At 46.9% G+C, this 104,483-nt stretch overlaps 6 protein-coding genes across 14 annotated transcripts in view; 3 read left to right on the forward strand and 3 right to left on the reverse strand.

Annotated features, from left to right (window-relative positions):
- Positions 1-1,845: 1,845 nt before the first annotated feature.
- Positions 1,846-34,362, forward strand: obscna (obscurin, cytoskeletal calmodulin and titin-interacting RhoGEF a). Its single transcript, XM_076022581.1, has 78 exons — positions 1,846-1,885; positions 1,974-2,240; positions 2,403-2,564; positions 2,729-2,833; positions 2,922-3,188; positions 3,300-3,569; positions 3,659-3,925; positions 4,018-4,281; positions 4,371-4,637; positions 4,739-5,008; positions 5,088-5,354; positions 5,451-5,717; positions 6,095-6,367; positions 6,453-6,716; positions 6,798-7,064; positions 7,190-7,459; positions 7,706-7,975; positions 8,080-8,346; positions 8,428-8,703; positions 9,263-9,529; positions 9,628-9,894; positions 9,998-10,264; positions 10,337-10,603; positions 10,771-11,037; positions 11,120-11,386; positions 11,651-11,917; positions 12,309-12,578; positions 12,756-13,052; positions 13,131-13,388; positions 13,477-13,743; positions 14,027-14,293; positions 14,440-14,706; positions 14,875-15,141; positions 15,333-15,599; positions 15,819-16,085; positions 16,221-16,487; positions 16,676-16,942; positions 17,036-19,150; positions 19,233-19,305; positions 19,575-19,669; positions 19,792-19,904; positions 20,035-20,235; positions 20,358-20,440; positions 20,604-20,777; positions 20,856-21,015; positions 21,093-21,188; positions 21,311-21,475; positions 21,736-21,894; positions 22,270-22,447; positions 22,544-22,657; positions 22,748-22,915; positions 23,029-23,131; positions 23,207-23,342; positions 23,677-23,782; positions 25,554-25,672; positions 25,776-25,884; positions 25,955-26,067; positions 26,192-26,360; positions 26,480-26,567; positions 26,645-26,845; positions 26,938-26,998; positions 27,091-27,168; positions 27,266-27,438; positions 27,559-27,585; positions 27,679-27,831; positions 27,920-27,965; positions 28,053-28,130; positions 28,556-30,290; positions 30,359-30,484; positions 30,577-30,699; positions 31,122-31,289; positions 31,391-31,496; positions 31,628-31,867; positions 32,700-32,923; positions 33,048-33,062; positions 33,299-33,395; positions 33,560-33,709; positions 33,807-34,362. The coding sequence occupies exons 1-78, from the start codon at positions 1,846-1,848 to the stop codon at positions 33,985-33,987; spliced, it is 18,249 nt and encodes a 6,082-aa protein (XP_075878696.1). The 3' UTR covers positions 33,988-34,362.
- Positions 34,363-34,368: 6 nt separating this feature from the next.
- guk1b (guanylate kinase 1b) lies at positions 34,369-39,160 on the reverse strand. Of its 7 annotated transcripts, none has more exons than XM_076022802.1 (9): positions 39,032-39,160; positions 37,896-38,011; positions 37,397-37,438; positions 36,987-37,112; positions 35,982-36,078; positions 35,295-35,433; positions 35,095-35,179; positions 34,933-35,018; positions 34,369-34,805 (listed from the first exon to the last, which is right to left on the reverse strand). In XM_076022802.1, exons 2-9 carry the CDS (start codon positions 38,005-38,007, stop codon positions 34,773-34,775), a joined length of 720 nt encoding a protein of 239 aa, XP_075878917.1. In that variant the 5' UTR covers positions 38,008-38,011; positions 39,032-39,160; the 3' UTR covers positions 34,369-34,772. The 7 variants fall into 7 exon arrangements, with proteins under 7 accessions (XP_075878917.1, XP_075878915.1, XP_075878914.1 ...); XM_076022800.1 differs by lacking the exon at positions 39,032-39,160 and adding an exon at positions 38,439-38,639; XM_076022799.1 differs by lacking the exon at positions 39,032-39,160 and adding an exon at positions 38,331-38,639.
- Positions 39,161-39,651: 491 nt separating this feature from the next.
- On the reverse strand, positions 39,652-68,341 carry rnf220b (ring finger protein 220b). 3 transcript variants are annotated; one of them, XM_076022809.1, is made up of 16 exons: positions 67,929-68,339; positions 66,006-66,620; positions 48,540-48,666; positions 47,618-47,660; positions 47,434-47,526; positions 46,963-47,005; positions 46,553-46,642; positions 44,509-44,552; positions 44,090-44,177; positions 43,587-43,686; positions 43,360-43,419; positions 43,233-43,276; positions 43,031-43,127; positions 41,502-41,610; positions 40,597-40,671; positions 39,658-40,493 (listed from the first exon to the last, which is right to left on the reverse strand). In XM_076022809.1, exons 2-16 carry the CDS (start codon positions 66,598-66,600, stop codon positions 40,422-40,424), a joined length of 1,680 nt encoding a protein of 559 aa, XP_075878924.1. In that variant the 5' UTR covers positions 66,601-66,620; positions 67,929-68,339; the 3' UTR covers positions 39,658-40,421. The 3 variants fall into 3 exon arrangements, with proteins under 3 accessions (XP_075878926.1, XP_075878924.1, XP_075878923.1); XM_076022808.1 differs by having other exon boundaries at positions 43,233-43,279; positions 67,929-68,338; XM_076022811.1 differs by lacking the exon at positions 46,553-46,642 and having other exon boundaries at positions 39,652-40,493; positions 43,233-43,279; positions 67,929-68,341.
- Positions 68,342-88,450: 20,109 nt separating this feature from the next.
- On the reverse strand, positions 88,451-93,749 carry dmap1 (DNA methyltransferase 1 associated protein 1). The gene is made up of 10 exons (XM_076022812.1): positions 93,340-93,749; positions 93,067-93,158; positions 92,706-92,901; positions 92,420-92,578; positions 92,151-92,318; positions 91,756-91,941; positions 91,194-91,265; positions 90,502-90,574; positions 89,903-90,252; positions 88,451-89,263 (listed from the first exon to the last, which is right to left on the reverse strand). Exons 1-10 carry the CDS (start codon positions 93,433-93,435, stop codon positions 89,204-89,206), a joined length of 1,452 nt encoding a protein of 483 aa, XP_075878927.1. The 5' UTR covers positions 93,436-93,749; the 3' UTR covers positions 88,451-89,203.
- Positions 93,750-94,167: 418 nt separating this feature from the next.
- hnrnpm (heterogeneous nuclear ribonucleoprotein M) lies at positions 94,168-100,997 on the forward strand. Its single transcript, XM_076022813.1, has 16 exons — positions 94,168-94,449; positions 95,162-95,343; positions 96,870-96,922; positions 97,613-97,620; positions 97,710-97,803; positions 97,903-98,124; positions 98,345-98,498; positions 98,582-98,631; positions 98,727-98,784; positions 98,925-99,029; positions 99,106-99,177; positions 99,322-99,393; positions 99,489-99,590; positions 99,716-100,299; positions 100,403-100,454; positions 100,537-100,997. Exons 1-16 carry the CDS (start codon positions 94,325-94,327, stop codon positions 100,698-100,700), a joined length of 2,097 nt encoding a protein of 698 aa, XP_075878928.1. The 5' UTR covers positions 94,168-94,324; the 3' UTR covers positions 100,701-100,997.
- A 230-nt stretch (positions 100,998-101,227) lies between these two features.
- The window catches only part of timm44 (translocase of inner mitochondrial membrane 44 homolog (yeast)), a 5,734-nt gene continuing 2,478 nt past the window's right edge, over positions 101,228-104,483 (forward strand). The window contains exons 1-11 of the mRNA XM_076022814.1: positions 101,228-101,309; positions 101,669-101,773; positions 102,091-102,294; positions 102,370-102,450; positions 102,552-102,701; positions 103,031-103,167; positions 103,311-103,396; positions 103,510-103,602; positions 103,917-104,041; positions 104,219-104,269; positions 104,432-104,483. The exon at positions 104,432-104,483 is cut by the window's right edge and continues 38 nt beyond it. Of these exons, the coding sequence (XP_075878929.1) occupies positions 101,280-101,309; positions 101,669-101,773; positions 102,091-102,294; positions 102,370-102,450; positions 102,552-102,701; positions 103,031-103,167; positions 103,311-103,396; positions 103,510-103,602; positions 103,917-104,041; positions 104,219-104,269; positions 104,432-104,483 (1,114 nt within the window). The 5' untranslated portion in view covers positions 101,228-101,279. The remainder of the gene's footprint in view (positions 101,310-101,668; positions 101,774-102,090; positions 102,295-102,369; positions 102,451-102,551; positions 102,702-103,030; positions 103,168-103,310; positions 103,397-103,509; positions 103,603-103,916; positions 104,042-104,218; positions 104,270-104,431) is intronic.

Below are 104,483 nucleotides of genomic sequence, written 5' to 3' on the forward strand. Positions count from 1 at the left end.
ATCTTACTTCCACATTGCAAGATCTCTCATTGTCGCAGCACATGAGGCCATCGTGCGCCTTCCAGAGATTTGATACTGACTGGCCTGGAATGATCTTCTATGAAAATGAAAAAATGCTCACGGAAAAAAAACCTGAGGACAGAGGTTGTTCATTCCTAACAAGATACTTAGTTCTAGTGATTTCTGTAAAATGAGCCTTCTAGGGTTATTCACACCCTCGTCGCCCTCTTGGTGACGACAACTTGTTTTGTGCGTGCCAGCAGGGCTGAGGGGAGATTATCCTGCCAGGCCTCACTGGAGAGCTCTGTGGCACATGGAGCTGTCTGTCAAAGTGAAGTCAACACAATGGCACTGACTTTCTTCTTCTCCCACTTTATATTTCACATTTTAACGTAAATCAATCAAACATCCACCCATGTTTTTGTTTTGCTGGAGGGCAAACTTGATATGACGTTTCTTGCTTTTTCAACTCTTTTAAAACTATTTTCGTAATACTTCAAATCTAATATGCTTTAAGGAATATTTTTTTTTCCTAAGCATCATTGATGCCAGTTGGGCAACTTGCCTACTGTGAAAGAGGGGCTGTTTTTTGTGACCTTTTCAGTGCAACAGCGGTGGAAACTCCCTGTAGAGTTGTGTGCATTTTAATCTCTTTAACCTGAGGTTCACTAGACTGACAGACAGGCCTCGGACGGTGCGGCGCATAAAACCGGGCCTCATCAACTTCAATCTCACAGCATTTATTTTAGATCCACCAACACTTTGCACCCCTTGTATAACCACCGGGACTCTTCTGAGCCATCTGCACCGAGGTTAACTCTTTCTCCTCCGTGTGCACGAGAAAAGAAAATCATCAACCAGGCTGATGCTGGCCGGGAGTTACCGCTGAATCCAAGTCTATCTTTGCCCTCACACTGACTGAAGGCTATTTTGGAGGCTAGTGTGTGAGGAGAGATATGTCAGCTGTTCGGCAACACGCTCCATCACAGCAGGAAAAAAGAGAAAGCAGTGCAGGCCGCCCGCTCCAGGGACTGGGACACAGATCGCGAGCGTGGATACTATTTCCCTTGCTAAAGCTTTAACTGTTGTTTTGCACCATGTTGTATCTTTAATCCACCTCTCTGGAAAACGATAATTCTTAGCAGGGCAAAATGGAATGCAGGGGGTTTCCCTGAAACACCTGTTGAAGGTAGGTGCGTTGCTGCATGACAGAAGCTATTGTGGAGATTTTTCTGCTGAGAGAATCACTGATTGAATGTGGCAGTTATTGCGGTTTTGTTCTGCTCTGAATTTGCTTGTTTAGTGTTTAGTACATTTTCATGTTGTCTTCAATCAATTATTAGGCAAAATTCCAGGCTGTGTGACGCATTCTGAAATTCAACTCTCCCTGCTACGTCCTGCTACAGAATGACACACACTTGGCGCTCTTGACGTGATCTACAGTGGGAGGAGCCAGCCCCCCAAAAAGTTTTATGATCTAAAATTATACGGCCTCGACAGATTTTGCATTTATTGTCTCGCTTCTTGTTTGTGTTTCAAAGCTTCTCCCAGACTGGTGGAGGAGGCATCACAGCTGAAGCTATATTTGTTGAGCCGAGCTTAAGAAGGTGCATGTCAGTCTATCGAATAGTCACATGATTGCTGCGTGATTATTTAGACCATTTTCCCATTTGTTGGAAAATGTTTTTTCAATGACTGCAACTCTAACGGTAGCAAAAAAATATTTAGTCATGTAAACCAGTTTAACCTGTCCATTGAATTTTAGTGGTAGCCCTGCAGTAAACAACAAAACAAAGCTGAAAACGCAAACAATACTTGAACATTACACTGGGAGGAGCCAGAGAGATGGGAGACAACAGACCTGGAGGATTAGTAGCCGCTGCAAGTGAGCTCTCTTCTAGCAAAAAAAACATGCTCTTTTCAATGGCAGTGAACTTCTCACTTTCTAAAGTCTGTGTGCGTTTGCGTGACAGAGAAGCGTCTGCAGGTAGTGAAGGGCTTGGAGGATGTGGAGGTGTCCGAGTGCCAGAGTTGCTCCTTCGAGGTGACTCTGAATCTGGCCTACGTCGAAGGCGCCTGGACCCGAGATGGCATTCAGCTCAAGTCAAAGCCCAGCTGTCAAATCTCCACACACGGGAAGAAACATTCCCTCATACTGAAGAGGGTGGCTTTGGTGGACGCGGGCCAGTTTGCTTTTCAGGCCGATGGCATCCAGACTTCAGGCAGACTCAGTGTCAGAGGTGAGAATTTTCATCACTGTGTCTGTTCGATGTAAGGTCTGATCGTATTCAACACGGATGTTTTTTTTTTTGTTTAATAAAAAAAAAAAACCCATGCAACTCATGCAGTCAAAAATTCATGAGGTTTTTCACTTACACCGACTATCCATCCATGCCATCCAGCTAGGGACATCCGCATCGTCAAGGTGCTGGAGGACGTTGACACGATGGAGCGTCAGGTGGTGAACTTCCTGTGTGAGGTCAACCAGGAGGATGTTGATGGTCGGTGGTACAGGGATGACTGCAGAATCCGCCCTGGGGACAACATCAAGATTAGACACAATGGTAGGAGATTGGAAAAGAGAGATTAAAAGCAGTGTAAGAAATTTCAGCGTCCTATATATAAGAAGCTGTGTTTGAATGGTGCTGTTGCTTCACTAGATGTAAACATACAAAGCAAGAATGTAGCACCTTCTGATAAAGCACTTTATTGGTTGATCTTGTTACAGGTAGATCCCACAGTCTATTCTTCAAGTCGGTCAGGCCAGAACACGCTGGGAAGATCAGATTCACCGCAGAGCGAATCTCATCCTTTGCCACTCTCACAGTCAAAGGCAAGCCAGCGGACACTTTAACCTCACAGCCTCAGACTGTTTGTTTGCACCCTGTCAACAGCCCGTTTCTGCCTCTTGCACCCAACAGAGCTCCCAATACAAATAGTGCGGCCTCTACGGGTCAAGATAGCAATGTACCGCCACCGCGGTCTGCTGGAGTGCCAGGTGTCGCGCCCCAATGCTCAGGTCAAGTGGTACAAAAACAGGAAGGAGCTGCTGCCCAGCAAGAAGTACCAAATAATCAGCCAGGACATCTACAGGCAGCTGACGATAGACGACGTCTGCTCCTCGGATGAGGACACCTACACGTGCGACGCAGGAGACGACAAAACCTCCTGCCAGCTCCTGGTAGAGGGTGAGAAGACTGCAGCTAAAGCGTCCCGTTATGAATGTATTGCATGCACAGCTGACCAAAACCCCTAAGATTCGTTCTCATTAGGTCACATGTCTCTTGCTGTGCATGTAGAGCAGGCCATCAGCATAGTGCGGGAGATGAGCTCCGTGGAGGTGATGGAGCCAGAGCCAGCCAGGTTCCAGGTGGAGACCAGCCTGAAATCAGGGAGACCGCCCCGATGGACCCTGAATGGCGAGGTGCTGGAGCCCAGCGCCACGGTGGACATCGACCGCAGGGGGACGCTGCATAGCCTCCAACTGGTGTCCACGGAGAGCTCCATGTCAGGCCCCGTGGTGTTTGTGGCCGGCAAGAGTCGCTCCACCACTCAGCTGGTTGTCAAGGGTGAGTTGACAGAAACTAGGTCCTGGGTGTTTTTTTTTTTTGTTTTTTTTCACTTCATATGTCAATGAAATGTTTGCGGATGATCCTAGAGAGGGCGCTGGAGGTTGCCCAACACTTGGAGGACGTTGAGGTGAAAGAAAACAGCTCCGTGACCCTGAACTGTGGGTTTTCTCCATCACCGAGGCTGGTACGTTGGTTCAAAGGCAGAACGGCACTGAAAACGTCAAACAAGTACAGCATGAAGAGGGAAGGCAAACGTGCCGAGTTGACAATTCACGGCCTGACGGGGATGGACGCAGGGCAGTACAGCTGCATGGCCGGAGGGGCGCAGAGCACAGCGCACGTTAAGGTAGAAGGTAGGTCACATGATTCTCAGAAAACTTTACTTCAGCTAACTGACAGTGTTTTAAAGTGTTCTAAATTACCCTCCATTTTTTCCCCACGGTAGTCCGTATGTTGAAATTGGTTAAGCACCTCGAGCCGGTGGAAATAGAGGAGGACGGCGTGGCCACATTCTCCTGCGAGCTGAACTACGTGGTGGCCAACGTGGAGTGGCTCCTCAACAACATTCGCCTCTACTCCAATGCCATCAGCAGGCTGCAGCACATGGGCACCATGCACAGCCTCACCATCAAGAAGCTGCGGCCGCAGCAGAGCAGGGTCACCTTCAAGGCGGGCCTTCTGTCTGAGACAACCACCTTAAAGGTTAAAGGTTAGTTGAGGAGTTGGGGAGTGGTTGGGAATAAGTCAAAAAGTTCATCAATGAAGTTGAATTTCTGAGACATGCGATGTTTGCTCCAGAGCGGCCAGCGGTGTTCCTGAAGTGTCTGGAAGACGTGGTCGGAGAAGAACAGGGGCAGGTTTGCCTCCAGTGTGAAAGCTCTAAAGAGACTGTGACACCAGTCTGGAGAAAAGACGGCACAGTTCTCAATGCCGACGACAAACTTGAGTTTCTCCAATTTGGGAAGTCCATGGCACTGATCGTCCACTCACTGAACAAGGAGGATGCTGGACAGTACTCCTGTGACCTGGGAACCATTCAAACTCAGGCTGAAGTCACAGTGCACGGTGAGTGGAGTGATAAAGAAGAAAACTGTGCTTCTTAAAATCAAATTTCAGGAAGTCTTAGATTAGCCATCCCTAATTTTTCCTCCATATCGTATCCTCAGACTTGCACCTCACTATTGTTCAGCGCCTGAAGACCATCTCTGTCCTTGAGGGTGAGAGCTGCACTTTTGATTGTCAGCTTTCTCATGACGTCGATGACCAGCCTTCCTGGACCATCAATGGCCAGCTGGTGGTCACCAACGACCACATCCAGCTCGTCAACAACGGCCGCAAGTATAGGATGAGTGTTAAAGAGGCAGCTCTGACTGATGCCGGGGACATTGTCTTCACCATTAAAGACCTGAGCTGCAGGACCATGCTGTTCATCAAAGGTGGGAAGTGACTTTTTTTTATATTCACTTGAACAGGTAAAATTGTGACATGGGTTACAAGACATTTTCCATGCTTTAGAGAAACCAGTGCACATCTTCCGGGACTTGCTGAATGTGAAGACAGTGCCTGGAGAGGACGCGGAGCTCAGCTGCGAGATCACCAAAACTGACGTGACCATTCGATGGCTGAAAAACGGCCATGTGATCAGGCCGAGCGCCAAGTATTTCATGAGCGTCGAGAGGAACCTGGCAAAGTTAGTCATCAAAAACACAGCCATCAGAGACTCAGGGGAATACTGCTGTGAGGCGGAGGGTGTGGCCTCCCGCGCCAAGCTGGAGGTCAGAGGTGAGGACTTGGATGAGAAATTTATAAATGCTTTGCAGGCATCGGTTTAGGTTTTATCCTAGTGCTACATGCTAACAGGGGCTCTTCTATTTCCAGATCTCCAGCATACATTTGCCAGAGATCTGAGGGAAACACGGGCAGAGGAGAAGGGTAAAGTTACGCTGGAGTGTGAGACCAGGCAGCCGGCCAAGCGGGTGACCTGGCTAAAGGGCATGTTGGAGCTGAGGTCTGGCAGGAAGTACGTCATCAGGCAGAAGGGAGTGGTGCTGTCGCTGAGCATCAACTGTCTGGAGATATCAGACACGGATATTTACATATGTGATGTCGGCACCATGCAGAGCCGTGCACAACTGACCGTGCACGGTGAGCTCAGAGGCTGTTGTATGTTGTATTAGCCGCGGTTCTGAAGCATTTTTGAAGGGAGCAATAAACAGAGGGCTAAATGAGCTGTTAATCAGGCAATGCTGCTACAATGAAAATGAATATGGCAGCTTTAAATTTTAAGTGACAACAAAGAAATTCATTCATTTTTGTGTTTGTGGTACAGTAGCTGTTGCAAAACAGATACATAGTATGTGTTAAGAAAAAAATGAATACGTAAGGATGCAGAATGGTGATGCTGAAACTTTTTATTATTAAGTGTAGTGCCAATAGTAAGGATGTAAGTTCTTGCAGCCACAGTATTTCGAGAAGTTTATTGAATATTTGACTCTCTTTCATTTTTCCCCATGGACTTTCAGGTGAGAAGGTGTTGATCCTGGATGAATTAGAGGATGTGGAGTGTCTAGAGGGCGACACAGTCACATTCAGGTGCAGAATCTGTCCCAGTGACTACGCTGGGGTGAAGTGGTACCTCGATGAGACGCTGCTGTACACAAATGAGCTCAATGAGATCCAGATGGTGCCTGGAGGCTACCACACCCTCACGTTCAGGCAGCTTGCTCGCAAAGACACAGGGACCATCTCGTTTGCAGCAGGTGACAAAAGATCCTACGCCTCGCTGCTAGTCAGAGGTGAGTCTGCGCCTGCCACCGCCGCGACCTATCATCTACTTCCAGTCATATTTCATGTGGTCATGAACTCCCTACATGGTATCAGAGAGGCGTCCAACCATCATTAAAGCCTTGGAGGACTGTGAGGCCATTGAAGGAGGCAGCCTGATCCTGTGTTGCGTCACTTCCAAGCCATGTCACATCCTGTGGTACAAAGATGGCTGCCTGATGTGGAACTCCTCCAGGTATTTTGCCAGTCGTTCCGGGTGTGAGGCGCGGCTCACTATAAAGGAGGTGTGCAAAAATGACGCCGGAGTGTACGAGTGCAGCGCCGGCTCTGTTACAACGAGGGCTGCCATCACTGTCAAAGGTATAGAAGAACATCACAGTACAATACAGCTCCTGGTTTCTTAAAACTTGCTTGCTTCAACTCCTCATCGCCGTCTTTTAGCCATTCCAGCTGAATTCACCAAGCCTCTTGGGACAGTGGAGGCTAAAGAGGGAGAGACTGTGACCCTCACCTGTGAATATTCTCTGCCCGGGGTTGTGTTTCACTGGAGCAAAGGGTTAGAGAGCATCAGAACTGGGGACAAATATATCATAAAACAGAGGAGGACATTCAACTCCCTGACCATCAGAGCTCTGAGCCCTGAGGACTCAGGAGACTACACTTGTCAGTGTAGAGATCACCGCACCACAGCCAGCCTTAACGTGCGCGGTATGTATATCTATGTCTATGCTACTGTGTGCAATTGCTCTAAAGCCCCTGTGCTGTATGATGTCTCTTCACCCAAACTATCACATCATTCCTGACATACCGGCCTGTCATCTCTTGTTTTCCAGCCATCCCAACTTCGTTCATACAGCCATTGAAGAATAACATCGAAACAGAGGAGGGAACCAACGTGTTGCTGCGCTGTGAGCTCTCCAAACCTGGAATATCAGTTGAGTGGAGGAAGGGCCATGAAGTGTTGAAGAACGGGGTGAAGTACCAAATAAAGAGAAGGGAGACCACTTTGGAGTTGCTCATATGGAAGCCCATGCCAGAAGACAGTGGGCTCTACAGCTGCGTGTGTGCAGATAAGATGACGTCAGCCACTGTCAAAGTCACCGGTAGGATATGAATTACCTCTAACCGAGTCTCAGTCCAGCTTGACCAATGATTTTCAGTTGCTGTCTTAATGTAGCCCTGCAATGAACTGACTTGTCTAGGGTGTCACCCTGCCTTCGCCCTAAGACAGCTGGGATAGGCTCCAGCAGACCCCATGACCCTGAATAGGAATAAGCGGGTATAGAAGATGAATGAATGAATGAATGAATGAATGAATGAATGAATGTCTTAATGTAATGGCCCCACAGCTCTACCAGTGGCCTTCAAGCAGAAGTTGAAGAATGTGCTGATCGAGGAGGGAAACACTGCGGTTTTCCGCTGTGAGCTGTCCAAGGCTGGCCACAGTATTGAGTGGTGGAAAGCAGGGAATCAAGTGATCAGGAATGGAGACAAGTACCAGACGCGGCAGAGAGACACCCTGCTTGAGCTGAGGATCATGGACGTGATGCCCGATGACAGCAACATCTACACGTGTACATGTGGGAACATCGAAACCACTGCAACGCTAACGGTTAACGGTAGATGTTCACCGTCACCAGCAGAAGGGATTGTGTTTAACAAAGTAAAGTCGCTGAATGTTTGACAGCTTTCTCATTTTCCCCCTTGCGTCATTGCTATTTAGCACTTCCCGTCACCTTTAGACAAAAGCTAAAGAACCTGCAAGTGGAGGAAGGACACAACATAGCGCTCTACTGTGAAATATCAAAGCCTGGCATTCCAGTGGAGTGGAGACTTGGAGGAGAGCTCTTGGAGAATGGAGACAAGTACCAGATCAAGCAGAGGGATGCAGCCTTGGAGCTGATCGTCAGAGATGCCGATCCAGAGGACAGCGGTGTCTACACCTGTGTGTGTCGAGAGCAGAGGACAAAGGGCACTTTGAAAGTTATTGGTATGCTCACAGTGCAAATATAACCCTTGCGCCTCCTTGCCGCTTAACACATATAAACACTATTTCTGTTTGGTTCAAAAGCTGTTCCCGCCACCTTTAAGGTGAGCCTGAAGAGCCAAGAGGCTGAAGAGGGCAACAATGTGACTTTGTGCTGTGAGCTGTCCAAGAAAGGAGGCACCGTACAGTGGAAGAGAGAGGCACAGCTGCTGTCTGAGGAAATATTTAGAGGGAAGTATGAGACGAGGCAAGAAGGAAGAACGGCTCAGCTGACCATCATGAACCTGCAACCAGAGGATGCAGGAAAGTACAGCTGCATCACAGGAGATGAGAAGACCACAGGCGAAGTCAGAGTGAAAGGTGAGTTAATGCTCGACTGGACGATTGAGGATGCAGTCCCAATTAAAAATGTATCTCAGTTTTGAATCTTTTGGGGTGATCTTGAATTGGTGCGAGCGTCACTGCCACTGTGCCATGGTCTTGGCAAAACTAATAAGGAAACAGGCAAATCAATTTTGTGCGCTGACATTAGTCTTGCTGCTGATCTGCGCTCTTCTTTTAATGTGAAAATCACCAAATTCTGAAAAGAAACCACTGTTATTTAAGCTACAGTCATTAGATTAGATTAGATTGAACTGTATTGATCCCAAATTGGGAAACTACACATTGGCACTAGCAAGACTACAAGTCATTTCCTGTTTTAAGGAAAACTACTAGTGGTTGTTTCCTGGTTTTGTCTCAGCTAAAGGAAAGCTGATCAGTATGCATTCCAAAAGGACACTTTGAATTAAATTTAAAAAGTTTACAGTTTGATATTGACAGGAAGGATGAGTGAGACTTCACAGTTGATATTGGTTAAGAGTATGCACAGCAGATGGCAGCTCAGTAACTAACTAATTACATAACATACCACAAACAGCCCTCCCTGTCACATTTAAACGAGAGATCCAAAGCCTGGTGGCAAAGGAGGGAGAGTGCGGAGTGTTCTGTGGGGAACTGTCCAAACCAGGGGCTCCTGTGGACTGGAGGAAAGGAAGAGCAGTGCTAAGGTGTGGAGAGAAGTACCAGATGAAGCAGGAGGGACATTTCATCAAGCTGATCATCAACAACGTAGAAGAGAGTGATGCCGGGAAATACATCTGTAAGACCAACGACTGCCAGTCATCTGCTGAGCTCACGGTCAAAGGTGAGAATGTTCAGTTTGGTCATAGGTTTCTTCTAAAGGTAGTTCATAGCTGTGGACACACCACGGTGACTGTGTGCAACATGGTTTTGGTTTGACAGGTTTACCACCAAGTTTTAAGGTTCCACTCATGAACCAAGAAACCACAGAGGGCAACAGTGTGATTCTGCGCTGTGAACTCAGTAAACCCGCTCCCTTGGTGGAGTGGAGACGAGCAGGGCAGCTCCTTAAAAACGGGGAAAAATACCAAATGAGGAAGAAGGACCTGCAGCTAGAGATGAAGGTCACGGACCTTAGTCTCGACGACTCCGGAGATTATACCTGCACGTGTGGGGAGCAGATGACTAAAGCTACAGTTATCGTGACTGGTGGGTCAAGTAAACACTGCAGTTTACAGTGTGGACTTGTGTTAACTAGTTCCCCTAAAATACTTGCGCCCCGTTAAGTCTGGTGTTTATTCTTTTTTTCTAGAACAACCCATTAAATTCCTTCAAGAGCTGAAGAACATCCAAGTGCAGGAAGGTAATGGCGTGACGCTCTGCTGTGAGGTCTCCAAAGCAGCTTGTAATGTGCAGTGGAAGAAGGGCAACATTGTGCTGAGCCACGGAGAGAAGTACCAGCTGAGGCAGAGCAGCTCCAAGCTGGAGCTGCTCATTAGGAAAACGCTGCCTGAGGACAGCGGCACGTACAGCTGCGCTTGCGATGACATAAAGACGACGGCCACCGTCATCATTAACGGTGAACAGCGCTGACGGTGACTGAAACATTACGGGTTCTCAATCGCACAACTTACACAGTGTCCTTCCACAGCGATCCCGGTGACCTTCAAACAGAAGCTAAAGAGCCAGGAGGTGGTGGAGGAGGGGAGCGTGACCCTGCGCTGTGAGCTATCCAAGGCAGGGGTGGCCGTGGAGTGGAGGAGAGATGCACAACTTCTGAAGGAGGGAGACAAATACGAGATGAGGCAGGAGGGCAGAGTGGCCGAGATGACGGTTCACCACTTAACCCTGACGGACGCCGGCGAGTACAGCTGCTGTGTTGGTGCCACTGCCACGTCAGCTGACATCAAAGTTAGAGGTAAGACGCCGGCGTTGAAACATCAGAAATCCCCTCAAACTACAATCTTGTATTACTCGAAAATGGGCTTCAATGTTTGAAACTTTTTGGGTAAAGATAAAGTTGGACCTCATGTAATTATCTTTTTTTAAATAATTTAGACTTTGCTCTTCTTTTCATCCCCTCAGTCATGCCTGTCACCTTCAACCAAGGGCTGGAGAACGTGGAGGTAAAGGAAGGCGACAGCGGGGTTTTCCGCTGTGAGCTTTCCAAACCTGGAGCTCCGGTGGACTGGAGAAAAGGCAGAGTTGTCCTCAAACCTGGATACAAGTATGAGATGAAGCAGGAGGGACGCTTCACCAAACTGATAGTCAACAACGTAGAGGAGAGCGACGCCGGAAAATACACCTGCAAGACCAACGACTGCCAATCAACCGCTGAGCTCACAGTTAAAGGTGGGGGCGAAGATCTCACACACGCACAAACATCACATTGGCCTTTTCAAATATAACCAAGGGTCAACCATCATCCATGCAGCTCCTCCCATCACGTTCAAGACAAAGTTGAGGAACCAGCAGGTGGAAGAAGAAAGCAGCGTGACGCTGAGTTGTGAACTGTCCAAGCCTGGCCTGGAGGTGGAGTGGAGAAGAGGACAAGAGCTGCTCAAGAACAACTTCAAGTACCAGATCAAGAGTCGGACCGGCGTCATGGAGCTGACCATCAAAAACACCCAGCTGGCCGACAGCGGCCTTTACAGCTGCAGCTACCGGGACGTGAAGACCAGCGCCAACGTCAACGTAACAGGTGAGTAGTGCCTTTAAAGGACCCTTGTGTGTGGTACAGTGACACCTACTGGTAATAATAAGTGCACTTGCTTACAATTACGTACAATTTGTAGGGAAAGACACCTAGGTGAACTACAGCACACACACATATATACTGCATATTATGTATTCCCTTTAATACCAAAAGATCTCTGGGAATACTCCAAAAAAGTCAAAAATGCAGTTTTCATTTTTCTCAATGTTGATTTTACTTAATCAACCTCCTATCATGCCCCCACCACAGCCATACCACTCTCCTTCAAACTGGCCTTGAAGAACCAGGAGGCTCGTGAGGGAGGCAACGTGTCCCTCCGCTGTGAAGTGTCCAGGGCCGGGGTGCCAGTACAGTGGTACAAGGGCGAGGACCTGCTTTGCCATGGCGGACGATACCAGATGACGCTGAGAGATAAAGTGGCTGAGATGCACATCAGAAACGTGCAGCCCGAGGACGTCGGCGAGTACAGCTGCGTCTTGGGGGAGCAGAAAACCACGGCTGAAGTGAACGTGAGAGGTATTTGAGGCGCTCCAGTTATTATTTAGTTCATATATTGTCTTTCTTTGGGTTGCCATATCTTGGTATTAGTAGAAGTTGTCTTTCTGTTATTATCGGGGCTTGATAACATGTGGTTACAACAACTTATTTTAATGTTTTTTTGTTTTGTTTTTTAAAGTAATTGTTAATTTATAAAATCACACTATGTGTTCACAATGTTATTTTGGCAGCATCTGAAAGGTAGGCAGATATAAGCTTCACAGCTTCAGCCTACTCTTTTTTTGGTCCAACGTTGTGTGGTTCTATGTACATCTGTACAAGTGCACGTACGATCGAATAAACTAAACAAAACTAAACTTGATGATGAAGACAGTTTTCACAATTTGATTTTGGCATCGCCCCCTTTCAGCGGCAGCGTCCGTCTTCTTTGAGAAGGAGCTGGAAAGCCAGGCAGTGATGGAGGGAAAGCCGGTGCTGCTCTCCTGCGAAGTGTCCAGCGCCAATGTCCCTGTCACTTGGAAGAAGGACAACGCGGTGCTGGAGGAGGGAGGACGCTACATTCTGAAGAAGAACGGTGCCGTGCACTCCCTCGAGATCGAGAAGCTTTGTGCGGAGGACGCCGGAGAGTACTGCTGCATCAGCAGGGGCAAGAAGACGGTGGCCAAGCTGATCGTCAGGGGTGGGTTCACATCGTGGATCTTTCATTTAAGTTTTTTTCCCTCGTATTTTCTATCAGCCCATTAACTTTTCAAGAACTGTAGCGCCATTCCTAACACAGAAACGGGTGCTTGTCGTCCATGTTGTGGTGAAATACATCCCATTCCATCTCCATCTCTAAACCGCCAGCCGTATACAGCTTCCTCCTCCCCTACAGAACGTGTGCGGATCGTCGAGGTGCTCAGGGATGTCACGGTGACGGCTGGCGAGGACGCTGAGTTTACCTGCGAGCTCAGCCACGAGGATGTCAGCGAAGGTGTGTGGTGGCTTGGCCCCAGCCCCCTGCAGAAGAACGAGATGAACCAGATGGTGTGCCGGGGCCGCCTGCACCGACTGGTCCTCACCATGACCACGCCGGAGGAGACGGGCACCGTGGCGTTTGTGGTTGGCGAGGAGAGGACTTCGGCTCGTCTCCTGGTTGTTCCGAGATGCAAAGGTAAAGGGAAAGTGGAGCTTGAATCAGCCTTGGTGCATAAACTCATCAGTAAAGTGACGCTCAGTGTCACATCTTTAGTTTTATTTGAGGAGAAGCCAAAAGACCTTTCCATCATGGAGGGGGAGACGGCCACTTTGACTTGCACCACCTCCGACGTGACTTCTGCGGTCACTTGGCGGCGCAACCACATCCCCCTGAGAAACAGCGATAAGTATGAGCTGCGGAAGGAGGGGAAAGTCAACCTGCTGCTAATCTATGATGTGGATCCCCTGGATACTGGTGTTTACACCATTGACACAGGAGATGCACAGAGCAGTGCGAAGCTCACAGTCAAAGGTTTGAACCTCAATTATCTACAGACAGTGTGAAAGCGGTTCGCAGAAACCCCCAAAATTTAACGAGCACTTCTTCTTCTTCATCCCAGAACTGCCACCCTTCTTCCAAGAGGAGCTGCAGAGCGTAGAGGCTGAGGAGGGAGGCTCAGCCACACTGTACTGCGAGCTGTCTAAACTTGGAGTGCCGGTGCAGTGGAAGAAGGATAGGACGCCGTTGAGAGCCAGCAGGAAGTTTGAGGTGCGGCAGGATGGCTGTTTCCTCCATCTGCACATCAAGGAGCTCAAACCAGAGGACGCCGGCAGCTACTCGTGTCAAGCAGGAGGTGCAGAGACGACTGCGGCTGTGACGGTGAAAGGTGTGTTTGCATCGCAAATTGAATTTTTGCAAAAGATATAATGTCTTTTTTTTCCTGTGAAACTTTGCTGTGACTCAGAAAAGATTTTCCTGCCACTAATAAGAGGAATCTGTGCAAGGCATTCACGCTGTTCCACCAATACTGGTGCCTTGTAGCACAAAGTTCTTGGATCCTGACTGTGTGGATTTTGCAGCAACAACAGCCAAAATAAGGAAACCTTCCCTTCCCTCATGTCACATTTGCTTTGTGCTATAATGTTGCTATTTTCGATCCTTTTGAACAGAGCTACCTCCATTTTTCAAGAAGGAACTAAGAAGTGCTGAGGTTCAGGAGGGAGCCTCAGCCTCTTTGTCCTGCGAACTGTCCAAGCCAGGGGTGTCGGTCCAGTGGAAGAGAAACAAGCTGCCGCTGAGAGCCAACAGGAAATATGAGATGAAGCAGGACGGCTGCCTCCTCTGGTTAAACATCAAGGAGATCAAACCTGAGGACAGTGGCAGTTACTCCTGTCATGCAGGAAGTGCAGAGACAAATGCAAGGATAACCGTCAAAGGTGGGTGTCTTTGGCAACGTGGGGCTGGGAGTTACTGAGCACCATCGATTGTCCAAAACACAACACAAGTGCCACATAGTTTTAATGAAAAGCTGCTGAAACTAATACACCCAGCAATCTTTCTTTGCAACATCGGGTTTCCACAGAGCTGCCGCCGTACTTCAGAGAAGAACTGCAGAATGTCAAGGCTGAGGAGGGAAGTTCGGCCTCGCTGTCCTGCGAGCTGTCTAAGCCAGGAGTCTCAGTGCAGTGGAGGAAGAACAGGCTGCCGCTGAGAGCCAGCAGGAAGTACGAGATCGAGCAGGACGGCTGCCTGCTCAAGCTACACATCAAGGAACTTGAACCCGAGGACGGCGGCAGCTACTCCTGTCAAGCAGGACGTGCAGAGACAACCGCTACTCTGATGGTGAAAGGTGCGCAGATAGCTGGATTTTTAAACTAGCTGAAAATTGTAAGATTGGATTTTTATTTTTGTGGGATAGTATTTTATAACTGCTGTTCTGTTTTTGTGTACTTCTGTACTGATACAGTTTGAGTTACTGTGTTCTTAAGGCCATATCATTTTCTTGATCAACTGGCAGAGCTTCCTCCGTTCTTCAAGAGAGACTTGGTGGATTTGGAGGCAGTGGAGGGAGAAACCACCTCTCTGTGCTGCGAGCTGTCTAAGCCAGGTGTGTCGGTGCAGTGGAAGAAGAACAGGCTGCCGCTGAGAACCAGCAGGAAGTACGAGATGGAGCAGGACGGCTGCCTGCTGAAGCTCCACATCAAGGAGCTCAAACCTGAAGATGGTGGCAGCTACTCGTGTCACGCAGGAATTGCAGAGACAACAGCAGACTTGACCATCAAAGGTGAACTTGATGCTGGAGTCAATATAATTTGAATTTATTTTGACTCTCCTTTGCCTATTTTACTGCAATACCTGATTCACATTGATTTTAAAAGGGAATTTGTTTTGCTTCATGTGCTAAAATACTATCAGGAATTCTCCTGCCTGCAACGATGACCTTTTTTCCCTTCAATACAACACTACTTTTTGCAGAGCTTGCACCGTTCTTCAGCACTGAACTACGAAGCCTGGATGCTGAGGAGGGAGGTTCAGCCACCCTTTGCTGTGAGCTATCCAAGTCTGCGCTGTCTGCGCAGTGGAAGAAGAACAGACTGCCGCTGAGAGCCAGCAGGAAGTACGATATGAAGCAGGATGGCTGCCTGCTGAAGCTCCACATCAAGGAGCTCGAACTCGAGGACAGCGGCAGCTACTCATGCCACGTAGGAAGTGTGGAGACAACTGCAAAGCTGACAGTAAAAGGTGCATTAAGAGTTTGCAACCAACTCCAAATTTGAAAAGATTGTTTTATCCAATTATGTGGTTTAAAATTTTAATTCTATGGCAGTTTTGAATTTAAACATCCTGACATTTAAACCTCCTGACACCAACTCCACTATGAAATAAAATGTACATAGTACTTTACTTAGGAGTGCTTAGTTATTTTGCTACTTGATTTTATTTAATTTTTTCCCCACACAGAGCTACCTCCATTCTTCAAGGAGGAATTGCAAAGCGTGAAGGCTGAAGAGGGAGCTTCAGCTTCTCTGTCCTGTGAACTATCTAAACCTGGAGTGTCGGTGCAGTGGAAGAAAAACAGGCTGCTGCTCAGAGCCAACAGGAGGTACGAGGTGAAGCAGGATGGCTGCCTCCACCAGCTCCACATCAAGGAGCTCAAACCCGAGGACGCCGGCAGCTACTCGTGTCACGCTGGAAGTGCAGCAACGACCGCGGCTGTGACGGTGAACGGTGCGTACAGTGTTGGAGTTGTTCCCTCAGCATGGAATGCAAAGTCTAAAAGTATTATTCCTAAAGATTTGTGTGTATAAAATAAAGTGGGAAAATATCCCATGATAAAAGCTTCATCTTACTCAAATTTCTCAGAGGTGCCTCCGTTCTTCAAGGAAAGCCTACAAGGTGCGCAGGCTGAGGAGGGAGCTTCCACATCGCTGTCCTGTGAACTGTCTAAACCCGGAGTGTCGGTCCAGTGGAAGAAAAACAGGCTGCTGCTGAGAGCCAATAGGAAGTACGAGATGAAGCAGGACGGCTGCCTGCTGAAGCTCAACATCAAGGAGCTCGAACCCGAGGACAGTGGCAGCTACTCCTGTCATGCAGGAAGTGCAGAGACAACCGCGACTGTGACAGTGGAAGGTGTGCAATGATAGATCTATACAATGTTCAAATATAGGTACATTGAGGCAAATTGTCTAAATTTTAGTTTTGGCTCCACCTATTTAGCTCATCAAGTGACTTGCCAGATTAAAATATGAGGACAAAAATGACGTCACATTTAATTTTTGTGTTAAATCTGTGGTAAATATTTCTCCCTGTCCACTCAGAGCTGGCTCTATTTTTCAAAAAAGAAATGCAAAACATGGAGGCGAAAGAGGGAGTTTCAGTCTTCCTGAGCTGCGAACTCTCCAAACCAGGAGTGTCGGTGCAATGGAGGAAGGACAGGTTGCCCCTTAAAGCCAACAGGAAGTACGAGATGAAGCAGGACGGCTGCCTGCTCCAGCTTCACATCAGGGAGCCGACAGCCGAGGACAGTGGCAGCTACTCATGTCAAGCAGGAGGTGCAGAGACCACGGCGACTGTTTCCGTGAAAGGTGTCTGTTCACTGTCTTGATATTTCTTCAGCAAAATGGAAAGAGTAAAAGTTTTTTGATGTGAATCTGAATCATTTTTACTCTCTTTCCTAGTATTGCAACCTACTTCAGTAAAGCACGAAGCCCCATCGGTAAAGCCTCAGGCAAAAGACAACGTTCCCAAACCAGCAATATCTGCCGAGCTTGAGAAAGCTCCTCCCCCAGAACCCAAAAAGAGGACCAACAGGAAGGCTTCTCTTGCAAACACAGGATCGGACGTAGAGTCAACATCTGACCTTAAACAGTCTTTGCTGGGGGAGACAAAGGAAGACCTAAACAGCTTGGCTCCCGTGATGAAGGACTTGAATATTGAGAATAATGCAACTCATCTGGGAAGACAAAAGGGGGAAGATGGCAATGTAGACAAGACAATGAGACAAGTGGAAATGGAGGAGGTACCAAGAGCTTTGGGAGCACTGGGAGCATATTCCTCAGACAGGAATCCAGAAAGCATACATGGCAAATTATTTAATGTTAACCATAAGGTAAAGCAGTCAGAAAGAGTTCTGGGAGACACAGTGTTTGAGCAAAAGAGACAGCCAGCAGTATGTCAGGAAGAGCATGACCATGAAAACGTGCAACCAGAAAGGTCATCAGAGAAACCGAGCAAAGTTGAAAAAACTGACAAAATTCACAAACCAGAATTAAGGCAGGAAGGTGAAGAAGGGAAGCCTGCTAAACTACTTGAGGCATCGGTGAGAAAAACACCAAGAGAGCAAGAAGAGAAGTTTCCAGAGAATAGAGCTGAGGTGGAGAAAGCTGAAGGAGAACCGTTGAAAGTCCCACTCAGATCTAAAGGAAAGGTGTCAGCAGAAAAAGATTCTCTTAAATTGCATGTAAAGGAACCAAGAGAGACAATCTTTCAGTCAAACGCAGATGGCTCTGAAGAACCCAACAAACAGAGACATCACAGGACACAAGACTATGCTGAAACAGAGCGAGAGAAGGAGCCTGCTGCCAAACAGTCAGTCGAGCAAACGGAAAATCATTTGGAACAAGAGGCCAAGTCTGCTCCTCCAAGGCCTCCTGCGCGGGTTAAGAGCAAGTCAAAGGGGGGAGTGGAGAGACAGTGTTCCAGGGACACAGAGACAGATCAGGATGACCAACTGATGGCGAGAGACATGATGAAAACAAGAGACGGTCAGTTGACCAAACAGTCAACAGAACCTGTGAAAAAGGAAGTGGAGGAAAAAACAATAATGGAAGGAGATCTGTCGACGACGGACGCAAAGCAGCCTTTCAAAGCCTTAGAAATGGACGAGAGCGCAAGACAGCCAATCAAGCAGCCCGTGAGACCGCTGAGAAAAGAGCACGAGCAGGAAATAAAAGTGGTGGTGGAGCCGATGAGAAGGGAGGAGGAGAAAGTAGTGGCAAGGACACCGGAGGACGTCCCTCTTCTCTACATCTCCGAAGACGAAGCCTTCTCAGAGGCTCTGACCGAGATACCTGTGGCCCACCCTGAAGTCCATCCTCCTGCCCCGTTGGCCAGGGGTCTGACCCGAGCTGCTGACCTTCCTCCCACCGATGCGCCTAAGGAGGACCAACCTGAGATCAACATCAGCGCCGAGGATGAACCCCAACTGCAGGAGGCCGCGGTCAAGATCCAGGCTGCTTTCAAGGGCTACAAAACCCGCAGAGACATGCGGCCCTTCTTCAAGGACGTCTTCAAGAACCAGAGTGTGGAGGTACAGGGGACGGCCACTCTGGTGTGCAGCCTGGAGGGCAAACCCGGTACTGTGCGCTGGCTGAGAAACGGCCAGCCGATTGCCAGCGATCACCGGTGCCAGGTCAAGACCGCGGAGGGTGGCGTCAGCACCTTGGTCATTAAAAACCTGGCCAGCAGCGATGGCGGAGTGTATACGTGTGAGGCGGCAAACAAGTTTGGCGTCACCTCCTACAACGGGAACCTGACGGTGGTCCAGACCCAGAAGCCGGCACAGAAAGCTTTGCAGCCACCGTTGGCTGCCATCACTCCTCTGCAACTCGCCCCACGGGATGAAAGTCAGAATGCGCCTCAGAACCAAGACCCGTTGCTGACCGCGGAACCCACAAGCTATGTGGAGAGCGTGAGCGTGTCTCTGTGGGAGGCCTACAAACTGACGGAGCAGCAGGAAGCTCCACTGGTCTCCCTGTGGGAGAAGAGGGCGTCCTCGCCTGTGGCCAGCTCAAGTGAGACACACTCGTGAATGTGGTTGATAATATTTTGTCTTTGTTGACCATGTTTTTTTACAATGCAGAATGTCTTCCACAGTGTCAAGTCCCTCTGACTATGAAACTGCTCCTGATATGATGGAATCGGCCGAGGAGTCCCCACCTGTGCCCAGGTAAGAGAGTAGAGTTTTTTTTCTGTTGCAAAATGCAAAATGTATTTCACATGCATGTGAAGTAATGTTGTATGTGTCTTTTACATTAACATTACCAGTGGCTTAAAAATGTGTGTTTATGGAGATCTACAGATTCATAATTTTTATATAACTAATCATTTGAGGTTTCTCAACAAGATTTGACAATTGGTATAACATGGGACCTTTCCTTCATTGTTAACTGTTATTTAAGTAAGAAAGCAAACTGTTTATTTTAAACACAATCACAGGCAGGTGATAGAAGTTGTGGAACCAGCACCCACAAAAGATGGTAAAGACGCGATAACTCCTCCTGAACCTCAGAAGCAATTGCTGACAGTCAAAGGTTTGCCGCACTGCTTCAATTTTCAATGTTAAACTTCCACTGCCATTTCCCAGTCGTTGAGTTTAGTTTTTCAATCATCAGACCGATTGTGTCCAGTTGCTTTAATGTCCTCCAACTTTCAGGACCTAATGAAGCTAGACTGAGGACACCATCTCCCAAGCACCATCGTGCTCACACACCTTTAACCAGCACCATCTCTGGATCAGAATCCGAAGGCGAAGAGGACATACAAGAGGTATTTTGTCAATATTTTACATCTCTATGTCACGCGTTACGATTACGCTACTTATTTTCAGCCGCCTAGGGAAAAATGAAAAACCTCACTCCATCGGATGAGCTTTGAAAGTTTGTTTTTCTCACCGCAGACTTTTGAAATGTATGTCACTCGAGCCGACTATAGCCCCAGTGGTGGAGACAAGGACACCTTTGTCCTGAAGGAGGGCCAGTTTGTGGAGGTGCTGGATTCTGCCCATCCAGGGAAATGGTTGGTGAGGACCAAACCCACCAAAGCTACCCCTGCCCGCCAGGGATGGGTGTGTCCAGCATACCTGGAGAAAAAGAGGAAGGTGAGCGCAAGATTCCAGAAACCAATGAAACATATTGCGTTCTAAAACATCAATTCGCCAAATGGAATTCAAATTTAATCATATTCATTTTTATTTTTTATTTGCAATGGGTTTTTGAACAGGAGACGTTCCCACAGATGAGACCACCTCCAGAGGACCAAGATGGAATTGGGTCATCAGGAGAAGAATACAGGAGAGCTCTGAGGTTTGGTGGATTTCTTGCTTTTGAAAATGTTGTGTCTAATCCTAAGGTGAAGGGTTAATGCCTGTAAAAAGTTCATGGTTTATTTTCTTAAATTATTTTGACATCTATGAAAACTAGCTCCCACTTCATAAGGAAATTTCACATGTTCATGTTTTTCCTTCAGTCAACTCATTCAAGGTCTGATTGATGGAGAGGAGGCCTTTGTGAGGGCCATGAAGACTTTTACCTCCAGCCAGCTGCACCATCTGGAATCAAGCCACAGTGTTCCCATTCCCATCCTGAACCAGAAAGAGATCATTTTCAGGAACATCAAGGACATCGTGTCGCTCCATGAGAGGTTACTACCCACACAAACCGTGCACCCGGTGACAAAAACAGGTTTATTGGACTAGTACTTAGTAAGAATTCCTTTCAGGTCCCTCCTTCCTGGTCTGAGAGAGTGTGTCACTGACGACGACGTCGCCATTCATCTAATCAGACACATTGAGGACTTTGAAAAATATCTTCTCTACATGGTAGGACAGGCACAAGCAGAGGGCTGCATCTCTGACAAAGTCATCCAGCAGTACTTCAAAGTATGCACAAAAATTTCGACTCGCTTTAAATTTGTGCGCTGGAGTATTTTCTCAACGTGTTGCTCTTTATACCTCAGGATGTGACAGAATGTGCTGAGGATCCTCCGCTGGATGTCCTCACCTTCCTGCAGCAGCCAGTCGAGAGGATTCAGACTTATCAGACTTTACTGAAGGTCAGCTGACAGTTTCGATCTTTTAAGACTGTGTGATGCCTTCATAATTGCTGCCTGCACCAAATTCGTTTTGCTCTCCAGCCATGAATGTATTTCAATGGTCCATTTATTTTTAATCACAGGAGTTAATCAAGAACAAGGCCAAAAGTGGCCAAAGCTGCTGTCTCTTAGAAGACGCCTTCTCCATGGTGTCCAGTTTGCCGTGGAGGTCAGACAACCTGCACCAGGCGTCCCTCATCGAGAACTACCCAGCTCCTCTGACCGCACTGGGCGAACCTGTGAGACAGGTAAACACACAAGATTTACCTCCTGATGGGACATCTGGCGAATTTGAAATTAAACAAGTTTCCCATCAGAATGATGAATGAATAGATATGTAATCTCTATAACAGTATCTTCTCTACAACCAAATAACATAAAAATATGCAGAATAGTGAAATCAATATACCAAAATCTTGAATTTTCAACCATCCTTGACTGTGATTAGATACACAGGCATGCTGACAGGTATGCTCTCTCTGCCTTCTCTCCCATAAACTTCCCTCAGGGGGTCTTCACGGTGTGGGAAGAGACTCCAGAAGTGAAGAAGACCTCTAGAGGGCATCAGAGACAAGTCTTTCTCTTTCAGGAGTGCATTGTTCTGTGTAAACTGAAGAGAGACACTGGCATGAGCAGTGACACCTACGCCTTTAGGAACAAAATGAAGGTAGAATTTAAAGGTCCCATATTCTCACCATATCAATGTTTAGATTTCAGTGAAAAAGTCCTGAATGATTTATCATCTCCTCAAAAAACTGTAAGGGGGGGGGGTGGTTCTTAACCCACTGATTGAGAGGGAACTCAAACCAGCCGAGAAAGAGGCCTCGAGAGTGAAAAAGTGGAAAATTAGTAATCTAGCTTGGTGTTGTCACGACACTGCCCTTTGTGACATAACAGATCTGGGGCAGATATGGTCTGCAAAGCACCCAACAAGGGACCTTGAATGTCATAGCAGACTTTAAATTTCAGTTCATTGCCTGTTCCCATTAGCTGTGCTCTTGCCTCCTTGTTCACCAACTTCCTCCTGTTAAAACACACCCAGCTGAACGACGTGGAGGTGAAGGATTCTGTGGGTGGAGAAGAGAAGTCGTGGGGATTGTGGCATGAGCACAGAGGCTCCCTGAGAAGGTACACGCTGCAGGGCCGCTCCTGCCTGGCCAAACTCTCTTGGCTGAAGGACCTGAGGGAACTCCAGCAGCGTTCTGGCCTGCAGACCAACAGCAAGTGTTTCCTTGTGAAATGCATTTAGGTTTTTTTTTCAAATGATTTGAAGGAAAACTCTCTGACTAAATTTTTCTATCTCTGTGATCCAACAGGCCCACCGGCGTTCGAGACGCTGCTGTCCGACTGCACAACAAAGACCGGAGAGACGATCAAACTCACCTGCAAAGTCACAGGGTCACCAAAACCAGTGGTCAGCTGGCTCAAAGGTCGGGACATACAACACGGGGTGTTACAAAATATACAATCCAATGTTCTTTTCCACTTAACTCCTTTCCTGATGGTGTCTACCTGTAAAGATGGGCTTCCTTTGGAGGACGACCCTCGCCACATCATCTCAGCAGATCGAGCAGGAAGCTGCTGTCTCATCCTGGACAGCCTCACTGCACAGGATGCCGGGCAGTACACCTGCTACGCCAGCAGTTTCATGGGCAGCGCTGCCACTCTGGCGAAGGTTGTTGTGCAGGGTGAGTCTTGTTTCTGTAGAGTCAAAATGCCATGTTTCTGCTAAGGTGCTACTGTTTTTATTATCATATATATATATATATTTTTAAATATTTTCTTTTAAAAACCTGTCCAGCTCCACCCAGATTTGTGAGCCGTCTGGAGAGTGCCTGCGTGATAGAAGGAGAAGATGTACAGTTCACCTGCTCCACCCTTACTACACCTTTGCCACGGATCAGGTACACAAATTAAGAAACTGCAAGAGCTGAGTAGTGTATGGGAGTTTGTGACAGTTAGATATTTGTGGTCTACAGGTGGTTCAAAGATGACCGAGAACTGACTGACCAAAACTGGCAAAAGTACAACATCCTGAATGACGCACGGAGCGGCATCTTGTGTCTGACCGTCGTCGGTGCAACAAAGGAGGACATTGGGCAGTACGAGTGTGAGGTGGGAAACGTGTATGTGAAGTCTCCAATAAGACACAAACATGGAAATGAAGATCATTAGTATTCAAGTCTGATATTGTGCAAGTCTGAACTCCAGTCTAAAGTGCTTTCAGTCAGTCTTGGGATTTGCTAACCGTTTAGATTCCATTGAATGTGATGAAGAGATGGTTAATACATTCACGGTCCAAGCATTTTTGCACATTTTCTATGAATTCCTTATCAGATGCATAAAATACAGAAGATATGAGATAAATTACATCTGATGTGCTCGGTTAGTGCAGCACTAGTCACTTCCCTTTGAGATGACAGCGCATCTATCCTCCCGTTTCGTCCAGCTTTGGAATGAGTTTGGCTGCGTCAGGTGCAAGGCAGGTCTTTGTCCAGCTTACGTGCCGCCGGTTGACAACGACGGTGACCAGCAGCAGGACTTACCTCCTAAAGGTAGGGCAGTCCAGCCCACTGCAGGTAAATTCTCCTCATGCAGGAAGGAGACCAGCAGCTTGGCTGTGTTTGAGAGGGGATGAGGCCACATGCCATCGTCCAGCCTCACTTCGGTCCACCTCACTTCTGAAACACACCATCGTCAGCAACAGTTTCCATCAGTATCCACTCTCAAAACGCCACGTCATCACTCACACAGTCTCTCTGGGTAATTGCATGTGGAAGACTTAATGACATTTCCACTTGTTCCCCTCACACTTCACACACTTTTTTTGCATTATGAATGACTTCAAACACCTTAATTGTCACTAGATCTGGTGGGATTATGGCACTGTCACACATACCCCTCACAGCATGAGAAATAACTTCATATTACACTTATTTTATACTAATAAATAATTTGTCAATATATTTTCATTCATTAAGTCATTAACCTTTAAACAGTTCATATTTAATGTTACAGTTAACATACAATGACTCTTGCAGACTTTAAATATGCTGTATTGTATTCTTGCCAAAAACATAATTGGTTAACCGCTGTCCGTAGGTGTGCATGCGAGAGTGAATGGTTGTTTGTCTCTATGTGGCCCTTCGATGAACTGGCGACTTGTCCAGGGTGTCACCCCGCCTTCGCCCTATGACAGCTGGGATAGGCTCCAGCAGACCCCCGTGACCCTGAGCTCGGGAGTAAGCGGGTATGGAAGATGAATGAATGAATGTTTAACACTGCAACATTAAATTTAATCTCTAATCCTGGTCGTCTCTGCCTTGAAATGTCAACATTGCTATTTTCATTCAATCTGTTCATCTGACAGGAAACTAGCACTTTTACTGCCATATATAACTTAATGACATCAAATATGCTACAACAGTAGGAAAGACTAATAATTGATGACAGTTTGTCTAAATGTTGCCATAACCCACAAGGATCTGGTGGCCACCATTCCACAGAGACACCATTCCACTCTCTGCAGCATCTCACCATGAAAACAACCCATTCAAACATTTATTGTACGAGATGTTCTGTGTTTTTTGTGTCACTCACCATCTTTCCACTTTTCGTCAAGGTTAAATGTTAGAATACAATTAGTTTCCACCAGTGTTATGAACACAAGAATCTGTGTCCAGTTTTAAACACTCCCATCTTCACCAGTATTATATGTAAGTAGAAATCAAGTTTTGAGTAAATGTAAACCTTAACCTTTAGACCTACTGGAATGTGATAGATTTTGTTTTGTTTTGTTTCATTTGGTTTTTTTAAATCAATCTGAAAAATATCGCTCTTGGTCTCTGCGTTTTCCGATGCCACTTCATGAACTATGTCTTTCCATGGTCTATAACCTACATGTTGTCCATCTTCCCTCTGCCTGTCCTGAAGCAGGAAGTTCCTCACATGGACCCGTCCATGTAAGTCATCATTGTCATGATAACAAATAACCACCCGACACCCCCCTCTCTCCTACCGCCAACGCATGCCCAGCTAACTCTCCACTCCTACGATCACGAGATGGTTATGTGCTGGCCAGGTGTCCCCTTCACCGCTCATGCAGGAGCGGGCATTAGCCCGTGTCCTGTGTGCTGGGTTACTAGGGTCTAACCCTCAAGTGCCCGAGGTAAGAAAAGCATTATTACTGCAGGTGGTAGGTAAGGTAATGTACCTTTTATTTTCATCTTTTTAGATGTTTACAGATTAATATAAATTGCAAAGAAAATACTTCTGTCTGAACACGCAACTACTATCACCTGGACAACTAGACTGTCGTCTTCATAGATGCAGACTCAGAGGGTTGGTCCACTGCCTTCGTGAAGAAGTGGCTGCAGACAGACTTCAGCCCGACCTCCATTACCAAGATCCTCTTCCCTCCCGAACAAGATGAAAAGTATGTTTCTGTGACTTCATAAAATCTGGCTCTTGTCATTCGAACACCAAAATTGCTTCCCTCAACTGATCAGTCTCCTCATCTCCAGCATTGTGCCCCACGGTGCTGAGCAGGCTGTTCCTGAATCAACAGCCGCCGATCAAGTGTCACAGGAGCCTACTCACTACCAGGAGGAGGAGGAGGAGAGCTACATCTCAGAAGCAATGCAGGAAATCACAGATGGTACTTTTTGTCTGTAAATCTTTATTTCTGTCACCCTGTGCTTTTCTCACTGGTTTGAACTGTTTCGCAGCTCCTCCCTCCATCCAAGTGCCAGCTGAGGATCTGTACGTGAAGCCTGGCCAACCAGCAACATTCACTGCCATCATCACGGGACGACCCGCGCCTAATATTCAGTGGTACAAGGTAGGAGAGTGCCACCTGCATCAGCACCTGCATCAGCTTATGCGATTTGGGAAGAGTCTCATAAACTTATTCCAGACATTGTTGTTTTCTCTTCAAATTACTTTTTCTTTTCTTTTGACCGGAGGACGACGAGGAGCTTGAAGCCAGTGAGAACGTGCATATAGCGCATCACGGCGCCCGCTGCTCAGTGACCATCGTGTGTCCTGAGGGTGAGGACAGCGGCGTTTACACCTGCTTTGCGTACAACAACTCTGGCCACACCTCGTGCCAGGCCCTGCTGACAGTCGAGGAAGGTGAGGCTTCGCTTTTTTAGCTTCACATCAATCGATTGTTAAATCAAACCATTTACAAGGGCTCAAATTACATCGATGGTGAGCTGGTTTCGCTCTTCGCGCTTGTTTTTAAAATGCAGGTCCACTAGAGTGTCAGGAGAGAGAAGTGGAGCTCGGGAAGAGAAGGAAACTCTTCTCAGTCTACGATGTGCACGAGGAGATCGGGAGGTGAGCCTGCAGCTCAACCTACACGGGCGCCACATCAACAGTTTGCACATCGACATCCTGTTTGCCTTCTGTTCCAGGGGAACCTTTGGAGTGGTGAAGCGTGTGGTCCACAGACGGACAGGGGAAGTGTTTGCCGCCAAGTTCCTGCCTCTACGGAGCAGCACGCGGACGAGGGCCTTCCAGGAGAGGGACCTGCTGTCCCGTCTGGCTCACCCCAGGGTGGCCTGTCTGCTCGACTTCTTCTGCACCAAACGCACCCTGGTGCTCATCACAGAAATGTATCCTCTGATCCTCCATTGCATGTCTTTCCAGTGGGGTTCAGTTAGTCAAGCTTTATCTTAAGCAAAAAGTTCTTTAACCTGGTGCCCAGGTGCTGTTCTCATGGACTTCTGGACCATCTGCTACTGAAAGGATCAGTTTCGGAGAGAGAGGTTCCACATGAAGACCATTACACAACCAATATATGTTTGTGCTTTGCTTGTTTGTTATGAGATCTGGCTCTTGATGCAAAATGTTGTTTCAGGTTTGCTCGTTCATCCAGCAAATCCTCGAAGGCCTCGGTCACATTCACAGCATGAACATTCTGCATCTGGACATTAAAGTGAGACTTTTTGGATTTGTCACATTATTAACCATTTCAGAGAACTTTATGGTTTTTGTGACTTATTTTTCCCCATTCATTTCTGTCCTCTCTTCAGCCTGATAATATCCTAATGGTGTATCCGCCAAGGGATGAGATCAAGATCTGTGACTTTGGCTTCTGCCAAGAAATCGACATGTCCCGGCACCAGTACAGCATGTTTGGCACTCCAGAGTTTGTTGCTCCTGAGATAGTCCACCTCGAGCCCGTCACCGTTGCAACGGACATTTGGTGAGTTCCTCTACGAAGTGAACAACCTCCAGCATGTGCATCTTCCCACATACAAAAAAGAAAATTCTGGGCATGAGAGTCAAATTAAGACTACACTAAATGAAATATCTTTTTTTCCAGGTCTGTCGGTGTTTTATCATACATATGGTGGGTGTCTTTGCATGTTTGATAACCACTTTAAAATCTTTCACATAGATTTTATGAAAGAAATGTTCTCACACTGAATCTTGACGGCCACAGTCTAGTATGCCGCTGTCCTTTTGTGGGTGAGACGGACCGAGCTACCCTGCTAAGGGTTGGTGAGGGAACCCTTCACTGGGACGCCCCTGAAGTCGCCTGCAGGAGTCCAGAGGCCCAGAGCTTTCTGCACCTTCTTCTCCAGCCAGATCCAGAGTGAGTGTGTTGATGAAACTGCTATGGGATATATTGGAGGAAACGATGTTCATTCAGTTAGAAAACAGATATTTTCTTTTTCTTACAGGAAACGACCCTCTGCTTTTGAGGCCTTAAGCCACGAATGGTTTCAAGTGAGAAACCAGCGGACACTGCAATTTATTCAAAATCTGCTGTAATAAAAATGTAAATATCTGAATAAGTGTTTTGGCCTTGTTTAGGATGAACATGCAGGAGAGGACACAGATGAAATATTCACCAAGAGTTTGAAAGTCCTTGTCTCAAAAAGAAAATGGCAGGTAAGTGATGTGTTGTGTTATCCACTTCGACAACAAAAAATATTTGGGGGACAGTTTATATTAAGTTGAATATTTGAGTTTGTGTTGAATCCATTCATTTGTTCTTGTGAAGAAATCATTGCACCCAATGTTGGCTTAAACCTGAGGGTCTAATAACTTTTCTTAGGTTGAAATTGATCTGCTTTGTCCTATTAGGACAAAGCTGTCCTGCTTTGTAGGACAGAGCAGTTTTTCCTTCTATTTACATTCAAGTTAGGCAAAAGTAGACTTTTGTTGTATTGCCGTTGGTTGGAACAATTACATGGGTTTGAAAATGTCATCCGAGTAGTGGTAGTAAATTGGTAAAATGTCAAGCCTTTTAAAGGAAATACTGACCAATAAAGTAATGTTACTATCATCATTATAAAACACTGCCTTTCTTCTAGCGATCCCTGACGTGTATCGGCTCCGTCCTCACGCTGAGGCCCATCCCGGAGCTGCTGGACGCGCCACTCAGAGACACAGCGGTGACGGTGCCTCGCGAGCCCCAGGAACACAGCAGCAGCTCTCTGAGCAGTGGCTCTTCATCGGAGTACGACGAAGCCGACTCCTGGGACTTCTTCCACCACTACAGCCAGACCGAGGAGGAAGAAGAGGAGGAGGAGGAGGATGAGGAAACAGAGGAGGACTACGACCCTCTCATGGAGCAGGTGCGGACCCCCGAACCCTTCGCTAAACTTCACACGTACACGGGGGAGGAGGATGAGGACGAGGACCTGACATTTGGGGAGGAAGAGGAGAGTGAGTCGGCGGGAAGGAGGAGCGTGCTTGAGCGCAGTCTGAGCAGGCAGTCGGCCGCGTCATTGGAGCACCACTTCAGCAAGGGCAGCAGCCCGTCGCTCTGTCCTTCAGACGGGGACGAGGGCTCGGGCAGCGATGGGGGTCGCATCCCCCGTGGCAGCGTCATCAGGAGCACCTTCTACAGCAGCTCCCACCAGCTGTCCCCAATGTCGGCCAGACACATGTCCCTGCGTGACAAGTTCCAGGCCAAGAAGCAGGAGAGGGGTCGCAAGCCGCTGCGGAGGAGCTTCTCGGGGCGTCTCAACGAGCCGCTCATCGAGTACGTGGAGGACGAGACCGAGAGCGGCCGTGCCGGTCAGCGACGGGCTTCCACTCAGCCCGTCATGCAGAAGTCCTGCTCGTTTGACAGTGGCGTAGGTCTCGCCCACGGGACTGCGCCGCCACACAGGAGGAGCAGGTCCCTCGATGCGTTCTCCCGCCGCCAGAGCTCCGTCAGAGACGCAAAGTCGAGGGAGGAGGACGGATCTCAGAGCCTGAAGGAAGACTTCACAGACGATGAAGTGGCAGGGAGGAGGCTTGTGGGCATCCCGAGTCCTAGGCGTCCCACAAGAAGGAGAGGCTCTGTAGCTCCAGGGATGGGCACATCCACACCCAGTGGATCAGCTCTGGCCTCAGGCTTCTTTGCAGGACACAGAGGGCTGGTCAGGCCGGAGCAGGAGCAGGGAGACTTTACAGGATCTCAGGGGTCTCTGGCTGAGTCCTCTATTTTGGGGCAGGGTGGCTCCGAGACTTCCAGTCGGCTCGGCTCGTACGAGGAGCTGAGTCACCTTCACTTTCGGGACGGATGCAGATCGGGAGACAGCGAAGGCTACGAAGACCGACGGGAGCCACGGGTTCCACCATCGCTGCGCCCGTTTCAGGAGGTCGAAACCAGGAGCTCGGCTCCACGGGCACCGCCGCGAAACCGCACCCGCTCCAATCCAAACTTGAGCGCAGACGGCAGAGGGCCGCTGGGTACGCCACTGACAGCCAGTCCCAGCCCCAGCCTCTCCTCCCTGCAGACCCCCGAGAGGCCGCCCAGGGCGAGGGACAAAAAGGAGGCTGGCGGCCTCCAGCGACACGCTTCCGCTCCAGCTCTCCAAGTCCAGGCACCGACTGGGAAGTCCCCCAAGCTGGGACTGCTGAGGATCTTCCGCAGGCAGTCCTGGACCCACAATTCATATTCCCACCTGGACGACACCGACTTAGGACCCACACTTGGCGAAATCATGAAGGCCGACACTCCAACCATGTCACTCAGGAAGAAAATGAGAGCTTCAGCTTCCAGCTTGACCAAACTCTTCTCCAGGTCCTCAAGCAAGGAGGATGTGAGCAAAGGCGGTAAGATTGTACAGCGATCAAATCAGTGGTAAAATGTCCATCCAGCTAATCCTTTCATCAATCAACAGGGCCAATATATAAAGGATCTGGTGCCAGTACTACCAAAAAGGAAGTCACTTCTGGTCCTCCAAGTCCAAAAAAGAGAACTAAACTAATCTCTTCATTTAAAATACCTGCATTTAAGAGAACTAAAGGTATGCATCTCAATGTATCCGCTGTGTTATTACGTATACTTGTTTTTCCAAAACTGTGCATTAACTCGTCTGCAATCGTTCATAATTTTCAGATCTTCTAGTGCGCCCCAACAAGGCTGAGGTGCTCCAGTTGGATGGAGGTGGAGTCCTGCTAGTTTGGAAACCAGTCCTGTCCAGTGATGCAGTCACCTACTGTGTGCAGTACTGTACTGAGGGTGGGTTCACAAAGATAATACAGCAACAGCTGACAACCCATTCACACCTGATGCGGCCCAGCAGTGGACAATTGATCCATACATACAAAGAAAACCTTTGGCTTTTCAGGAAATGCTAATTTTTGTTTGGCAGAGAAGTTTGGCTTTGAGGGCAGTTCTACTTTTCATTATGAATAAGAGGGAAAAATAGTAAATGTCAGCTCTAAACAAGTTTCATTTTTACTTTTCTTCTAAATATTTTAATACTTTGTGTCCTAATCTCAGTGCGGCATCAGAATTTCACTACTGCTTAATGATTATGCCGATTTACAGTTGTGATAGATTATTTTTCTGGTCTATTTCGAACAATAAACAACAATTAAATGTGCAGCTGTCCACAGTAAACCCTGTGTGTCATGTCTTGTTGTATTGGCCCCCCACAGGTGGGGAATGGACCCTCCTTTCTGAGGAGGTGACTGACAGCTTTTATGAGGTGAAGGATTTACCCGGAGGAGCTTCGTACGTGTTCAGGGTGGGCTGCATCAATAAGACAGGAACTGGACCCCTCAGTGATGCTTCAGCGCCAGTGGTTCTGGCAACTCATCCTGAAGGCAGGACACAACAGACAAGCAATTATTATCATCATTCTCCCTAGTAACGTCTTGTTTCTTGAGAATGACCACGGCACCTGCACCACCTCCCTGTTGTACAGAGACTCACATCCCTCTGGTCCAGACTGAGCTGAAGGGGTCAAAGGTTACTGCATCTAAACATCAAACTACGCAGAGGAACTACAATTTCCTCTCTGAGATCAATAGGTGGGATTTTTCTTAAAGCAGGGCTTAAAATTTTTTTTATGAAGGCTTCTTTGGTATCCAGATTAATATTTGTTTCTTTATAGTATCTTAGCTTCACAATTCTGATCCCTCTGAATTGCTCTCTCTCTCAGGGGCCGTTTCAGTGTGATCTCCCTGTGCCGGGACACTGAGACCAGTCAGGTGTTTGCCGCCAAGATCAGTCCCTACAAAGCGGAGCAGAGGCTGCTGGTGCTGAGAGAGTACCAGCTGCTGCGGAGGCTTCACCACCCTCACCTGGTGCAGTTGCACTCAGCCTTCATCACCTCCTCCTACATGGTGCTGGTGGAGGAGCTGTGCCCCGGCAAGGAACTGCTCTACAGCTTGGCAGACAGGTGAAGAGGCTTCGCGCAAGACTTAACATAATTTGCCACTATTTCTAAATTTTAAATACTATTGTGGAGCTAACATATGCTAATTCTATATGTGCTAAATTGTTTCACATGTTCAATTGCTCTTTCACTCCATTACGTTTGATGTTGGTGGAATTTTACAGACTGGTTCACTACATAATTCCTGTCAGTTTTGTGCAGTAAAGAAAGTTAAAATATATAATTATTCAGTCGGAGGAAAATGTCTGTAATCAAAAACAACACAAAGTCACTCACGAGAAGGAATGACACTCCCAGAGTGAAAATAAATACGGACATAAGAACGTTTTGTCAAGGAGGGGAAAAATTAACTTCTACTTAAAAAGTAAAAGTACCAGACCTGACGAAACCGAACACGGCCAGGACTAAAGCAGAACAAGGTCAATTGCACAAACCTGGCTTGGTGTCGAAGGAGGAAGTTCGATTCTGGAGCTGCTTCTCATGAAATGACCAAGTGCAAACAGGGCCAGAGACACAACGAAGAAAACAAATGTAGATTTGATACACGCAAGGTAACGGGAACAGGTGGAAACAATCGGGGTGGAAAGACAATACGACCAATAGGAAATGCGCAAAGAGGAAAGGCAAGTTACCTGACACAGGAAAAGAGCGGAGTTTCAAAATAAAACAGGAAGTCATGAGACAACGTCATGACAAAAATGAATTAAGAAAAATTAACTTGACCTCTTTGAAATGACAGAACTGAGTTTCCTCAATGTGTCTACTCAATTTTTGTGATGAGTTGTTTTATTTAAACTTATGCTCACTCTTCTCCAAATCCCCTTTGGCCCCTCAGAGATCTGTACGCAGAGTCGCACATTGCCGAGCTGCTGCTCCAGATCCTGAGCGCCGTCGACTACCTCCACAGCCGTCGGGTGATCCACCTGGACCTGAAGTCCGACAACATGCTGGTGGACGACTGTGACCACCTGAAGATAGTCGACCTGGGCTCAGCTCAGTCGTTTACACCTGGCCAGCCTCTCACTGTTGAGCACATCCAGGGCCTGTCGGAGAGCAAAGGTACCCCAGGGTTTCCTCTTGTAGTTTATTTATTTATTTATTTTTTATTCATTCATTCATTTATTCTTTTGCATTGTAGTTTCTCTTAGCGTACTAAACCTGTGCCTGTCATGGCTTTCAACAGACTGCCCCAGAAAAGGTGCACAGTCAGGATGGATTGGTGGTTGGAAATAACTCCTAACTTCTAGCCTAACTTCTTGCAGCTCAGCTCCCATTCGCCTAACACAGCCAAGTCCATTTCCCCTTCACTGTTCATCCACACCTTTCTAATTTAAAAAACATTCATCATATTTAAGAAAAGGAAGACAACAGTTACCGTAACAGTCGCAGTTGAGGTGAGCGCACGACTCATCCCCACCCATCTGTGTTTTTCAGTCTATATTGTCCTTCCCAAAGCTCCAGAAATCCTGGAGGGCCAAGGTGTTGGGCCTGAGACCGACATCTGGGCCATCGGAGTTCTGACGTTTATCATGTGAGTAGTTTTTAATCCTCAACTATTAATCAGATTTCAGCAACCTACACTGATCTTAAGAATCAGCTAATTGTCCTAATTAGCTAGGTAACTGAATCTTCTTCCTGCTGCTAGTTAAAATGAATATTTGCTACATTAACACTTGCATCCTTGTCTTCCGTCAGGCTGAGTGCTGACAGCCCCTTCCAGGCCGAGCTCGGCTGGGAGCAAGACCGCAACATCAAGAAAGGGAAGATCCAGTTTGGACATTGTTACCCCGGCCTGTCAGAGGGAGCCTTGAGCTTCATGAAGAGCAGCCTCAACAACAAATCCTGGTGAGAATCCGTCCTGTTCAGTCGTTTAAAGCGCCACCACAATTCTGTGTGTATGAAGGTGAACAGTGTTTATGGATGCGATGCGACACCCTTACAGGGGCCGGCCCACCGCAGCCGAGTGTCTGCAGAGTCCCTGGCTGAGAGCGCATCGCGCTTCGCACAAAGGCCGCCACTCCAAAGTGAGTTTCTCCACGGACAAGCTGAAGGAGTACCTCAAGCAGAAGGAGGAGAAGCGAGATCAGGTCCGCACCAAGCTCCAGCTCCCCTTCCTGCAGTAGCTCAACGCCGACTTGCTGCAAAAAAAAATTGTGTCGCTGCAGCAGAAAAAAAACCTTTCAGACTTTGTGATTTTTGGACATTGTGATGCGTCTTAATTAATTCTAAAGCCTGTTAATCCATTAGCTTTAATACATGTTTTGCATTTTTTAATGCAACAGATCAGGGATGAATCCAACCCAAGAGAGTGTGCACGAGGGTGACCCTTCTGTCCTTTTCTGTCCTTAATTGTTTTGTGCTCCCCTCTTTCAGACAGCTGATATTTTCTCCTGAATGACTTACGATCTATTTAAAACTGTATGCATTTTGGCCTTTAAGTTATGTGTGGAAGAAATGGTTTTGATTTAGTGAACAGGAGAGTTGATTAAAAACCACACAAAATATTTGTTGTGTTCACTCTTTATTCAGACACTTTGAATACAAACATAAAACCATGTGTTTTACATTGTTTCGCACAAATGAATAGTTAAAAATATGACAAACATCCATTTCAGCCTTTTTTTTTCGACAGCTTGCCTTTAAGAAAATTCACCTCTTGTCCTAAAATATGACTAAACAGAAATTCAGCTAAGCCCAGGCTAGGACGGGGACTGTCTACCCTAAATATTCAATTCTACTGGGTACAATGTCAACCCTGTCTTCATTATTGCGACCAACACTGTTCCATCCAAAGTCCCTCTTTTCTCTGGTACCATCATGGATTATAAAATCTCTGACCATCTTTTTTGAAGCAGTTGGTCCAGTAGAGGTTTTGTCAAAAATCCAGTAAAAAGACAGAGCTGTCATTTTAAGATTTGGCTTCCTGAACTTTTTGGATTTCCTGAGTGGAAAAAAAACAGAGTTCTTCAGCATCTGTGCACTGAACATGTCCCATTAGTACAGCTGTATGTAACAGGAACAAACTTAACAGAACAATGATATTTATATTAGGATACTTATCGACTCACTTCATTTAGGATGGCCTTCAGTTCGTCATAGGCCCTCTCCAGGTCATCGTTGATGATAACAATATCAAACACTCCCGGCTCCTTACCTACAGACCATAATAACTGTGTCAGCCGCTGTGTCTTCCTCTTTGTCAAACAAGACACATGGGAAAAGGAACTTACTGAGCTCCATGTCGATGCGCGCGGCATCCAGCCGCTTCTGTAAACTCTCCTCTGTCTCCGTCTGCCTGTCCCTCAGGCGCTTTTCCTGAGGGAGGCAGTTAAATAACAGAAATCTTAAAGGCGTAAGAAAAGGGCTTTAGAAAGCAGAATGGAACACAGGCTTGGTGTACGTGCTGAGGTTCTATATGGTTTTTCAATACCAGAATCTCCATGGAGGGGGGCTGGATGGAGATGTAGATGGGGTTCAGGTCAGTCTCTTTAATTCTCCTCACCCCCTGGATGTCCACATCCAGGATGCAGATCAGGTTCTGGGCCTGCACGTCCTCCACAGCAGATTTGCTAGGAAATAAAACGCATTATTTTTAAAGATCCGACACATTTGTGATTTCTCCGGTAAACACGGACCAAGTAGATGAATGGCTGCAGCAATGTGCACAGTGCAAAGATGTGCGTCTGCGCGCTCCTCGCATGTAGCGACCGAGGTAAGAGGATCGCCGCATTGATCCGAGCCGCTCGGACTGGCACGCCACGCACACGCACACAGGGCGCGTTGCCTTCAGAATAAGATGAGGAGATTAAACTTGACACACGATGTGCTGATCCACAGCGTTGCTCTTTTTGACCTAATTTGGTTAAAGCTCCATCTGTGACCGGACTATTGTGTATATCCCCCTTGATCCCTGTGACTGAGCCAAAGGCAACGCTCTTGTGTAAGGCAAGTCTTGGTTTCTATTCAACTTGTCTTAAAATTATTTCTTTGAAATTAGTTTTTTTTTTAGCAACCAAACGGAAAAAAATAGGTTTATATACATATAAAAGTCATTGATTTCATGCCGGCATCTGTCTTCATATCACATCATAGCACAGCACCAGTTGCATATATTTACCTTGTGCCATACATGTTCCCAGAAAACTCTGCGTTTTCAATGAATTCTCCATTGTCGATGCCCTCCTGCATGGCTTCTCTCGTTGTAAAGTGGTAGTCTGCAGGACAACAATGGGCACAAAAGAAATAAAAGATGGTGGAAAAGCGATAGCATATAAATATTCTTCAAAATCACACTATTACATAATCACGAGCTAATGAAAGGAAAAGCGGGCAGGGATGCTAATCTTATTATGAAATAGCGAAGGTGCGTGTTCAAGTGTGTGATGCTCAAACATGTACGGAGTCCTTCTCTACAGAAAATTACAACAACAACAAAATATTACAGTGTACCATAGGATCACATTGGACCTAAAAATAAAATATATTGAAAAATTCACCACTAATGGGCACAGCTTGGGCACACAATCATTAGCATGTCAACTTGAAGGAGTCTGCTCAGAGTGTGGGAGAAGAATACGCTGCAAACATAACAGATGAAGGGACTGAGAACAAAGCAGGAAGAGTTGTCCAAGTCCGTTTTTGCATTAATGGGCTGTTTCTCAGAAATAGGAAATATATCGGTCAAATAATAAGAATAATGATCTCAGAAAAGAAAAAAACAAAAGAAATAGCAGCAGCTTTGGGACTGCGACATCATTTTTAACACTATGTGGGACTTGACAGCAGGACAACGTTCCTGTTTATCCCCAGAGGACAATTCACAGCGTGATGCTAATGGTTGCTCCATCAATCAGCCACAGAAGGGGCAGGGATACATCTCTGAACAGGGAACCTCACGTGGGGCTCAGACAGGGACCGAGGAATGACAGGGGGCTATTTTCAAAAGCTTTTTACTCCAAAGTGTAGACTGAGTCGTGCAACCTTGGCTTCTTTTTCTTTTCTATGCCACATCACTGGACCCTACTGATTGAATGGCAGCATGCCAGGATGATGAAAGTAACCCCCGACCCCTCTGCCTTCAAAACAAAAGTCAACTGCGATCAGGAGTCACACTTTAGGTCACCTTTATCTGCAGTTTCTGATTCGTTTGGACACGAAAATGAGGTTGACATTTCTAAGTCCTCAGAGGAAAAGACGGCTGCTACGGGCAGTAACGTAGCCCCCAGAAGGAAGGGGAGCTTGTTCAGCCCTATGGAGAAAAACAACAACAACAAAAAAGGCACAGAGAAAGAGGTTCACCCCTGTTATATCGGGGAGGGGAATTATCAACACGGGCGAGAAAAAAAAGAACCATTTGTGCAGATCACTTGGGAGTAAGAAGTGCTGTGGTCCCGATTTGACCAGGTGGGAGGGGTTGGTCACATGAAAAGGGGTGAAACACACGTTGCACGTAGTCTGTGGTCGCGCATTTGTGTCGGGTGGTGGTTCAGTGTGAGGGGGACAAACTAACAACATGAACCAAAAGTGCTTTACCTTTGCCGTCTTCCTCTCCGGGTCGAGGGTTCCTGGTTGTATCTGTGAGGACAGGAACATCAGCATCAACTTCTTCGGACTGAAAAGTCAGTTTTCTAGCTTTTCGGGAAATGTGTGCTATGACATTTAGTTCTGGAAGGCAGCCCTTTGTGATGTCACACAGGGCAAGGATACCTTAACCTTGCTTGAGTTTGTTCATTTTTGTTGATTTTTTTTTTGGTCCCATCCAAAACGTACAAGTTCCAACAAAGTGTCAGTTTCAGTTTTTAGCAGCAAGCTGGAAGCCTGCATGTTTGCAGGAGGCTGCAAACAGATATCCATAAACTGTTCCTTTTGGGGGCCAAAATGAAAAGTAAAGCTCTGAAAGTGAGTGTAATATGGGGGCGGCAGGTATCAGCCCTTAAAGGTTTTAAAGGAGACACTGCGTCTCCTGTCCCTCCTTCCTCCTCAGACAGGCTGTTCCCTCCTCAGTGGCCAAGTTGGCCCATCACAAACGTACGTGACACGCTAAATCCGAAGACGCCCTCGTGTTCCTTCATCAGCCTCTTCAGCAGGGTGCTCTTCCCAGCTCCGGAAGGGCCGCTCAGCACCACAGGCCTCGGTCTGGACATGGTTCTGACACAGGACAGGTGGGAAGTGAGTTTGGGCTGGAACCAGGAGAGATCACATGAGGTGTTTGCTACAAGCTAGCCAAGCCGGCGATGACGTTAGAACACGGTATAATCACATCATATTGTTGTCCAGGTATTTCACTAACTAACCAACAAACTCCTCCTCTCCTGCTACATTGCTACCTCAAATCTGCCGAGGCTCACCAAGGATCCTATTAACAGGCATAATGTGAAGTAAGGCTAATCCTCTGAGCTGCTCCACCGTCGGGGAGACACTTCCCGACACAGACGGCGTCGGGTTAAAAGCAGACCTTTGCTCTTACATCATTTCTTTCATCACCGGGGGGATAATTAATGGACACTCAAAAAAAAAAAAGTCTCCTTCCCGCCTGCTTAATTAAAACATCCAAAGCCGTCCGCGGTCTAATTGCCGACTCGTTAGACAGCCACGGTCAGGCACCAAGGTTTGCTCAGGGAACGCCGGCAAATGGAGTCAAGGCAGGTCAGTCAGCAGATAATTGGATGCGGCCCAGGAGGGACAAAGGGTGCGGGACAGGTGACCCGTTCACATGTGGAGCCCACAGACGTTGACTTTGCGAGTCAATCCATTTTGAACGTTCATACAGATAATTACTGAAAACCAGCCCAGTCCCTCTCCCACATCCCTCTTATTCATTGGAAGCTTTTTGTTTCAGATCAAAGAAATCAGTAGAATTCCAAATCATTTTGTCTCCTTATGAATCTGGAACTTTCAGACTTTAAACCAGCTAGAACTTCAATGTAAATATCAACCTTTTTAACCAACATGAGCCAAATTATGCAATTAGGTATTTTTATGGGTTGAATGATAGATAAGCACTGCCACCTTTGTTTTAGTTGAGGAACCAAACTCATCTAAAACAAAGGTGGCAGTTCTGAGATAAAATAACAGTAACACTACTAATACCTTCAATTAGCTTTTCAAATATTGATTTATAGTTAAATAAGAACAACTATGAGCAGGGTTGAATCAGTTCCGCCTTACCTTCTTTCACTCCACCGCCGGGTGCAGTCTGTGTCGTAAAGAGATGATGCTCAACAGCAGATGACTCTCTAGCCAGGCTTCTTAATGGACTGCGTAGTGCGTGCGCGCGCGTGTGTGTGTGCATGTTTGTGTCTGACTGATTCACAGCTCACTGTCAATCTGAATTAGCGCCACCTCCCTTCAGCTCAGTGACCAATCCTAAGAGTTGATACTGGATTGTTTTTACCCACAAAAAAGTCACCAGAGTTCACCAGTGAGTCAGATTGTGTGTACATTTTGTCTACTAGTTTGAAAAGATAATGCTCGTTGAGAAAGTTCATTTTATTGCAGGATAAATGTGAATTTGGGGCGAAATCTGAATTGTCTCTCAATTTTATCCGGATAAACAGCTCATTTTCTGACTATGTGTCCTTTCAGCACCTCGATTTTAAAGCAGTCCTTCCACAGTTCCACAGCACTTTTGACAGTTGATTCGAAGCATGTGTGTGTTTCAACTTAGTTCTACTGTACCTGTTGCGGCCCGAGTGGTCTTCTGTCTCTGACCTGGGGAAAGCTCAGAATAGCAGGGTTTAGCGTCCCTCGACTCTAGATGAGCTGCGATGGGCTCTGCCGGGCTAATCCCACCGCGACCCACTTCCTGAAGGGCGAACGCAGAGTTCACAACACGCCCGGGTGAACACTTCCCGTTCCTGAACAGCCACGTTCAACAGGTTAAGTCACTGTTTATCAGACACCGGAGTGCAGCGCAGGCGGCAGGTTTTCAACACACCTTTTATTGTAGTAACATGGGCAAAATTAGGTGTAATGAGCCTTTACAAAACACGAAACACATAAACTGAGACAAACTGAGCCGTAATTTGGATGCAGTCGCTTGTAAATATCCCCCCCGACTATACAGGAGCTACACAAATAATAAGTCATGTACACAAAGACAGACTCTGTACAGTAAATACAGCCTAGTTGTTCTGCTAGTTCACGTCCTATACACACAGCAATTCAAACATACACAAAACTATGTACAAGTGCTTTCAATTGAACACAACCGACAACCAACGCCTCAGGAACTGATTACAAAATTAACAAATGTCGTCCCAAAGCTTCCGTTTTTAAAATTAATCATTTTCTGACGCCTGAATGGTCCATTTTGAAATGCTGTTTTGATGTGGTCGCTATGGCAGCGGGGTCAGAGATATTGTACAGGGCTGTGCTGGAGGGTCAGAGGTCATGCTTGCCGTCCATAGCCGGGGCGAACACCACCATGGAAATCAGAGAGGAGGAGGAAGAGGAGGAGGAGGAAGGTGGGAGTCTACGACAGGCCAGCTGCCCACAAGTCCATCCCTGATTGGCTGAAGCAAAGCAAGCCCCTCCCCACTTGAACTGAGTGGCGGCGTTACAGAAACACTCGCCTCAGGTCCCCCGGTGAGGTGATGGTGTTGCACTGAGGGCACAGTTTCTTTGCTCCCTTCAAAGGAAAAGAATAGGGGGGTGGGGAGAAACATTAAAATGTATTTGAACAGATTTAGTTTATTGTTTTGAACAGAACAGACGGGTATCTAGTGTTTTACCAGCGTTCGGAGCCAACACTCCTCACAGTGAACATGCCAGCACTGGATGGAAGTCAGCGGGGTGGTGTACGTGTCCTGCAAGGGAGAAAATGATGTAGTACAATAAGCTGCCGCTAGAGGTCCCTTTACAGTAAGCGCTTACAGATGGGCTCGACTTCCACCAAAGCGCCTCAGGTTTACTCTTCATCCGTCACACCGAAGTGTGGTAGACTGATTACACAGGAAAAAAATATTATTTAGAAATTACCTGGGCAATGCATCGATCATGTTTATCATATTAGATAGATAGATAGATAGATAGATAGATAGAGAGATAGATAGATAGATAGATAGATAGATAGATAGACAGACAGACAGACAGACAGACAGACAGATAGATAGATAGATAGATACCCAGGCGTACATAATTAGTCAGTCAATTATATGGATGATGTTGAAAATACTAAAGACATTTTCCACAAGAGTACTACTTACTGTTTATAAGATTTTAAAAGCTCATTTCTAAAGTTGCAATCAAAATTACTTAATTAAAAAAAAAAAAAAAAAACGTATGTTTTAAGCCACAATTTGGAAGAAAAAATAACAAGGAATCTTCACAAGTTGCTTCTGTTAAATCTGTGGTTTAAATTTTTTATTAGAAAAAAAAAAAGAAAATCCATCCTGTTCAGAATCCTAAAAACTTAATCTGTGATTAAAACTGTCTAATATTTCCCTTTTTAAAAAAAACAAAAAAACAAACAAACACATATTCTTCCTTCCTAAGCACCGGGCAGAAACATTTGCTGCAGTTTTGTGGCCTAATTTCCATCTCAGCTAGTTTGTTCTTATTGTCAGCACTGGCCTGATTAGCAATTCAGTTTTCAGCATCTCTATTTTGTGCCTCTAATTTGCCCTGGTACACTCACCATGCAGATGAGGCATTTAAATCTGTCTCCTTTAGACAACTGTTTCTCCAAATCCCGTATCCGAGCTTTGAGCGTATTCAGAGTTGTCGGCGTGGAGTCTTCGGAGAGTCTGCACATACACACACAGACACACGCACGCACACACAAACACACACACGCACCGCGGAGACGAGAGGGGAGATGGGCGAGTTAGGCGGACACTGGAGAGTCATTTATAAATCGCAGACAGATTAAATTATTCGCTGGCCAACATGGACACTGAGCATGAAATTTATCAGCAATCACATTGCCTCCTGCATTCGCTGTCCCATTAATCATAGGCTCAGCAGTGAGGGTGGGGAGGCAGGGCTAGATGAGGCGGTGGTGGATAGAGGGGGGGGGGTGGGGGGGGTCCTGTGCAGATGCTCAGACAGACATGTACAACAATTACAGGTTAGGCCGCACGTGCAAACATGGTGCACTGGCAGGCCGACGGGCCACAGCGCATTAGCGCGTGATGAAATGTGCAAACACGGGCGCGTCGCCGGCCCTGACCTTGATTGATGACATCATCACATTGATATAGTATTGTGCGTCGTGCAGCCGGGAGCAGGGGCAGGTAGCGAGACAATGCAGGGAAGCCACGTTGGACCTTTGACAGTTTACAGTAACAGATGCTCTGAATCTCCTGCTTCTGATTGGCTGGTTTGGACCTGGATTCATCAGCCACACGGTGTCTAAATGATGGGGGTTAACCGGCTTACAGCTGAGGGGCAGCTGGGCGACAGTGAGAAATGACTCATTTTCATTCTGGCAGGGTTTTAACTACATATTTTACTGTACGTTAGGTATGGTCTACTCTCAAAACTGACATTTCCTCCTCTGTTCAGTGCTTTTAATTTAATCTTCACTTGAATGGTTGTCAGTGCAGTTATGTTTGCTGCTGACCTGTTTTGATAGGTCACCTGCGTGAAGATCTTAAACAACACATAACTAAATATTTCTAAATCTTTTTATACAATTTGTTTTGGGGCTTGTGAAAAGAAGTTGCTGTGTGTGAGGCCTTTTTTTTAAAAAAAAAAATAAAAAACAACAAAAAACGTTCAATTTAGAAAATTGTTTCTTTTTTTCTCAAAGAAAAGTAAAATAATATCCACACTGAACACTAAAGGAACATAGAATAAATAAATGATTAATTTCAAGCCAAAAAGCATTGAGTGAATAAAATTAAAGAATTTATAGTCCACCTGATTTTTTTTTTTTTTAATTGAATTTATTATTTTTTTTTTTTTTACACATTTAGATCTAACCCTCAATTAAACTGTTGCCTACTGAACAATACATGCAACCAAAAAACACACACATTTTATATCGAAATCCACTTTGATTTCAGTTCACTGCTCCTGCATGGAATCAGTGTTTACTTCTGATTGGTCCTCTCTCATTTGACTGAGAAGTGAAACTCGTTAATACAGTTCCACTCCAGTGTGTGTCTCAGGTGATCATGTGCCGTGTGGACACAAACTTAAAGTAAATTCCGAGGTTCTTACATTTCTATCTCAGAGTTTTTGCAGGTTTTGGGGAGGCCGGCGGCGGCGGCGGCGTTGCTGCAGTCCACTTTCTCTCCGCTGCTGGTGGACGGACTTCCTGAGTGAACCACATCCACAGCAGATTCATCATCAGTAACATTTTCCTTTCCGGTCACTTTATTTTTTTCCATTAACAAATCCATTCACAGTGCGCTAAACTTACCGGCGTCACTCGGCCACTTGGGCAGCACCTGGGTGGATTCTTGGCTGCTTGAAAAGGAGACGAAAAAGCATTTAGAGCATTTTGATGATTTGACTTTTTTATTTTCTCAATCAGATATGACGCCTACTTCACTGCCGTCTCCTTGGAGCTTTCTCCTGAGCAGGGGATGACATCTGTCTCTGTGTATCTGAGGGCGGAGGTCAGGAAACAGAACAACCGAGCCGAGCCAAAATCTTTAAAACTTTTTTAAAAAATGTTGCTTTTGCTTTTACTTCACAAACGAGCTCCGATTCATTTAGCCTGAATGCACGGCGAGCATTAAACATCTTTGTTTTTGTCAGCTGAGCAGGATACTGAGCTCTGCCGTATTCCAGGGTGTCGTCTCCGTCCACGTCCAGGTCGGCGTCACTGTCTCTGCCCTCCTTGCAGCTGCTGCTGCTTACCTGGGCCGCACCTGAGCAGACACAAGGACACGTTAGGAGGCAAAAAAAAAACAGAAAGAGCAAAGCGCTTTAAAAGCCTGAGGTCACGCAAGGATTGATTTCGGGGTTGACGGCAAAGCGTTGGCCGTCACCCACCACCCCCCTCGCTTGTGACGGTGCGTGACACGTTTGCAGGTCAGAGATTCCTGCTGCTGCTCCGTCTCCGAGCTCGCAGGCATGCCGCTCCGCTGTAATCCGTAATGAAAAGTTCAGCGGCTTTTACCACTGTCACTCACTCGCATTAGTTACCCTCCACTGAATGAGATCATACGCGACGGGACCTGGATTGCAAGCACGCACCGGTCACACACACACACACACACACACACACACACACACACACACACACACACACACACACACATTCATGCTCACCTTTAATCCCTCCGACTATAGATGTCATCTGTATCCTTCTCCTTTCATTCCAGTCATCATCCAGAGGAGCGACATCCACCAAACCCTCCTGAAACAGATGCGCAGAGACACACACACACACACACACGCACGCACGCACACACACACACACACAAAGATAAACAAACGGTTTCACCGTCCAGCTGCAAACGTCCACATGGCCTCCGGTAACAAATCAGCTTTTTGTGTTTTGATAGCCGTGAACCGTGAGCCGTGCTCTTTTCACATGAGCACACCGCCAACTGACGGCTGCGCTGATGTCATGTGACCACCACGAGCCAAAAAGGCACTCTTCAACGAGCCGAGATCCGTCGGCTACGTGTGTGCGCTCACCTCCGCTTGGGCTACGATGTTCAGGGAAGCAAAGATTTGTCTCGTACCTGCCCGTCTTCCGGTTTCCTCCTCTTCAGCTTCCCGATCCGGACTGGAAGACAAAAGAGAAGGCAGGAGAGCGATGAGCAGAGGTCACTTTAAAATATCTTAAATGACACAGTTGCTCCTACAAAAAAGTTATTTATTATTTATTAATTTATTAATTTATGTAATTTTCTTTTTGTTAATTGCAGATTTGAAACTTCTTTTAATCTGTGGCTGCAGGTATGAGTGAAGATGAACGATGGGGCTGATTGCATTGACGTTTCTGTTTCATGTTTTATGGCTCCGATTCTGTTATTTAAGTTTATCACCCACTACTAATTCCATGTGAAAATGTAACTTCTTTCCATGAAATGTAATCAAAAATCAAGGTCAGGTTCCCCTCTCTACCTCAGTGTTTATGCAAACATATTTCATAAACTTTTTTAAATGAATATTTTTCTACAAATGTGTCACAGTGTAAAGTTGCGTTGAGGAGGGGAGGCAACATTTTCCACATTAATTATTCGTCATTTCAGAAGAACTGTAAACTGTGAATGTCTGTAAACGTGACGGACACATTCATCATTCCTGCCGACTTGAAAACACTGAGCTTCGTGCTGAAGTCACCTGTGCGATTGCACTCTTCACACTTCCATTTATTTTTCATGCTGCTGCAAAATCTACTGCCTCCACCCTCCACCATCCACCCTCCCCTCTGATATAAAAGTTAACATGGCAGAACACCAACTGCGCCCCCCAACGACGCTGTCTCCCCCTGCGACCCCCGCCGCTGACAGCACACTGCATAAGGGGACATTAAGTTTTAGGACCCTCTAATTCCTGGCTGCAAGACAGCGCTCCCACCTCTTCCCCTCAGAAGGGGAAGAGGTGGGCGGGGGTGGGAGGAAGGGTTGGACACACAAGAGGAGCTGGTGGCGACGGCAGCGGCGACCCAATCGCCGGCATCCCGGCGAAACATAATGAGGGTTAAAGAGACGGTCAGAGATGAGGAGGAGCTCATCAAACAGAAGAGAGAGAGAGAGTGGTGGTGGTGGTGGAGGCGGGAGGGGGGGTTGATTAATCAAGAGAGGGGGGGACCCTCCCCCACCACCACCACCACTTCCCACCACCACTTCTTCTCCTCCTCCTCCTCCTCCTTTCTTCCTGCCTGACATGTATTTAGAAGCTCATTATGCCGTCCTGTTATAAAGCCCCGTAAAGGCTAACAGAGCTCGACAGCGCCGGCCTGCGTGAGGGGGACGGGAGAAGAAGCCGGGGAAGCTCGGCGACAGCAGCGAGACGTCCGCCTCGCGGCGGGTCCAAACGTCTGCGTGGCTGCAGAGGGACCATTATTTCACTGTGAAAGGGGGCCTCAGACAGCTCGAGCGGCTGCTGTGGCGTCACCGCTCACTTATTCCCAGGCCAATTTCTCTCTTTTGTTTGTCGGACGTTGTGCTGAGGATTCTCTGGGAGGTTACATTCAAAGTCTTTCAGCGTTTTTGTGCGTTAAAGATCAGCTGATTTTTTTTTTTCTCTCTTTTAACGAGCGCACAATGACGCGGAGAAGTGACATGTTTTTCACACTTTGTTTTAATGGCTGTGCTTTTAAAGGTCTCAGTGCAACTTCTTTATCAGAGAATTTAGTTCTTTGAGAGCAGAACAGGGATTTGAAGTCACCAAAGCAACTTTTGTTGGAATTCCTGCGGTCAAAGCGGGAATGTTGCGGTGTTGCTGCGCATATGCACCATCACTGACCAAGTCTTTTTTTTTTTATCTCATTTTAAAAGTGACTAATTTAGAATTATTCAAGCTTTTAATACTGATCAGAGTTGTGACATTTAATACCTTGAAAGTCATTGTTCCAAAATGAAAAAATTGTCTTTGTTTTATTGCAGAACACTTTTGGTCACCCTTGATGAAAGGGTCTTTGTAAATATATGTGACTTAATGAATGCTTTATGTTTTTCATATGATTAATTTATTTTCAAATTTGAAGATTAAGGCAACAAAATGCAAATCAACAAAGTTGTCAGTGAGGAGAGACAAGAGCCTCTCGGTGCATCTTACCAGCTTGTGTGCAGTCTAGGTGGGCTCCTGCGCAGTGGGGGCGTAATGGGGCAGATTTGACGTAGCACCTGCACCAGCAGAGGTCATCGACTGTTAACATATCAAGAGGTCAAAGTTGAAAGGGGTTAATAGCTCCTCTGCTCGTGTGGGCGCTAGGCCGGTGGAGATGTGGTGGGAAAATGAAAAAAAAAAAGTAAAAGGAGGTTGGCCATTTCTGCGCGGCTGAGCGGCGAGTGGGAGGGGTGACAGCGTGATAATGGCGTGTAGAATAAAACAGCGGCTTCCAAACTTGTAAAAAAAAAAAAGAAAAAAAAGTGCAGCGCTGACTGACTTTGTGGAGCTAAACGCCCTCTGTCAACCACAAACTGAGTCAGCAGCAATGAAACACAAGAGCCGGTGCGGCCACGTACCATTTAGTCTGGTGTGTCTGTTGGCCCGCACACGGAGAAACGTCTGCAAGAAGGAGAGGAGAGGGTGTGATAATTCTTTTTCTCTTCAGCTCGTTATGGAAAACATCCTTTTTTCTGTTCGTTGCCACAAATACTATTGTGCTCTCTTCTAATGTTTCATTCATTTCTTGAACTGGTGAAAATGGTTTGCTCGGTTTTGTTTCTTTTCATGGAATCAGTCAAAAAAAAACATCTATAAAAAGTCATTTGAATTCAGTCAATTTTAAATAAAATTCAAATGAGCAACTATGAAAGTAGAAGGTAAATTAGCAGGTTAAATCAAACTGAAATTTTAACATTTCAGTCCACATTTCAAAAATATATCTTGTAAACTGTGAGTTATGCCTGGTGTTTCAGAGCACTGACTACTGGTGCAGCGGACTGCACACGTGCAGTTTGTCCTCAGACTGCAAGCGGCAACACCGGCATCACCTGGTATCTGTCGGAGTGGGCGTCTTCGGACGGCCGCAGCGGCGAAGTGGGAGAACCTCCTTCCCGTTTGATATGAAGAGAAAGTGTGAGAGACTGCAGAGGAAGAAAAAAGAGAGCAGGTGAGAACGGAGGGACCAAGGCCGACGTGCACGTCAGGAACTTGTGAGCTTCATCTGCTGGTTACCTTGGGAGTCCTGCTGAGCTGGTCCTGCTGCACCGGAGCGCCGCTGCACAGAGAGGAAGCACATAACGCACAAGGTTGTGTGTTTATGAAGCGCGTGCATAGACGCAATATTGTCTTTTCAAGATCATCTCATAAATAATCCCTATTCCTATCCTCTCTGAATTTTTGTGTGTGTGTGACACGCTGTTACACTTTGTGTCCGTCAAAGATGCTGCACGTGCAGCACACACACACCCACGCACACACACACCAACGCACACACACACTTACACCAACATACATGTCCCCGTGGGCCAAGTTCAATTTGAAACCATTACTGTCCATGGAGCGGTCGTTAAGCAGATTTGGAGTGTAATGTCTTTATTGGAGGAATCATTCTTCTGTTCTAAGCAGCAGGTAATGCATGTGTGTGCGTGTGTGTGTGTGTGTGTGTGTGTGTGTGTGTGTGTGTGTGTGTGTGTGTGTGTGTGTGAGCGCGCACGTGTGCACCTCTGCACCTCCTGTGTATGTTTCCAGACTGTGTGTGTGCAGGGGGAGCCATTATCAGGACATTACCCTCTCGCTGTATGATTTGTGGCCTGGGGGTGGGCGCTCTAATATGAAATATGTAGGAAACAATGAGGCAGCTTGTAAACATATGCAGGCGAAAAGACAGAAGATATACAGTAACCTCGGGAAACTGGGGGCCTCTAACCGAGAAATCTGTCAAGTCTAAGTCTGGAACTCAAAGTTGACCAGCACAAAAAATAAAATAATAAATGAATAAATAAATAATTAAATAACTAACTAACTAACTAAATAAATAAATAAGAAAGAATAACATGTATCAGCGATGAAAACACTTGAAGAGAGAGCGGCAGAATGATGATGATGATGATGATGATGATGATGATGATGATGATGATGATGATGATGCCGATACCTTATTTGCAGCTGGACCACCTTGGACAACTCCTGCTCCATGTGCTCCTGCAGCTCTCCTGGTTGCAGAACGGCCTGGCAGACGGGGCAAACTGGGGCCTGAGCGTCGTACAGACACTTCAGCTTTCCTGCAAACAGTGAAGACAAGTTCCCTCGTGTTAGGAAAAACAATACACAAAGGAAAAAAGATGGCACAGAAAAAAGACTGAATAATCGGCTTGGTTTGCTACCATTTCAGAAAACATGATGTCGCCTGCTCATTTTCTTTGGGTTAAACGAGGCTTCGGTATTCTGTATCATCTCATCATCATCATCATCATCAACAACAACAACAATGCATTTCGTGAAGGGACTGACTGGACACACACTGGGATACACGTTAGCAAGTTGAGGAAATCTGAGCACCTTTATGAAACTGGGTGGGAAGTGGAAATCATGGGAAAACCCCACACAGGAAGTCGCTCCCCGTCTGGGATATAATATAATGTCATTTCATGGGCACAGCTGTATTAATAAAAAATCTTATTACGCTCATAAGAAACCTCATAAATGGAATCAACATTTCCAGAATATTGAAATAAGCCAGCACCTCTCTTTAAATGATCGCAGCAGCACATAAGATGTTTTTTTCCCCATCGACGGCAGATTTCAATGTACCCTGTGTCCACTGGACCTGCATGTCCCGCTTACAGACAGTCACAGGAGCGAAATAAGGTTGCATACACACACACACACACACACACACACACACACACACACACACACACACACACACACACACACACACGCACACACACATATAAAACACTGACTCACCGCCGCTACAGCCGCCCGCTGTCAGTACGTTGACATCATAGGCTGTCAATAGGAACATTACCCAGGAGGGACACTCGGCCCATTGGGCCCCACTGATGGATTGCTGCCATAAACAGCCAGCTGGGAGCCGCAGGATCTCCACTATATCAAGATTTTACCAAGTAGATGAGGTTTACTCCTGAAAGCCAACGGTCACATGGTGCGCGGCGGCGTGGGCCGCATGGTGCACCTGACTCAGAGCCTCCAAACTGAGAGGAACCTGTGAGATTGTAATCTCCACGGTCCTCAAGGACCACCTCTTATGGACCTTCTGGCCTCAGCCCTAAATGATGGGCAGCGGGACGGGGTGATGTCATCCCCTGACATTTCTCGAGCTATGAAGGCCGAATAACCAGGAACCAAACAGGACAAAACGCTCTCTAAATAAAACATTGGGCCCAAGCTGAAGGAAGGAGTCAAATGTCCTTGGTGGAGTCACCTGCCCCAACACCCCCCATCATACGCTCTCTCTCTCACACACACATACACACACACACACACACACACACACACGGCCGTGCCGTTTTTGCATCCCCTCACGGAAGCCTAAATGACTTTTCCCGACACGCATCGAGCGTTCCTGGGCTTTCTGCGCTCCGCCGCCCGGAACATGCAGGCATCAGTAAACAATGAAATCTCGGCGCTGAAATTGAATTTATAACCACATTACCTGCACAGATAACGTCTCCGAATGGCGCCGCGATAAGAGCAATGGGGATTTGATTTTCAGGTGTTTTATTGGTCCACTTTTTGGATAAGTCCCCCCCTCCCCAACCCCTCTCCTCCCCACCCTCAATCCCCCCGAGTGACATCAGATTAGAAGGAGCAGCGGTGGCCAGTGTGTGTGTGTGTGTGTGTGTGTGTGTGTGTGTGTGTGTGTGTGTGTGTGTGCTGAGGCCTCTCGGCACCTCCGCTAAGTGACAGTCGCCGGTTCATGACCACTTTTTTTTTTCTTTTTTTTTTACATGTCCTCATCCCCCAGCTGACCCCCCCACCCCTCCACCCCTCCACCCCTCCACCCCTCCCCCGCCACCCCGTCCCGCCCACAAACAGCCTGTCAGCATCAGTCAGCCTCAGCCTGCTCTGCCTGGGGGGTCTCAGATGTACAACAGCGGGCTGTAAAACCTGGATTTGGTGTCTTGTTAACTTCTCCCTCGCTACGGCAACCAGGCCACTGCGGATTGGTCGTGCCTGGGTTGCTTGGCTGAGCCTGACTGGCCGGCGTCCTAATGGTTTCACTGTCTCTTCTCTCAGTCGATTGTTACCGTGTCAGCCCCCCCAACCCACTCTTGTTTTTTTTGTTTTTTTGTCTGGCCACTTCAGGACCTCCTTTTCCTGGACGTCTAGCCTTTGTCCAGCTGCTTTCTGCTCCCTGCTCCCACTGGAGAGAGCACTTGTCTGGCTATATTTAAGCACTGGTGAAGACAACAAAACAAAGCAAAACAAAAAGGGCGCAAATCGGAACGGCATCAATTTTATTTTCATCCTCTTTTTCTGGCCCCTCGCAAATTGAATAAACCGTTTCGAAAATCACTTTGCAAAAAGCACTTTTGGGTACAACTGGAAACCCTGCAGACATCTATAAAAAAAATGCCTGTTATTTCCTGACAGGAGGGAGAAGCGCAGATAAGCACGCACAAACAACCGCGGGTGGAACGCGTTCCCTATCTCGTATCTTCACAGATTCGTAAGCCATCAAAAAACGTGCGGCCCGTTACTCCGCTATCAAACGGCATCGCGCGATAGCGAAGTTTATGTTTGGGCAACAGAAGGGGAGATATCGGCCGCACCGCCCCGCACATGATTGATGCTCGCATCCACTTTCCATTGTTCTGCATCAAACCGTGACTGCCGGCGTTCGGCGCTCGCCAAACCGAAACAGAGAGATCAGGATCCCGCTGACAAATCCTCAAAGCGCCCCCCCCCCCTCCTCCCCCTCCCTCTCCCCCCCACTCCGGCCCCCCGAGGGCCTGGGTAATGGCCGGTGCCAGCGCCCATATGACGGCTGCCAGTTCTGCTGATGCAGACGGAGCGGAGATGCCTAACATGACCTTTAGTGAATGCCACATCACATCAGGCCTGGATGTCACCCGCTGACATTATGCCGGGGCATGAAAAGGCTGTTCTGCAGGGGGGGTGGAGGGAGTGGGGGGGGGACGACACACGGTGACAAACGTCCCCTCGGTGACAAAACCTGCGCGGGCCGTGTAATTCTGAGTGACGTGAGGAGGGATGAGCGGCTGTGAGTGGCAGGAGGAGCCAGCGAGCCAGCGAGGACCCCGGGACGAGGACGCCGGGGGTCCGGGGGTCCAGGCAGTTGGGGGGGTCTGGGGTTGTTTTTTGTTTTTTTAAAATAAAGTGCTGAGACGACTCCCTCCGACCGCGCGTCATTATCCCAATCATCAAACAATTCCTTGAGCACATCAGAAATCCCTCCATAAAGCCGTAACAAGCAGACTGCATATAACCGGTGGGCACGAGTGAACGCTTGGTGGCTAATAGTGAGCCGGTGGGGGTTTGTGTGCGGCAGGCAGCTCCTTGGCACACTTTCACAGGAGCTGGAAGGGCCCATAAAAGTCACTGGCTGCTGCCACACCTGTACCCCGCCCTGCCCCCGCCGCCTGCTTCCTATTTAAAAGCATCGCATGCAGGATATTAGTCGGGGCTTGCTTTTTTTTTTTTTTTACCCTCTGTGAGGGCGGAGGAGGAAGAGGAGGAGGAAGAGGGCGTGCGGAAAGTATGCAGGCGGCCGTTTTGTTTTTTTATTGGTGAAATAATGGCCTATTGAGAGGTTGGTATTTAATGAGGAACATAATAGGCACCGCGCTAACACATCTGCTCCGAGCACAGTCATTTCCTTCGCCCGCTATTCAAAGGGGGCGCAGCCGCCGCCGCCGCCGCCGCCTTTGAAAAAATAAAAAAACAGAAACACGAGTCCGGCACTGGCGGGCCCTTTTTTTGAGTCCGTCCCGTAGATATCTGCTTTGGATTAATTGCTGATATTGCCAGTACATGAAAGGGAAAAGTTGCGCCGCGAGGCAACCAGGCTGCAGATCTCACGTCGCCCCGACCGACTCCAACAACATCCTTCAAGGAAGAGGAAGGAAAAAAAACACATCACCACCGCCTCCTGTTAGTCTGTAATCAATTGTGTTTAATGTATTAAAGACACTCACCACAACCACCGCAACCTTTGGCCCCTGCACAAATCAATGCCTCGTTAGACCACTAATGATCATTCATTGACTAATAAGATCTGTATCAACCTCTTGTAGCGCATTGATTGGCCTTTGGCCTCTGTAGTGCACCGTACATTACGCAGGCAGGCAGGCGGGCAGTCGGAGGAGAAGGAGGCATCAGCTGCGAGTCCTGGGGAGTCACATGATGAAAAAGCTCCTGCTGGGAACGGACAGGAATCCTAAACCCCAAATAGACTCATTCTGAAGCGCCTCAGGCCAAAAGCCCCCCCACTGCCTTTTTTTCCCCTCCTGCCTGGCAGATCAATGGACATAACCTTTGTGACCGCGGGTCAATCAGCACAAAGACCCTCGCTCTCACTCCCCCCTCTCACCCCTCTCTCGCACCCCCATCCTCTGCGATTGTTCCATCAGGTGCGGGCGTGGCTCGGCATACACGCGTCCAATCATGTGGTTGATGGAGAGTGGACTGCAGAGGCCGTGCGACTCCGTCCCCTCCACCATATTTTCCCTCTCAGGACCCGAGGGCAGAGATCGAAGCCTGCCTCCGCTCTGCTCCCTCCAATCAATCTGGCCCTCATTGAGATGCATGGCTCAATGATCTTTGATAGGGACTCAGAAGATTGGAGACGGCCGGGCGGAAGTCAGTGTGTGTGTGTGTGTGTGTGTGTGTGGAGGTGTGGAGGGGGGAAAGTTGGGACTGTCCTTGGCATTAGGCCACTTAAAGGGCACATCCGGCAGAAATATCAGACGGCTTCGAAACGCTAACCGCGGCTCGGATGGTGTGTGGATTCATTTCTGATCACACCTGCTGCTATTTCTTGGACTCCCTCCTAAGACCCAGTGATAAAACCAAACCCTGCGGTGTCTATTGATACACATTTTTGTCTGTTCTGCGACATGATTTAGACCCAGTTGTTGCTGCATTATTTTTTTTTTCTTGCCTTGAAAAATTTTGGTTAAAAGCAAATTAAGTTAAAAAAAAAAAAAAAAAAAGAAAAAGAAAAAAAAGAGGTATTTGTATCTCTTGTTGTTTGCCACAGAATCGCACCATAGTTGTTTCGAGACATCTGGAATGACAGACTGGACATCCAACCTCTTCTCAGTGGTACTCGGCAGGTCAGACTGGGTTTAAACTAATGTTTTGAGATACATGTTGGGGCTTCAGGCGCGCCAGATTTCAGTGAGAATGTAGCCAGAGTTAAAATAATAAAGTCTTGTTCTAGTTCCTGTTCTTATTTGGTTATTTTTACGTGACAAAACCTACATAAAATACACATCTCTTATGTTCACATCCACTGTTTCTGCAGTTTCTGCCAGAATTTGTGTGGCTGGCTATTCATTTCGTGTTAAGGCGAGCCACTATATAGACTCTATAAAGTGCATTTTGACACGAGGTGCACTGACAGCGTGCGTACAACTGGGACGTAAACAGGCTGTAACCTGCATCTGTGTGACAGACTCAGAGCTGCGACTTTAAACCGCATCCCAGTTCAGTGTCAGACACACAAAAAACTGACAGTGTCACATACAGGCCGGTTTTGGCTGCTAATCCTTCAAGTTTGGTGAGATTGGGGAGGAATATTTAGCCCCAGCTGAAATCCGATGAGAAACACTACAGAAGGTCACCCCCCTCCCAAAATAAAAATAAATAATTGTAACAGCTACCGCGACCCCCAACATTTCCCACAGAGCAAAACTTGTAAAACAGTCGAGCTCAACAAATGCCAAATCCCTCTGACACGGCCTCTTTGTCTGCCAGTCTGGCGGGATGAAGAAGCTGCTCGCCGGTGGCCTGTCACTCATCCCGATACCATCAACCTGCGTTTGCTCCGGAGCCTGAGGACGGGCGCGGAGATCCGGCAGCGTTTCACTGAACAACAGAGGACGGGACATGAAAAGCTCTCTCGACACACTCCGGGCGAGCGACTGTCAAATGCAGTTCAGGTTCAATGTCAATTCCTGCCCAAACACGAAGAGGGAGAGCTTTCACTGGTGCGCGTTGTTTCCTGCTACTGCTGTTGCAAAAACTTCTATGTTGCTTTTCAAAGCCAAGTTAAGGAGAGGTACATTACATATTGCTTTAAAAATCTACCATCATGGACGTTTTAACTGTCCCCTCTTATTTTGCATGTGCAGGACACCATCAGTGCCTCGCTGAAAAAAAAAAAATGCAACAAAAATACTCGCAAACCTGCTGTTAGCTATTCTGGTTTTTTTTTCTTTGCAGTAGAGAAGTAGCAGTAGGTTGACTGCACAGTATCCCCCCCCCCCTCTTTTTATGCGTTGAAACTCGTGGCGCCGTGATTCAGAGAGAAGCATGAACCGAGGGGCGCTAACAAACACATCACAATCCATCATTACAGGATAATTAGATTGAGTGGGAAAATACAGGCCCAGCGCCGCCGCCGCCGCACTATTATGTGGACGGCTGATTAATTCGTGTTAATACCCTGCGCGGCCCCGTCTGCGTCGTCGCTCGTCACTTCGCCGTCGCTTCGTCATTTCGCCCTCATTTTGCTTCCCCCAACTCACTCTTTCTCTCAATTAGCGGCTAATGAGGAGAAAATGAGACGATCAATCTGTTGCTCAACTTTTGCAAACATTCACGGGGCGAACAAACGGTCGCGCGAAGTGCGTCAAACTCATTTACGGCAGCGATACGCCGGCGATACGAGCACAACAAAATCATGGATTTTGTTATCGAATGATTATTCTTTTGTCACTTTTACAGATATTTGCCCTGATGTGTGACTAAATTGGTCGGTGTCTCATGTTTTTCTTTATCGCTGGAGATAGAAGCAGCTGAATCACACTTTGGATTGCTGCAACAGGTTGGTGGCTGCAGTGCCAACTCTGACACTTCCGGTGCAGGCAGTGAACCAAGGCTCCTTTTATTCCCTGAATTGAAATAACACGGTTCCATTGTTCGGGCAGCATATGTATTAAAAACAGAGCTCCTTGCATGGACATGAAAAGAAAATTGTTGTTGAGTGAGTTCTTTACATTTTTTAATCAATTTCTGCACTGGTCTACAAAGTTCTGTTTTTTTTTTTTTTTTGCTTTTTTTTAATCAAATAATTTGTAATTTATAAATCTACTGATTATTTTTTTCAATTTGATTTTTTGATTTGATTAAACAATTATTTGAATGTGCAATAATAAATCCTGAAAATGTAACACAGAACCAACATATACAACAACCACAAAAAGTATAGAAAATAAAGGATATATTGAAACAAAACATATTCTGGCATCATGTGCGTCACAATAAGCATCGGTGTGAATTATAACAGTGGAACTTATGTTTCGAGGCAGCAAAATTAGGGAAATTAAGCTTTTATTCAGGAAGATTTTGCATTTTTTTTCATCTATTTAAGACGATTAAACGAAAAATCATTGCAGCTCTATGTTGCAACTATGTTTGCAGGTCACACCACTAACAACTGAGAAATGATCAGCCACTTCCAGAGCTGCTGAAATTAGCCAGTCATGTGACTCAGCTGCTCTGATGAGGTAAACAGCCTCACCTGCCTCCCTCTGCTGCACCTGTCCCTCATGCACACACTAAGCTGCTCTCTGTCGAAGACCTCACAGTTCCTTAGAGCTGGCAGAGCGCTCCAAACTAATCACAGGGGTTTGTGTTTTCCTCTTTTTTTTGGGCCCCTATTGAGCCTCCGTCTCTGGTGGACCTCCAGCGGGAGCTTGTTTTTGGGAGCTCCATCACAGATGAATCATCTCTCCCTCCCGATAACATCAGATACTGTCAGAAAGTGTCGACCGCCGCTGCTGGTCCGAGAGCAACAGCAGCACCTGGCGCACCTGTGTTTGGGTTAGTCACACTTCCTACAGGAAGTTATTGTGTCTGCCTGTATGGGCAGACAATCGTGGCAGATGGCAGAGGGGTTTATATTCAAATTGTGGAGAGATAGAGGCTGCTAATCTCCTGCGGCCCACAACAATGGAGGATAAAGAGGAGTTGAGGCACTTAAAGCGCTGATGGTGGAGGATAACCTCACTTCAAAGTGTAAAAGACGTCCTGGAGAGGAACAATATTTTGAAGGTTTCTGTTCAGCAGTTCACCGGGCAATTTATTTCTAAAAAAAAAAAAAATGTTTTTTGTTTGGTGGGGGCAGGGGTTTTATTTTCAAAGAGAAGTCATTGGAGCATTTAGTGGAAAATATTACACTCAGATTAAAATCATGTCACTTTCTGGCCTTTGTCTTTATCTAGTTTTATGGGAAATTGGAGCATTTGGAATAAAACTTCAGACAATTTGTTTCAGACAGTGGTTTGTATCTGCATGCAGGGAGCAGCTGTTCCCCTAAAAGTCAACAGTGGTAAACTCCACAATATGGATTTAACCAGATGACACTGGCTGCACTGACCACATCCCTGCAATAAAGACATTTCCTATTATATCACCGGTACTCTATTGCAGTAAACAATGCTTTTATGGATAAATAATATTGACACATCCCCGTTGAGATTAAAGTGAAGTAGCGCTCTCTCTCTCTCTCTCTCTGTGGTATCCCGGCCTCACCCAGACTTGGCTCTCCCCACCCTGCTGCCCCGCTGACAGTTGCATGCCGTCGGCCCTGTGAATCAGACACCCAACTCGCTGCTGCGCTCATGAGTTTTATGTGAATTTTTGCACTGTGAGAAAATGGGTGGGTTTTACAGCAGGGGAGGAAAAAAAAAAGTGCGTGCCCACACATTTCTGAGCGTGGCCGCACTCCTTTATGTGTTACACGCGCACTTGTGTGTAGCCGTGGTGAGCGCGGCACAGCGTGAGCTCCCTGTCGATACGCCCATCCGATCTCCCCTGTCAGCACACACACAGGAGAACAAAGGGGCCGGCGGCAGCGCCAGTAGGTATAGATCTTCTCACCGTTGTTCAGCACTCAGCCGGGTCACGCAGGAGACGCTCACACTTCAGTTCCCTTCCGCTCCACCGAGCGGGAGCTCTGACCCGCTGCCAAACGAGACCGGACCCTCTTCAAGCCTCGGACCCCAACCCCACGCAGACCTTAAGACCACCAGAAGTGATGTACATGATTCCTTTTGAAAAGGTTATTTACTGAAGTGCCAGAGCAAAGAAACACAAGCTCAGTCAGCTACGTTGTGTCCCTGTTACGTCCACTTTAACTAACTTAAGCTATCAAGGTTGGTTGCCATTAAGTGAAAGGATAAATTTGTGCGTGACAGTTTTGCATTTCTACATATTTTGACGTTGTTTTCCAACCCCGTATGATGACATAGGACAAAAGAAAATGCCCCGAGCCCAGACTGGCCGCTTAGCAACAGCTGAGGATGGCACGAAGAATAAAAACAAGGCGTGCTTGCTAAAGTAAAGGCCACATATGTTGAACCTGCTCTTGAAGGGGTATTCCATTTCATAGGGGTAGATTTTGTGTCCTTTGGTGACTCAGTGCTGAGGGCCGGCTGGGGATGGCATTAAAAAAGGGAACAGGTCTTAATCATGGCAAGAATTTGACTGCCACGGTAGATTTTATCTTAATTGAAGTTGTTATTAAAAGTTGAATTGATAATGTAAAAACTTCAAATGACCAGCTATGGCTTAGAACTACCTTTCAATGCAAAGGAAGTATCTGTAGAAGGGGTATTTTAGAGGTCTTTCTTCCAAATCCTGAATTTTCATATCGCTAAGACAGATGTCTAAAAAACCTCAATAAGTTTGCCCTTTATGAACAGCGCTCTTAATAAAATAATCGAAACACTGTTGAAAAACTTAGCTCGACGCAATTCCCACATTGAAAACTGTGGTTATTTTCACACACAGCACTGCAGTGAGAGCAGGCGGCCGAGTCACTAAACTACAGTAGCCGAGTCGGCGGCGTCATTAGCATTGAAACAATCCACAGCCGGCATCCCGCAATCGTTGGGTGATTGATTTGTAATTGCACTAACAGGGTCGCGGCGGAGACAATGGGAGGCGTTGGGGGGCTTTTGCTGTTACTCAGCCTGGCGGGCCTGCTGAGCGCTGCATGTGTGGTCCGCGGGGACAATTAGCGCAATCTGCATACTAATGGCAGCCCGTAATGGACACCGCTGAGCCGGGCAGTGTGTGTCTGTGTGTTGCATATGCATGTGCGCGTCTTGTGTGAGGGAATGCCTGCATACGCGCATATCCTCCTGGGCGTCTTCCTGTGCTTGGTTCAGTGTTTTGCCCCGCACCGCTGTGTGTCAATGCAGCTGCACTTCCTGTTTCTGCTGCATTTGTGTGTGTGGTAGCAGCCAGCAGTCCCCCCCACACCCGGCTCCACTCCCGCTCTCAGCTCTCACCGTGATCCGCGGCTACTCATTAGCAACCTAATAAAGAGTTGAGACGACACATAAAAGGTTATATACTGCTGGACTGCTGTTTTCCTATCAATTATCGGCGCCGTGATTTATGGCAGAGGCTCTGCGCTATTCTCTGAGGAGAATTAGGGGAGTGTTTACACCCCTACGCAGCAGGGTGAGGGGGTCAGTCCCGGCAAACTCTGACCTTTAACGCGGGGGGGAGGTGGGCGGCAAAGACACCGGTGGGAGTTTGCGATCGGCCAAGCGGCGCTGACGAGGGGCCGGATCGATCAGGCAGGGGATTTTTATTAGGGCGCACATGTGCGTCATCGATGGAACTGTCTTATAAAGGTGTGGATCAAAGTCTTACGGGCCTTACAGCTTTTTTATTTCTGGTGCTGCTGTTTCACGATGGGTTACGAGGACATTTTCTTTTTAATCCATGACATACAGCTCAGAAAATCCTACTGACAACTCTTTGCTCTGCTTGATAGCTGGTCACGTGAGTCTAAGCACAAGCAAAAAAAAAATCTGATGAAGTGCAGGAAGCACATAGTAGTTATTGCAAATATAAAGCCAAGTCTCCATTGGGCTGGTTTAGATGCTGTTGCAAGAGACGAATGTTCACAGAAAGCCAACGCAGGACAGTGACTGCAGGGACCAGCAGGACGGTAGTGGACCTGCTCACTGTGATTGATGCTCTAACAGGCATGTGGACAATGCAACAGAAGCCAGTCTGATAAAGTGCTCACCAGACATCATTGACAGTGTTTCACTCTATCTCTCATCTTCATGCATTTTTGTGAACATTGTTGGCTATTTTAAATAAATCTTGTTTGTTGGTTTCTCTGTTTCAACCAATCGCAAGCAACACAAAGCATCGTTACATAAAAACCGTTTGATTGGCTGCTCCTAGAAAATCACTTCCTGCCCTCTGAATGTATTTCCCGGGGAGAGAAGTCAAGTGCAGCACGCTAACGCGCTTCCAAGAAGGAAATCAGCAAAATGGGCTAATGGTTTCTTTTATCTGTAAAATCAACATGTCGAAGCTTTATGCAAATAGATGAGTGGAACAGAATAGAGCAGAACTGCAGGGAATTCCTCTTGTTGAACGATTTGCATTCTACACTATGACCAGGTGAGCTGATTAAACCTGACATGCGTTTAGCGTATTGACAACTTGGCTCTATCTGCACCCGGTCGCTGTAATGAAATAAATGAAATACATGGGGCAATACAAGACACACACATTATCAGATGTGCTTGTGTGTGTGTGTGTGTGTGTGTGTGTGTGTGTGTGTGTGTGTGTGTGTGTGTGTGTGTGCGAGTTCCTGGCTGCCACCCAGGCGTGCGGTGCTGCTGTCTGCCTGCCTGCCTGCGCTGCTCCTCAGCAGCATGTGTTTAACCCCAGCGCTTGGCCTTCCTGCCCTCCCTATCAGCCTGACTGATTTGTTGGGCTCCAGGGACAGAGAGGGTATGTGTTGTTGTGCGTGCACGCGCGCGCGTGCACGTGTGCGCCTACGTGCGTGCGTGCGTAGCACTTCTCAGAGCGTGCGACTGTAGCCGTCTGTCCATCCGCAGAAACGTCCCCTGTCCGCCTTTAAGAGAGAGAGATCAGAGACGGCAGCCATGCAAGTCGATCAGGTGCGTGGGGAGAGTTGAAAGGAGGAGAAGGGGCCAGTGTGGAGGAGCAGGGCTGTTGTTTGGGTGAGAGACCCTCGCAGCCCTGCACTCGTCGTGACCCCTCCCTGCCTCCCGACTCCGCTCCGCTCCTCCTCGGCCCCTCAGCGGCGTCGCAGCAGGTGGCCGAGGTGGGAGGAGACAGCGTCGTGTCTGCGGTGTCGGCTCAACATTCTGTCGGCCGCCAAACAGGTGCTGATGGTCAGCGTGCAAAAAAAATAAAAGAAAAAAGAATGAGAGCAAAAACAGAGAGCCAGAGCCTCACACACACACACACACACACACACACACACACACACACACACACACACACACGCACACACACACACACGGACGGATCTCCCCACGCTACTGTAAAGGCCTCCTGCCAGACTCATAGAAATCCCGTCTGTCTCCTTCAAGCCGTGTGGTCCCAGCAGCCTGACACGTAAAAAAACGTGGCCAGCATGGAATCTCTAACACTCACCCACACCCACACACACACAGGCGCTTGCACCACTCACAAACAACACAACAATGCACAAATCTAAGGGACGAAAATACTTCCTCAGCTCCCGCCGTCGCCAAGATGAAGGGAGGGAGGTTAAACAGCCGGTAAAAGTTTCCACCTCCCGCCGGGATGAAAGCCGGGCCCGACTCGGCGGAACATCGGGAGAACAAACTAGCGGCGCAGCAGGAGGGGGAACAGTCAACCGCGGCGCGCTCTCACATCAAACACACACACTGTTCATAGAGTAACGCTGCCTCGCCGCGCCGGTTTGAAAGCCAGAGCGAGGGCGGGCGGTGCGGTCAGCGAGGGCGCAGCAGCGACGCACAGTTTCACCTTGCTTACATTTCAACTTGATTCCCTCAACTTTTTTTTTTTTTTTTTTTTCTTTCTTTACCCGTGACTGATCACTCCCACGCAAAATCAGCAGAAGCAGCAGGAGGAGTGGGGGATGGGAGGGGGAGAAAATAAATAAATATCGGCCCTTGACACGGATGCCGGGCGCACGCGGCGCAAGTGCACCTGATAGGCGGCGGCGGTGGACGCACCCTGGGAATAATAGCGGGCGGCGGATACTATATGTGTATGCATGAGCATCGAGTGGTTGCTATTGATCTCCTGCGGTCTGCCGCTGGGATGTAAACACTGTGTCTTTCAACGGGAAGCTCCAGTCGATAGGAGCAGCCGTCAGTCGGCGCTGCCAAGGAGAGGAGAAAAAAGGGAAAAGCAGACGCCCGGCTGTTATTAAATCAGCGCACGCAGGTGGAGGACACGGCCCGCAGTGAAATATAGTTACTGGAATAAACAGCTGTCTGAAAACTGTCGGCTGGGAAGGTGTGAATGGCGTCGATGTGGTGGGATTATGACTGATTGTTTGTTTTAGTTTTTTTTAGTCTTAATGGAGGGCTGGCTATGCAAAATCGGGATTGATGCAACAAAGCAAAGTCACGGTGGTATTAACATTTTAAGGCATAGAATTAAAAAACGCTACTACGATGATCAACGAGGTTGTTAAGTCTCACTGTTATGAGAACTGTGATGAATACTCACTATAAAACATTCTAAAATGTTTTTTTTTCGTAACTTGTACTAAATTATAATTTCTTCCAAATCAGCCTCTGCAATTTAAACCAAATATCTTACACATTAAACTTTAAATTGATATTTTTGTTGAAAACAGGGGAAATGTTTCAGGATCTGGGTTGACATCTGGTTTCTGAGCTAATTGTTTTGCTTCTCTTTTATTAAATGCAATTAAAAACAAAAACACAGAAATCTTTGCCGTCTCCAACATTCACGATGGCTTATAAACTTCAGCAAACAGCGTAAAGACCGAAAAGAGACGGCATAAATTCCGTGCAGTCCCAATGGGAATGACAATAAACTGCTTTTGACAAGGAAAGTTTCTCTGCTCTGCCAAATGTGCAATACACGTATCTTCCCACCGACACACTCGCAGCGACCCATTGTTGAGCGTGCGGGCCACGTGAATGCAATCCGGTAAAATGAGAATAAAATGATGAAAGCAGGACGCCATGACTGGATGCGCACATCTCACATCAGAGGGCTGTTGTAAAGTCGCCGGCGGTGAGAGTGGCTCCTTGGTTTCAACTCTTTGCTGTCAGCCTGACAGCAGCCGACTCTCTTTGTCCCCCTCTGCACTGTTTCTGACAACCGCTACAGGAGTTTGGTTCGTTACAAGCATCTGGCTCCAGTTATCGCCGCTCACACTTCACTCCACCACACACGCACACACACAGAGCCACGCGCACACGCGCGCGCGCTCGGTCAGCATGTGGCCGCGGTGTGTTTTGCTACTTTACTTGTCTGGTTGCCCAACCTGTGTTCCTGGGCCGGTTTTGAGTCTCGGGGCCCGGAGCGGAAAGGCACCTCCCCAAGGAAAATAAGCACGACTCGCTCCAATGAAGACATCTGCCCTTTGAAAGCCAGCGCGGCTGTTTGAACAGCTGTCAGAGCGCGGCCCGGCCCGCCGCACGCTCCCGGACCTCCGCTGGTAGAACAGAGGCGAGTGGACGGGAGAGAGATGTGCGGCGGACAGAAGGATGTCAGCTGGTTATGAAACAGGAGGGAGAAGTAGCAGCATGTAGAAGCTGATACTGTCCAAAATCCATATTTAGCACAATTGCTCTTATTTCAAGTGAGTTACGGATGAGAACAAAGTGGGGCAAGTGACACTGTGGAGTTTTCCAAAAAATTTTTCAAAAACTGTTTCCCATTTATTCTCAGGATTTATTGGCTCAGAATGGAGACAATTGCAAAGGTGTGACACTGAGACAGCGGCCCCAGCTGACCCAGCATGGGAAAACGGTGGCAGCAAATTGTGGTTGCCTGCCCAGAAACTCACGCAGCAACAAACCTGAGTGTCAGGGAAGCTGTTCTTAGTGATGCAAGTCATCAAATCTTGATTAAAAGTTTTGAGACTAGTACTTTCCAGGAGTAAAACTGCACAACGTTGCTCTAAAAAAAAAAATCTGAATATTCAGAAATATTTATAAACTAATACCTCTTTCCAAAAATAAAAGTTTCAACCGAGTCACTGGCCCACAAGTGGAAGACAGGAGGCCCATTGAACAAGTGAGCAAAACTTAAAAGGTATAAAAGTAGGTTTTTTTACACTCGAATTGGCACTTGAGTGCGTATTTGCATAGCCCCCTCTCGCCAGGCGGCACGCTGCTCACAGGCCCAAGAAGATTCCAGCTTAACTCTGGAGGCTTCCGCTCCTGAAGTGACTGTCTGTTACCCAGTCAAGAGGAACAAGTGTATGTCAGACTCAGAAATGTGCCCGCAGCTCAATTGCATTAAAGCTCTTAGTTTGCCTGAGCTCCAAACTAATTGGATCAAACTGGGAAAAGCAGATTCCAATGTGCACCGATCCATTTTTTTTCCTCTCCCTCTCCCTATCGCTCTCTCTCGCTCGCTCTCTCTCTCTCTCTCTTCCACCCAAAACTCATTTTTGGGGGAGGTGGGACGCTGGCGCTCCGTGTTCTCTCCCCTTGCCCTCCTGCACCCCCTCCGTCTTTTGTCCTTGTCAACATGCCACCAAATGAGATTCCCCCTCCAAAAAAAATTGGGAGGTGGTGGTTTGGGGAGGGGGTGGTGTGCACGCATGCTCGAGTGCGCCGAGCAAACACACCGGCAGGCAGGCAGGCAGGCAGGCAGGCAGCAGACACACCTCTCACGCCAGCGTTCTCGGCTCCTTTCGCTTATTAAAATTCCATATTGAGATTCCTCGCTGCCACTCCGCCTCCCCGGCCCTGTCACTCAGCCGGCATCCGGCGACAAAACCCGGCGGTGTACGACAACGAGGCGCACGCATGCACACAGAGAGAGAGAGAGAGAGAGAGAGAGAGAGAGAGGGAGAGAGAGAGAGAGAGGCAAACTTTTCTTAAGACAACTCGCGGCCCTCCTTCATGTGTGGGATGAAAGTTTCCTTTAGGGTGGCGTGCGTGCGTGCGCGGGCGCGGGTGCGTGTCAGTGTCCCCCCCCCCCCCCCACTCCTTTCTCATTGTCATTATTTTTCGATGGTGTCCCCCCTCTGATCTGCCGAGCCTTTGGGTGCCCCCCCCACCCTTTCTGTCTCTCCTCAGCCGCCTCTTTCATCTGTCAGCCTTCTTCCCCCCTCGCCGAGCGCCACTGAGGGGAGTCAGGGGGGGGGTTTGATTTCCCATCATGCCTAGCATCGTACCTCCCCTGACTCCCTCACCCCCACCCTCCCCCCCTTCCCCTCAGAGGCGAGTGCCGTGTGCCCCCGCATTGTCGGGCAATTATCCCCGGGAGTAATGAGGAGCGGCGCTCGCTGCTGACTGACACCTCTCCCACTCATTTGTCAACAAAATCAGACGGCTGGTGTGGGCGGCCATATTGAGCTGAGCGCCGCCGCCGTCTCTCCCTCTCCCTCTCCCTCTCTCTCCCACTCCGTCCTCCTCCTCCTCCATCCCTCCTCTCCTCTGCCTCTCTCTCCTCGCCGCCACCTCGTTATCTCTGACAGGGTGTCATTCGCCGCCGCGGCTGGCGCTCGTCCTGTGTCGAGCCTCCACGCGCCGCGCTTGTATTGCGCTTTTTTTTTTCCTTTCCCGAAGCCTCCGAGAGGAAGAAAAAAAAAGTCTGACTTCCAACAAGAAGGACGTTGAGGGGGGAAAGGGGGGTTAATGGTCACACGCGGCTAATGATGGCCGCCGCTCAATTTGTTTTTTTTCCCGCCAAAGTGGCTCTAAACGCTTTGTCTGACTAGAGAAGGGAGAAGATGAGAATGTAGATCAGACGCGTCTCCTCTCGTTTTGTCACCATTAGCCACAGCAGACGCGCGGGATGCAAAGACGTCTCCTCGACGCGACGCGGGCGACACCGGCGACGCCTTTTGATGTGCCAATTAAGGCAGAAATGTTTCCTTGGGGAGGCCACAGGGCGAGATCATGACTCATAATAAGTAGATACTTATTATTCTTAATATTTCTTATTGTGAGTGTAGTTATTTGTATTGATTAAATGTTTTTAGGGTGACTTTGCGACAGTCAGCCTGTCACCATATGAATTAGATGACAGAAAATCTTGTCACCAATGTTAATATTAATAATAAACTTATATCAGTTTGTTCCAACTGTCCTCGCTTGCGTTTGTTTTACATTAAACTTTGTTTTTAAAGTGTCTTGTTTCAAAATTCAAAATTCAGGCCGATCATCAAGTCAGAAATACATTTTACATATTAAATATATACATATAATGCATTAAAAACAACAAGAAAAGATACCATACATCATCCACAAAGCTAAGACTTGTGTTACTCCAATTACCCCCCCGACGGCCATCACTGGCCACCACGTTGCTCCGCCCCTGGGTTTTTCCCATGGACCCCTTCACAGATGCGACACGCAGACACATGTGCGTGTGTGTGCGTGCGTGCACGTCGGCTGCGTGTACTCACCGTGCTCCTTCCGCTCGTCCGGACTGGACGAAGTCTCGCCGTCCGACAGCAGGCCGGACATGGAGAAGAGCTTCCTGCCGCCGTCCTCGCCGGTCTTGAGGGAGCCTCCCGGCGAGCCAAAGTCAAACTCCTTGGCCTCCACCTCCGGGAAGCAGCTCTTCAGCCTCTTGGCCGGCGTGAAGGCTGACTGGTAGAGGCCGGGCTCGCGCTCGTCCTGCGGGGACGAGAAGGGCCGGAAGGCGCCCACCCCGCTGTGGTTGCTCAGCATGCTCAGCGTGGAGCAGTCCAGGTTCGGTGGCGTGAACTGATGGTGCAGGTGGAGCAGGGAGGCCGGGAAGTCCCGCGAGGGGAAGGCGCCCGACACGGGGCCCTGGCGCTGATACATGGAGGTGAAGGTGTAGGAGGCCGAGGGGAAGGAGAGGTGGAGGTCCTTCTCCACGGAGACGGGGACGCCGAAGGGCCGCGGCGCCTGGCAGGGGACGGAGGCGTCCCGGCCCGACTCGGCAGTGGAGGCCAGAACCATGAGGGCGGGGGAGGCCAGGGGAGCCGGCAGGTAGGAGGGGCTGTCCATCTTGAAGGGGCGGTGGAGGTCCATTTACCTCCCTGTTAGTGGCGCTGGAGGCAGAGAGGGATGCCGAGTCAGAGAGCAGCACTGAGGCGGCTGATAAAAACAGCACTGATTCTAAAGACGCTTGGATGCTTTTAATGCTGCTTAATGTGACCAGAGAAAAATGGAATTATTTATTTATGCAACTACTTTATTAGACTCATTCATCTTTGCCGCCTCATTAAGTGGCTCTTTATTTTTAAGACAAAGAATTAAAAGAGAGGCTAAAAGACTTGTGTGTGTGTGTGGATGATCAATAGAAATGTTATCAATATTTATCAACATTTTGTCAAGACGGCAACCCGTTGAAAGCCAGTACATTTATTTATTAAATTTTTTTCATTCATTTTTACAATTGTACTACTTTAACTACAGAGGGCAGCTTAGTGGTTTCAAAGTGCCAGTAAATAATTACGACGGAATAAATGGCTAATAAACGCACATGTGGCCTGCAAAAGTTGTATTAAATTAGTAAGGTACAAGCGGTTAGATTTAGGAAAATCCTCTAAAGTTGTGCGCAAAAATAACAACCATTTCTTTTTCTCCTCCTATGTATTTAATTAATTTCCCACTGAATTCACGCTGTTTTTCTCCAATAAAGTAAAATCCGCGCTGAGTCAGTTTTATGGGGAAAACATCTCGGATTTGTTCTTTTTTATATATTTTTCAGCTCAATCCTCACAATAAAAAACACAAAACATAAGCCTCCATTAAAACTTTGAAGAGTCAGAATACTTTCATCATTTGTAGCGCACCTAATAGGACAGAGAACACGCATCGAAAGGCAATTTTCCTATTTTTAATTGAAACAAATATTTTATGTGAATAACTTTTGCTGTTACCTTGAATTTAAAAAATGTTGATTGCGTTGACAATGCGGGGGGGAAAAGTCCAGTTCGAGGAGATTTCAACTTGGGGGGGGAACTTTACTTGTTTTTCTTTTAATTCCTTCAAATGAAAGTCATTCAAATGAGAGGCAGCTGAGAATTAAAGTTTGTGGGCTTCCCTTTAAAGCACTTGGCGTCCCCTAATTCAGCAACTGGATTTCGGTTTACAATGTTTAAACAAGCATACTAACTAAAGCCCGGATCTGACCGCGTAATAACGCGCTGATTTAAAACAAACAAACAAACAACAAAAAAAAAAGTGCTCGTCTTCAAACCCACTTTTCCACACGACCGAGCGCGAGTTCCGCGAGACGGCGCGGCGACAAACTCGGCGAGGACACGCGCCAATCCAGCCAATCAAACAATCCAATTAAATCAATTAAAGCGCGCGCAGCAGCTGCGATCGGTGCGGCGGCCGGTGCCACTTACCTCGTGCGAGCGGCGAGGATTTCCGTCTCAGTTTGCGTTTCTTCCACTTCTTCTTTCTTTTCTTTTTTTTCCTCCTTCAGCCCGGAGCGCGCAGGACCGCGGCTCTCTCTCACTCACTCTCTCTCACTCTCCCACTCTCTCCACACACACCGGGGGACACGGAGACGCGCGTCTGTGGGCAGCGGAGGCTCCTCCGGTGTTCTTCTTCCTCTTCCTCCTCTTCCTCCTCCGGAACCTGCGAGAGTTCCGCGCTGAGCTGCGGGAGTGAAGTCGCTGCTCTGGCGCGGCTGGACAGACGGACGGACGGACGGACGGACAGGCGGCTGGATGGCTAGATGTGTGGATGGATGGATAGATAGATGGATGGATGGGTGTATCAGGGCGGCAGTGAGTGGACTGACTCCGGGTCGCTCTCTCTCCCTCAGTGACACCCCTCCAGCCTCCCCTCTTCCTCCTCCCCCTCCCCCTCCCCCCTCCTCTCCTCCCCCCCTCCAGCCTCGTCCCCTCCTTGTTTCACTGCCTCCACAGTTCAATTGTCTTCATCTGGCACGGAATTTCAGTCCAGCCCATAAAATACATTATCTTGATTATTTTTTTGTTGTTGTGATAAATAAAACAGACTGTGGAAACATTTGGGGAATTATTTCTGTATATATTTTTTGTGCACGTGTGTGGTCTTTGCAAAAGTCTTCACAAGACTCGCACGAGAACATCTGAAAGTTCTGCAAACGCTCGGACTCGGCTCTCACACTCGCCCCAGCTATGACTGGCAGGCGATGGGAGTCGTCCTCTCCTCCTCTTCCTCCTCTTCCTCCACCTCCACGGCTCGCCAGGCCCGTAATGCCGTCTCCAGCCGCCCGTGATTGACACCGGGGAACATTCCCTTTTGATGAGACACAATGCAAACCAATGGTGTTATTTGTCACGGATAATCTGCTTTCAACTGCCGACACATTGCTTTGGCGTAATATCTGCATTATTCATGTCTGATTTTGCAGCACATTGTCAGACGGCGCAGCGCCGGGGCCGCCGCAAATCATCCCAAATCACTCTTAATTTGTTTTTATCGGTATTGGTATTGCTTAAAGACTTTTTGAAATAATGTAATTGAAATAATTCCTTATTCCCCCGAGCCAATCCAGAGGCCTTACACCGCTAATCTAATGTGACACGCAATTTCCGTCTCTCAGACGATTGCTTCCCCTCAGGTCCCTGTCTTTAATGAACAGCCATTTGGCTGTGAGCTCGCGTGTGTGTGCACGAGTGAGAGTGCGTATAATCAGAGAGCAGGAAAGAGTCCTGAGATAGGAAATGGGGTGGTGGGAGGTTGGGGTGGACTGGGAACATCACAGTCGGGGTGAGGACGCGGAGGGGGCGGGGGGGAAAGGCTCGCAGGGAGAGGAATCGCGCAACCTGACGACACAACCTGAGATAATTGCCGCGTAAAAAAAAAATAACTGCTGACCTCATGTCAGGAAGTGGTGATTTTTAGCACGGTGGGCTCGTCTGGCCCCGCTCCTCCGCACTGAGATCCCTCAGACAGAGCTTCCTGTGCGTGCTGCTTCACCTACAGACAGGTGGTGGAGGAGCAGGAGAGCCAGACAGCAGATGCAGACTTTTAAACGGGCACATAAAGCGGCTCCTAAACTGACCCTAACAGCGTTGGGGGGTGGCGGCGGGGGGGGGGGGGGGGGGGGCAACGTGTCACATGTGTCTTCCGTGCGACGAGGCAAGGTCAACGCCCCAGCGCCTCACATTGTTGCGGGCTTAGGTAACACATGCCATCACACACGTGCCAGACAGACAAACGCAGTTAAAAGTCAACAACTCAACCCGGGGACAAGAAGGGCGGCTTCGAGCGGCTATCGGTTTAGTTAATTGCACATCAATAATTGAAGTCCGCCGTTTCACCATAATTCACCATCAGATCGCTTGCACACTTGCCACAAGTGGCTTTATGGACTGTATGATTATTTATTTCTACCCCGTTTCCCCAATTTGCCCACATGTGCGAGTGGCTGTGGGTGGTTTTGTGCTTGATGATGCTTGTGTGTCCTGCAGGCCCAGTGAAGTGTTAATGATGTCCCCGCCGCTTCAGCCAGGTTATGGCACAGAGGCCGTTAGCCGCCCTGGGTAAACTGCATTGCTTCCAGAATAAATTGCCACCCGGAGCCATGCATGCTGGTCAGCCAGCCAATTACAGGCCTGCGCGCTCAGCTGAGGATGATGGGCTGGGATGTTAATTGTATGTCTTCATTTTGTGGCAGGAGGTGAATCACTTGGCTGCCCTCTTGACTGCCACACACACGCACGTGCGAGCACACACACATATGTGTAATATTAAAAAAGAAAACAGCCACAGTTTAACGGATTTGGTTGGCTCTCAGTTTGTGCACCGTTTTGTTTGTTGATTTTTTTTTTTTCTTTCTGTCTGACAATTGATTTTTGCACCAATTTATGACAATCTTAATCACATTTAGATTCCGGGGCTCAGCTTCTGCAGCATTCAGTTGATGAGTTGAGGCGAGATAATTAAATCAATATGATAAGTTATCAACTTCTTTTATTGCCATGCCAGGGGCCATCGGCGGAGTCTTTTAACTTTCGTGCATAATTGGAGCGCTCAGCTGTAAATGGTTATGTCTTTATTTTTCATTTTCAGCCCTTTCATTTTTTTTATTTCTCACAAGTTGAGGTAAACTAAGTTACTGCTGCAATCATTGCCTCAGACCAATTAGTGATAATTACCTTCTTGCGGTAGGATAACCAATCACAGCAGATTGCTTTCAAAATTTGTATTGTTTCCAACGACCAAACAGATAAAGCGTCAGGGAGGGGAGAAAAACAACATTGGTTCTGTTTCCGTCTACCTGTTGGACGAGCTGGAGTGGATCACTGACAGTGTTGTTGGGATTACTCCATGAAAAAACTACTGATTACTGATTACTCTTTAATAAAGCAATCGAATTACCTCTTTAACTGCTTTCCTTCATAAATAATCAATTACTAATTACTAATAACTTTAGTTTAAAAAAAAAAGATAAAGTAACAGTCCTCTTAACATGAATGAATGTTTGCTCTCTGAACACAAACTGTAAATTTCACAGAACAAACTCATGTACAGCACTGGTGCCTTTTGCACAGCCCACATTATCAAATCAATCAGTAGATTTCGGAAAAGTAACGAAATCGCTGCTCGATGAAGTAATAATGATATAATTACCAGTTTTGCCACAGTAATCCTGTTACATTACTCCGTTGCTCAAAAAGTAGTCTAATTACAGTAGTGGAATACTTAGTAATAGATTACTCGCCAACACTGATCACTGATGCACTGCACTGACCCAGCAGGGTCCTCAGCAGTGGCGGCGGCACGGATGACGAGCGCTCACTTCTCTGGAGTCAGTTGGGTAGGAGTTGAGCGGCGGAGTGCTACACTGCCCAGTATATCAGCAGAGAGACACTGTCTGCTAGCCAGTGCTACGGAGAGAGAGGCTAGCTACCATATTAACATAGGGAGACACAGCGCCAGAGCTGAGCGCTGTGCCAAAGACCGAGCAGTGGAAGTGGGATGGAGGCGGGAGGCCATCGACCAGACAGCCACAAGATGGAGTGGAAGGGAACGTGTGAGAGATGAGCTGTCGAACATGTGACAATGCCTCTGTGTGCGTCGTGGCGTGGAGCGGAAAAATGCGTGTGTGTGTGTGTGTGTGTGTGTGTGTGTGTGTGTGTGTGTGTGTGTGTGTGACAGCTCCCCAAAGCAGCCAGTGAGCGTGAATGTGAGGAGGAATACAGAGAGGTGCATTATGGTCTCAATCATTGATCGCTTCCTCCCAAGGGGGCTGGCGACTGCCCCTCACCACACACACGCACGAGCACAGGCATGCTGCACGCACGCACGCACGCGCGCACACACGCACATCCCATCGTGATGGCGGGCCGATAATGTCTGCATGCAGGTTTGTCTCCTAACTTGCTCAACTGGAATCAGCAAATTATCGGCATAAAACTGCAGACTGCAGACTGCAGACGTGAAAATGTTGAAAAGGATGTGAGAATGCTTCAAAGCAGCGGTGGGCAAACTACGGCCCGAGGGCCACATGCGACCTGCCCGCTGAACTTAAAGACACTATATTCATAGTAAATAAGAAAATTGTTGTATTTCAAATACAGTGGGGCTTCAAAGACACATATTTTGTTGCCACGCTTTTGTTTATTTTCAACTGACATTGAAGCACATATTTTCTACATATCCCATGATATATTATTTTCTCCTGTGCGGTGAGTCACCAAAACACTCCATCCATCTGCTGCTGCTCCGGCCCCTCTGTCAAATTTGAGAACCTTTTGTGGCCCATCTGCATTAAAGGATCAGTCTGCTCATTCTGTCCACTCTGGTCGTTCATGCTGTTTTGAGTTTTACAGTTCAACAAGGCTTTGAAGTAGCGTTCAGTGACTGCTTATAAGGGATCTTAAAAACATTTTGACTATAACATGTGGTAAGCCTTGTATAAGCTATAATATAACTAAATACTAAAACTACGATACAATAATAATTAGCGTCATTGATGCAACCAGCATCGGTTGTAAAACAAAAAGCGCATTGGCCCCTGAAGTGAGTGTTGAAGTGAAGAACATCACCGACTGAGCACGCAAACACATCAGCCATACGCTGTGTCTTTTGAGGACAGAAACACGGTCGTGTTACACGACCAAAAGGCGGCGAGCAAAGCGCAGTGATGGCCTGTTCCGCCGCCGCCACTTCAAGCCACACACACACACACACACACACACACACACACACACACACACACACACACACACACACACACACACACACAGGGTGCCCACCGCCGAGCGTCGCCTCAGCCATCCAGGCAGCCAAGGCCGCCGTCCTCTCTCCTCCTCACACCGCCACAAGGCTGACACTAATGTGACACTCTGGAAAATAATTACCAACAAACGCACTGCTGACTGCAAACAGCTCGCTCCCCTCAGTGGACTGTCACTAGTCATTAGTCTGAACCCTGGAAGAGGACAGGGCCATGGCGAGGGGTAGGGGAGGGCGAAGGGGGTGCGAGGGGGGAAGCGGGGGTGAGGCGCTGGCGGTGTGGATGATGAGAAGGGCCATACCATGTGTGGAAGGAGGAAATAACGAGGAGGACCTGACAGCCGAGATGCACATAAATTGCTCTCTGCTTGTAAAACATGTAAAACAGTGGAGGGGGAAAAGATTCTCGAGGCCTAAACTTTATCACTGGCCCCCTCTGGTGGTTTGCTTTATGTCAGCTGCAGTACAGCTGCCTGCAACGGCTGTCCCACTTTCAACCCAGCGCACCAAATAAGTAAATATATTGGATCAGGGAGTGTGTCCAGTGTGCGTCTGATTTCCATCGGAAGCAGCGCGGCACACACGGGTTTAAAAGGGGAAGAGGCTCAGAGCACAATCCAGCTTCTGCAAACGAGGAAGCTGAAAAATTCAAGAAGCAAAAGAGGAAAAAAAAACGAGGTGAAGGCGCTCAGGCCTGAAAACTGTTCAAGGTGGCAGCAATTCCAACACAATTATCCAAATGCCACAGGGTACATCAATTCCTTGAACGCCAACCCCCATCCTGAACGCCATTATTTAGCTTGCCTTAGGGGGCAGCCATGCCAGGCAGAGATTAAAAATTTTTAGAGCTTCCACAATGGCCAATATTAAAATGTCTGAACACATCTGCCCGGCTATCTTGATTGGTAACTTAACCCCTGACTCCTGAGCTGGAAAAGGCCTGTTCTTCTTCTGAGCAATTGTCAGCAAGCGCCGCTCTAATACTTGTATGAATCCGGCTAATGAGCTGGTAATAGTTCCTGTGTGTGTGGATGAGAGGGATATTACAGTGCAGTGAGAGGAGAAGAAGAGGAGGAGGAGGAGGAGGAGGAGGTGGTGGCCAGGGGTGGGGGGGCTTTTATTGTTCAATAATCAGTGGGTACAAAGTTTAATCTGCAAGTGAGAAGCTGTTTCCTTGGTTAACACACAAGCCAGGTCTCATTCCTGGTCAGTTCGCACATCAACACGACAAGGAGAGAATCATACGCTGCAAATGACATCCATCTTTACTAATACTAATCATTTATTTAACAATAGGAATCCGGAAATGTTTTTTACCTTGTCTTTCTGTCCATGAAACATGAAAAGGAAAGTGACTCAGTAGGAGTAACATGTAAATAGTAAGGACAGTGTAAACAAGAATACAAAAAATGTTGTAATAGCGTTGGCGAGCTAGCTTACATTAGCCTCATCTAGCTAGCTAGCTTTACCTTGTTTATGGTGTAGATCCACGAATGAAAATATGAGACCAAGAAGACGTAGTGATTTAAATAAAACACATCCCAGCTGTCTGATATGTGGGGAGGAAGTTGACATGCAATTTGGGACAGCAAAACCCAAACCCATGTCCAAATTAGTGCACCTCACAGCAAGTGTGCTGCACTGAAGTACCGGATACTCGTGGAAGTACACAATTTGGTACGCAACTCTCGCTGTCAGAACGAGACAGTGACAGGAAACAAGAGGGGAGTCGGAGGGAAAGCGAAAGTGTGTCTGCCTGTGTCAGCCAGCCAATAGCTTTATCCAGCCTTATCCTGAACCATGAAGCCATAGTGCATGACACCCTTCTATGCTCTGCACAGATATGGCTATTCACTGTTAGCACAGAGATTTGACAAGCCAGGCTGCTCTCACTCAACAGCCTGGGTCAAATGGGTGTCTGTCACAATCTTTTTTATCTTCCCCCCCCCCCCACCCCCTCTTCTCTTCCCCATCCTCTCCATTCCACTCCGCGAACCCTCCTTCTACTCCCCACTTTGTAGCCAATCTGCCAGCCTTGCCTGTTCAAATTGACAAATTCAACCAGCTACAAAAGAATAAATGGAAGCAGGAGAATGAGGCCTGTGAAGGGGATAATCTTTGCTGGGGAGAAAGATGTGGTTGACTGGCATGCAGGCAGGTGACGGCATGGCAAACACTCAGAATCATGGAAATTGTGTCCGAGTTAAAAGAACCGAGGAATGGTGCGATACAAAATACAAGGACCTAGATGGAATATATGTCTATGATACAGATAGAAATTTAAAAAGTAAAGTTATTCTTGTAATTTAATTAGTGTTTTCATGGCTGAATCGATAAAAAGAGCAATCAATTTAAATTATTGGCTTTTAGAGGGTATAATGATTTAGATGTTTTATTGTCTTCAATATCATAATATGTATGATATATCGTGTCTGAATTTAATTTAATTTAACAGAGGAATTTTAGTTCAATTTACCACAGGGCTGAACTTTTTGTTCTCAGAATGCAAATTGTAGAAGGATTTATTGGAGCAGGCCTGCAATTAAAACATCAATAGCAGGCACCAAATATTGATCAAAAAGGGTTAAACATGTGTTAGGAGTTACTGGGGGGGGGGAAATATCTGAAATAATACAGAGGCATGCATTCACTTTTACATTTGCTTTTGTTTTCCTCCCATTCTCTCTGTCAACTTCCTAACCTTGCGTGTGATTCCTGTCCCCGCTGTGATGTTTCCCCTTCGGTGTGTCTAAACCTCTCAGTCCCGTGAGGCCCCTGCAGCCTGCGATTGTGTGAGTGTCAAAATCCTAATTACCACACATTCCTGCACACGCACACACACACACACACACACACACACACACACAGACGCCAGAGCGCGAGCACGCGCACACAGACGCACACGCGGTCTATCGGTGTTCAGTCAGGTAAAGGTCTCTCAGTCGTGCTCTGTGAGTGGCCTCTGCTCAAACAGATCAATAGACACTGGCACGTCCCTCCGCCAACCAAGAGAAAACAATTAAAAGCCATCGATCCTGTGCCAGGCTCCTCCATGAATATGCATGTGTCCTTGACCTTCCCTTGGAGGAGGTGGTGTGTGTGTGTGTGGGGGGGGGGGGGGGAGCAGGCAAAGAGAGTGACAGACAGATGTAGCAGCATGCTCTCTTCTCGAGTTCTACCCCCCTTTTTGTGATAATATTCCAATGTTTATGTCTGCTAATGCGTTTGGCTTTTGTAAATCTCGTCCCTCTGTGGCTTTGTTTGTTCCCATCTGATCTCACGCCTCGTGCGTTTACACGAGGCGTGAGCGTCACATTAGGGACCGCGAAGCCACTTGCTCTTTACAAGCCCACTTTAGATGCAGATTGCTCTTTTTTTCTTTTCCTTTTTTTTTCCCGAGCCACGTCGGGAACAAGAGATCAAGCGCTCCAACAACAACCGAGCCCCCGCAGCGCTGCGGCAGCCTGCTTCTTGTCTAATTACAGATGTGTGACATGCACATCGGGACGTCTCCATGTTAGCACATCACTGTGCCTGTCCTGACACATCCTGTGGTCACAACAGCCACGGCTGCAGGGGACAGCGTTGCCCTGTCCCCCGTCACTCGGGATTAGCATTAGCATGCTAACAGGCGCCCCAGGGGAGCGCTGCGCAAAGGGTCAGCATGACAACTGTCAACAGCCTGCTTTAATTAGCTGAGGCCTGTTCATCAAGAGGCTATGCTGAGTCTGACTGCATTAACTATCTTTAAAAAAAAAAAAAAAAAGTATGACTTTTATAATGGTCCTATATTATATTTTGATGTGTTATATTTATTAATGTATTGTATTTTTTATCCAAGGTTTCTCAGATCTCCAGAAAATAGCATATTTAGCCCTGTGAGTACAGAGGCAGGATGGACACACAAATGGCTGTGGTGTTTTTTCACTTTCTGAGGGAGAGTTCACAGGCAAACTAAAGACATATGTTGTTGGAAAAAATGGTTTACCACAAGATTTAAAATAGACATGAGCAAAAATAAAACATTGTTCTGGCTGCAGATTAATGTTAACAGTGAGGAAGTGTTTTCCTTTCCCTGTGTGTAAAAATAAATTCCAGTGTCCGACCACCAAAAAAAAAAAGGAAAGAAAACCCATCACCCATCATTTATCATCAGGCCCAGTGCCCACCCAACCCGGACCCCCTTTTGCTTTATTGCACACTGACAGTCAACGGTTCTGAGCGCTTGACTCGCCCGCACTGTCACACTGCCAGCTAACCTGACAGTATCAAGATGGCTTCGCTTTACAAGGAGTCAGCGGCGTTGTCACGGGCCTGGGGGAGAGGTGAGAGGCAGAGTGTGCCAAGAGGTGGAGTGTATCGTCACTCAGACAATGCATTATCCGGCCGTCCTGGCCCCGTCTGCCTCCCTGCGTGGCAGGATAATGGGAGTGTCACGCTGGAGCGAGACAGTCGGAGTCTCGCTATTCAGCTCAGAGTCCTCGTCCTCGTACACACTGCCCGCTAACTGACTGCCAGCGCCGCCGCCGCCGCCACTGCCGCGGCCGTCCCCTTCGCCCCACCACCGGTGACTGTCAGCAACTGGTCACAAAGCATTTACCCACTGACAGGTTTGCAATTAGGGGCCGGGAATGTTGTTAGAAAAACCGAGGCGGAGGGCAGATGGAGAGGAGGGGCACGTGCAGAGGCAGTGAAAGGGTGGATAGATGGAGAGTGAGAGGTTTGTAGATAAAGAGGAGAGGTGTCTTTCGGTGGGGGGTGGAGGAGGAGATGGGAAGAGACACAGAGACAGAAGTGATGGAGAGTGAGAGGAGAGTAGATAAAGGACGGTAAAAGAGGATTGTGAGGGGTTTGATCGGAAGACCTACCAAACACACACACACACACGTACATCTACACACCCTTTGTGTGTGTCTGCAGAAGATTGTCCCGTAACATTGTGTCAGAGGAAATGGTGAACCGGGTCAACGCAAATGGCACTAATGAAGCACTCACATACCACAGACAGCCTGAAGAACACACATACATGTAGGACATATAGGATGATGTGTTGTTCCCTTATGATTCAGAAGTCTTCAACTTCACAGCCAGCAACATCACCAGAATAGCTCTTGGAGTGGAAATTTCTGATCAGAGATGTCAAAGGAAGCCAGAATTTCTGCTCCGTTCAAGGCCCTATTTATCCAAAAGGGAGTTTTATCGTTGGTCCATCACTGTCATTCAAGGTCAGGCAAGTTGCCGCAGTGGCTGAGTCACTTCAAAGCAACAATGTCTCCAACTGTGTGGAGTTTGCAAGTTCTCCATGAGCCTGCGTGGATTTTCTGCAGGTGATTTGCTCTCATCATCATCATCATCAGCAGCAGCAGCAGCAGCAGCAGCAGCAGCAACATCTTCATCAGCGTCATCATCAACTACCTATCAGGTTGATATCTGGGTGCTGCACTGCACCACGCAGAGAACACATTTCTCAGTCTACTATATACTCTGCTGGCACTACTGTGTATTGTCCACCTGTCCATAGGGTGGTTTTGGTGCTTTCACTGACAAACTATCTGAGGCTGGACTTTGATGAAACCCTTCTTGGTTTTCTCCACACAACTGAGCCCCTGTCAGTCCCAGCCAATGGTGCAACAACAGCACCAGCAGACCGGTACCAGTTCAAGTCGCTGCTACTCATCCACCCATCACTTGAATTTCAACACTATTTCCAGCCACTAAGAGCTGAACAGATGGAATGAAAGGTTCCCAGTCCCCCTGCGGACCACACCGCCACCGTGCACAAAGCCAGTGCCGCTCCACTTTCCCCCTCAAACTCTGGAACTCATCACCAGCCGCTAATGACCTCTCCTCCTTTGTCTGCAACCTAGTGACGCTCCCCTCCCGCCTTTCACTCCCCCTGTCTCTCTCCATCCCCTCACTCTCTTTGTGTGTGTGCTCTTTGCCTGATAAGAGAGTGGCAGGGGCTCCTCCCTGGCCCCTAAGGGACGGACGGAGCGTGACCGAAACTGTAGTCCCAAACCAAACACAGGGGGAAATTGGTCCTTGGGCCAGGATCAATAGTGAATTAGCCAGTACGCTGGTTCTTTGGAGGGCTGCTCAGCTCCGATCTGATGATCCATAGTAAGAGGCCACAAGTGGAGACTTGGGATGTGCACGGAGCTGGAGAGGGCTGCAGGACTCTAACGATGGAATCTTCGACAAGAAACTTTATATAGAGCAACACAACTCAGAAAACCACCAAACAGGCCAGCATGGAATTGAGGAAAAATCCTCAAGCACTTTACAGAAAACTGTGAAGGGAAATCTACATGGTTTTAAAATAATATCCCCAAAGTCCAGAATATAAAAAAGATAATAATCCATGTCTGACAATGTGCATAAGGACATTTATCTTCATGTATCAAAAGACATTTTTCAACTCAAAAGGAACTGCTGAATTTATTAGCTCTTGGAGGATGTTTCTTCTCTCCTCTCCTCCAGAGGCCATGGTGGCGACACTCAGGAGTGAGTGCTCCACTGAACTAACCCCACTGTTCATCACTGCCTGCCCTGATCCCAAAGGTGTGTGTGTGTGTGTGTGTGTGTGTGTGTGTGTGTGTGTGTGTGTGTGTGTGTGTGTGTGTGTGTGTCCAGTGATTAATGAGCAGTAAGGCCTGATGGATTGTCCTGATCACAGACGGGACACCGTGTTCAAGGGACACACACACACACACACACACACACACACACACACACACACACACACACACACACACACACACACACATAACAATGGAGAGAATATGGGTTGCAATCCAATGCGAGGATGCAAACACGCAACACAATCACACACAGCAGCCATAAACATGAATACAGGCAAAAAATACAATGAGCGTAAATGGACTGGTGTTCCCAAGTGTTGGGGATTTTACAATCATACATTCCTTAGCGCGGCACACGGATGCAGTTGACCTCTAAAAGTCCATCTCCCTTTTTACATCATCACCCTGTGCACTCTCATGTGCAAACACACACGTGCACCAAGTGCAGCTGTTGGGCACCTGGCCCCGGATGATAGAGTGCAAAAGTTTCCAGAGGTGAAAATGTGACCTGTGTGGGCCGACATCATCATCACCTCATCTCTCTCTGCTGGAGATGGCCGTGCGATCATGAGATTGAGATGAGCGCTATCTCCTCAGCTGCAGGGGAGACACGAGGAAACGTGCATGCGCACACACACACACACACACACACACCGCACTCACACACACCGATCAAGTGGCTTCATCCCTCTGGCCGCAGCAGGGCACAGATGTTACAGAGCACCTCATGTAGCCTCCGTGTCAGCTGCTCTCTTTTTTTTTTTGGCTTATTGTGATTTACTCTGATCTAAATCCACTTTGTGATGCTCAGCGCCACCGACTGAGTTCTTAAGGTGATTTACATCAGCCAAGGAAGGGGAGGAGAAGGAGGAGGAGGAGGAGGAGGAGGAGGAGGAGGCGGAGGAGGAAAAGAGCTTTCTCCTGTCTGACAAATCACATTGGAAACATCCCATTTTGCAACACAAACACATGCAAAGGCGTGGACACGTGCACGCACATACGCACCCGCGCACACCCGCCCCAAGCGGAGCGATAAGGTTGCCTTATCAGGGGCGAAAAAAGGGGGATGGATGAGGATGAGGAGGGTGTTGGGGTGGGCTGGTGTGATAATGGCTTTCACCAAATCCCTCCTCTGTCACAGATTAAAATGCCTGCTTGGAGAGCATTAGCAATCTTTCTTTTCATCTGGACACCCGCCCGCTCCCTCTCTCTCTCTCTCTCTCTCTCTCTCTCTCTCTATTTCTCTCTCTCTCTCCCAACCTTCCACACGGCCAGCGCCATCGGATTTGGGGGCCGGTGGGGGAGAGAAGAGGGGTTACCCAATCCATTGTCACGCGGCTGCCACACACACACAAGGAGAAGTCAACCTCAATCTGATAGGCGATTGTCTTATTCTCCCCATCGCTGATTCCTGCTCATGGTATCGATCGTAAAGCTGTTCCTCTCACATCTCATCACACATCGCGCCGTGTGAGGGTCTGTGTGTGTGTGTGTGTGTCACTTTGATAAAAGATGTGGTCAGTGTCGTATTGGGGAGGGAGGGGGAAAAAAATCTCTCCGTGGGGACATCGTGTCCACATTAGAAGTCCTTTTCAGTAACTATCCAGATTTATCGCCGTCTTGGATGACAACTATGTAGAACTGGACCCTGTGGACTTTTTTTTTTTTTTTTTTTTGCTCCACTCCGGGCATCAAGAGATCAGAGCAGCCAAGGCAGGGAAAGACGCCTCTGGAAGCTGAGTGTGACACTGTTTAGCCGCCTTCCCTTTAACACCCACCTTCGCCTCCTCCTCCTCCTCAGCGCTCTCGTGCCTCCTCCGCCGCGCCTCACAGGCCCGTCTGTCACCCCTCTATAATTATGAGGAGTGAGAGTAATGTGTTGCAGTATGAATAGGATTGTCGGCCTGATTGTGATGTATAGGCTTTCATTACCATGTCCAGGCCTGTGCCCTTCGCCATGTAGGAAATCCCATTTAGGCCCCTAATTTGGGAGCCTCCCGACCGTCCCGCCTGATAGCAATCACACATAGTAATTGTGTGCTGGGGCAACTGACAAGAGGGGAGGCTCAGACATGGCGAGGTGGGAAAGAAAGATGGAGGGAGGAGGGAGGGAGGAAGAGGAGGCCCTGACAATGATATATCTGCATAGTTTGGTCCATTATTCAAGTCATCTTCCGCACAATATCTGTTTTTTTCCCGTATTTATACCTATTTTAAACGTCCGACTGTTAACGTCCAGCCATAGGATCATATCTAAATAGACAATCACAGGGCTTCCCCCTTTCCCCTCGATTATGCTACTTCAACAGCGCTACATGGCTAATTGGAAGGAGAGATCAGGCTAACTCGATAATTATGATTTATGAGACAATCTCCAGTGGGCATCGCGCATTCTCCCCTGATTTGACCACAACATGTAACAAGCCCTGCAGCAATCAATATTTGTACATTTTCCATGTCCAACTTGTTAACTTTTTCAATATTTCATTAGTCCTGCACACCACGCTTATGCAGATCTGACTCGGCTCGCGCGCTTGTGGATAATGAATGTCTAATTGACTCATTTAAATACTGTTTGCCTGCAGGAGGGCCTTTGCATTAAATGTTTGATTGCCTCCATATTAACTGTCATTAATCCCCTCTGCTCTTAATAAGGACTTTATGAGGCTTTCTTAAAACTTCTCATCCAACTCACTCTTCCCTTTGCATAATTAAGTAGAATATTCAAAAATATGGAAATGAAGAAGCTCTCAGGGTTTGACTAATGGTCTTTGTGCCGCAGAATTGTAATTATGGGCAAACCTTTGCATTTTCCTTCCTGCAGCAGGTCGCGGCCCATTAGCTCGGGTCAACACGGGTTGATACAGTTAACTCCTGTGCTGAATGTCCGATTCAAGACTGAGTTTTACGCCTTTGATACAGCCGACGTAAGTCCTTGCACCTCTCATGATTCTTGGCACAATAGCTGTATTTGTACGCTTTGCTCACATTTTAAGGAAGACATACAGCACAGGGAGAACTTTTGGCAGCCATTACAAAGTGTCACTACACCAGAGTAGGTGAAAGACACAAACTTGTCTGTGTTTATAGCTTAACTGATCCTCTTACGGCTGCTGCTACTCCTCCAGTCTCTCCGCTCGAGCCTAATCTCTCCGAGGGTCTTACAGGCCCAGGATGACAAATGGGAAGGAGAGGCCAGCCAAGCGTGGGCTCTGTGGAGAGGCTCAGTCTGGGGGTCTGGCTAAGCCCCCTCAGCTGCACCCTGGATCAACTCTGACACGGCCAGCGCTAACCCTCCAGGAAGAACACTAGGCACACTCATCACAAACACAAACACACATACAGGTATGTAAACAGGCCTGTATATGAACGTGGACGCATATATGGAGAGAAACCCAAGAAGAGATAAGATTGATGGATTGGTTTTGAAAGTTTGATCACATTTACACAGAACCTCTTAAATCGTCTAAAATGCTGCATTAATCCCAGCTGACACTTGAAGTTTTTTTTTTCTTTTTTTGGTCCGTATTAGTTAAACTTTGCACAGCAGCTGAGTTCCCAAGACTTCACTTCTGAATTCCCTCTCATCCATCTTGCCTGCTTCTGCTGCACGACAAACCTTCGAAGAAGGTGCGGAAGGAAAGCGTGGAGTGACATGTTTTCGCTGACTTTCTTTGGTAGGAGTTTGCTGAAAAGCTGTGGCGATGTGCAGTGAAGAACTGCGTCTGGAAAATTGCCATTTCCTGGCTTCAAGCGGCAGTGTAAAATCTGGCTAACCCAGTGTCAACACATCAAATAGCCCATGATCCTCCAATCATCTGTCAGGTTTTGCCTTGAGCTTCCAAACAGTCTCAATGGGCTCAATGATGTAAATCCAAAAAGAAACCATTCCGTTTGGTACACAGGCCTCATATTAGACGACATAAACTGGTAGCACAAATGTGTGTGAGTAGAGTTTGGTGAGTTCAAGCTGGAGTTGTGACTGCATGCTAACAATAAACGAGATGAGATTTGACGCTTCACTTCCACACTGGCTCCACCATCAGCCCTCAGAAACCAACCAGTTTGACTTGATTTGGCGACGAGAGATGGAGCGGCTGCCGAAACGCATGTGACAGAAGTTACTGCACCAAACCTCAGCAGCCGACGTCCTCTCCCTTCACCTGCACCAGTCTAACAAAAGAGGGGGGGGGGGAAATCCAATTACCATGCGGATCCACAGCTGTCACCGAGCGGGAATTAAACATTACCCATAACTCACCTGGGGGTGGATGGGGGGAGTAAAAGAGGGGGGTGCAGGTCAGTGGGTGGTAACATCACTCTGCGGTGCAATAACAAAGCATTTTAACCTCTGACTTCATCACCGCCTCCTGCCAACAAAACAGCCGCCTTGGTGGAGCCGGCGGAGCCTCGTTTGGTTGGCTCGACGACTCAGCTCGCCGCGCGTCGCTCAAAACTTCTCCCCATGCAACACAAACACCGAGACGCGGCGGTTGGAGAAGTGTCAGCATAAATGCAACGCTTTCCACCCCGCTGGCTCCTGAAGCTCCTTCCTGTGATGCTTCACGGGGTGGGGGGTGGGGGGTGGAGAGGGTCGCTGAGATCCTGTATCCGCTAGTGTCCCTGTGTCATCACCCACCACAGGCTGACTGCTCGGCTGGCCCGCCACCACCAGAGCCTCAATTACCTGACTGACGTTTCATTAGCGCCTGCAGCTGATCCCGTGGCTGAGAGGCAGTGGGGCGCACAGGAGCATGCAGCGACAGAGAGAGACGGAGGGTGGATGGGCGGGTGGGTGGTCGGTGGTGGATGGGGGGGCTTTCGAAGCATTACATTCTCATGCTCTGTCAGAGGCACGTCTCCGAGTGCAGGCGCACACAGCCACTCATTACACTGCAGTCGTTTAGCGCACGCTCTCATTGAGCAGCACGGTGGCATGCTGAAATAAAGCTGGCAGGGTCGCGCATGTGCGCGTGTGTGGGTGTGTGTGGGTGTGTGCGCGCTGTGTCCGACAGCTCAGAAGCTGACATCCATACATACAGCGCGTGCTGACAACCGAGCTGAGTTCTATAAACTCTTAATACATTCAGCGAGATGTCTGAGTCTGCCCTTCGTCACCCTCTATAGAAGATTTGCTCAGAATCTCAGAATGTTAATTCTGTTTAAAATTAAGAGATGTAAAAAAAAAAAAAGGCGGGGATGGGGGTTGGGATTAATAATAACAGGTCAGGTAAAGTGCCTTTTCTATCAGGGCAACATGATTTTTTTTGTTTGTTTCACATCCTGACCACTGCCTGTTTAAACTCCACCATCGCTAACTTGACTTCTGTGGTTCAAGCTTTAGGCCGATCAGACCAAACACAAACAGAAATGAGCTCGAGGAGGTCATGTCCTGGGCCAACCAAACACAAATATAAAAGGAAAGACAGTCAAGATTTTAGCAAAATAAGATGAAAGATAATTTTGTGAGAAGCTAAAGTAAAGCAAAAGAGTTAACCACAGCGTGCCTATTATATTGTACATTTTAGCTTTTGATGTCCTGCAAAGGTGAACACATTTCACTTTAATCATAGTGATACTCCAGGTGATTGTTTTTTTTCTTCCACTCCCATCAAGAAAGAAAAACATTCTTCAAATATTTCAAAATGTGATGTGATGCTTCCCAACTCAATAAAAATTTAAAAAAAAACTCAAAAAAGATATTTTTTCAACATATATTCACACATCTATATGCGCCTATATAAAGATTTTCGTACTCTTTCCCATCATCCTGTCCCACACTGTCATTTCAAGGTGGGACCATTGGAAAGACATCTGACCACTGATGTTGCCCTGCAGCGGTGCAACAGTGGCAAAGAGGGAGTGTGGCTGCAGTGAGGCTCTCTCCACTTCACTCCAGTCACTCCAGTCACTCCCTCCCGCCTCCCCGGGGCTCAGACATGGAGAGTGGACAGTGGGGTTAATGCCTCGCTGTAAGCACTGCGTGCCAGTGATTGGGTTTCTGCTACAGCAAGGCTTCACCCACCAGCAAAAAAAAAAAAAAATCCAGTGGAAATGACTTCCACTGTCCGGCCCTATGGGCAGTTATGATTTTTTTTTTTATTCCTCCCCTCCCATCCGTCGCAGGTTTGGTGTTCCCAGCGGGCGGAGGTGAATTTGATGTGGAGCCATGATTAAAAGTTTCCCTTCTCAAGGTGACCCACATGCAGGCAGGAGGTGAAAGTCAAAGAAAGACGCTGAGACGAGAGAAGAGAGCAGGGAAGGAAGGAGGACGTCTTTTTTTTTTAAATGTATCTATTTAAAAGGGACAGTGCATATTGATAAACATGTAAACGTAAATATGCCAGAATTAGCCAAAAGCTACTTGAAATGACAATACAATGACAAATATAAACAAATGAAAAATACAAAAAAATAATAAGACATAAAAGAATTGAACAACTAACACTAACAAAGTAACAAAGAACACTAAGCAGATACATAAAAAATATTACATTTAAAATTGGTGCTGACAGATCTGGGTTTTTTAATCCACTTTTTTAGATTGATTTTAAAAGTGTTACGTGTGTTACAGTCTCTGATTGGGGGTGGAATCTCATTCCAGACCTCAGTACCTTTGACTGATAACACCTGCTTACTAAAAGTTGTATATCTATGTGGAGCTGCACAGTCACCTCTCGTGGAGGCTCTTGTTGTTCTTTCGCTGGTGCTGGACCTTCACTCAATGAACTCGCCCAAAGGTGGTGCAGCAAGTCCATGCAGGATCTTACATACTGAGCACGCAACTTTAAACTTAGAATTATCAAAATTTTAAATATTATATTTCTGCAAATTCTTAAAATTGTTGAGATTGAAATTCAATGTTTTACATAGCTGCTAGTCTAATTTCAACAACAGTTCAGGGCCGGGCAGGACGAGCGCCCACCTAGGATAATGATCCCGACGCTCCCAGCGCGTCCGTCCCGCCTGCCTCTTTTTCTCCCACATCTTGATCGCATTTGACACGACGGCGGGCAGCCATCGACGATCCAATCATTGTCACATCTGTGATTACCTCCCAGGCTTGATGCATTCGAACGGCGTCCCATCACGTCTGGCATTTACCCGCCTGGTCCTGCCACGCGGCCCTCGGTCGGTACACATCTTTCCTTCCAAACCTGCGTTCAATCAGCGGCACCGAGGCCGAGCGGGCCCCCTCGACAGTGACGCATGCCGGCGATTAGGCTCAGATGCGGTTTAATTATGATAAACAGCCGGCGCACCTCTTAGGGCCCCACCACCACCACCCTGTGACTGAGGCCTGGGGAGCAGTCTTGATAAAGAGATCCCATCTCGGTGCCATCACAAGCACATTATAAGACACTCGCTGTGGCGTTCATGCCTTATGCTTTTCACATCAGCGTTGCGCGTCGCACACGGCACACGCCGGCCCCGCCTGATGGGAAGAGGGGTCCGGGTTGCGGGGATGGGGTTGGTGGGGGTCTTCATCATTCACACATGGCCGGCGAAGCGTTCCCTGCCCACCTATTTTCAATTTGGGCCAGTATTTATTAATAACCTCCACTTTTCTTTGGAGCCCATCTTGGAGGATACCTGCCACATAATTTAAGACAGTTTTTTTTTTCCCAGACATTGTGTGGTGAGGAGGTGGGTGTGGGGGAGGGGACGGAGGCGGAGAGGGTCCCGCTTTTTGATAAATGGATGAGCGGTGATGAAGCGAAGATATCAAGGAGCATGAAAGGAGAGAGGGGGGAAGAGGGAAGAGCATTAATCCAAGCCGGGGCGGCTCCGGGAGGGAGGAAGCCGGCCTGGGAGACAGAGGGAGAAAAAGGGAGGGCCGGGGGAGGAGAGGGAGGAGGCAAAAAAAGAAAGATAGCCTTTCGGTTGTGTTCTGTCAAGGGAGAAATTACACATTTACGGAGGTTTTTTCAAGCAACGACGGCCTCCATAGATCAAGCCGCTGGATTTATGAGCCAATATCCAACATGAAATATAGACACTGAGAATCCATTTTACCCATGTTTACTTGCCTTTCCTCACTCTTTCCTCCTTCTCTCCCTCTCTCTCTCTCTCAATCAAACGGCCCGTGGTGTGCAGTCGTCTGTTCCCCCCTGTAACCTTAGCGGTGCTTATTAGAGCCGTTAAATGGAGATGTTTTGACTGCGGCGATGACATCGTAGCAGGAGGACTTTCTTTCCGTGTGACAGTAAAGAGGTAAGCCTTGGAAAGGCACTTAAAGGGATAGTTCAACATTCCACCCATTGCCTTAGTCCCTATAGTCATATAAGTAGATGCATTACCTTTCATCGTCAGTGCCTGTTGTTTTGAGATCTGTGAAATTTGTGACCTGCACCTTCACCACAATATGAAACAATCACAAAGTGAGGAAACTGAGTACTGTTTGGATTTCCCACTTGGCCGGCAGTGAACTCAGGCAACCTAAAGCAAATCCACATTCTGGGCTAATAAACACTTGGCTGCCACCTTACCAGTTAACGTGCTCTCTAAGGAAATATAAATGCTTACAATTATGATGAAACGGGTATTTATTTTAGTGACTTCCTCTGATGTATCATTTCTATTCTATATCAGGGCAATAGATCACTTTAAAATTGCTTGACTCTGGGGCTTCAAATTAGTAGAAATTGTGCCGAAGATTCAAGATAGTTTTGCACAACCAAACATCTACAGCGAAATATGAAAAAAAAAAAAAAGAAGCAAAAAAAAGAGAGAGATGGCCTTCTGATTCATACAGTTCTCTCCTCATTTGGGCAACAGTGATGGAAATTTGCATAGAAATTAAGGTGGGCTAAATGGCATAATGGATACGTAATTAGCGATATTATAGAGAGCAGCTCTAATGAAGTTTCAGTGGCTGTGCCAAGCCAAGAACGATCACAGCTTAATTATCATATTAATGAAGTCATTAGTTGTCACTTAAATTCGATGACAGGTAAGGCAAGAATGTCGTGATCCTACAATTTCCGCAGCAAATGTGTATTCGACACTAATTACCTCCGAGTCGAGGTCTCATCTGAGAAACAGGCGGCCTGACGGACGGAGGGACCAACGCGGTGATGCACAAAAAAAAATGTGCGCTTGAGACAACGGCAAATGACAACACAGTGAGGTTTATTGAACGGTCGACAGAAAAAAAAAAATTCTTCAAGGTCACCTGAGGACCAAACAACACAAATCAGCTTCACTAGGTCACGATAATGTACAGGCGGTGGATGGGAGGCACATTCTATCAGAGAGGGGGAGACTGGCCGGAGTGCAGGCGGATGGCTGAGGTGCTAAAGCCCAACACAAAAATACATTTCCAGTAAACACTGTGGCATGATTAGTCCACGGAAAAACCTCTCGGATGGCTCCGATGAGCTGCAGGTGTGTGTGTGTGTGTGTGTGAGTGGGGGTGGGAGGGGGTTAGGACGTGCTCCAGGTCGCCCCCAATGGCGGAGTCTCTTCTTTCATTCCAATTCATTTCAATTACGCAGTCATTCCCGCCCTCGTCCCCGTGTCCTGATTAGCCTGGCCTGGCAATTTACAGTTGATCTGGCCTCATCTGAGGTGCAGCCGCGGCGGAGGCAGCCGGTCGGGCCCGTAATGGAATGAAGTGTCACTCAGTTGTTGCCTTTGTCACAACCGTGTTGGGGAGGTGCCGTGGAGGGGTTGGGAAGGTGGGGGGAGGGGGAGGGGGTTCTCTGTGAAAACCTCAACGGTGCTCCTACTGTGAACAGCGATGAAGGCTCCAGCTCTCCCCTCTCCTTTATGCCCACCTTTTAAATTTCAGGCAGGAAAAAAAAAAAAAAAAATCCTGCAGCCTCTTCGTCGTCTGCCCGCGCACCAGCTGGTGCTCCTCATCAGGGCTTCTTCACCTTTTTCACAGAAGACAAGCTAGATGCCGACTCCCTCCGCTTGCGCTGCAAAGTGAAGTGCGAAACGGTGACGTGGGATCTGAGGCGTCTGCAGCGTGTCATTTGAACATGAATGAAAGCTAAGAACATTCTACATCAGTGATCAATGAAATGTCAACATCAGTGGCTGAAAAGAAACCAGATCAGTCAGCACTCGCTTTATATTCAAGCTTTTATGTATCCTCTTGTTTTTTGTTACTTTGTTAGTGTCAGTTGTCCAATTCTTCTATAGTATTGTTAATTTTTTGTATTTTTCATTTGCGTTTGTGTCATTATAATGTTCTGGCATATTTATCCTTACATGTTACATGCTTACATTATTATGCACCGTCCCTTTTGAGTAAATAAATAAATAAATAAATAAAAATCACTAAAACGCCAGTTGCTGGAAATGGAAGCCGACTTGCGCAATTGTACTTATGATTGTAAAATTAGTATTTGTCAGTGCAGTGCTGCACTAAACCTACTTTCAACCTTCACTTTATCCATCAGGCATTACCCAGTTTTAAGGTTAAGCCCCGTTCCTGTTGTTCAGTTTTAGAAGTGACTCTGTTCTAACTGGGGGACATTAAATCATTGAAGCCGTCCACTGAGAGCGGCTGGATGGAACTGAACTGAGCCAAAAGTCCTTGAAGTTGCACTTACTGAGTTTGGCGTGAGTGGTGCGCCAACCACGTCGATGATCTGCTCCTTGGCCTCCAGCTTGATGTCATCTGCACTGGGCCAGGGCTGAGACTCCGCCCCCGGGGTGGACGCCGTCGTGCTGTTTGCGGTGTTGAACTCCCCCCCTTGCGTGGCAGCGAGTCCGGAGCCAATCATTCCACCGGAGCCGCCTCCGCTGCCGGCCTTCAGCAGGGCCTCGTAGCGATGACGCAGCATCTGTTGCTCGTACTCGCAGTTGCTGTGGGCCTGCTTCAGCTCGTACAGCAGCACCAGGTCACTGCGGAGCTCATTGAACATTTGCACAATTTCCTCTGTGGGCATGGGGTTCAGATCTACGATGATGGAGGGAAACCGAGGGTGAATTTAATGAGAAAAAACAGAATTAAAAACCTTCCCACAAATGTGCTTTTACAATGAAAGATTATCCTGATATTATGAGGTTCAACTTTCCATTGAGTTGTTATTAATCAAAATACAAAAAGTTCCCTCGACTACTAAATACTCATTTTGTAAGCATGTTGCAGAGCTCAAGGTGTTCAGTTCAAAATGCAGATGGACTGCTGATAAATATTTGGACTTACCGACTCCTTGGTCCAGCAGGATCTGCTCAATGGCCTTGATCTTTTTCTGGCCGACCGAGCTCGGCAGTTTCATCTGAATCACATACAAACGCGCGGTGAGAAACGCACTCACCGACACATAAAAAGGTGCGATTTAAGGGGGCAAGATGTATCGCGATAAACAGTTCCGCCTCATGGCATTAAATTTGTTTGGAATACACTTCAAAGGGCCAGATCAAAATGTCTTCATCCACTGAACTCTGTCTGATAGATTGGCTGGATGGGAGTCCCGCTCCTTTAGCAGTGCTAATGCATTTTGAATAGACAGCAGCAGCTCCTCATCAGTCTTGTAGATGAATAGGACTCTGGCCGCAGAGCCTTACAGATATCAGCTGTTCACTAACAGGATTAATCGCATCACAACTAATGAGAGATAGTTGGGCGCTAGGCGAACATTTTGCTTCACTGGATTCATTAATTGCCGGGCCAGTCGCCAGGCTTTGCTAGACTTATTTTAATATTAATGGTGGTTCGATATATACAAATTCTAGTTCAGAACACTTTACACTGAACTGCTTCTAGTAAAAAAAAAAAAATCAAACACAAGTTTTGCAATCAACTACTTTGAAATTTCACTATTTCGCTTCCTTTGTTTCCGATTGGCAATTTGATGTGATAGAAACCCAAAACACATGTTTTACAAAGCGTCTCACCCTCTGACTGCGCAACGTGACTCCAGCTGATTTGAAGTCAGGGAACTTGATGCCTGCCGTCTCTGGAACAGCCTAAGGAAGAAAGGAAATGACAGGACACGTGAGTTCAAACCTTTTGGAATGTGAAGCCCAGGTATGTAAGAAGACTGAAGTTGTTATGCCGAAGTAGCTCTGAACTTCACAATCGCATAGTGAGCCTCTGAAGACCTGGACCATCATGGGCCATATGAAAAAAAGCACCGAAACGCCTAAGTATTGTTTACTATTGCTTAAAAGGTCATAGTGCGCAAAAATTAATTTACCAATGTTTTCAACAACTAAATTGTATGCTTCTGCCATCTATGTGGTTGCCAAGAATGAAGAAAATTCAACAAAAGCAGAACCAAGTGCTAAGTTAAAACCAAGTCTCTTGAAGGAGATCAGCAAAAAAGGACAAAACGCTGCTTTTTGAGAATTAATCACGAGATGCTATTCTTCAGGAATCTGCGATGGCTATGAGTTGAAGATGGGTACAACATGAGACATTTGCACTTTTCTTCTTTAGGAATGGCGCACATCATACCGGTTTTTCTGTTTCTCTTTTTTGTGGGAGCTTTTTCTTGGAAACCCTTTTTTCCGCCCGCCTTAACTCCGTGGTTGTGTCGGCGGCTTTGATGAGTTTCTGCAGGTCCTGGGCCTTCTTCTCACGCTCTTTCTTTCTACTCTCAATCTTCCTCAGCTCCTGTATCAGATACTCCTCTTCTGCCACCTACAGGAAAATACAGTTAAGTGCAATTCTAATATTTTAAATGGTTCACAAACATCAAAATATGTTTTCCATTGTTAAAAGACATTACTAAGTATTAGTAAATGTAATTATGCAAGCATATGTGCATAACAGTCTGTTGCCTCAGCAAAGTATCATTCAGATAACCAAAGCTTAACTTGAGTGTCCGGCATCAAAAGAAAACGTCTAACCTGTTCAGGTGTGCGATTAAAGAGCTTTTCTAGTTGCTCCTTACGACGCCTTTCATGTCCGGCATCAAAAATGTAGATCTTGGGGTCTGTTCCTGAAGCTGCACGGACCTTGGTGAGTTTTCCACAAATGCTGTAATACCGTTCTTTCAGGTCCTCCACCGATCGTTTCTGAGTAGGACAGTGGAAGTGTATTTAAACAAGCCTATGTTCTAACTTGATTTAATAAATTTTTTTAAACATAAACTTTGGATTAATTTCTGAGTGATTACCCTATATTGCTGGTGGTCATAGCGGTCGTGGACAACAATGAAGCGCAAATCAAACCGCTTGCATAAATCAAACAAGTGGTCTGTCTCTGCTTTAGTCCAGCCATCATCATGCAGATGCACTTGGTACTCCTGTTCAGAATACACTGGCACCTGTACTGTCTTTAAAGGCAAAGGGAAAGAACACAAAAGCACTCACTATGTTTGTAAAGTGAGAATGGAAAATGTACGCTGGAGCTCAAAAGTCACAGTCATTTCCAATCGTTTGTGCTCAAGTCAGCCCTCCTACCTTGTTGAAGCGGGCAAAAGGGTAGTCCTTGCCTTCCTCTGCCACCCGTCTCCAGTGGTGGAATATAGCTCCGTCCCTGCGTGCTGGATTTGTAAAGGGCATCCACTTCCAGGGTCTCACTTTTTTACAGCCCAGCTTAGCTTTGACCGTCCTGTAGCCTTGAGTGGTATCACTTGGCAGCAGAGGTGGAGCATCTCTGTGGATTGCATATTGAGTTATTTTATCATTATTATTAGTATTAGTATTACCAAAGCACTTCAAAAAGTCACATACGCAAAGACAAACACATATGTCCATCAACAAAGCATTAACAGTAGTTGAATAACGTATGAAGTTTAAAATCAAGGACCAGTTTACATACTTTTTGTCAGAATAAAGCAACGCGTAGACCTCTCGGTGCATCCCCTCAGGTCTCTTGAAGGTCAGCGTTTCTGCTGCCTTCTTAGACTTTTTCTGAAACAGAGAATAGAGCAATTGTTTTAATTTTTGAAGAATTGCGTTTCACTCTTTCATCTTACTCTTTGACATTAACATATCAGTCTCAATATGCGTATGAGTCCAACTTATATGTCCTCAAATAATGACAGAGTACGGAAATTAAATTTACAGGTATAATAATTAATGCCTCTCCTACCTTGTCTGAGTTGATGAGGTCCTTCTTACTGATGGGTCCGTCATTTTCTCCGCCGGTCAACTCCAAAATATCCCGTACATCAGCACCAGTACCCATGGCGATTACTATTGTTGACTAAGGCTTCTGCCAAACGTTTAATTGTTTTTACGATTACGGTTAGCACGTTCGAAGGCTACCGGTTATATACAAGCTGAAGCAGTACATCGATATTATCATTTTAGAGCCCAGTGTGGGCTAACCCTTAACAAAAACGAACGCAACCATGTATGGATGCCTGTTCGATACGCGAAAGTCCAACAATTAATTCAAAAACAGTTACAACCTATTGTTAGAAGAAGACATGAAACTAGCGTGTGTCGCTAGCCACCAGGCACACACAAACACCACTTCCGTGCTCTGCCAGTCTGTTACAACTGGCGCCCCCATGCGACCTGGCGGTGTCATGTAGCTTTAAACTTAAATGTTTCATTTTTGCGTTTTTGGATATGTTGCCCATCACAACTCTAAAACTAAATAATTAACTAGCTAGTTAAATTATTACACAAACAACTTTACTGGTTACACAGTGTTGCCCACTCTTCAATTAACACATTACATAAATTGTTCTCGTCAACATCAAACTGTCTTCGATATATGAGACATGCGTACGACACGCCAAGCATATTCTTAAAATGTCAAAAGCCATTAATAAGGCAAAATACTTTTTTCATTGTTATTCTGAGCTTGGCGTTTGAAAATAAACACCGGATGTGGACGATTCCACCCACCCCCATTCAAAGTCCCAAAATGCACTGCTCTCGGATGCTCGCGGATATAGACGTGCCCACGCCATTTTACCACGCCATTTTCCTTTGCTAGTGTCGCAGGAGTGGTGAGCACAGTTACCAGCTATTTAAAGGTTGTCGTCAAGGCTAATCGGCTTTGAACATCTGTGAAACCGTCTGCTTTTAACCTATTGACTTGGAAAACTACGAACCAGCGCAAGATGTCAAGCGAACAGGCCGAAATAGCTGTTGAGAAAGTGGGTCAGCAGCAACCCCAGCAGCAGCAGCAGCAGCAGCCGCAACCACAGCAGCAGCAACCTCAGCAGCAGCAGCAGCAGCAGCAGGGGTAAGTCCATTCATCGAGCTTCCTTTGTTGGCGCCTGCTAGCTACCTAGCTACCTAGCTTGCGAGCTACAGCCTTCGACGTACTTTCAAACAAGAAACAATAGCCTGGTTCAAGAGGGATTCGCATTTCATCCTTTATTGGTACAAACATTGACTGTATTTTATTTATTAGTCTAGTATAAAACATTGATCGCTTCATGTTGCATTTTGGGAATGCGTGCTAAAGGCCCGTTTGCAGAGAAACCCCGACCTTATGTAATCTTTAATTACATGTTGTAGATTACCCAATCGCTTGCAACTGTTAATTAACGTATCAAAATCAATTTGCTCACAGTTCCCTCTTAAAATTCCTAGTTAGATTTTTTTTTCTCTCTAATTACCACCAAAGCTCCAAGGCCCTGCCATGTGGTTCAGTGTGGTCGTTTCCTAGGGAGACATAATAACGGTGCAACGCTTTGATAAATGCGTTTGGTCAATTCACATCCTGTACGTCATTCACCAACACGGTATATTCAGCTTGAACGATTTAAGCAGAATTCAGTCACTAGGGGTTGAAATATGGCAGAGGCCGCTAGGTGGCGCATCTGAAGTAATAGCGGCCGCTGTGGGGAAGTTCGCTTTTGTTTGTAGTTGAGATGGCAAGATGGTTACAGGTAAACATGCTTGCACAGAGTTGTTTTTCACCTGTCGTCATAACTGTTCTCATCCTACAGAGAGGTGAACGGAAAAGCCAAACATGAGCCCAACGCCAGCAGGAAAGAGAGACCCCAGAAAAGAGGCGGAGGCGGGCGCTTTGAACCCTATGGAAACGTGAACAAAAGATACCGGGTGTTCGTCAGCAACATCCCATATGACGTGAAATGGCAAGCCCTGAAAGATCTTATGAAAGATAAAGGTAAGGTGTTTTAGGACTAGGTTCAGTTCATTAAAAAAAAAAAAAAACCCAAACAGGATCATTTTGTGTGATCTCTACACCCATTAAGGCGCTCTGTAATCGATGTAGGGTCGTCAAAGAGCTTCTCGAGGATAGTTTGGTTCTGGTTGAGGTCTGTTATTTGTCTCATGGAGCTCTGGAGTTTTGCAAGTGCTGTAAAGTGGGACTGTACACTACTCTCCATAGAGATCAAAACCATCCTTGTGTGTGTGTGCGCACACTTGGAGATTGTATGTGTTATGCAGCTGGGCTAATTTAGTGGCATGGGCAGTAAGCGCTACCAGAAGAAGACGCAGTACCAAAGAATTGAGAGAAGGGCACAATCCACAGCAATCGTGTAACTTACTGGCTCAGAAATGCGGATATTGTTGGGTTTGTTTTAATAAGTTTATCATCAGAAATCACGACAGGTCAATCTTACACATTTTACAATAATGTAACCGTTTTAAATGTGCGTAACCACTTAACTATTAATCAAGAACAAATGTAGAAGGGTTTGCTAAAGTTTCTAAATTATAGCCATTTGAATGTTGTTGGTCAACTGAATTTGTTTTTGGTGGATATTTGGAAAGTGAAAGCCATTATTGGCTTTAAGAGGCCATTAACGCGAAGTTAAATCATGTGTTAAAGGTTGTCTTTCTGAACGAGTGCCTAATATTTCTTATTGACATCTGACTGGAGTAAACTGCATTCTCTTTTTTGTAGGTATGACCCAATGTTTTCTCAGCAGATCTCCGTGTTGTGCCAAAGACAGCTGTGCGTTGGGGATTTCTTTGGGGTACAGGTCTACAAAACGAAGCAACTTCTTACGCACTGTCCTCCTCCCTCGAGGTTTGGTTATCGATCATTTGTTGAACTGACATTTGATCTGGAATGCAGGCGTGGCTGTTGTCGACGCTCATTCAAAATTGTGCATTTCTTGGACTGGTCCACCAAATGAACCTTTTGCAGTTTGAGACGTTTTCTTCCCCTTAGAACTTGCTGTTAATATAATATTGGCCAGATTTCGAGCTGCAGCTTTCCCCTTAGGCTCAGCTGATGGGTGAGTGTATTGATGCATTGGCCTGAGGTGTAAAATGGTGACATTTGCACAAGAATGTTCAGGTTTGTCATAGAAATGGACTTAGTCATTGGATGGGTTTTGTCGACTTGAATAAAATTCTGTAAATTTACCTAAGGAAGATGCTGGTGTTTGTTTCATCCACAATGAAAGGCTGATGGCCGTTTCAACAGTTGTTGTCCTCAGTCCATTGTTTTCGTGGCTTCAGGAGACATTTAACAAGGACAGGCTAAGAAGCCCCTCTTTTTTCATAAAGACACGCTTGCCTTTTGTAGACCTGTACCAGTTTGTCGTGCTGTGGGAAGGCTCAGGACTGGCGGTCTGAGCTGATGGACACCGGCCTCCCAACTTGTTTCTGCTCTAAACCCCAATTGTCTCTCGGCTTCTCTCCCCTTGGTGTGTGTCGTCTCTGGAATCTGATTTGTAGTGGGTGAGGTAACGTACGTGGAACACTTAATGGACGCAGAAGGAAAATCAAGGGTAAGTGCAAATACATACAAATAAAAATGAATAATCCTAGACAAACTTAGGTTTGTCACGATGGTTAAAAAAAATCAATTGTTGGGAATTGTTCAGACTCAAAACTCGGTGGAGTGAGTGAAACGGTGACATGCCCGAGGTGTGTTTTCAAGCGCTTTTCTTTATTACACCGACTCGAGGTCAGCCGGAGGCTTGATGCATTTCTCCAGGACTTTAGCTCTGCTGTAGTTGATAGTGTCCCTTTGGTCTCTGGATTTGTTCCTTTTGATCTAAGGGGTTTTAGTTTGCAAGCGGTTGTTACAAGGCTGGTACGTGGTGGTTCGATTTTAAATCAACTGCTCTTAGGATTACTTTGTACTGGAAAAGTTACTTGAAATATCTCAGGAATGGCGACTATTGTCTCACTGGATATCACCTCATGTTTTTTGGAAAGATACTCTGTAATATTTACCAGACTGGAAATTGGTTTTGCCATTGGTGGAGAAATTGTGATTGTCTTATTTGAATGTAACATTGTGGACAACACTGTAGACTTGTGTGATTGATTAATGACTTTGCATGCTTTTCTCTATATCATGTATCATTTTTGACAATGAAGATGACCATCTATAACCATTGCTTCTGCTAATTGATCTCATTTTTTCCCCCCTGGTGCTGCTTTTTCTGTTCCCATGTCATCTGCCAACAAAGGGTTGTGCGTAAGTAATTTTAATATATATATATATATATATATATTCAGAGTGAAGTAGATGTCTCTGCTGATCGCGTTCCTCTCTTTCCCCTTTAGTGTTGTTGAATTTAGGACTGAGGAACTTATGAAGAAAGCAGTGGAGAAGGTCAACAAGCACAACTTCAACGGAAGACCCTTGAAAGTGAAAGAGGTATTGGAGGTTCCAGTAAACTTGATACAAAAGTCAAGATAAAGTAATGTCAAATGTAGATTAATTTGATTCCATTGATGTGATTTTCATTTGTTTTAGGACCCTGATGGTGTGATTGCTCAAAGAGAAATCAACAGGTCCCAGGGTGGAGGTCCTCAGGGTGGCCATGGTGGAATGGGTGGAATGGATCGAATGGGCCCTGGACCCAATGGGCCCATGATCAACATTCCTCCTAGCCTGATGAACAACCCCAACATCCCCAACGAGATCATCTATGGTCTTCAGGCTGGCAGGATTGGCAACACTGTCTTTGTAGCAAATGTAAGACTTCCAACATGTTAACTGCTGTGGAACTTCATTCAGATGTCAAATGCAGGAAAATATCGGAGTGAGACAACCGTAACGTTTAAAAACTAAAACCTGTTGTCAGAAATGCATCTCAGTATACATCTCCGTTTCTAAATTTTAGATATTTGTAGGTAAATGTTTTATAACGTTGAATGAAACAGTTGTTAAACTTTGTTGTTTGTTGCCTTTCCAGCTTGACTACAAAGTGGGATGGAAAAAGCTGAAAGAGGTATTCGGCATGGCTGGAATGGTGGTGAGGGCTGACATTCTGGAGGACAAGGATGGGAAAAGCAGAGGCATGGGCACAGTGACTTTTGACATGCCCCTAGAAGCGGTCCAAGCAGTCTGTATCCTTTTTGTGGAGTTGGAGTTGAATTGTTTCCACAGCTTTGAGAATCTCTCTGCAAGGTTCTCCTTAACTAATTCTCAGCTATGTTCAATGGCCAACTCTTGTTCAATCGGGTCATGCATGTGAAATTGGTATGTATTGGTATTGTGTACTTGCACTCAGTATGCATCTTGTTATGATTAATTTAGACAGCAATAATACCAGTCTTTTTTCTTCTTTTCTTTAGGATGAGAAGTCTATGCCTAAAGACTTTGGACCTCCTGAGAGAGCACCAGCTCTTCCTCGTAAGCAAACACTTAATTTTATTTTGAAATTTTTGACATGCAAGGTTCTTCATTTTATGGGTTGTCTTTTGCCTTTGATGTCAAGAATGGCATCACCCTAACAAGTGTCCTGTTTTTCAATAATTTTCTTCTTTGACAAGGTGGTCTGAGTGGAATTGGTTTGGGACTGGGACCTGGTGGGCAGCCCATTGATGCTAACCAGCTCAACAGAGGAGGTGGAGGAATGGGCAACATGGGCCCTGGAGGTAACCAGAGTGAAGACAGTAAGACCCTTGAATTGCTCCAATTGAGACAAATGACCAACAATCGCTCCTGTTGTAGGAATGGATGGCATGGGATTTGCAAACATGGGAGGAGGAGGAGGAGGAGGAGGAGGAGGACGGATGGGGGGAGGTACATAACATTTTTTGTGTCAGCTACTCCTTTGCAGTTAACTAAATCTATGAATTACTTAGCTGCTAATATATCATATAGGCTCATCGTCTGCGGCTGCTTTCTTTTGAAATGGAAATGACTATTATTCTATGTTCGGTTTAGGAATGGAAAACTTTGGTGGTGGAATGAACAACATGGAGCGCTTCAACTCAAGCGGGATGGGCAGAATGAATGGTAAGGAGATCCCTCATTGAACACTCCAAAGCAAGTGCGCTCTGTTCCCTCAGTTTGCTGGGTGTATCTAATGGTTTCATCTCTTACGTTGTCAGAGATGGAGCGTGGAATTGGTGGTGCTTTCGACAGAGAGTTGGGGCGAAATGAAATGGGAATGTCTCGCAATAATTTTGGAGACTCGTTTGAAAGAGGAATGGGTCAGTACTTTCACTATTCTGTTGGACATGCACCTCTCACTGTTGTAACCAGTTTGGTGTCTCTGCATTGTCTTCGTTCTACCAATGTCTGAAACATTTCTGTTCTTGTGTGCTTACTCTTGCAGGAAACTCCCTCAACCTGGATCGCATGAGCTCTGGAATGGACCGCATGGGTTCCAACATGGATCGCATGGGAGGGATGGAACGGATGGGCATGGACAGGATGGATCGTGTGTCTGACCTGGAAAGGCTGGGCTCGGGCGGATTTGACCGCATGGGCTCGGGGATGGACCGTCTGGGGCCGAGTATGGACAGGCTTGGAACAGGCCTGGACCGTATGAGCTCCAGCATGGACCGCCTCGGCCCTGGTGGCTTTGATCGCTTGGGCCCGTCCGGATTGGACCGCATGGGGTCCAACCTGGACTTTGGCTCCCCGATGGGCATGGATCGCATGGGCAGCACCAGCATCGACCGCATGTCCAACAACTTCGACCGCATCAGCTCATCTGGAGGCCTGGACCGCTTCCCCACCGGTGGCCTGGACCGCATGAGCTCCAACATGGATCGGATGGGGTCTGGAGGCATCGGCCAGTTCGACCGCTCGGGCGACATGGATCGTGGATTCGGCGGCAATTCCTTTGGAGGAACCAGCGGTCCTGGAACCGGGGGAGGCAATGCCAGGAAGGGATGTCAGATCTTTGTCAGAAATGTAAGTGTTGATGGAGCATCACATCTCCGTCATAAGGTTCAAATATAATCACAATACTTCATCAGGCCTTATTTATTCATTTGAAACGGAATTTGTTTTTCAGCTGCCATTTGACTTCACTTGGAAGAACCTGAAGGACACCTTCAACACTTGTGGTAAGTGTAACTCTTATAATCGGATGCATCTGCTTTATTCGTCATAATTGTGTTCTTAAAGCAAAAAAACATCTGTCTGCAGGCATGGTCCAGTATGCTGAGATTAAGCTGGAGAATGGCAAATCCAAGGGGTGTGGCGTCGTCCGCTTTGACAACCCTGAAACTGCGGAGCGTGTCTGCCGGACCATGAACGGCTTTCGGCTGAATGGAAGAGAGATTGATGTTAGGATTGATAGAAATGCATAAACTATTTGGTCTGCTCTTATTTTGATATCTCATTTAGTCTGTAATGTTCATACACTATGAGCTAAACTTCCCTAAAAGTATATTAGTACCACCTGTACTTGTTTGGGGTGATAAGTATTTGTAATAGTAAAAACTTTATTTTAGTTAGAAATTTGTGCAAGTGTTTTTAATTTTTATGTTTTAAATCTTGTCTTTCTTTTGAGACCAAATTTTTTTTTTTTGACATTGTCGCACATATTCTGTCATTGCCTTTGTTCTTTAAGGTGTTTTGATAAATAAAAAGACAGTTTGAAATTCTCCATCGTGTTTGATTTGCCTCGTTCAACAATGCAAGTACTATACAATACTATACTACAAATCTGGTCATCTTATTGTTGGGAGAAATTTTGATACTCACTCAGCCTACTTACAGTTGAGGGTCATATTTACATTTGCGCCTGTGTGATTTTTAGTTGCACAGCGCTTCAGTTAACGTTAAGATAAACGCAGCAGTGATGTATCGCCAGACTTCTCAAGACTCCCACCTCGTGGCAGTGAAAGGTCAAACACCGGAAGAAGGTCATCAGCATCAAATTCAAGATGGCGACCTCCTTGTGTCGGTGTTACCCAGTGAGTGTCTCACACTTGTGTTGAACTAACCGCATAGTAGTAGCACGCCAGGGTTAGGAATTAAAAACTCGTAACACGTTTAAAGACTGCTTGAACAACTACTGAAAAGATGGCAACGTTGTCCTCTTGAGGCTAGCGTGTGGTTAGCACGTCAAGTTAGCACTGACTAAATGTCAAGCCGGGTGTTCGACTTGAAGTGAATGACGAAACCTTTCTAAACGTGAACTCGGTAGCGAAATTAATCGTCAAAAGTGTGTTAGCCGTAACTGGTGTTTTGACTGTTGTTATCTGTGCCCGTTAACGCTAGCAAGCTTCGTGGTTCTCAAGCGTTTGAACAAAAACGTGGTGTCTGTCTGCAGATATGTGCGAGAAGAGGCTTGTTGGCACTCTCGTCCTCTTCCCGTCTAGTATACAACAGAGCCGATGTCTACAGGATACGCGACCACCCTACATTGGCTTCACAGGTAAGACTGCCACCTCTTGCTGAAAATGCTACTTGCGGCTGATGCGCTTGGTGGCGCCGTCGAGTCGTCTTACAGCCTCCGAAGGGGTCCTTTCAGCACCTCAGCTGGCCTCCCGGGGAAGGAAGATAACGTACAAGAAACTGTTTTTTATCTGACCTTTAACTTCATTATTTATTATTTTTAGTCACTAACCTCATCTTTATTGTTCTGTATTGTTTGTGAGTTGAATGAGTTTACCTCCATCCTGCCCACACACACACACACACACACACAAAACTAAACTGATAATGTAATTTGTTTTTATTTACACCAACAAGGTGACCCAGTCATCAATGCTGCAGGCGAGGTATATGTCAGGAGAAAGAGGCGGTGGCCGAAAAGGTTTCCTTGGAGAGTTTTTCGACAATCTTAAACAGGAGCTGAGCAAAAACAATGAAATGAAAGAAAACATCAAGAAGTTCCGGGAAGAGGCCAAAAAACTGGAGGAATCGGACGCATTGAAGCAAGCCCGAAGGAAATACGTAAGTAGTTGTCAAAAAAAGACTCCAGCTGTGTAAATAAATGCCTAATCTGAACACATTCTCCCGTCTTTGTAGAAAACTATAGAATCTGAAACAGTAAAAACCTCTGAAGTCCTCAAGAAGAAACTGGAAAACATCTCTGAAACGGTTAAAGAGGTAAATATGATATATTTGCTATTTAAATGCAGAAGTCAGCTTTCAGGCATTGTAATTCATCCAACCAACCCTGTAACTTTAGCTGCCATTTGTATGGACAGGGACTAGAGGAGGTCAGTCGCACAGACATTGGGAAGAAAATCAAGGAGGGAATGGAGGAAGCAGCCAAAACAGCCAAGACCTCAGCGGAGAACGTGACCAAGGGTGGAGAGAGGCTGGGGAAGACTGGTGCATTTAAAGCTATATCACAGGTACACAGTTATTCTTTTCTCTTAGGTTGTCTGTTCAATGTCCCATTATGCAAAATGTATGATCATATGTGTACCGAGCCCGTCCATGAAGTCCCCAAACACTAGAAAAGACCGTCCTGTACTTCTTTTGCTTACTCCAATTTGCAGCAAGCGATTTTCAAACAGTTTTTCCAATTCTGTCCTCTGTGGCACCAGTGATACCTGTCGCAGTTTATTGAAAACCAGGTGTTCATTCCACCCTGTCAAGCCACCTCACGGCCGCCTGTTAAAAGTAAAAGAGTAAAAGAAGTTTTGGGAAAAGGCTCTGCTGACTCTTTTTTTCTCTACAGGGAATGGAGAGTGTAAAGAAAGAGATTGGTGACCTGGGCCACACTGGCCCTTATCGACCTCCCACCAAACTCCGGAAGAGGAGCGAGTTCTCCTCCAAGGGTTCATCGGATAACAACAAGGTCTATGAAGCCAATGAGTGAGTCTCTTTGTTATTTGTCAAAGAAGAATGGAGTTACAATGGAATGGAGTTTTTATTATGTGAATTTTTATACTTCGTTTTCGTTTTTCCGTCTGTCTTTTTTTGAAACGTCTCGATGAATATCTCTGTGTCTTTGTCAGGGAAGCCATGGGTGTGGTGTTGCACAAAGACTCTAAGTGGTACCAGCAGTGGAAGGACTTCAAAGACAACAACATGGTCTTCAACCGTAAGAAGCAACTTAGCTCTTGCTCTCCGTCTTTGGCCGTGAGCGAAGGAGCAATGTTACAATTTGTTTTGAGTGAAAAACATCTATGTTATGTGTTTATGTTTGTGCTGCAGGGTTCTTTGAGATGAAGATGAAGTATGATGAGAGCGACAACGCCTTCGTCAGAGCATCTCGCGCTGTCACTGACAGAATGACTGACCTCATAGGTGAGAGACCACTGTCTGGGTAGTTGGCGCCCGACTGTAGTTAGTAGTTTATTGGATATTATTTGGGGAATTGATTAAGACAAAAAGTTCTTTGCTACATAATGAATAAACATTTTGATAGTAGTTACAGTATATTGCCGTTCAGACAGAGCCTACAAGCGTGGTATTATTGTGTATTGTCTATTGTCATGTCATTGTCATGCATGTTTCAATCATAAATTATGAATTTGTAATATTGTTGTGACATAAACCTACTTAAGTTATGTATCTATTAATATCTTATTATTCTAAGGCTTCTCTGTCCCTCTTCCCAGGTGGCCTCTTTTCCAAGACAGAGATGTCAGAAGTGCTTACAGAGATTTTGAAAGTCGACCCGTCCTTTGACAAAGACACCTTCCTGAAGCTCTGCGAGAGAGATATCATCCCAAATATCCTGGAGGTCTGTGGAAGCAGCCTGGCACCAGTGTGCATTAGCTGTAAATGTTTGGGTTTTTTTGCCACAAGATTAGTGAAGAGATGTTTTGTTTTTTTGCATGCAAAAGTGTTGGATTACATCTGGGTTTGCTGTTGCACCCGGGCCTCTTCTTAGAGCAAGTGTCTGTGTTTCTCTACGCAGGCAATGATCCAAGGGGAGCTGGAGGTGTTGAAGGACTGGTGCTATGAAGCGGTACATCCATCCTCACATACACTGACGCTCAGCCTCCAGTGATGAAGCATTTCATACATACTCACAACCAGAAGACGCTGGTTTCATTTTACCTTCAACTGCTCCTCATCACATTTTTGCTGATAGTGATGTTCTCTACATCTCTTCATTTTTTTTTTTTAGACATACAGCCAGCTGGCACACCCCATTCAGCAAGCCAAGGCTATGGGCCTTC

This window comes from Nelusetta ayraudi, unplaced genomic scaffold (genome assembly GCF_046127955.1).
Source record: "Nelusetta ayraudi isolate G7.1 ecotype Tasmania unplaced genomic scaffold, CSIRO-AGI_Nayr_v1 ptg000013l, whole genome shotgun sequence".
Classification (NCBI taxonomy): Eukaryota; Metazoa; Chordata; class Actinopteri; order Tetraodontiformes; family Monacanthidae; genus Nelusetta; species Nelusetta ayraudi.

What these genes read in the sequence shown, in the direction of transcription:
- obscna (XM_076022581.1), top strand. Translation starts at nt 1,846, where the DNA reads ATGGGAGACAACAGACCTGGAGGATTAGTAGCCGCTGCAA. An exon ending in GGCCACCGTCATCATTAACG is followed by an intron (nt 10,265 to 10,336) that starts GTGAACAGCGCT and finishes GTCCTTCCACAG; the next exon opens with CGATCCCGGTGACCTTCAAA. An exon ending in TTCTGCATCTGGACATTAAA is followed by an intron (nt 27,169 to 27,265) that starts GTGAGACTTTTT and finishes TCCTCTCTTCAG; the next exon opens with CCTGATAATATCCTAATGGT.
- guk1b (XM_076022799.1), bottom strand. An exon ending in ATCAGAAACTGCAGATAAAG is followed by an intron (nt 36,079 to 36,986) that starts GTGACCTAAAGT and finishes GTTGTCCTGCAG; the next exon opens with ACTACCACTTTACAACGAGA. An exon ending in TGAAGGCCATCCTAAATGAA is followed by an intron (nt 34,806 to 34,932) that starts GTGAGTCGATAA and finishes TTTTCCACTCAG; the next exon opens with GAAATCCAAAAAGTTCAGGA.
- rnf220b (XM_076022808.1), bottom strand. Translation starts at nt 66,600, where the DNA reads ATGGACCTCCACCGCCCCTTCAAGATGGACAGCCCCTCCTACCTGCCG. An exon ending in CTGGAATACGGCAGAGCTCA is followed by an intron (nt 43,420 to 43,586) that starts GTATCCTGCTCA and finishes CTCCGCCCTCAG; the next exon opens with ATACACAGAGACAGATGTCA. An exon ending in AAAAACTCTGAGATAGAAAT is followed by an intron (nt 41,611 to 43,030) that starts GTAAGAACCTCG and finishes GTGTATGTGCAG; the next exon opens with ACTCTCCGAAGACTCCACGC.
- dmap1 (XM_076022812.1), bottom strand. Translation starts at nt 93,435, where the DNA reads ATGGGTACTGGTGCTGATGTACGGGATATTTTGGAGTTGACCGGCGGA. An exon ending in TCACGTTGCGCAGTCAGAGG is followed by an intron (nt 90,575 to 91,193) that starts GTGAGACGCTTT and finishes TATGTGATTCAG; the next exon opens with ATGAAACTGCCGAGCTCGGT. An exon ending in CCTGCTGGACCAAGGAGTCG is followed by an intron (nt 90,253 to 90,501) that starts GTAAGTCCAAAT and finishes CCATCATCGTAG; the next exon opens with ATCTGAACCCCATGCCCACA.
- hnrnpm (XM_076022813.1), top strand. Translation starts at nt 94,325, where the DNA reads ATGTCAAGCGAACAGGCCGAAATAGCTGTTGAGAAAGTGGGTCAGCAG. An exon ending in AGGAGGACGGATGGGGGGAG is followed by an intron (nt 99,178 to 99,321) that starts GTACATAACATT and finishes TGTTCGGTTTAG; the next exon opens with GAATGGAAAACTTTGGTGGT. An exon ending in CTCGTTTGAAAGAGGAATGG is followed by an intron (nt 99,591 to 99,715) that starts GTCAGTACTTTC and finishes TTACTCTTGCAG; the next exon opens with GAAACTCCCTCAACCTGGAT.